General features: G+C 35.1%; 5 protein-coding genes across 5 annotated transcripts; 2 read left to right on the plus strand and 3 right to left on the minus strand.

Annotated features, from left to right (window-relative positions):
* The first annotated feature begins 23,599 nt into the window (after positions 1-23,599).
* Positions 23,600-24,310, plus strand: LOC132543455 (uncharacterized). Its single transcript, XM_060206993.1, has 2 exons — positions 23,600-23,893; positions 23,966-24,310. Exons 1-2 carry the CDS (start codon positions 23,600-23,602, stop codon positions 24,308-24,310), a joined length of 639 nt encoding a protein of 212 aa, XP_060062976.1.
* A 5,429-nt stretch (positions 24,311-29,739) lies between these two features.
* LOC132543863 (ubiquitin-like modifier-activating enzyme 5) lies at positions 29,740-43,170 on the minus strand. Its single transcript, XM_060207424.1, has 12 exons — positions 42,953-43,170; positions 42,302-42,347; positions 41,313-41,402; positions 40,903-41,012; positions 39,070-39,156; positions 38,612-38,696; positions 36,764-36,868; positions 36,341-36,468; positions 35,099-35,234; positions 34,457-34,535; positions 33,861-33,979; positions 29,740-32,245 (listed from the first exon to the last, which is right to left on the minus strand). The coding sequence occupies exons 1-12, from the start codon at positions 43,090-43,092 to the stop codon at positions 32,174-32,176; spliced, it is 1,197 nt and encodes a 398-aa protein (XP_060063407.1). The 5' UTR covers positions 43,093-43,170; the 3' UTR covers positions 29,740-32,173.
* A 7,483-nt stretch (positions 43,171-50,653) lies between these two features.
* LOC132543551 (chitin synthase chs-2-like) lies at positions 50,654-87,269 on the plus strand. Its single transcript, XM_060207102.1, has 17 exons — positions 50,654-51,322; positions 70,541-70,800; positions 72,199-72,589; positions 73,161-73,714; positions 73,925-74,140; positions 74,529-74,628; positions 76,276-76,442; positions 76,969-77,048; positions 77,837-77,945; positions 78,465-78,618; positions 80,065-80,278; positions 81,228-81,428; positions 81,883-82,280; positions 83,045-83,209; positions 84,163-84,437; positions 84,947-85,161; positions 85,924-87,269. Exons 1-17 carry the CDS (start codon positions 50,654-50,656, stop codon positions 87,267-87,269), a joined length of 5,514 nt encoding a protein of 1,837 aa, XP_060063085.1.
* Positions 87,270-90,355: 3,086 nt separating this feature from the next.
* On the minus strand, positions 90,356-108,138 carry LOC132543946 (nicotinamidase-like). The gene is made up of 6 exons (XM_060207540.1): positions 108,101-108,138; positions 101,787-102,073; positions 98,409-98,572; positions 95,003-95,156; positions 91,997-92,083; positions 90,356-91,552 (listed from the first exon to the last, which is right to left on the minus strand). The coding sequence occupies exons 1-6, from the start codon at positions 108,115-108,117 to the stop codon at positions 91,398-91,400; spliced, it is 864 nt and encodes a 287-aa protein (XP_060063523.1). The 5' UTR covers positions 108,118-108,138; the 3' UTR covers positions 90,356-91,397.
* Positions 108,139-116,955: 8,817 nt separating this feature from the next.
* LOC132544350 (chitin synthase chs-2-like) lies at positions 116,956-139,722 on the minus strand. The gene is made up of 15 exons (XM_060207969.1): positions 139,651-139,722; positions 128,374-128,493; positions 127,440-127,654; positions 126,760-127,210; positions 125,339-126,291; positions 124,508-124,610; positions 124,040-124,212; positions 123,632-123,711; positions 122,892-123,000; positions 122,377-122,530; positions 121,790-122,000; positions 121,354-121,554; positions 120,249-120,643; positions 119,218-119,842; positions 116,956-118,442 (listed from the first exon to the last, which is right to left on the minus strand). Exons 1-15 carry the CDS (start codon positions 139,720-139,722, stop codon positions 116,956-116,958), a joined length of 5,349 nt encoding a protein of 1,782 aa, XP_060063952.1.
* Positions 139,723-144,179: the final 4,457 nt, after the last annotated feature.

Here is a 144,179-nt window from a genome sequence, read left to right on the forward strand (position 1 = left end):
AAGAAACAACTGTACGATGTAGCATCACTGAGAATCCTGGATGACGAAACAACTGTATGATGTTACATCACCACGATGTTTGGGGTGAAGAAACAACTGTATGATGTAACATCACTGACGAGTCCTAGAAAGATAAAAAAAAACTGTATGATGTAGCATCCCTGAATAGTCCTAGAAGGACGAAACAGCTGTATGATGTAGCATTACTGACGAGTCCTAGAAGGATAAAACAGCTGTATGATGTAGCATCACTGAGAGTCCTGGATGACGAAACAGCTGTATGATGTAGCATCACTGACGAGTCCTAGAAGCACAAAGCAGCTGTATGATATAGCATCACTGATAGTCCTAGAATGATAAAACAGTTGTATGATATAACATCACTGAGAATCCTTGATGACGAAGCAGCTGTTTAATTCAGTTTATGTTATTGTTTCGTTCATGTCTACCTAATTCTAAATTTATTACATATTACTTATCCAAGTGTCTTTTTACTATCTTAGCTAAATCTACAAGGCGTTAATGACAGCTATAACATTATACCTGATTTATTTGTCAGTTGTGTATGTCGTCCAATAGAAAATGATATCAAAGCCTTTAGTAATCTGTATCTGCTGTCTGACAATGCATTAGCTTACAAGGCATTACGGCATTATATTTTTTTTTAGATATTATACACAATCCATCAATCTACAAAATTTATATCAGATGCATCAACCAGTTTTGATAAAGACATTAATCTACATTTCTGCAATTAACATTTGTCATCAGATGTTTGAGACGGATTTGGTTTAAAGGGTAATTGGAAAACCAGGAAGTTCACAAGATTTGTTTATGTTTTCTACAATCCTTTCTCATTAGATTAGCATTGCTTCTAGAAATTGCTTCATTGTACATGTCTTTAATCAGCTATTTTCTTTTAAATAGCTCTGAAATACGAAACAAAATTGTTTGTTAGACCGAATGGTGTAATAATGTGCCCAGTACGGTTTACTTATTTTAGTTATGTACACGAAATGCTGCAAAAGTCGTTAAATACGACTGAGGAATGGTAATCGAAAGAACATTCAACGTAAATTACACAACACGTAATGTAAGAAGACATTTTTGTCTTTCCACCTCCAGAAATCTAGGTATTCTTTTTTATGTCATAATGTTCCCTTAATAAATTTCAATTCCTTTCGTCGATTCCTTGGTTTTACAGTTATAGAAATCAATATGAAATGCTTCTTAATTATTCTTACTATCCTTAAGGCATTTCATGTCATGCTTTACAAGTGCACTAGATACGTTCTACTCGTCATTACACAATAATTATACGTGAATATATACAAAATATATAGGGTAGTCTTATTTTGGCGCTATTTGCGCTTGAATTTTGGCACAAAAATGTGATTGAGCCAATTGCAGTTTCTTTATACTTCTTATAAAGTCATTTGTGTTGGTGCGCCAATTTATCTTTAGGAAAATTGGGTTAATCGTGATAATGCGCTAAAATTGGTTGTGACAATTAAAGGACATGTACAGTATATACCACATCAATTGAAACAAGAAAACAAATACCAGCACGTCAACTAAACCTAACTCTAAATTCGGTGGAACTACCGCAAAACGGGAACAAAGACAAAATTAACTTGGAGAACTATGTAGTTGAAAGTGATATTTCAACCAATGCGACCAGTCAGTGATAAGCTCAGTTTTAGGATGGTCAGCTGTATGTAGTATGCTCTTCAAAATATCAGATTTTTTGTGACCTCTTTGGTGAAGGTAAAAAGATAAAACTGAGGCTTTATTCTTCATGGCAAAAAGGTTTGTACTCCAATAAACGCAATATTGGAGCAAAAAGTTTTTTTTTGTTTTTGTTTTTGTCTTTTTGGTGTTTTTTTCTGCTAAAGAAGTATAAGGTTTTAAGAATTAAAAAAAATCTGCTTAAGGAGGACACAGTTAGTTATGACTGGTCTGTTACATATGTAACACAAGTTGTCATTTGTGATTTCACGCCTGCACACACAAGTTTCCTAGCAGCAGAGATATGATGCGGTTCAATGAGTTTATGTACGCTATATTAGTACCTATTACAAATGTTGAACAGAAACATGTTTTTACCCTATTTTTCAGAAATGGCTCTTTTATTCTATCGTCAAAACACTCTCTCCCCTTCCCCTTTGCAACCCACGAATTGAACTATCGAATTGAATGAAGTATGAGACATAATAGTATTGGAAATACATCATTTACCATCCGTAAATAAATCCAAACCATGTTTCAGCAAGGGCAAGTAATCTTTGTCACTAAATATCATTAATACTAGTGCATACGGTTTAATAAAATTGCATATTTAAGTAATAATGTGAACAATTCTGAAAAGCGGAAATGGGCAGAAACAGAATATGCAAATTGTTCTGACTGAATTCTCATAAGCGCATCCGTCAGAATCATAATTCGTAACAAATAAGTGTCTACCTATGAATCAATATTGATTGGAACTCCTTAAACAGTTGAAGAGTACGTTCGTATTTGGACAATATAGACAGGTTTTAATAGTGCTAAAAAGCTGTGGTGAAAATAGGGATTTAACTCACCGCGTCACCGTTCATTGATCTCTTGCTCACAAACAAAAGATCGACAAAATAAGTTTCAATAGATAATATATATTTTATACAATATTTATTCATGACATTGAAGTGCTAGAAATACTGGCTGTTTTTTTTCAAGTAGTAATCGTTCGTTTTTGAAAAGTGTTAAGCATTTTACAAATATTTGCTAAGATCTCATGAAAGTGCAGTTAACATAATCAACTCAATGTGACATGTACTTGTAAGTTTAACAAAGTTTTTGTTTTGTTTGTTTATCGCCCCGTAAACAGCTAATGCCATTTAGATTAGCAATTTCCCTGACGTAGATAGAGACTGCCTCCCTGAAAAAACACACATACCATCCAAAGCATTATACTTGCTTAGGGACACAGCCACGTAAGCACAGACTGTTCCGTTTCTCTGTTTTGTGCTAAGAAACGGAAATCGCCACCGGTAGGGAGCGTTGCAACACATACCTCAGATCTCTCTGAGATTTTATAGGACAACAGTTTAACCGCCTAGCTATTGCAGCCTCTAATTTAGGGACAAAGTGGCTGTCAGTGTTGTATTAATGTTGTATCAAGGTGTTGTAGCTACTTACTACCAGCAACTTACCAATAATTGTAAATAAGAAATTTAATCTAATTTACATAAAACAGGTACAAACATAGAGCATACTACAACATATTCGTTACTATTATATGGCCATATGTCTCTGACTCAGATCTTGAATTTTGATTTCTCTCTTTTTTTCTTTTATTTTCAGTTCTGTGTTTATCAATATATCGAAAACAAAATGATACCAACAATTGGCCAAAATCCAAACTAAAGTACAATCTAGTTTTAACAAAAGACACGGACAACTCCTTCAATTCAAAACTGAATTTAAATGATTGCCTTACAGATGCATCAATATGTATTTTCTCTTCTAGTTATCATTTATTTCATTTTATGAGCAAACTTAAAGAAATTTTCACATTGAGAACGATGGCTTTTTTTTTTCATTCGTGAAAATGTTTTTTTTTTTTTTTTCACTAATGGAAAACAGCACTTTTGCAAATTTACACCGATGAAAATAGAGAACAGAGATCACCTGTATTTTGTCGCGTACTGCGAAGGTATGATGAATGAGTAGTGTCCGCGAAAAGCATAGTGCGCTTCGATTTTTTCTGTCCGAAATATGCCAGTATTTAGCTTTTTTGCCTGCGAAAATGTAATAAACAGAATATTTAAGAGAGTGTTCAGCAATAACAAATATACTTCGCTCGTGAGTGATACAAAAATATTAGCGGTTTTCCGTTTCATTAGAATGACAGTACACTTTTAAAAAAATCATTTCACAAGTCTTACATCTTTCAAAATAAAATGTTTAACCATCATTTACGTCTCTATGACCTACTTGTGGTTTTCGGTGTTTCTTGTGATCAGTAATACACATGAGGAAATAGAAAAATATACTGAAAAGTGATTGATAAAGATGTAGATAATCAGAAATTGATTATCGTGCGGGAGATATTTTCTACAACGTAAACAAGTCATCAGACATTTTCCAGTTAAATGATTTATATCATGCAATGCATGAATAAATAGTCATACGTAATTGAATTTGAAGTAGACAGCATTTTATCATGATTTAACAATGCGTGGATCAGAAACACTGTCCGTAGTTTGGGCGTAAGCTGCACTCGTAAAAATAAATCCTAACATGTGAACACAATAATAATCTAACCTCGAATGTGATAGAATTAGAGCAAGATATGAACAAGAGAAACATGTACATGGTGCATCCTTATAAAAAAAGTACATGAAGGAAGTGACTTCTGTTTCATCTAAGACAACCATCTTGTAAATCTTTGTCCACCAAAAGTAGCAATGTCACGTTTTCAATGAGAATAAGGAAAGAAAGCCAGCACACGAAGGTGTGTAGTTCTCTAAGGTATGCAATTGATCTGTTGGGAATTCTGATCACCAAAATCGACATGGTGCTGTTAAGCAAAATCTCGAACATTTTGATAACCTTCCTCTATTTTAGGAAGATTTTGTCACGAAATGTGTCTCACTTTAGTTCACAGCCATATATCTGTACCGCCGTTTTTCTTCCTTGTGACGACAATAAACCTCTCATATATGATTTAAAAAGCTTAGATGTAATGGTTTTGGAGTAAGTGTAGGAGATAATTTGATTTACACATATTTTATTGGTATCAAATATACAGATAGGATTGGGCACAAAGTCTAACTTATATACAGCCCTTTTCTATAAAGTTTACAAAATACATATTAACAAGTCAAGACGACATGTTTAAATAAACTTATTATGCGGAGAGAGAGAGAGAGAGAGAGAGAGAGAGAGAGAGAGAGAGAGAGAGAGAGAGAGAGAGAGAGAGAGAGAGAGAGAGAGAGAGAGAGAGAGAGAGAGAGAGAGAGAGAGAGAATTTAGTTAATTTCTTGTAAATCGGTCTCTCCAACAATGAACAACACTAGTAAAACACAAAACACTTTTTCAAAACTTGCAAACTTTTCTACAGTTCGTCACATCCCGTGCTTATTTCACTTCCTCCTGTCATACGGGTCCTTCAAGTAAACATCACCACTAGTGCGTTGGAGCAAAGAGAGACCAAACATTTTTATAATGTAAGTGTACCTTTTAATTTCATAGAGAGAGAGAGAGAGAGACAGACAGACAGAGAGACAGAGAGAGAGACAGAGGGAGAGACAGAGAGACAGAGAGAGACACACAGAGAGAGAGAGAGAGAGAGAGAGAGAGAGAGAGAGAGAGAGAGAGAGAGAGAGAGAGAGAGAGAGAGAGAGAGAGAGAGAGAGAGAGAGAGAGATATCAAAATCTATTTGAGTTAAGTATATATTGCTGAGTGATTTGACATATTTTTACATTATCCTCATACGAATAGTTAATGTTACCATATAGAAGTAACTGCAGGAGAATTTGTGCATTGATATGTTAGCAACTCTACTAAAAAATATATATTCTGGACCGTGTCATTATCAGACGAATCAAAATGTGGCACCTCATTCCGCATAATAGGTAACAAAAAATGTTGTGTACAATTAACGAAAATCATACATTTTGAATAAAAATTCATGTGAGAAGGAAACATTGAAATATATTCTTTAAACTGCGGGACATGATCGTTTTTGTAATCAATATCAGAGAAATATAAGTTCTTATACCGTATATAGGTCTAAATAATATCATTGATAAAGCGTTTCATATGTTTTCAGTCATTATTAGCATATATTATATACATAGATATCGTATACGTGTTTTGTTTCCGTCATCTGACCTTGACAAACTACAGACAAGATAGTTATATCAGAATGACAAGCCACGTCTTAATTTACCAGGAATATTCAAGCTATTGTAAAGAAGATTTATCCTCTCCTTACTATCCCCTACAAAACAGCCATATTAGAAAGATTAACCGCTCTGGACGTTTTCAGGAATACTTGAATTGCTCCTACTTATTATTTGTATGGAAAAGGTTTACCTGTCCTTTAGAACATCGACTCGGATACAATAAAAAAATAAATGAACACAATACGTCAATCACGTGGTTATAAAACAAAATATCTAAACCAAATACTTGAGCATGTCATTACGGTAGTATAAACGGCTTGAGTACAGTAAGGGTCATTGTCGTTAATGGTATATAGAACAAGAGTTGATGAACCAATGTATATATCGTATAATGGTATTAATGGGTTAATAAATCAAGGTATGTTTCTCTTGTACCGTGTAGGATTGCTTTCTACTTATTGAACTTGACTCAGTAAACACCATGGGCATCGATTTATATATAATGGAATATATATCTTCATCATTTTCTACTTTGGAGATCATTTAACTGTAAAATATCATAAAAATGCGAGTGGTGCTATTATTGCAGATGACACTAGATAAACGAGCTGCACCTCGTGTGACTGGAACTATTTTCTGAAACCAATATATTTCTTGTCACGTTTTTGCTTGAACTCATTAGCAACCCCACCAAAGCTTCTGCATGATAGCATGACATGTACATATATGTTTTGCGATTCTCAGAAATCGAAACCTATAAATGTTCTGTCAGACATTTGGTAATAAACTCTAAGATTATTAGCTACCACCACAGATTCGACACACGAGTGCTATTTCAGCGTTATAAAAATATTCTACATTAAACATTAAAAGTGGAAATAAAGGAAAAAATATTTTTGAAGCTATAACTGAAATTGATAAAATTTTATTCACTGTCGTTTAAAACTATAAAATCGCATTTTGACAGCGAACATCAAAATCGCTACTTTGCCCTGATGAAAGCCTCACACACAAGCGAATAGCATCAGTAGAAAAATTGAATATAAGATACAGCAGGGCCGCAAAATAAAGGAATCGGCATCACACAGTTGGTTCTTCCTTCTAAGACATGTGATTAATGCGTAAATCGTAAATCATTGAAATATCGGATACGACAGAGAAGATCCTTATTGCCAAAAAAGACCTTAATAGCAAACAGGGAGGTACACCGTCCCCATAATTCGATGAATTTTATAAAGTTTGATATCTGATTTTTTAAAAAGAATATGAAGTACGGGTGTATATCTAGTTAGTAGTTGGTATGTTATAATTAGGTAAAACGTGTTATGTAGGCAAAATCTCATTAACTTAAATTCCAACAGCCATGCCCACCACCTGTAATATCGAAATTCATACTAAAGAATTAATGTACATTGCGGTGATATTCTAATTACTTTTCATTTTCTCAAAATAGAAAAGTCAATTTAGCTAACAACAGCAAATAACACATGGCGTTTTTTATATATATATATAAATGTCAAACTTACCCAACCCGAGAGTTAAAGACATTTTGCTTTCATTCCGTATCTCAAAATGAATTAACGGACTTAATTCATTCTCCAGATATATTCTTGTCTTTTATAAAGAAATCTCTGATTGAAAAGCATCATAATGACTTCCTGGTCTATTTGATCACTTATCTTATCGATTTGCAATAACTTAAAACAGTTTTTAAATGCAGATCAAATCGATTTATTCTTAACTGATATTTTTCCCTGAAATGAAAGTGTATGGCGACAACCATGATATATAAACATACTGAAGGCGGTTGTGCCTTCTTGTTGAATATGGATGTAACAGATGTGCTTTCGTACGGATACAAAGGTTCAGACACGCCGCTTTTTATTTTACATATACCAACCAGTTGACCAACTGCGTTCGATAAAGGTGATCACAGCGTCATGTGTAGGTTGACTTCAATGTCGTGATCCCTATGTCCATACTATGTTCTTTTAAACACGAATAAATGACAGTTATTCATAAGGATCTGAAACAGGAATGTATAAATCAGTACACTGGCATGAGTTGTCTTTTGTTCTTAAAAACATTGATAAAACCGTTCAAACAACTGGAGCGCTAGGCCAACCTACAATTGTAATGTAGTCGATATCGACAGAGGTTGATTCTTATTTCTTCTTTCTTACTTGCTTAGTAAGAAAGCAATGTACAGTGAACAGTTCATGGTGTTGTCCTTGTCTGGGCGAGACCATATTAACTATGTTATCTTTAAAAACGTCATATTGCAATTGTGTTGTTAGCTCTCTCTCTCTCTCTCTCTCTCTCTCTCTCTCTCTCTCTCTCTCTCTCTCTCTCTCTCTCTCTCTCTCTCTCTCTCTCTCTCTCTCTCTCTCTCTCTCTCTCTCTCTCTCTCTCTCTCTCTCTCTCTCTCTCTCTCTCTCTCTCTCTCTCTCTCTCTCTCTCTCTCTCTCTCTCTCTCTCTCTCTCTCTCTCTCTCTCTCTCTCTCTCTCTCTCTCTCTCTCTCTCTCTCTCTCTCTCTCTCTCCCTCTCTCTCCCCCCTCTCTCTCTCTTATACATTTGTCACTTGAACATGTCATCTTGTATATTTGTTTGTACAATAGTTTTCAGGAAAGGGCGTAATATAAGCTGGCCAACTTGTGCCCAATCCCAATGTATATATTGCTACAATAAAATATGTTTAAATCTAAAAAAATGATTTCTTCTTTCAGGTTTGACCACACTCTACACTGACAATATAGATACTACATAAGAATCTACAATCGTTTTATCATTGAAAAATTGAGTTAGGTATTCTAATCTTTCAATGTCCAGAAATAAAACAAAGAACATGCCTATTGCAGTTTTGACGGAAATTTCCCATACCGGATTCCGTTTCTATTTTTAAGATCCCTACGCGGAATTCCAATTATTGTAACAAACACCTTATTAAATCCCCTTTACCTATTGATCTTTAAAAAGTGGATAGTAACGCTCTTTTATATGTCAATATGTCAATACATCATCATTCTGTGAGGGCTCATTTTTATTCATACTGATAAACCATACTGTGTTTGTATGTTACAAAAAGGGGGATCGTTGTTCACAATTTTGGTCATGCGGGGCAAAAAAACTGAAAATGTTTTAAATGCAATATTGCCTTAAAATATTTTTCTCTAATAGAACGCAAGTTGATTCATGTAAAAAGATACGGGTTTATTTTCAGAAAAGGCAGATTTTCGAGTTCGTGGGGGGTAATTCCTTCTAAATTAATAAAAAAAAAACCTTTGATCTTTCGATCACCAACAGAACAGAAATTCATCACATCATATTATTCATTATGGAGTATACATACAGAATCAGATCTTTTCATTAATGAAATAGCTATAGTTCATTGACTTTAGGTATCGTTGCTCATATCAATGTCTTTATATAACTACATCTAAAAGGAAACAATAGATAGATTAAGTTGAGCTCACGTAGACCTGAAAATTGCTAACGCCCATTTATGTATTATGCACGTTGAAATGATTTCCCTTGGATATTCAAACTCCCTATCTTTTCGCTTTACAAGCTGTTCTGATTCCTATTTCTATAAGTTGCTTATTCGTCATTTCCTTAATTTTCCACAAATGCGCTAAAATTTGAAAGCGCCGATCGTATAAAGTACCTCAGTTTTATATCAAATTTTGCTTACTCTTGGTTAACTACTTTCTGATATCTTATTTACACAGTAAAACAGTTATCAAATAGATATCACTGCTCTCCTATTAATTAACGATATCTGTAGTACTGATTGCTGATCAGTCAGATTTGTGTAGTTCAACAAAGCACACTGAAGAAATCTTTTTCGCCTGAATATTTACAAACAGTGTGACCCAATTGACAAAACTATTTAAAACATCCAACAGCAATCATTTATTCAGTCGAATTCGCAATTCTTAGGTGTATCCTCTGCTCTTCCTTTTATTTGCAAACATTTTGCGTTTTGTTCTTGTCTTTGAATGCCTTGTGTATGAGTTTGTGGTATGTGAATATTCTGTATAAGATATGTGAGTATGTGTGGGGGCATGCTATGAAGTGAAAGAATAAACATGGTGGCAATAACTGTGATTTTATTTTCTGATGATGATGATGATCTGGACAAGGATGGCAATGATAAGTCGAGGGGAGGAGGAATAGAGGAGGAGGAGAGGAGGTGGTGCAGGAGGGGGAGGAGGAAAGGAGGAGGAGGAAGAGGGGAAAAGGAGGAGGAGATGAGGAGGAGGAGGAGGGGAGAGGAGGTGGAGAGAAGGTGGAGGAGGAGGAGGAAGAGAGGAGGTGGTGCAGGAGGGAGAGGAGGAAAGAAGGAGGAGGAAGAGGGGAAAAGGAGGAGGAGATGAGGAGGAGGAGGAGGGGGAGAGAAGAAGAGGAGAGGAGGTGGTGGAGGAGGAGGAGAGAAGGAGGAGGAGAGAAGGTGGTGGAGGAGGAGGAGGAGGAGGAGGAGGAGAGGTGGAGGAGGAGGAGAGAAGGAGGAGGAGAGGAGGTGGTGGAGGAGAGGAGCAGGAGAGGAGGAGGTGGAGGAGGAGAGGAGAAGGAAGAGGAGAGGAATAGTAATGGAAATATGCGTTTAAGAAAAAATTGCTCCTTACATCATTGAAAGATAAAGATTAAGATACATTAGAATAAAAGTTTAAAAAAAAAAAATAAAAAGATATCTATTTGATATGGGATTCATATCGTAATAAACATGAACGATTGTGGTGTGTTATTCTGATGACCATAGCATAGTGTTTGTCAACAAAACTACGAAGCCAGCTAAGACCACCTATATACAATGATTAAGTAGTAGAGACGGTCATTGAGGCCTATCCCACCAATTGGAGTTAATCTTTTATCGATATGTTCAGCCAAACCATTCAATTTCGCTTTCGCTCCTGTTTATCGTTCTGACGTCATGATAACGATGAAAGAACTGCACAAACATTTTATCCGTATCGTCTATTTTAGGGCAGCTGAGGTGCGTTAGCCTTTCGTTAATTGCAGGAAATGTCTTTATCAATACCAGCTGTACGTATATTCCATTCATGATCCATTATACATATTGAATTAATATAACAATTTACACACCATGTCCTCCACAATTTCAAGCCTTACAAACATTATATTTCATCCGACAAAGCTAACTGTGTATCGTTGATCACGGAGTCATCGTTTGGTATCAGATATAGCCATTTCTACAATAACTGTTTTAGATCACTCAGAACTCAATCACTACTAAGTAAGTTAATTCCCCAAACCAGAGTCGCCGCGAGATATGCCGGCAATGTTAAGAGATTAATATTCTTCGCAATGACGTGATTCTAAGAAAAGGAACCAACCAAGGAAGCTGCTGAAACGAGAATAATACAAAACGGAAAAAGCACGGTCCTTAAACTGATTTCAGAATCAACTTGGGGCATGATAATAAAATGTCACCATGGAGGGATTTTTTTAGACTATAAATGAATCTGACAGGTTTGTTTTACATCTCAATATAAAAGACACCACTGTGTGCTAACACAAACATTACATTATTATTATATGTACCACAATATTTCTCTCTCACTGTATCAAAGCAAGAAATAATACAAACATGTTGCACATCTTAGCAATATACAGATATGTACATTTACGGATACAAATACTTTTTTAAGAAACACAAAAAGCAAAAAAAAAAAAAAAACAAACAAACAAAAAAAAACATGTATTTAGGGAAGATAAGCGTTGGCAATGATGACATCTTGTCTGTAGGCATGTATTGTCAGTATGTACCACAGAACAATTGATGCCATGCATAACAGCTACAATTATGATTTTAATTACTTAAGCAAATTTCATAGGAAAAACAGACACTTACACAGGGAGGATTTCAAATAAAGGATATCAAATATTTCCAAAGATTTTCGTGTGTCTAAAATGTGCTTATATTGCTGAAATTGAAGAACTATATTACGTACTGATGAAGTGGTGTACTCTGACAATATGCGTTTAGTATTTGCACAAACTGCCACGAATTTGAGTTTGAATTAAAATTATGTTTTTTTTTAATTGTTTCCTTATATAATACCACTATGACAGTGCCCATATGCGTTGAGCCCATATGTGTCTCATGTTCTCAAAACCTGTCTTGATTTATTATAGAGTGGACCCTCGATGATACGGACCCCCTTTATTCATTTATTTTCAGATTATAAATTTTGTGGATTGCCTTGTTTAGCCACCAGGCAGTAAAATATGTTGTTGCTATATATATATATATATATATTGGCTGACACATTCAAAAGAAATGAAAAAATGTGATTTAGAACAGAATCTATATCTCTACTCCCATAACCTATTAACGTGTTAACAACGTTATATCCAGGTTACAATCCACATTCAAAATCGATAATGCTTAAGAAATATTTGCGGAACAACGTTTCTCTCTATGTCAGATCCACATCGAAACAAGTCAAGATTAATTGCCAAACGTTTGAAAGGAATACTGGACCAAGATTTTGAATTTCTTATTTCCTTTACAATTGATTAACTTTGTGCATATATATTACCCAGTCGTGTCACATATAAACGAGGTCTTGTCGTGTTTTGTATTCTATAATAAAATACCCTCTGATAGGTTGTGTCTCGTTGTCTCCAAATCATAAATTCAAAATGTTGAGTTTAGTTCCAAATGTAATGTCTGTAAATGTCTACCAACAGTCTCTATGATAAATCATTGGTGGTTCATTTTGTCCGTGATGAAACATGCATTTGTTCTATTTCATTAAGTACGTGTAACGCTTTCATGTCTATAGCCAATGTTTATTCCATCTTTAGTGCTTCCTATGAATACATCACGTGCACAGCACGTGCTGTAAAACAGTAACCAGTACATGGTAGCTGTAACAGCATCCATGGAAATCATTATCAATCCATTTCGGTAAAATAATTACAGAAAACCAGGAAGAAAAACGGATACATAAAAAATCAATTCCCAAAAGCAAACTAGATACTGTTTCCATTAGCGAGTATTATACCGTACGTGAAGAGGCAATACTTCTATACCTTTATTTTGTCTCCCCTAGGCACGGGTCGTTTTCTAAACATGAATGTGTATCAATAGTGTTTGATGGAGTAAACTCAGACAATCGCCCTGATTAACCCACATATATATATGTGTGTGTCTGTTAGGCTTTATCAATGGCACAGTAATGTGTTGTACATCTCAGATTGTATGTTTTATTGTCAGGTTCTGTGTGTTTCTGTGTGTTGGAGACTATGTTGCATACCAAACCTCAAAATGTATGTTGAATATTTCATTGCATAGTCTATCAACAAAAAAGAACTGAAAAGGCAGCAAATACTATGAGATATGCGAAGTAATATAATAAAAAGGTATTTAAAAAAAAAAAAAAAAAGGAATAACAAAAAATAACCCGGATGAGTAACAGACTCGGTGGCGACGCCATTGAGAGAACTGCAGTTAAGTATTGGACTGTTTAAGATGTATAACATAGACGGTGAACAAACTAATTAATTTTTGAACAAAAAATGCCGTTCAGCAATGTTAATAGCAATGGCAAATGACAATGTAAACAGAGATTGACGTTCGATCCGTAGTAAAGATCATTTATTTGTTACTCAGTATTATAAATCATGACGATGCGCGTGATATGCAGAATCGTAAACAAGCGCGTATATTACCAGTGCTTTTGACACTATGGCGAAAGAATTATATGCACAGCTACAGTGTCCGTCGTAAGATTGCAGACCGATCCCAAAAAGCAATTACATTATTTGCAAGAGAACGCCAACCAATTTAATTAATTAACAGGCATAAATCTTAATTTGTTTTGTAATACAAAAACTGAGAGAAGATAGTAAAAAAAAATTATGTACATGTGTCATCTGTGTAGCATTGATGGAAGGTTACAGAAAAAAAACGAACGATGTTGATCTTGGCAACAGGGACGAAAACAGAAAAACAAAATATAAATAAAAAAAAACAAAGCAAAAACAGGCAATGAAATTAAGAAGACAGTATTTCGATACGGTAAGGCACGTTAACGTGCCAATAAACAAAACAAATATTCTAAAAGAAAGAACAACTGTTCCGATAAATAAATTCTCTCACTAAACAACAAATGTCCTGTACATTTTAAAAATTTCGAAAATGAAAAAAATACAAGGATTGAATCAATATTTATGTGTTGTGAAGAATCCTTTGCCATTCTTTAGAAAAGTACTTTGATGTCTGATGCTTCACAGTCGATATTCGTACCTGTGACGTCACCATACCTATTGAATTTATTATCATTTTTTATTATCATTTTGTTTTTCAGAAAAAAAAAACCTTTGTTGTTGATTACATATCTGGGTAATGACTACAACGGTTTCTATTCTGTATTAGTCTATCACCTGAACGGTCTGTGAAACATATTACACATATCATCCTTTTTTACACCTGGTCTAGTTTTACATGCGAGGTAACCATGTCATAGTTGATTCCATGTACAAGGGCCTGTTTCCAATATCATGATTTTCATTCAAGATATCAGAACGTAGACAAGTAAATTCACATGTAAACGACCGTGTAGCCTTTGGTGAAGACTTATATAAAAGTTTATCATGGTCCTCGTCATGTTTGTATTTACGAATATTTTATTTCTCTGTGTGATATGAGGTTAAATATCTAACATCTTGTTAATGTACCTGATGGTTTCTGTGATAATAATCCATGTCCTTCTCGAGTCCATGATGTTTTCTACTCAGATAAACCACGGTTTTCTTTGTTAGAATGTGCATCTAATAGGATTTCTCAACATTTCTAAATATGTGACATCCTCACATGATATGATCTATTGTTTCTTTTTCTAAATCACAAAGTACACAACGTGGGCTGTTCGATAATCCCACATTATACATGAAAGACTTTGCTGCATACCTTTTAGCCGATTAGCTTTTGTTCAAGAAAAAAATATCACCATCTTTTTTATTAATTACCTTTTTATCAAAGGGTAAAAGTGTTTGCTATGCAAACCTATCAATTAGCTCGAAGATGAACACGTCTTACGCTTTCCCCAGTCAATTATTGAAATAAGCAGTTGGAACATTATCACCTTTGAAATTAGACTTAATTTGTGATAAATCGTCCTGGGGATTAGGACGTCTTTACGTTAGTAGTGCATCATGTATAATGGTTTCTTGGGTTCGGGGCTTATTCATAACAAAAAAATTTACGAGAAGTATTTAGAATTAGGCTTCATTGCAGATGATACGTCATCAATATTCTTAACGATTTATCTAATTCAGTTATAGATATGCAAACACACGATAGAAAGCGCGAGAACTTTGCTATCAAAATGTTAAGTTCTTCGAGGTATTTAATGACTCTTCAAAACAGTTAATGTCACAAAATAGTCACCGTCATGAATTAACCTATCCCAAACGAGATCAATTGTCGTCAAATGACACTATTTTCGTCTGTACGTGTCGTGTATCTGGTGATGAATACTGATGATAACCTCCCGCTACACAATATATACTATAGTTCTGAATAATGTAATTAATGACATAGAAAAATATCCTGCAAGGCACTTCAATTCCAGTCACTCTGAAACGGGACAGAATATCATCACTATTGTAGTGTTTGGATTTTATCAATTAAACATGAAATGCGAATTCAGATACAGCTAGGAAATGCAGTCGTGTTTACAAAATCGAATTCCAAACTTAAAATCGATGATGTTATGGAAATATTTGAACAATAAATAAAAACACGCGAAGACTTTTAAAAAATAAAAGTAAAATACGACCAATTATATAAATGACACGACCGTTGTATAATATTTTCCGCAAGATACACCTGATAAGGATTTAGTTAAAATGACAGATATATCTGAGATTTATAAGCACTGTCTTATCGGTCCATTCAGACAGTATTACAAAATATCCTTCCTATGTTAGATATATTTAACATTGAATTAAAAATACTGATTAACTCTCATAACACACATTTGTTACAGACAATAATACAAATCTCAACACACTTTCACTCGCCTCGATATCGCTGTGGTTGCCTTTTATCTATTGTTTAACGGATGCTTCAAAATATAGCATCTAGTATGAATGACTTTCGATTTTTCCCCATCATTTGAAGAGATGGTAGGGTGTAGACTGTGTCAATGTTGTCTAGAGATAGTGGGGTGTAGACTGTGTCAGTGTTGTCTAGAGATAGTGGGGTGTAGACTGTGTCAGTGTTGTCTAGAGATAGTGGGGTGTAGATAGTGGTGTGTAGACTATGTCAGTGTTGTCTAGAGATAGTGGGGTGTAGACTGTGTCAGTGTTGTCTAGAGATAGTGGGGTGTAGACTGTGTCAATGTTGTCTCAGATAGTGGTGTGTAGACTAGTGGTGTGTGTCAGGTTGTCTAGAGATAGTGGGGTGTGTGTCAGTGTTGTCTGTGTCAGTGTTGTCTAGAGATAGTGGGGTGTAGACTGTCAGTGTTGTCTAGAGATAGTGGGGTGTAGACTATGTCAGTGTTGTCTAGAGATAGTGGGGTGTAGACTATGTCAATGTTGTCTAGAGATAGTGGGGTGTAGACTATGTCAGTGTTGTCTAGAGATAGTGGGGTGTAGACTGTCAATGTTGTCTACAGATAGTGGTGTGTAGACTATGTCAGTGTTGTCTAGAGATAGTGGGGTGTAGACTGTGTCAGTGTTGTCTAGAGATAGTGGGGTGTAGACTGTCAGTGTTGTCTAGAGATAGTGGGGTGTAGACTGTGTCAGTGTTGTCTAGAGATAGTGGGGTGTAGACTGTGTCAGTGTTGTCTAGAGATAGTGGGGTGTAGACTGTCAGTGTTGTCTAGAGATAGTGGTGTGTAGACTATCTCAATGTTGTCTAGAGATAGTGGTGTTGTCTAGAGATAGTGGAGTGTTGACTGTCAGTATTGTCTAGAGATAGCGGTGTGTAGACTATGTCAGTGTTGTCTAGAGATAGTGGTGTGTAGACTATGTCAGTGTTGTCTAGAGATAGTGGTGTGTAGACTATGTCAGTGTTGTCTAGAGATAGTGGTGTGTAGACTATGTCAGTGTTGTCTAGAGATAGTGGGGTGTAGACTATGTCAGTGTTGTCTAGAGATGGGTGTGTAGACTATGTCAGTGTTGTCTAGATAGTGGGGTGTTGATAGTAGAGGGTGTGTAGACTATGTCAGTGTGTAGACTATGTCAGTGTTGTCTAGAGATAGTGGGGTGTAGACTGTGTCAATGTTGTCTAGAGATAGTGGGGTGTAGACTATGTCAGTGTTGTCTAGAGATAGTGGGGTGTAGACTGTCAGTGTTGTCTAGAGATAATGGGGTGTAGACTGTGTCAATGTTGTCTACAGATAGTAGGATGTAGACTGTCAGTGTTGTCTAGAGATAGTGGGGTGTTGACTGTCAGTGTTGTCTAGAGATAGTGGGGTGTAGACTGTCAGTGTTGTCTAGAGATAGTGGGGTGTAGACTGTCAGTGTTGTCTAGAGATAGTGGGGTGTCAGTGTTGTCTAGAGATAGTGGGGTGTAGACTGTGTCAGTGTTGTCTAGAGATAGCGGGGTGTAGACTGTCAGTGTTGTCTAGAGATAGCGGGGTGTAGAGTATGTCAGTGTTGTCTAGAGATAGTGGGGTGTAGACTGTCAGTGTTGTCTAGAGATAGTGAGGTGTTGACTGTCAGTGTTGTCTAGAGATAGTGGGGTGTAGACTATGTCAGTGTTGTCTAGAGATATTGGGGTGTAGACTATGTCATTGTTGTCTAGAGTTAGTAGGGTGTAGACTATGTCAGTGTTGTCTAGAGATAGCGGGGTGTAGACTGTGTCAGTGTTGTCTAGAGATAGTGGGGTGTAGACTGTGCCAGTGTTGTCTAGAGATAGTGGGGTGTAAACTGTCAGTGTTGTCTAGAGAAAGTGGAGTGTAGACTATGTCAGTGTTGTCTAGAGATAGTGGAGTGTTGACTGTCAGTATTGTCTAGAGATAGCGGTGTGTAGACTATGTCAGTGTTGTCTAGAGATAGTGGAGTGTTGACTGTCAGTATTGTCTAGAGATAGCGGTGTGTAGGCTATGTCAGTGTTGTCTAGAGATAGTGGTGTGTAGACTATGTCAGTGTTGTCTAAAGATAGTGGGGTGTTGACTGTCAGTGTTGTCTAGAGATATCGGTGTGTAGACTATGTCAGTGTTGTCTAGAGATAGTGGTGTGTAGACTATGTCAGTGTTGTCTAGAGATAGTGGGGTGTAGACTGTCAGTGTTGTCTAGAGATAGTGGTGTGTAGACTATGTCAGTGTTGTCTAGAGATAGTGGGGTGTAGACTATGTCAGTGTTGTCTAGAGATAGTGGGGTGTTGACTGTCAGTGTTGTCTAGAGATAGTGGGGTGTAGACTGTCAGTGTTGTCTAGAGATAGTGGGGTGTAGACTATGTCAGTGTTGTCTAGAGATAGTGGTGTGTAGACTATGTCAGTGTTGTCTAGAGATAGCGGGGTGTAGAGTATGTCAGTGTTGTCTAGAGATAGTGGAGTGTAGACTGTCAGTGTTGTCTAGAGATAGCGGTGTGTAGACTATGTCAGTGTTGTCTAGAGATAGTGGGGTGTTGACTGTCAGTGTTGTCTAGAGATAGCGGTGTGTAGACTATGTCAGTGTTGTCTAGAGATAGTGTTGTGCAGACTATGTCAGTGTTGTCTAGAGATAGTGGGGTGTAGACTGTGTCAATGTTGTCTACAGATAGTAGGATGTAGACTGTCAGTGTTGTCTAGAGATAGTGGGGTGTTGACTGTCAGTGTTGTCTAGAGATAGTGGGGTGTAGACTGTCAGTGTTGTCTAGAGAAAGTGGAGTGTAAACTCTCGGTGTTGTCTAGAGATAGTGGGGTGTAGACTATGTCAGTGTTGTCTAGAGATAGTGGGGTGTAGACTGTCAGTGTTGTCTAGAGAAAGTGGAGTGTAAACTCTCGTTGTTGTCTAGAGACAACGGGGTGTAGACTGTGTCAGTGTTGCCATGCTTTTACTTTGATTTCATTATCAAGATAGGTCGTATCTAATTCTAAATTCATACCGTAATAAAGTTTTCAATTTCTTGTCATTTATAGTTGGTAGGAACTGCTGGGGATGTTTGTCTCAGAGATTTGTCGCAATATGACTGCAATGTCTTCAGAATATACATATATGTTTGAAAAGCGTCCAAAATTGATATTTATTGAACTAAGTGGCAGGTTCATCTTCGCATCTAATTGTGTACATTGAATTTGACCAGTTTTTATTTCTTCAATCGCTTCTAGGCATCATGAATTCAGACTTTTATCATCAATGACAAAACCCAGAAGGACAAAACAGCTATATTATGCAGTTCACTTCATTATTTGAGTATATCTTGTGTAATTTTAATCTGAATTCAAAGTGAAGTATCCACATGTTCGTCCTTTTGCAAACTTATCAGTAACCCGATATGGCATGTTTCATTTCTATTGAGTAGTGAGTCGTTTATAAATAGGCTAAAAACTTACAATATAATGAATCTGTTTAATACAATTAGTAATAGATGAAGTACATCCCAGTAAACAGTAACATGAGCCGAGTCGAAGAAACAAAATCGACTAAAGAAAATTTAGTGATATATATTAGATGTACATCTATCCCATTATTTGATAGATTCTGTCGATGTTCACTGCCACATAAAGAAAGTCATGTAGATGTGAATTTTCTTAATATTGTCATTCATTCATACGAACGTAAACCTGGTAAATTGGATGATCTTTTGACATACTGGACACCTGTCCATTTACCTCGTACGTTAAGTCTGTGAGAACCTTGGAACATTTTCTGCTTCCATAAATTTGTCATTGATAATTTTTTGTACTTGCCGGTTACTGAATGATCATGTCGATATCTGGTTTTATTTCGCAATTTGATGCATGGAATTAATTCAAACAGGCAGAGTAAAACAAATGACAGAAAACCAACCCAGGAACGCAAATGAAAATATTTCTTGTTTTATGACTGCCTTCCATTACGTAATCGTGTTATTCATTACTGAGGCGAGCTATATCTATAAAAAAAATCTAACAGAGATTGTAAATATATTTGACAACGGTCACACCGGTAATAGGTGTTATGACCTCTAGGTGCGTCGGCTTCACAGAGGATAATACATTATATAGGATGGAAAGTATACTGATACATATATGTTATCAGTTTAATGGTGCCCTAATGCAGATCGCTATACCAATCTGGTCCGTTTCCGGTTGCTGGATTAGATTCCGGAAGCGGAAGTAATTAAATCAATGAATCGACTTCCATATAATATCACTGTAACACTGTATAGATTTAAATGACAACTCAGTAGACCTTGGCAACCACACCATTAGTACCTTTCAGATTATTTACAAAACCGAAATTGAGAGCATGTGCCAAACATTTCATTAACGAGCTTTTGTGTCAGAAAAAATCGAAATATTTGCAAAGGGTTGTGCTGATATATCACTAATGTTCTAATATATTGTATGCTCTGTGCACAATGTTAATAGTATGTACAGGATAATCTATATAGATCTCTGGTGCGTTTTTACATATTCACATCCGGTATGACAAAACACCAACCGCGCATGCGTCAGGTATTGAAGATAAGATGGAAATGTCTACGACTGTTTTATTTATTTTGAATTTCTACTAAGGCAGAAAGATATTACAGGATAGACATGAAGCTTGGATTTAAAGGCCAGAACCGCTTGTAGTTTTTCTCACATTAAATCTGCTTTATATCGGATATTTAAAAGTGGTTTTGTTAGTTGCACATATGGTTCACGATGGTGGGTAAATCTTTATTTCACGAGTGCTTAGCAAGAGTAAAGATATCATATCATGAACAGCACCTTTAGCATTTTACATAGTATTTTTTGTATTTCCAATTTCATTATATCCTTCTTTATTAGACTTATGATTGGACACCTGTTAAACTTTAATCTGTTATGTTTTTTTTTTTTTTTTTTTTTTTTTTTTTTTAATTTCAAATCTTTTTTTTTCCAGTTGATAACAACTTCGTCAAGTTTGGTGGTAAGATGTTCCAACAGAACAGCATTTGCATATTACTGGCAGAAATTGTGTCCCTGTGTTAGCTGGCTGGTTACGTGGGTGAAGAGCTTTCAAATACTGGTCACAAAGATTTTGCAAAGTCGTTTAGTTTCCATTTCAGGAATATTAATGGCGTCTCGTCTTTAAATAACAAGAAATGTATTGGTCACGTCCATATAGGATATCTAACACTCATTTTTATGTTAGCATGTTCATGTTTAGTTTTCTTAATGAAATGAAGAATTGATATTATAGCATTTTCCCCAGAAACTATACTTATTTTCATTTCAAGAAGGACTCTATATCCTTGAGTGTGTACATGTCTAGAGTTAATTGCCTATTTGTAAACGTACGCCTACAGTGGCTAGCAACAGCACACACAAGCTGTTATGGTTGCTTCTTAGGTCATTTGGAAACCCCAGCTTTACCTGCATACAGAAATAAATGGATCTTAAGCGTATGGGAGACATTACAACATCTAAAACTATAGACAAACACCAACATAATAACAAAGTCTTTAAAAAGCTTAAAATCGAGACTAGAGTAAAATATATGTCATTTATTAACGATTTATATCGTGATGTTGTAAAAGTACAGCCAGATTAAGTTCTATTTCCCGATAGGATAAGCGTCTGCTGCTTCCTCGACGTGCCAGTCAAAGTAAGTAATGATATATTGATTAGAACAAGGTAAGTAGTGACACCATATGATATAAGAAAGAGCATCAACCACAGTTGATTTCATATCGCACATGGAGATATAATGATATCATTGTGGCGACCATTAAACATCCCCATAGCCCAAAACATTGAATTGAATGCTACATTATATTAGTATAGACTTGGTAAGGAGGGAAGTTACTCTCTAGAAATGGAAAACTCTAAATCGAGAAATCGATGTCCTCACGCTTTTCATACAGGCTGGTTGTTAGCTGTCCAAATTAATTTCACTGTAGAAAATCACCCAGGTAACCGGCTGATGAAGAAAGGCCACCAGCAATATAATTATCGTAAAATGAAATTAAATGGGAGCAAAAGAATTTGTAATGTTTTGATAAACGTTTCTTTAAAGCCCGCCCTATGTATACTGTTGTATTAAATCTAATGATGCGTTTGCCACTCTCATCAATGACGTATATTTAAACATTTCCATGAAATTCGATGTAATTTTGATAGAGCAGATAATCTTTCGGGTTGTATCTTATTAGCTAAATTGTGCTGAAGTGTATTGCATTGTAGTATACAAATAATAATTGAAACAAAATACTGTTTAAATAAATTCGTATAAAAAATCAGTCGGCTAAGAGAAGGACACATTTTGTTACAAAGGGTATACTTGTTTTTCCTGCGCATTTGGACTCTGGAGCACATAAAACCGGAAAAAAATTAAGAGACATTAACACGTAATTTGTGTAATAATTGTTTTCTCTGTATCTGCTTTAAGTATTCAAACCATAAAGTAATGTTCAAAAATATTACAAATAAATGCATGTTATCATTAAGAGTAATTATATGCTGATTTCTTTTCCTGTTTTAGAAATTTGATGTCTTTTGTGTTATTGTCGTAACCAACGTGCCAAATATATTTGTTAATAACATCTCCCATGGTAAAACCTCTGCAGATAATCACAGATATCAATTTTCCAGTAAAATGTTGAAACGTCTCTCGACTCGGTAACATTACAGGTGTCGCTGAATATCTCCCCAAGGTAAATAACGGCCGCTAATCAAAAGTCCATTATAATACATTATTTGTCTATTCTTGTCACTTGTGTTTCTGTATTTGTCTCCATCAACATCGATATAGACTCATCTTGTCATACTTGTAATGGTGTGTTCCCATTTCGCCTTAGTTATATATGTTGGTATAAAACAGGTGGAAATGTGCTAAGGCGAAATGGAAATGGGGCTAAGGCAAAGTGGGAATTTAGGAAAAGTGTGGAAAGACAAAGAAACCAATTGCATGCAGCGGTTGTTGTTTTTACAATAATTCATTCTAAATTTTAATCTTACTTATAATTGACCAAAGGCCACTTAGATTTAAGATATATATAATATATAAAATATATTTGAAGAAATAAAAATAACTACATGTTGTATTGGAACATGTACATTTTTCACATTGAAAGAAATAAGAAATAACTACATTTTGTATTAAAACTTGAACATTTTAACACTAAATCAATTAAATGTATTTAAATAGATATATAATTCATTTCTTATTTCTTTTATAATTAAAAAAAGGAACAAATCTTATTTTAAAAACCTAGTTTTTCTATGAAATGTATATTTATGAGCAACTTACATTTTTAGTTATAGTTTTTTCTTGGGGATATATGTATTCAAAAATATTCATAGCAGATTTTTACAGACTGAAAAGTTTGGAATAACTCCTCATCACAGCTTACATGTTATATATAAAAGACCTTTGACAGTATGCTAAAGTATCAGTTTCACAATCAACATGGCAGGAGTTATGCTACATGTAGACAAAGTACTGATATTCACTACTGACGAGAACCTAGTACATCTATGCTCTGCCGAGATCGTCTACTGCGATTGAACCTTTTATACAGCCCCACAGATTTTTGACAGTATCTTCACCATCCATGCTTTTGTTGGTACTGTTATGTTTCCGCTTGTGTATTCATTACTACCGAACAGAGATACTAACACCTACAACAGATTATTCACGTTTCTGGAAGACATTGCGGTTCGACACAACCTGAACTTCTCATCAAGCACAGTTAGCCTTGATTTCGAATGTCCTTCCCATAATGCCGTCACTCAGACATTTCCATCAGCAGAACTCAATGGATACCTATTCCACTTCACAAAAGCCATCTGGAAAAAGACGCAAGAATATGGACTTCAGATTGACTACAAGAACCTTCCCGAAGTCCAGAAACTTGTCCGCCGTGCAGTAGCTTTGCCACTTCTTCCACTACACCAAGTTGAAGATTACTGACTACATGCCCTAGAAGATGCCCCACAGAGAGAAGACTGCCTGAAACTCGCAGATTACGTCACAGAGACACGGATTGAAGGGCGATATCCACAACCAACATGGAACCACTTTCTAACCGAAGGACCCAAAACCAATAACTACTTAGAAGGATGGCACAATAAACTAAAGAAGAGAGTAAAGACAGCACATCCCAACATCTACAACATCATCGAGAAGTTCCAGCGACTGCAAGCAGCTACCGAGGTGAAGATAATCCAATATGCAGCAGGCGGACAGAGACGACAGAAAGCAAGGAAGTACAGAGAAGTAGAAGAACATCTAGCAAACCTAAAGGCTGATCTAATGAATGGGACCAAAGACTTCATCCAGTAATAAGACACAGCATCCTACATTCTGAAACTCAGTGACTAGTTATACAGTGTTGTGACATCTATAGTGCTTAATTTGAATCATGTTAGGACTATTTATTATATCATATTGAAACAGAGAACCTTTTGAACATTAGTGCTTGATTTAAATGATTGATATGATAAGATTGATAGTGCTTAACTATAAGATTTTGTTGCATGAAATGTATACTTGTCTGTATCAATATATATTATATATCTATCCTGTTTATTATGTTTGTATTGATGACATCGCAAGAATACCATTAATAAACATTATTAAATCAATTACTTGACTTCCTTAATTTGTGTATACAAGGTTCCATTTCGCCTTAACTAACTTCTTCCTACCTGGTTTTGGCACTAAGGCGAAATGTGAATATTTTTAACCATGAAATTGACAGCTAAGGCGAAAAGGGAGTAAACCCTAGTAATTATTATCAAATTATCATTTGAAATAAAAAAAAAATGCTAGAAGGGTCGCCAAGGATCTGTATATCCTATTTATCACAAAATAAGTATGTTATCTAGTGAATTAAATCATATTGTAATGTCCATGTGTAACTACTGTTATATAACCTTGAGCGTTTTTCGTTCGCTCCGCCAGCCCGAAGGTCATTATGGTGTCATAATGTTGTCAATGGCGTCATGTGTCGATTTCAAAATGGCGAAACAAAATGGCTGCCGCGTCTGATGTTGTCCTCCACATTTTCGTTTCAAGACCTGTCAAAATATTACTTTTCTGACATGTATGGTACAAAGTACTCTTAATAAATTTTCATTCCTGTGAGATTTTATGAACCAAGACTTCGATGTTTTAATTTTATTAAAACTTTTTTACCCCTCGTGAAAACGAAATTTCATATACTTTAATAATTACAAATTCTTATCCAATGAATTCGCCTATTTCATGTATTCACTTTTTTCACTGCGTCAGATCACGATTATGATGTCATCATATGAACAATGATGTTACGTCATGAACTGAAAATGGAACAACAAAATGGTTGCACCATAAGAAAATTTAATTCTCATGTATGAAAGTAAAATAAAACATTTTTAAATCCTTTTCTGTTTTCTATCAATGTGTTATATAAATTAGAAAAAAAAAAAAAACAAAAAACAAAAATTTTTGTCACAGAATTGCGGGTATATTTAGTGTTATATAGAATGCTCGTGCTAATGACGCTGGAAAGCGATGTCTTTCTGGGACAAGTTCAACCGAATTCCTTTCAACAGTTATCCGATTAAAAATGCTTGATACTATTATCAGATACAAATATATATTTAAACAATATGTCGCAAATTAATACTGATAAGAAAACACCACGATCGGTGATTTTGACAACTCGATTGAAAACAATCATCATAATAGCATAGTGATGATGTCATCTTCTCATGTAATATTAAAATAGGATAGTTATAATATAATTTTATCATTTATGTTATTTACCTATTTACATATATTCTAGAGTGAACCCTGTATGGTAAAATTATTCTTCAATTTTCAGTTTTAATAATTTCTTTACAGTCAAGTTACGCCCAAGATCAATGTGTGATTCCTTTGTTTCCACAAGGTACCACTTGCAAAATGTCATTTTTGACCCTGTCCTAACCGGCCGGTCACGGAAGACACAATTCTGTATTTTGATGATAACTGTGGGTTGAATGTTAATGTTAGGATTTTCTATAGGTGTTGATAGCAACTTGTTTCGCGTTGTCAATGACTGGGTTCATTGTTAAACATCCAACAAATAACATTAATGTCAGTGTTTATCTCACAACTCTGTCTACCAATGTTGTAACGTAATAAAATTATCCTATCACGCAAGAGGGATTGTACTTGACACAGCTATTTTTATGATCTTTTTGTAAATAGATTCGTCATTGAAGTAATTTATACTAAAAGGCACTATTGGTGAGTTATATCCTTGACTGGTCCATGCCTAGTGTGCTGACACCGTAAAATACAAAACCTGTGTTAATTTGTAGAAGCCAATCCCAGCGTAGTCCAAACGTACTTAGATTACCATACACGGTGATCCATTAAACACAGGGCTTGACAACCTAATTCACATGAAGCCAAACTGACTACATTTTGTAATAGTTTTTCTAAGTAGCAACTATTAACTAAACAGTTCACGTCCTTCGAATAAGACTAAACGATCACGACAAATTGTTCCTTTTCAAATCCATTTTTTCACTGTATTTTTCTATTTATCGGTATGAATGACGCTTAACTAGACGTATATCTCTCGGATATCGGATAGCAAAGACGAAAGTGCCCATCTTACTGTCTACATCCTTCACTGATAACAATAGGCTTTGAAAGTCATTGAAATACAAGGACCAATCGCTTACTGACCTATCATGTAACATAATTTGTCTGTTTAAATCTAATATTCTTGAAATAACCACAGTTATCACAGTACATTTTTAACAGTGTTCATTGGCCACTGACAAATTCTGTGGTAGTAAATTTAAATACAAGGACCAATCGCTTACTGACCTATCATGTAACATAATTTGTCTGTTTAAATCTAATATTCTTGAAATAACCACAGTTATCACAGTACATTTTTAACAGTGTTCATTGGCCACTGACAAATTCTGTGGTAGTAAATTTAAAAATCGGATATTTAAGTCCTGGATCCTACGTTTTCTGTGGAACTCATTCAAATTTTGAAACCCCACTTTATCTCTCAGTATTGGAACTCGTCAAAATTTTAGAGGTGAAGCTCTGGAGTCGACTTGAAATAACCCTGAGAAAAAAAACTGTTTTATAGTGTTATGGCACTGAAATGCCAATCCTGGAGCGAAGGAGCAAAGTTTAGGCTGGCGTGTTGTGAACAATCTATACATCTTTCATTGTTGCGACCTTGAAAAATACCGTTAACACGGGGTTTCAAAAGAGGCAGGCTGATGAAAATCATAAAAAAAAAATTACGGTTGTCATAGTGATCTCATTAAGGAATAATCTATCCCCTTGTGCTATATAGTTTGCCTGTTGGCGCCGTTGTTGTATACCTTGTTCGTATTTGAAAACTTCTTACCTGGACTGACCAAAGACAACAAGGCGGGTGTTGTCCATGAAGCAAAAGACGCTTACTCTTACGGAACACCTGGTCTTATTATCCTTGTACTTTTTCGCAGTGGCAATCATTGTTTTGTTCATATTTTGCCCTTGTTGTATTGAATTTGAGCTTGGATTATGAATGTGTTGACATGTTGGTATTTTTTTTCGACACAGAAGCAGGACCCCCTACCTGGTCACGTTATACCTAAAACAGGCATTGCACATCCAATCAAGGGCTGAGGGTAAAATGTTTATTTCTAACATACGTCTTCGCTTTGCTATATCATCTACACAGTGTAGGCTAATTGGACAGATGTCACCGGCCGACCTCCGTAGTACTACATCGTGTTACTATGGAACCCCATCGTCGTAATGGCAACAGTATGCGTGTTAATACAAACCTCAAGAAACTGACGTGTGGTAGATTTGGCATGAACAAACATGTTTATTGTATTAAACCTGAGTCCAATTATAGAAACTACATTTTCATTTTAACACGAAGAGAAGTTTTGTGTGTGTGTGGGTGGAGTGTTATTTAAAAAAGAAATTAAATTAGATTTGTTGTGAGTTCATATTTGTTTTCTTCTATCAAGCTGGATCCAATTATAGAGGTTGCATTTATGGAGACAAGAATTGGACATGTTGGTGACAATGGGCTTTGCATGAGAGGCAGTGATAAAAATGTGTAGCTGTAATTACGTTCAAATGTGAAAATCATAAAACTGTTGTGAGAAAACCTTTACATGATAATCATGATACAATTACTGATAAATAGGTCAGTGCAAAGATTTATCAACCCGAGAATATCGATATTTACCGAAGACGGAGCTTATATTACGTTTGGGCAATACATAACAAGTATATCTTAGCAGGAATGCAACACAATCAGTCATACGATAATTTCTTTTTCAGTCTGGTGTACTTTGTTCGAATTTATCTTAATGTATATTTAGTTTTAGAGATACTGTAGGAAGATACCATAGCTTATCTGACTTCTAGTGGCAAGACTTCTGAAGCTAGTGATTCTGGTTCATGTCTTTACTACGTTCAACTGGGAAGAAAATGGACGAACGAAGGCTTCGAAGTTTTATTTATCTCATGCATATAAAAACCAAAACATGAAAAAGGACATGCTAACATAATCTCGTTTCGATCAACCCGAAGTAAAATAGGAGCTAAAGAAATATTTACACGGTGACGCCTGAAAAACACAAGGAGAACAAGCCCAAGTGTTACAGAGGGATATGCGTCTTCTGCTTCATATTTGATACATTTGATTAAATATTGATATCGGTTATGTTCCACCTGTAATTTCATGTTCTTAAAACAGAGTTAAACATAACAAAGCTTATTATTGAATTGTATTCATTTATGTATATATATATAGAGAGAGAGAGATTTGATGAAACTCTATACAAGAGTATCTATTTACTGACACAGGGGTGGCCGCTTGGCGCAGTGATAACGCATTCGCCTTTTACCTAGCCGTCCGGGGTTCGATTCCCGCAATGGAAGTGAAAAGGTGTGGGGGTCCCCTGCCCGAACACGTGGGTTTTCCCCGGGTACTCCGGTTTCCTCCCACATTATGACCTCTCACGAGCTTCCATCCGAGCCAACAAGACAGATTTGACTGTACAAACACACACACCACACATACGTTTGTATGGTTTCCAGTAGGTGTGTTACTAATAGATTTTTCCGAATGTTTGAGGAACTAATTAATAATAAAAGAAGATGAACTCCTCTTTCACTTGAAATGATACGCAAAATAAAATTGCAACTAATCGTTTCTTCACAGAGAAAAAATATGCAAGACACTCATAGGGTTCACCTGGCCATTGGAAAAATTTCACTTTCTTTAGGGGTCAGCAAAGCAATTCATGATTCATGCTAAAATGGGACAAAATAAGACCGTTTTTTACAGGAGGAGATGTTCATGATCAACATTTACTCAAGGATGCTTCAGACCAAATTTGGGCAAAATCTAAATTATTCCTACAGCAGGGGAGGATTTCAAAGAATTTGCTGTATTTGCCCTGAGCCCCGCCAATCCTGCACTCAGCGGCCGAGACCCATTGATTAGAGAACTCATTCCCATACACCCAAGAATGATGCGGACAAAATTTGGGCAAACTCCAATCATTGCTACAGGTGTATTTTTTTCAAGAATTCGCTCTATTTCCCCTTTTGGTCACCGCCTCTCCTGTCCCAGGGGACCGACACCTAATACAAAATTGATTCCCCTTCACCCAAAAATCCTTCAGACCAAATTTGGGCAAAATCAAATAACTCCTACAGGAGGAGTAGAATTTAAACAATTTTTTGTATTTCCCCTATATGACCCTGACATTCCTGCCACAAGGAGCCGAGACCAACCATTTATACAAAATTTGCTCTTTGTCCCCACGGAATGCTTCTGACCAAACTTGGTCAAAATCCGCCGAGTCATTCATGACTAGTAGAGATCCGCAGAGGGACGAGTGACTCCCTCGGTATGATATAATCTCACTGGTCCTCCGCACCAGAAAAGACTATCCAACACAAATATGACACAAATATCAAATCACCACAATGCAGCATAGAGGTTTATTTATAATTTAACAACTATCATCCTGTTTCCATTCATATACATGCATTCAACACAATCACCAAATTATCTACATAATTACATGTAAATACCAGTTACTCCTTATTGTACATATTAAATGTAATTATTTTAAACATGGACTAAAGTATACCTTACTATAAATAGTTATTTCAACGTAATTCATAAACTCAATAAAATATCACTGAAGGCTGTTAGAGTTGTCGCCCCTTCACATTAATGTCTGTAGATTCACTATGGTGGTAACGGGTACAAGTAACACCTAATCATAAATGTGTTTTAACCTGTATAAATTAACAAATAATATTCAAAAATTAATAAATAGTTCTTCCATACTTTTTTCACGATTGAAATTAAGAAGAAAAAGTTTAATTTGTGCAAAAGAATGATGAGAATAATTCAGTGTATTACATACATCGAGATAAAATTTGAAGGAACATGTCACCACTTTTTGGACAATATCTATCTGATGTGTTTTAACAGGTTATATGCTAATACATATGTATATTAAATAACCAAACAAGCCTGCAGCAGATGGCACTGTAGAAATACAGTATAACCATTTTTTTTCAAATGACGTATTAAAGAAGTCAGTTACAAAATTCAAGGAATGTATTGAGACCTCAACACCATATAAAAACATTAAGAAGTCTGTGCATTTCCAATGTTATAATTCATGTGCAATTTGATTATTCCAAACTTTTTTTTTTAAATTATAAAAGAAATCTACATTGCACCAATAACCCCTCAACATACATACGCTATCAATTTACATATTTAAGAATATTGTATTTTTTTCCGCTTCACTGAACCTAACCATGTTGATAACAGTAAAATTCTCTGCAATGCATCAACAGAAGTGATCATGCATATCTAACATAATTGGTGTCAACACTATTTGAACTATATAAATAAAATGATATCTTTGTCCGAATTGACACTTAAAAGACCTCTCCAGTCCTGTGAAGTCTTTGATGCGAGGAAGATAACTCCAACAGGAATTAATGAAAGCATGATTACACAAGGCTGATTTAAGGCATTTATACTTTGAACAAGTTATAAAGTCAAGCATACTAATTTATCAACAAGAATGGACAATTTTTCGTGCTATAAGTGATTATGAGATCTATCATCCACTTAAACTCTGTGACAGTAACTTAACCTTTCTCACAAACTGACTAGTACCCTGTTATCATTCTCATAGAGATAATGAAAAGGTCTTTAACAAAAAAGGAAGACAATGAAATGAATGTCATAACACAATACTTAACAGCTATGTGATGTTATGAGGGAAAATATGAATGAACTCTGCCAGAATTTAAAATTTCTGACAGAGGGATACTTAGGTATTGCCCATCGTTCAGATCTACTATAATTATGTCTCATTTAGAAAAAAACGTACATGCAATCAAAGGCATAATTTCAATGATGTTTTTTTTTTTTTTTTTTGAGGTTCTACCAAAATTCAGCAGTGCAGGCTGATAGAATACAGCACATATTGCCTATGTATATTATAACTCTGTTTGATTAAAAACAAAAAAAATATAACAAATATGCAAGAAACCAGAGAGAAAAAAAGTTAGGTTGCAATAACATTTGGAAGCAGAAAAATTATCTTCAGAAATTCATTATTAATATCAACAATCTGATAATTTAAGTCATCAATAATTAAGTCTGAATCAGTTAAGTTAAATAAATTAAAGAAATTAAATAAGTTGTTGTCTTTTTTGGTGTTTATTATTCCTTTTTGTTTTTGTTTTATTTTGATTTTTTGACATCCCCTCAGCATTTTTTCATCCCTTGACAAATTTCTTATTTCTTGCCAAGTGCAAGCATCCTGGAAAGCTGTACTTTATTTTATCACTTGCAAAAAAAAGTTTCAAATTTCTAAAAATGCCACAAAGATTCTATAGTGCTTCATTAGAAAATACACTGTTATACTGTCACCCACAATTGACAAGCAACAAGAAATTGCAGCTTAAATTAAACGCTATTAATCATTACAACACATACATGTTGTATGTAAAAGCTGGGAAGCACAATACCCACAGATGTAAGTGAATCATGGCGGCTGGGCATGTTCTGGTAAGAACACAGTTTCGGTGGTCTTGAAATACCTAAATATCAGATTTGGTATTCACATGTTGTTCCAGATCCTACACATTGTATCATAAGCCTTTCATCTCTTTCATTAGTTCCTCGATACTCTTCTCTGTGTTTTCTATGGAATCAGCATCATCCTGTAAAACACCAGGACATTATCAACACACTAACAAAATAAAATGACAAATACATCTTCCTTGAGCTATTGCTTATCTGAACTCTCAGCAACAATATAATATATATTACATATAAGTCATCTGTGTAGTATTTTGATCTGGTATAGAATAGACTATTCAGAATCCATTGTTTACCTGTTTGGTATGACTCAGTTTACCTATATATGATATATAAGTTACCTATGTAGTATTTAGAGTCCCTTGTTTATCTGTATGAGGTGACCCAGTTTACCTGTGTGAGGTAACCCAGTTTACCTGTATATTATATATATATATATATATAAGTTACCTATGAAGTATTTAGAGTCCCTTGTTTACCTGTGTGAGGTGACCCAGTTTATCTGTGTGAGGTGACCCAGTTTACCTGTGAGAGGTGACCCAGTTTACCTATATGTGATATATAAGTTACCTATGTAGTATTTAGAGTCCCTTGTTTATCTGTGTGGGGTGACCCAGTTTACCTGTGTGAGGTGACCCAGTTTACCTGTATATTATATATATAAGTTACCTATGAAATATTTAGAGTCCCTTGTTTACCTGTGTGAGGTGACCCAGTTTACCTGTGTGAGGTGACCCAGTTTACCTATATATATAAGTTACCTGTGTAGTATTTTGATCTGGTGTTTTATAGGCAAGTCAGAGTCCCTTGTTTACCTGTGTTAGGTGACCCAGTTTAGCTGTGTGAGGTGACCCAGTTTACCGGTGTGAGGTGACCCAGTTTATCTGTGTGAGGTGACCCAGTTTACCTGTGTGACCCACATACCTATATATGATATATAAGTTACCTGCATAGTATTTTGATTTGGTGTGGTCTAGGTTAGTCAGAGTCCCTTGTTTACCTGTGTGAGGTGATCCAGTTTACCTGAGTGAGGTGACCCAGTTTACCTGTGTGAGGTGACCCAGTTTACCTGTGTAAGGTGACACAGTTTACCTGTGTGAGGTGACCCAGTTTACCTGTGTAAGGTGACCCAGTTTACCTGTGTAAGGTAACACAGTTTACCTGTGTGAGGTGACCCAGTTTACCTGTGTGAGGTGACCCAGTTTACCTATATATGATATATAAGTTACCTATGTAGTATTTAGAGTCCCATGTTTATCTGTGTGAGGTGACCCAGTTTACCTGTGTGAGATGACCCAGTTTACCTATATATGATATATAAGTTACCTGTGTAGTATTTTGATCTGGTGTAGTATAAGCTAGTCGGAGGCCCTTGTTTATCTGTGTGAGGTGACCCAGTTTACCTGTGTGAGATGACCCAGTTTACCTATATGATATATAAGTTACCTATGTAGTATTTAGAGTCCCTTGTTTATCTGTGTGCGGTGACCCAGTTTACCTGGGTGAGATGACCCAGTTTACCTATATATGATATATAAATTACCTATGTAGTATTTAGAGTCCCTTGTTTATCTATGTGAGGTGACCCAGTTTACCTGTGTGAGATGACCCAGTTTACCTATATATGATATATTAGTTACCTATGTAGTATTTAGAGTCCCTTGTTTATCTGTGTGAGGTGACCCAGTTTACCTGTGTGAGATGACCCAGTTTACCTATATATGATATATAAGTTACCTGTGTAGTATTTTGATCTGGTGTAGTATAAGCTAGTCGGAGGCCCTCAGTTAGTTCAGGAGTTGCACCTTCTGCAGCTTGTGATTCTTCCTCTGTCGTTTCTGACACAACTTCAATTTCTAAAGAGGCAGTAGATTACAATAAATGAGCTGTTGATATTTCTAAGAACCATTCATGCATATCCTCTTTTTAAAACTTGTTAGAAATCAATTTATAAAATATTTCATATTCAAATTACAAAATAAATATCATATAAGATAGGAATAAGTAATATCACCACTAAGTACATTTGTAATTACCTAATATGAGATATCAGATATCAACATATGTCATTAGATATAATGTTGTATACTTTGTAAGTTGATTTCAAGGTTTGAATATTGTATAAAACCAACAAACAGAGACAAATTTCAATACCCTGTCTAGGCCTTTAACTCAAGATCTGTACTCTCTTATCCCCTAGCCGAGGAATACATTGTATCTTTATTATTTTAAATGCTACCACATCTTTCACTTCCCTGTTATGTTTTGCTATAGAGAATGTTATGTTCATTTTGATATTAGAAGACAGGGGTATTAAACGTAGCTGTACTTACGGAATGGGTTTTCTTCATGTACAATCTCCTCCTCTTTCTCTTCTACAACTTCTGTCTTTGGCTTTAATGCTTCTCTTTCCTGTCAGGTATATCAAACAGACGAGCATTACATAAATATTAAGTGTAAAAAGATCTACAACAACAAGATATAGAATTGAAACAATGTCTTGTCCCTCAACAGCTCCATAAAGTTAACATTATTTCCATTTTTATATAAAAAACTAGAAATTTTTGTTTGACATGGATTATAAATTGTTTGAAGTAGACATTGACCTATGACCTTTAAGGGGTATCATTTGATGCTATGATATTATGGGGCAAGCATGAATCAAACCTTTTGAGAGGTTCAATATCTGACACTAATTCTGAATGAGATGTGGAGAGATGCCACAGATGGTGAAGGATCAGACATCAGTAACACAATATATACTTATATATGTATACTTAATGAAACTTTTACTATTACAGTAAATCAGCTTATTCATGACCAATGTTAACTTTCTGTACTAAATTTAATTTGTTTTTTTTTTTCTAATTTTCAAAATAAAAAAAATTCACTTTTGTAAATTTTCTGTGTTTACCTATACAGAATTACATCAGTTTCCAGTAGTAAAACAAAATGCTTGAAGTAACTTATTTAACCTTGAACTTGATTTGTTGTTGGCAGCAAAAGCGGTCGTCACACTGAGGGTTTGGCTTCATGGCATAATTTGGGAAGAAATCCTGAAGAGCATTGTAACCAAGGTAGTAGGAAACCTCACCAAATTTAAGTAAACACCTGCAATTAATCCAGATATTGTATTGTACAGTTAAAGATTCCTTTAACGAGAGTGTGGCACATATTAAAAGTACCTGTAATAACTGTATTATATTGGTTAAAAATACCTGTAATTACAGTACTATTCATGTTAAAAACACCTGTAATTACAGCACTGTTCATGTTAAATACACCTGAAATCACAGCACTGTTCATGTTAAAAACACCTGAAATTACATTACTGTTCATGTTAAAAACACCTGTAATTACAGCACTTTTCATGTTAAAAACACCTGTAATTACAGCACTGTTCATGTTAAAAACACCTGTAAGTACAGCACTGTTCATGTTAAAAACACCTGTAATTACAGCACTGTTCATGTTAAAAACACCTGTAAGTACAGCACTGTTCATGTTAAAAACACCTGTAATTACAGCACTGTTCATATTAAAAACAGCTGGAATTACAGTACTGTTCATGTTAAAAACACCTGTAATTACAGCACTGTTCATGTTAAAAACACCTGTAATTACATTACTGTTCATGTTAAAAACACCTGTAATTACAGCACTGTTCATGTTAAAAACACCTGTAAGTACAGCACTGTTCATGTTAAAAACACCTGTAATTACAGCACTGTTCATGTTAAAAACACCTGTAATTACAGCACTGTTCATGTTAAAAACACCTGTAAGTACAGCACTGTTCATGTTAAAAACACCTGTAATTACAGCACTGTTCATGTTAAAAACACCTGTAATTACAGAACTGTTCATGTTAAAAACACCTATAATTACAGCACTGTTCATGTTAAAAACACCTGAAATTACAGCACTGTTCATGTAAAAACACCTGTAATTACATTACTGTTCAAGTTAAAAACACCTGTAATTTTAGCACTGTTCATGTTAAAAACACCTGGAATTACAGTACTGTTCATGTTAAAAACACAATCACTGTTTGATCTATACTTAATAATGTAACAAAAGACTGCTACATTTAAGAACATCGGTAATAAAAGAATGGTATATGTAGGAATGGCTATTTGTGTCCTGGTTACAGTATATTTCCTTTGAAGTCAAATAAAATGGTAGATGTATCGCCTGTATATTATGTAATTCCTTACTTCAGTGTGTTTTGGACTAAGAATCCTGCCACAACTGCCATAGTAGTAGGGAGACTGGCGGCACACACGCCTTCTCTCTTCAGTGTTCGTTCATCTGTCTTTGTAGCCACAACCAAGGGAGGGGCACACTATTGTATATTTACAAAACAACAGCAATAAATAACATAAGGAAAAAGTAAAAAAATATGTTTTTTTTTCTAGATTCATTAACAAGAAAATTGCATTATCAGCATACATAATGTATATTTGAAATTTAGGAACAGGGAGAAATCTTTTCATTCCATCCAATTCACTTTCAGATCACCATATTTTTCCATTACAGATTTTTTTTCAGTACAAATATTAATGAAATATGTTCTTGAGAGTACGATTAAAGCTAGAAAAATTCAGCCATTTTCTGGCAGGGAACACAAAAGCACCTACAGCAAAGCATGATGTTTCCCCAGGTTTGATGAACTGTATGTGTCCGGACACTGCATTCTCACTGACTCCAGACTCGATCCATGGCTGTCCGATCTCATTACAAGCCTTAAAGAACAGTACATGTTATGAAGTAATTAAATAAGTGACATGATATTTAGATTACTGAAGGTGGAAATAAAAAGAGAAAGAACAGCACAAAAAATTAGATTAATATCAGGGTATCTGTGATTGGTGAGACTGAAGTAACTAATCCAGACCAGGTGCTGGTTTATTTATCTGCCCTGCAGGGTCATATATTTGTACCTGCTGTCCCCACTACATGATCATAAAAGGTGACTAAACTTGGGATCTTGACACTTTCTCTTCTCATAAAGTTTCTGTTTCCTTATGTTTCCCTTGGCACTGCCTCCTTTTTGACCTTTACTTGTGAGGAAAGCTTTGGGTTATGTCCCCTGACCGAGACACACCAGAGTCTTCAAAAATAGTAGTTACTACTTCCTGCTTAACATATATAGTAGAGTAACAACTGGCTAACCCTTGTCAGTGCATTGCAACCAGTCGAGATGCCCTGCTGCTGGCCTTCAGTATTGTTTTCTGTGTGGTTACACTAAATAATTGACATTAGTTCTGCACTATCACACGGAGTCTTACACACATATATATCAACACATGCAATCATATCACATATACCAGTAAGCCGTCCTTCAATAACCTGAACTGTTACTAGTCTAAGGATGTTTAGCAACACAAACCAAACTGTTTATTTATGCAGACAAAGTCATCATTCAGCTCTTTAGAAGTAAAAGAAATCATGATGAACATGCAATTATGAACACAGATCACAAAAGACTTTGTCAAGGTTCATCAGCAACAAAAATCATATCAGTAGGCCAGTTTCTTTTTTTCATAAATATCCCTGGCCCATCTGGTTAAACCAATAAATGAAAAAAAGCCAAGCTACTTTAATTTGAGTAGCATAATGGCAATCTCTTTAACATTTGATTTCTATGGGAGATATGGGAGATTATTTTTATTTATCTTTTTTTTTTTTTTTTTTTCACAAAATTTTCAAGCCACTGAAAAATATGTTGAATAGTATACAGTGCAGACTTGGGGTGTGCCTTTGTGATCTTTATCATTTCATCTTTGTATACGTTTTACAGGCTGTCAACCAAGTCAAAGATTAAAAACTACCTTAAAGTAACCATTCTCTTCAACAGCATCACAATCCAGGCAGAGAGCTGCTGCATAGCTCATCACCATCATCATCTGAATGGGCACCTAAAAGGCCAATATCCTGTTGTACTGCCTTGTAAGGTGCCCATACAGGTGAGAAAGAGATGCACTGAATCATTTTCTGGTGACTAGTGATGCTGTTAATGACTTAAGAATTCTCTAACTTGTAAAATAAAGAAGCCAAAAACAGTGTCAAAGAAATATTTGCAATTTCTACATTTATCGGCGACAAATTTCCTGAAAAATAAAGGAATATTTTTAAAAAAATAGGAAAATATAGGAAATATAGAAGGTCTTTCAAAATATAGTTTTTTGAGCCAAAATTTAGGAAAACAGAGGAATCAGTCGACTGTCTGGTTTTATTGAAATCTCAATAAGTAATACATATATTCATTAAATGTTTTTAAATCTCCTTTAGTCCTCTTTATTTCACTTTCCAAGTATCCATAGCAATTTTACATCTATAATAACAATGTTCTCACCTAGATTTGCAACAGGCAGTTGATCTTAAAAAATAGCCATCTAAATATTAATTTGTTGTGGTATTGATCGTTTGATGTTTTTTTCTAAGATAAAGCTAGTATGACGCTGAACAAACAATGGTAGACGTACAGTATTGATGGCCATGCGAGCCTCGAAGTTGTCCACACAACTGAGTACAAGATCTACTGGAGAATTCTCTTTTATACCGCCATTCCTACAAACAAAACATACTCTGTTAACATGTCACAGGAATCTAAAACAGTCCTCAAACTGGAGATTTTATGAAATTTTGACTAATCGTAAACATGAAAATTTGACGGATTGTAAACATGAAATTTTGACAAATTGTAACCATGAAATTCTAACTAACATATTATCAAACACTAGGGTATTTGGGATCATCTCCAGTTTGCCCACACAATGCAATTTTATTTTCATGGCTTTTAAAATGGTCCAGCTGGTGAGAGAACACACCTGTTTCTCAAATAAACAAGTACACAAAATACAGAAGAAAAATTTATAACTCCTATTATATCAATTCTATTACTGATCACAAAGATATCCCACTGGTTTTGTGTGTTACATACCGGATTCTGTCCATGAAGTGGTCAAAATTTTCCATGGTGGTTATGTTGTAATTGTACACTTCAAACTCAACATCTGGATTGATTTCCCTGTAAAAAAGTATAACAGATACTGTCAGCTCATTGATTCTCGAGGTGATGTTATTTTTGTTGAATTTGTGGGTAGTCTAAATCCATCAATTGATATCTCTATGAAATGATAAATTGATATCTCTATGAAATGATAAATTGATAAAAACTGACAACAAATTTAAGCATTAGTTGATTCAATAGCGAGATTTATCCACGAAATTCAATTGCCAACAAAATGCCTTTTTTTTCATAAAACCACAAAATTTGAGCCCAACAAAGTTATATCGTTTTACAGAAATATATGATGAAAGAGTAGATATGGCATGCAAATGATCTCATCCTGTAATCACAATGTATTTCTTTTTTTTTTTTTAGCAGAGCTGATATATTTCATCATAAATCTTTGAGAGCTATTTCAATAATGTACATAATGCCTCAAATCTCCCATTTAAATTGACACTTCTATCAATATTTCAGTTTCCTGCCTATTACAGTTGTATTTCCATGCAAGTTATCAATATAATGATGTGGATGGTATCCCTAATCAAAACCTAGAGTCCTGGGGTGGGATTGATGTTTACTGGAATAGCCTCAACAAAACCTGGAGTCCTAAGGTAGGTTAGATGTTTTACTGGAATAACCCTCAACAAAACCTGGAGTCCTAAGGTAGGTTAGATGTTTTACTGGAATAACCCTCAACAAAACCTGGAGTCCTAAGGTAGGTTAGATGTTTTACTGGAATATCCCTCAACAAAACCTGGAGTCCTAAGGTAGGACAGATGTTTTACTGAAATAGCCCTAAACAAAACCTAGAGTCCTGGGGTGGGATTGATGTTTACTGAAATAGCCTTTAACAAAACCGAGAGTCCTAGGGTGGGATTGATGTTTACTGGAATATCTCTAATCAAAACATGGAGTCCTTCAGTGGGACAGATGGAACAGTCATAAAGTACAGTATATGTACAACAAACCATCTCAAATACAGCATATTAATGTTTTTAACAGAGTAAAATATTCATTTAAAACATTTATTTGGAAACACCTGTATCATTTTAAATCATACAGTGTCAAGATTAGTCAGTGAATAGTCTGATGAAGGTGAACGTGAAGTCATCAAAATATCATACTCAAATCTTCTACTGGTTCTGTTCTATTTGCTAGGGCTTTATCACACATATGGTAATATGGCAATAAATGTAATGAGTGCTACAGCATTGATAACAAGGTAGTTATGTGATCAATATCCTTAGGCTTGCTGAATCACTTGCTGTGTTATGCATATCAATGTGTAACCCTGGTAAAATACTATCTGCAATATACCACTCGGCTAGAGAGAACTTCTCTTTAACACGATTGGTTGAGCGTCAGACTAGTAAGTCAGGGGTCCCGGGTTCGATCCCTAGCAGAGGCATTGAGATGAAAAATGATCTCTGTTACATTGGCGCCCATGTAGGGACCCGGGAATAATACTTAGTCATGCCCCACCGGCATCGCTGTTACCCCTGGAAACTTGAGGACGAGTTATTTCCTGGAGGGGGAGTATGTAACCCTGGTAAAATGCTAGCCGCAATATACCACTCGGCTAGAGAGAACTTCTCTTTAGCTCGATTGGTTGAGCGTCAAGACTAGTAAGCCAGGGGTCCCGGGTTCGATTCCTAGCACAGGCATTGAGATGAAAAATGACCTCTGTTACAAATGTATACATTTATACCATTTAAAACCATATAGTACTTATATTGAATAAAGAGTCACTGAAACACTCACTTCAGAGTTTTTTCTGCAGCCTCTACTTTACTCATTCCAGACTGATGTGGCTGGTAAAACAGGCGGTTCATGTTGGCGAGCTCAACTTTATCATAGTCAAACAGCAACAACTGAAAAATGTATGATATTTTTAAACACTTTCATTCTGGTGTCAGTATGGTATTTTTTATTTAACTGGCAACTAAAGTACTGGGCTGTTAACTTTGTTATGTGAGACTAGGTTTGGCTGTCTTATATGAAATATGGTTGGACCTACTGATTATAATTTACTCTCTGGCAAGCCTCAATGAAGTCTGTATAACATTTGCAGATATAACCTTATTTATAATTGAAATGTTATGTTATAAAAAACAAATATAACTTTTCCAAACCAACATCATCTTCATTGCTGACATATGCCCTTGATGTACCTTTCCAATTCCACATCTGGTTAACATCTCAGCAGTTACACTTCCCACTCCACCAACACCAACAACTGCTACAGTGTATTCTCTGATTTTCTGTGACAAGAAAAATTAGCAGTGAATGACATACAGTGCTTAATCTACCTAATAGAGGCAGGAAAAAGGACACAAATTTTCTAAATTGTAAAATTAAATTTGGGAAATTTAACATGCTATATATAGAGAATGTTATGTCATTTACTTGCTTTTCGGAGAAAAAAATGTTCTGAAGTTTTAAAAGTAAATAAATCAGTCAAAAAACAATCATACCACATGATCTCAAACTCTTTTAACTTGAATACCCTGTAGAATTTGAAGTATTCTGTCAGTCCCAGTGATACTTTACAATCATGATAATGAGGTTTGACTGTATTTTGATTCCTTTCTCAAACATTCACCATTTTACCCATCCATGACCAGTTCTGAAGTATTTATATGTCACAATTTCACTTCAACAATTTTTTCATCCATCTCCACCCAACAGACTTTTTATAAATGTGTAAAAAAAACACAAATTGGACAAGAAAGCCAAACAGAAGTAATGTTGCAGTAATTCACAGCCTTCACTTTTTAAGAATCAGAATAATTATTACAATTTGTCATCAAAATCACTTTCATAAGGTCGTACCAAAATAAAATTGGTATCTTTTTAAACTTTCTGTAAGTTATAAACTTGTGGAAACAGGCTGAAAAAGTATCAAAAAATGTCCTGCCTACACATAGTGCAAACTAGTAACTATACTTGTGAACTTGAACACTCTACCACTCAGGAAATTAACACTAATTAAAACCAGTAAGCTATGGTGCAATGAACAATTGTAAGCTGGATGCAGAATTCAATCAACTTTAAAAAGATTTTACCGTACAGTACTGTGAACATTGACCAAGTCAGAAGATCAAATGAAAGATAGAATCTTACAGACAAATATATGGATTAAAAAACTAAATGTTGTTACCTCATAATTATCTACGATCCCCATCCTCTTAAGGGCCATCAGCCGACTGAAACATGAAGTACACATATATAATATTTAGTCAACATTTTCGAGCTAGTTATATACACAGCATATTTTTACAATTTTCATTTTATATAAGAATTCATGAAACATATGTTAAGTTCTTATTTTCGTGAGCCTTGGCAAGATCGTGATCGTTGTAGACTTTGGTGTCAAAGACTTTGTGTTACTTCTACATAAATTTTAAGTAGTTGTTGGAGAGATGCCTTCCGACTGATCAGCGAAAGATTTTGTCAGTTTTAAATACAAGTTCGTCACTTCAGACATAGTGGTGCTGAGCTATATAATTAGCTCCTCGGAAAATATCACAACTTAAAGTCGAAATAACCAATTACAAAACTGTAACAATATCCCACGTACACTAATAGTTTGATTTGATTCAAATATGTATCATATGATATGTCTTGTATCGTTTGCCCGTGTCAGTATACATAGATGCATATCCATATTGAACTTCACAGCTGCCATATGTTTCAACATGGCACCAATATAATACAAATACCCTGAAAGGCTTAACTGCAAAACTGCACGTTCGCATGAACGTTGTTAAAATATTCCTACACAACATATCAATATATACTTGAATATTACCTGTAAGGATTAGAATCAACAACTTCTGAACTCATCTGATCTATTTTGGATCGAACAGCTGACTTTTGGCGATTTCTTTCCAACATTAGTTCTTCCTCGAGCTCACGTACCCTTTTCTGCAGCTCTTCCATCGTAGACATATTTAAAACTTATGTGGTACCTTAACACTAACGAAATCGGACCTTAATTCAATCTTAAACAGTAAAAGTGTAACCGCTGTCAAAATTTTGCAGTCAACGTGGAGCAACCGGAAATGAACACTGAAATCGTCTCTAAGCACAATACTTCCTACAAGGGAGATAAACGCGTATGTTTTATTGCGCGTTATTTGAATCGTTGTTGTGAAATTTCAGTGTTGAAGTATCAAAATATATATCAGCAATAAGTCATAGGTTTAGGAGTTTTGGTTTCATTTAATTAAAACGTAGTTAAAATTAATGTCCGATACATGTACTTCAGCTATATTAGAACATACAATATCCCGGTATCATGATGTGTTAATAAATAGTTAGATTTACCACTCCGTAGCATTAACATACAATATCCCTGTATCGTGATGTGTTAATAAATAGTTAGATTTACCACTCCATAGCATTAACATACAATATCCAGGTATCATTATGTGTTAATAAATATATTTAGCACTCCGTAGCCCTAACATACAATATCCCTGTATCGTGATGTGTTAATAAATAGCTAGATTTAGCACTCCGTAGCATTGATATACAATATCCCTGTATCATAATGTGTTAATAAATAGCTAGATTTAGCACTTCGTATCATTAACATACAATATCCCTGTATCATAATGTGTTAATAAATAGCTAGATTTAGCACTCGGCACTAACATACAATATCCCTGTATCATGATGTGTTAATAAATAGTTAGATTTACCACTCCGTATCATTAACATACAATATCCCTGTATCATGATGTGTTAATAAATACTTAGATTTAGCACTCCGTAGCACTAACATACAACACCCCTGTATCACGATGTGTTAATAAATAGCTAGATTTAGCACTTCGTAGCACTAACATACAATATCCCTGTATCATGATGTGTTAATAAATAGCTAGATTTAGCACTTCGTAGCATTAACATATAATATATTATTACAAGAATGCACCACTCCCAAAAGTAGCATTATCCTTAAAAACTAACTGATTAGAAGAATTTACACAATATTTTACCTTTTGCGTGAAAGTTTGGTAAAACGCCAGAGAAGGCAATCGAGCTATTTCACTGCATTAATTAACATGTCTGACTTTGACCTTGGGACTTTGGAACACAAACTTATCATATGTCTTTTTTAATGTGTTCCTTCCTTGTTTCTTAAAAAAAACTTGATAAATGAAGCAACTGGTGTGGACAAATAAAAAAAAAATGTCACGATATTGGATTTCCAAAAACTTATCATATGTCTTTTTTAATGTGTTCCTTGACACACACATGATATCAGCACGATATATTTCTGAATTGAAAAAACTTGATAAATGAAGCAACTGGTGTGGACAAATAAAAAAAAAATGTCACGATATTGGATTTCCAAAAATTGCAGGTTATAAAGATTAACAGATATGATATCATATACTCTCTGAATAGCTATTACGATTATTTAACCATTGAACATGGTGACAGATATAAAGAATGACGTTTGTTCTATAACCATTGAACATCGATCAGAATGGGTGACAGATATATAGAATGATGTCTGTTATTTAACTATTGAACATCGGTCAGAATGAGTGACAGATACATAGAATGACGTCTGTTAATTAACCATTGAACATCGGTCAGAATGGGTGACAGATATATAGAATGACGTTTGTTATTTAACAATTGAACATCGGTCAGAATAGGTGACAGATATATAGAATGACGTCTGTTCTTTAACCATTGAACATCGGTCAGAATGGGTGACAGATATATAGAATGGTGTCTGTTATTTAACCATTGAACATCGGTCAGAATGGGTGACAGATATATAGAATGGCGTTTGATATTTAACCATTGAACATCGGTCAGAATGGGTCAGAATGGGTGACAGATATATAGAATACGTCTAATTTAACCATTGAACATCGGTCAGAATTGGTGACTGATATATAGAATGACGTTTGATAATTTAACCATTGAACATCGATCAGAATGGGTGACAGATATATAGAATGATGTCTATTAATTAGCCATTGAACATCGTTCAGAATAGGTGACAGATATATAGAATGACGTCTGTTCTTTAACTTTTGAACATTGGTCAGAATGGTTGACAGAAATATAGAATGATATCTGTTATTTAACCATTGAACATCGGTCAGAATGGGTGACAGATATATAGAATGACGTCTGTTCTTTAACTTTTGAACATTGGTCAGAATGGTTGACAGAAATATAGAATGATGTCTGTTATTTAACCATTGAACATCGGTCAGAATGGGTGACAAATATATAGAATGACTGTCTGTTATTTTAACCATTGAACATGATGTCTGTTATTTAACCATTGAACAGAATGGGTGACAGATATATAGAATGATATATAGATATATAGAATGATGTCTGTTATTTAACCATTGAACATCGGTCAGAATGGGTGACAGATATATAGAATGACTGTTATTTAACCATTGAACTGTTATATTAACCATTGAACATCGGTCAGAATGGGTGACAGATATATAGAATGATGTCTGTTATTTAACCATTGAACATCGGTCAGAATGGGTGACAGATATATAGAATGACGTTTGTTATTTAACCATTGAACATCGGTCAGAATTGGTGACAGATATATAGAATGATGTCTGTTATTTAACCATTGAACATCGGTCAGAATGGTTGACAGAAATATAGAATGGTGTCTGTTATTTAACCATTGAACATCGGTCAGAATGGGTGACAGATACATAGAATGACGTCTGTTAATTAACCATTGAACATCGGTCAGAATGGGTGACAGATATATAGAATGACGTCTGTTCTTTAACCATTGAACATCGGTCAGAATGGTTGACAGATATATAGAATGACGTTTGTTCTATAACCATTGAACATCGATCAGAATGGGTGACAGATATATAGAATAACCTTTGTTATTTAACCATTGAACATCGGTCAGAATGAGTGACAAATATATAGAATGGTGTCTGTTATTTAACCATTGAACATCGGTCAGAATGGGTGACAGATATATAGAATGACGTCTGTTAATTAACCATTGAACATCGGTCAGAATGGGTGACAGATATATAGAATGATGTCTGTTATTTAACAATTGAACATCGGTCAGAATGGGTGACAGATATATAGAATGACGTTTGTTATTTAACCATTGAACATCGGTCAGAATGGGTGACAAATATATAGAATGATGTCTGTTATTTAACTATTGAACATCGGTCAGAATGGGTGACAGATATATAGAATGACGTTTGTTATTTAACCATTGAACATCGGTCAGAATGGGTGACAGATATATAGAATGATGTCTGTTAATTAACCATTGAACATCGGTCAGAATGGGTGACAAATATATAGAATGACGTTTGTTATTTAACCATTGAAAAATGGTCAGAATGGTTGACAGAAATATAGAATGATGTCTGTTATTTAACCATTGAACATCGGTCAGAATGGGTGAAAGATATATAGAATGATGTCTGTTATTTAACCATTGAACATCGGTCAGAATGGGTGACAGATATATAGAATGATGTCTGTTAATTAACCATTGAACATCGGTCAGAATGGGTGACAGATATATAGAATGACGTCTGTTATCTAACTATTGAACATCGGTCAGAATGGGTGACAGATATATAGAATGATGTCTGTTATTTAACAATTGAACATCGGTCAGAATGGGTGACAGATATATAGAATGACGTCTGCTAATATAACCATTGAACATCGGTCAGAATTGGTGACAGATATATAGAATGATGTCTGTTATTCAACTATTGAACATCGGTCAGAGTAGGTGACAGATATATAGAATGACGTTTGTTCTATAACCATTGAACATCGATCAGAATGGGTGACAGATATATAGAATGACGTTTGTTATTTAACCATTGAACATCGGTCAGAATGGGTGACAGATATATAGAATGACGTCTGTTATTTAACCATTGAACATCGGTCAGAATGGGTGACAGATATATAGAATGACGTTTGTTATTTAACCATTAAACATCGGTCAGAATGGGTCAGAGATATAGAATGACGTTTGTTATTTAACCATTGAACATCGGTCAGAATGGTTGACAGAAATATAGAATGATGTCTGTTATTTAACCATTGAACATCGGTCAGAATGGGTGACAAATATATAGAATGACGTTTGTTCTTTAACTATTGAACATTGGTCAGAATGGGTGACAGATATATAGAATGATGTCTGTTATTTAACCATTGAACATCGGTCAGAATGGGTGACAGATATATAGAATGACGTTTGTTATTTAACCATTGAACATCGGTCAGAATGGGTGACAGATATATAGAATGACGTCTGTTAATTTAACCATTGAACATCGGTCAGAATTGGTGACTGATATATAGAATGACGTTTGATAATTTAACCATTGAACATCGATCAGAATGGGTGACAGATATATAGAATGATGTCTGTTAATTAACCATTGAACATCGGTCAGAATTGGTGACAGATATATAGAATGATGTCTGTTATTTAACTATTGAACATCGGTCAGAATGGGTGACAGATATATAGAATGATGTCTGTTAATTAACCATTGAACATCGGTCAGAATGGGTGACAGATATATAGAATGATGTCTGTTATTTAACTATTGAACATCGGTCAGAATGGGTGACAGATATATAGAATGACGTTTGTTCTTTAACTATTGAACATTGGTCAGAATGGGTGACAGATATATAGAATGATGTCTGTTAATTAACCATTGAACATCGGTCAGAATGGGTGAAAGATATATAGAATGATGTCTGTTATTTAACCATTGAACATTGGTCAGAATGGGTGACAGATATATAGAATGACATCTGTTATTTAACAATTGAACATCGGTCAGAATGGGTGAAAGATATATAGAATGACATCTGTTAATTAACCATTGAACATCGGTCAGAATGGGTGACAGATACATAGAATGACATCTGTTAATTTAACCATTGAACATCGGTCAGAATGGGTAATTAACCATTGAACATCAGTCAGAATGGGTGACAGATATATAGAATGATGTCTGTTATTTAACCATTGAACATCGGTCAGAATGGGTGACAGATATATAGAATGACGTTTGTTATTTAACCATTGAACATCGGTCAGAATGGGTGACAGATATATAGAATGATGTCTGTTATTTAACTATTGAACATCGGTCAGAATAGGTGACAGATATATAGAATGATGTCTGTTAATTAACCATTGAACATCGGTCAGAATGGGTGAAAGATATATAGAATGATGTCTGTTATTTAACCATTGAACATCGGTCAGAATGGGTGACAGATATATAGAATGATGTCTGTTATTTAACAATTGAACATCGGTCAGAATGGGTGACAGATATATAGAATGATGTCTGTTAATTAACCATTGAACATCGGTCAGAATGGGTGACAGATATATAGAATGACGTTTGTTCTTTAACTATTGAACATCGGTCAGAATAGGTGACAGATATATAGAATGATGTCTGTTAATTAACAATTGAACATCGGTCAGAATGGGGGTGACGTCTGATATATAGTCTGTTAATTAACCATTGAACATCGGTCAGAATGGGTGACAGATACATAGAATGACGTCTGTTAATTAACCATTGAACATCGGTCAGAATGGGTGACAGATATATAGAATGATGTCTGTTATTTAACTATTGAACATCGGTCAGAATGGGTGACAGATATATAGAATGACGTCTGTTATTTAACCATTGAACATCGGTCAGAATGGGTGACAGATATATATATATTTATTAATGAACATCGGTCAGAATAGGTGACAGATATATAGAATGATGTCCGTGACAGATATATAGAATGATGTCTGTTATTTAATTATTGAACATCAGTCAGAATTGGTGACTGATATATAGAATGACGTTTGTTATTTAACCATTGAACATCGGTCAGAATGGTTGACAAATATATAGAAGGACGTTTGTTCTTTAACCGTTGAACATTGGTCAGAATGGGTAACAGATATATAGAATGATGTCTGTTATTTAACAATTGAACATCGGTCAGAATGGGTGACAAATATATAGAATGACCTTTGTTATTTAACCATTAAACATCGGTCAGAATTGGCGACAGATATATAGAATGATGTCCGTATAATTAACCATTGAACATCGGTCTGATTGTTGTTATGACACTATGAATGCAATATGAATGACATTTAGATAGAATGATGTCTGTTAATATGATGCCATGATTATTTATCTAGTATCCAGATGTCATTCACAGAGACAACAATACAATCTGACCCATGATCAAGTATTCTATGTTAACTTGAGATATTATCTAAAACATTGTCACATTTTTTGGTTTTTTGTTTTGTTTTTTCTAATATATATATATATATATATGCTTGCTGCATGATTACATAAGAGGAGAAAGCTTAAAGACAAAATTCAGCTTAATGATCAGCGTCAAGCTAAATATAACATGGTGACTTCAAGCGTTGACGAGACGTCGATCAGCATGGCGCCAAAATGACGTCATGTTATTGTCATGTAGTCCCCACTGCATCTTACACCCCTGTGGATAAAATCCAGATAAACACCGAGTTAATGGGAGGCCATTATGTAAAATATGTGATATATAAACATTGGTTTGCCGTTCATATTAATTACACGTATTTCAAATCAATTATGTTTTCTGCTCCGAGAGTGCATAGATTGTAGCTTTGATCTTGATACTTGTCATTTTTTAATCACTACCTTCTTGACACAATCGTTGTTAATGAAACAAAGCCAGTCTGTTTTAAACACATTTTCTTGACAACACAAAACAGGCAATATCATACATAGTTCAAAATACGTACTTGTGTAAAATCCATGTTACAAGGCCCACCTTGTGCTGTAATATCTTTTACACTAGTGCTAGTTCTCTTCAGTTGTCTCGACTTCAAGTCTGTTACATACCTTAACTACAATCTGAATGTTCAGTCGATTAGATGAGAAAACACCAATTGTTGTTATTCTCAAACAAAATTAATATGTACCGCTATTTTGTTTTTCTAAAATTGTTACATATGAAATTTATTTAATCTTGTTAATGTCCTGGATGGTTGCTTGTTCGCAATATAATGTTACACAGTACAAGCAATACTTGTGACAGGCACTTGAAGTTGTTGCCTGTTAACAATGTAACGCTTTATACTACAATTGTATTTGTCAATAAAGTGGGACGTGACAGGTTATGGCCGTGCAAACAATCACCTTTAAACGATAAAACGGCGATAAGCGGACGTTTCCTATCCCTACCGAATCTTATCGATTTAATTGAACTGTAGTACTAAGCTGTATTTCACTTCCTTCACGTTTGGTATTGGTCATAACGAGTAGGAATACACTTGGCGTAAAGTGTAGACTGGGCATGCTTTCAAGATATCTTTTAGGATTCTTTTTTTAGACACAGTGCACATACTAGTGTTTCTCTGCAACCATAAATATGCATTTGCCTGCCAACAACCAACATGAGCAGGAACAAACAGACTTCACTAGTGTTCGATTCTAAAAAGGCGAACATAAAATTTACAACTGAGAAGCCTTCATTGCCGGTGAAAGTGGAAACCACAGACAATAATATCGGGACGCATTATCTCGATATACTGAATTCACCCGAGGATACAACAATCGTGTCTGATTATCAGCAAATAGACCAACCGCAGCCAAAATATTCTTCATCGTCGTCGAAACCACCAATTCCCCGACGTGTTCATTCACCGCCAGAACCACCACCCCCACCGACGGAACAACCACCTTCCCAACCTCCTTTGCCACCACCGCCGCCGTCGGCTCGACCACCACGTGTGTCACCTCTTCCCACACCACCTTTTGAACACCTGGACACTTTTGTAACGGAGCCGTCTCCGTTGGATCAAACTGAGCTCAGTGACGCAGCACCAGAAGAGGAAATAAACGTATCTTCAGCACCCGATGTCCAGTCCCAGTTCATGATGGGCTCACGTGACGAAGAAACGATGGAGTCATCGACAAACTGGACAAATGACGATAAATATCCCTTGGCAGAAAGTTCGCCACGACCGAAACGACGAGGAGTCGGTTTTCGTCAAGATTTCAGTTTAACCGGAAGTTTGCGATTTCCTGTTCAACCAGAAGTCAGAGTGTCTGGGATTTATGATGTGAGTACCATTCATTTCAGAATCATCTTTTTTTTCCATTCTCCGCGAATTATATCGTGATCTAACACAACATGTATAACTTTAAATACACCGCTTCCTTTCGTCCTCAATACTACTCTAGTTAAATTTTTCTTATCAAACGATGACTTTCCCTCAGTTAGCCACTAGTTATTGTTATTATTTAATTTAAAGTGAAACCGTTCATTTTTGTGTGGCATTTTCACTATATCTATGGATATTTTTTTTGCGAATTCTTTTGTCGGTTAAATGGTAAATAGTTTTTAATACAGATGTTAAAATACTCTTCCCACAAGTAGATTTTCTGCGTGTGATTAAAAAAATCAAATACCAGAAGAAATGTATGTTTTTATCTAACCATGGAATTTGAGCTCCAAAATTGTATGACTTTACACTATAATGTATGTTAATTGACACGAAACCGTCTTTCTTTATTGTCTAAAGCATTAAGAAAGAGCTAAGTTGCGGAGATTTCTATACCATGGAGTGCGATCACGGAATCAATATGCAAATGAATACGTACAAAAACAGCTATTTTTATCATTTGATATATTACCATGATATATAACGAGCACGTCCAGTTCTAACCAAGGTAAAAATGTACATGTACAATCATACTCCATTGATGTATACTTATACTTATTCCTATCTGGCCCGTCTTCCCGCTGTGGATAATCATATACATAAGTACATTTAGATAACATTACGGTGTTTGCGAGCTTCAATATATGTACATGTCAACTTGCAATGTAAACAGCTGTAAAAACCGTTCTGTCAGTGTCACTGACTTCTTTTAGCAGGAAAAAACACACGAAGATATTTTAACCCCAAAACTTGCTTTTGATGTGAATCAGCTCAATTGTTACAAAAAATGATATGCTGCCTTCAACACATTGCAAGTGACTTTGAACTTCATTTTGTCAGGTGTTGCGAAAGACGCAAGTGGCGGGTTTTTCAAATCAAAATATCGCATAGTTAAATAAATATATTTAGTTGTAAATACACGTATAGCACATTTACAGGAATACCACAAGTCTTGCCTATATCATTCTTTTCAAAAGTTGGCGAGCAACGTTTGTCTTGCTCAATTTGGACAATGACAGTTCCAGATGCGAGATAAAATGTGGTTTATTTTTTTATGTAAATGCTCTAAATATCCTGCCACTTTGATATCAAAAGTCGTCATTTAAGAGATTTGAAATCTGTAAAACTGAGTTTAAAATCAATAGTTGGTCCCAATATTGCGATGATCAATACACGCTTAATGAGTCCGATAAAAAACATATGAAACCTTTAAACTATAAACACTACATATATGCAAGTGATACAAACACGTTTGCGCTTTTTTTTTCTTAAAATTTGAGAATAAATACAGGGAAGTTTCCAGGTAAATGTCATTTTCGAAAGTTTTTGTTTTTGATTTTATCTATTTATCAATTGTTTGTTTTTTTTTTCTCTCACTCTTTTCATGTTTTTAATAAAATCGTTAAATTAGATACTTATATTGATTTTTACTGTATTCTAAACGTAACACGATAGACTAATATGGGCACCTAAACGCGCAGACGCCGACGCCGACGTCGCGACGAAATATAAGGTTACGTTCCTCTCGGCAGTTATGAAAAAGAAAAAAAAAAAAAAAAAACAGTAGCCGCTCAATAGTTCTAGAAATTAACGCGAACGCCCCGACACGAACGCCGCCGTCGACGCCGATCCCAGAAGTTCACACAGAAGCATTTTTTGGTGGTTAAATGAGAAATTAAAAAAACGTTTCTTCCGTGGTACAATGTTAGCTTTCAACATTTTGCAACAACACGCCGTTTTTGTATTTATATATAATTCATGAGTGCCATCTACGTGAACAGTATATTAACTTTTCCGTAACATATTGTCTCACACTCATAGTTGAACTGGAGAAGCATTCTATATGTTTTGTATATTCTGTTTTTTTCTGTCTTGATCAAAGTTTCATGATATAATCTGTATCCTGTCCATTATTAGTCCTGCGGTTCTTTAAATATGTCGGGTGACCACACAAAATAATTGTCATTGAAATCAGCTTCTTATTGCCTGTAGCTACGACCTTACTTGGAAATATATGCTCGCCCATAAAATGATACAAGATTTGGCCACGAAAAATACTTAGACATTTTATATTGGTGCTCTGTATCGATGTATGCTACCTACCTATGTTGTATAACAGGCCATTGATAACATGCGTTCCAATGTTGATAGTTTCGCCATAGAGACAGTGGGACTCTGGATTTCAGAGGTTGTGAGAACTTAAGATGATATAGGAATTTGGATTGCCATACAAGACCTTATTGCCTTCCTTCACAAATCTAGTATAAGATACGACAGAACTTAACAGATTATTCAAATACCACATGCATCTATTCCATGCTGCTAATATTGTAATATTTCTGATTGGAGACCGGCGTATGGAATTCAGAAGAGAACCAGAAAAATATATTTGACCCGACTTAAAACAAATTCATAAGGAGATATTTCTGTATAGATCAAATATTGTACAGTAAATATATCGGTACATTTTGCAATAACAATATTAAGAAAGAAACATATTAATTATGTTTTGACAATTTTTTAAAACACAAACTCTACTGCTAATATTGTGTGGTATAATGTGTCCGAAATAAAATTCGCAAATAGGTTTTGCGGTTTAAATATTGTTAACATAGATCTCATTTGAGAACAAGACATTAACTTATTTGAATTGACCATATATGGTAGGTTGATTAATCAGAATAAACATACCCCCTTCTGAAATTACCTGTATTATTGCAATATTTCCCGAACCTTTCTTGTTCTCGCTATTCTATCGTTGCGTCGATTTCCCCCTTTATTTTCAATTTATTTTAAATATATGTATAATTACAAAGAATGTAATGCTATTTATGTTAATTTATCTCCCCCTTTCCCGCCGTTGCTATTTCATGATAGGGGCATGTTGCAATATAATTCGCCTAAATTCTCGTCATACTGTCATTTCCGGTCAGTACTCTACAATGGTCACACGTATATGAGTGTTCTCATGTGGTTGTGGTCACTTTATCATAGATATTTTTGTCATTTCCCATTTTTATTTTCCAGTATGTTACGGTTATAATTTTTATTAACTTTAATTAAAGAATTTCACAAAACCTGCACGATCACAACTCAGAGAACCTTGTCAATCAAATTAGAAAACAAATATTTCCTGAGTCATGTGTTAACTTTTTCACAATTTCAAAACCACTTACAAACTTCTACAAGGCTGCCGATGGGGGTCGTTTTGCTCCTACAAATCTAGTTTTATTTTTTTTAAGAAAATCCTGATGAACGATAGACCAAAGACTTAGGACTATTTCGGAGCACTGCTCTGCTGACGACTCCGTGTATAAAGAGAATAATTTACTGTTCCAGGGCAAACATATATACACTGCTTGGCCTTGTTAAGCGTGTTAGGGTATTTAGATGTTTTGTATAAATCATCAGAACTACCTGTTGTTTGTTGTGTTCCAAGTGGTCGTTTCGTTCAATGCATTGTGATTCCCAGCGATTGCCTGATAAAAGTAATCAAAGTTAAATGTTGTGGGATCTCAGCTTGAGGATACTAAATTTGGGGACACGTTTAAAAAATATCTGTCATATCCCTGTTTTTATTAACTTACAATCCGTATTTTTTTAAAAGGGAAAGAATAATTTCCGTCAAGTCAGGATATATATACTACTGTGAATGAGAAAATTTTCTTTAATAAAAATATAAGAATTATCACATAATGACTTTGCCGTTATATTATGAAAAATCTTGACAAAAAATCTTTATTGCTGTGAGTGAAACTGATATTATCACGTGCAGACTATTTCTTTAAATCGCAAAAGGCTTATCAGGGTTTGCAGTTCAATAGTTTGATATTCTGCTCAAATTCCTTCGTCACCACGTTGAAAATCGATTTCAGAGCAAAAATTTAAAAAAATGTTTTAGGGCAACGTTTCTCACTCTGTCTCATGGCTATCGATAGGTAACAGTTAGGCCATATTTCACAGTGCAGTCGATACTACTGGACACAAAATCAATAGTGTCTATTACATCATTTGTACCTTTATCTAACTTAAACTTCCTGATTCATGTGATAGGCAGGCGAACACGTGTATGTTACGTGAACATGTCAAACAATGACCAACTTCATTACGGAGAATTCTTGTTACGTTTCCTATATTCCAAATATCAGGTATCAAAAAGGAACATAAAAACGATATTGATATTTCAAGCAACAAACATGATATTCGCCGTCCATAAATCATTTTGTGAAATCATCAATCTTCGTATGTTTTTTTTTATTTTCGATGAATTCGTGGTTTTCTACGAATTAAAATTTCCATGAAACGATAAACAGATGGAAATTAATACAGATTATGTTTTTCCATGAAATCATGTGCCAACGAAATGCGAAGTTTGTAAAACCACTAATATAGCTATAGATGTGTACAGTTCCAAAAAATGTGGATGCTTCTAAGTTAAATTAAGATAGAACTGAAAAATCTCATCCCCAAGCAGTATAATTCTGTTCGACTACAGATGAAATGCTCTGTTGCCAGGATGCTCTAGAAATAATGTATCATTGGGTTTGATTAAGTCTAATGACTGTTAAAGTGTTACTGGCTAGTAAACGTTTGTTTTTATCTAGATTTTATCTATTTAAAGACCGACTTTTAAAAAAATCACATTTTTTATCGCTTGTAGTGTTTAGGACTTGCGAGTCTTGATGTAAATCATAGTGGAAAGTCACGGCGTTACTTTTAGGAGCGTTTACTGTCAACAGTTTTATGTTAAGAATGTGACTGTACAGCCCTCTTAATGATATTAGTCAGCATATCATTAGTTCTATGTGCGTGTAAGAATGTTTGAAATTTTGAATCAACTCCAAAACAGTTTGTTTTTTTATTAAATTCCCTTTACATCTGATCTGACAGCGTGACTTTTCGTTGTAAATAAATCACATTACAAAAGAATATTGCTGTTGATAACATCAATTATGCCGATTTTATCAGGCAGTATTTTTCACAATGAAGACAATTATGAATTTGGCGCCAGACTTTTCTAGCTTCTAATTTATTTGTAGATATTGCAGAAATAAACATTTAGACGATTTTGACATAAAGTAAATAAGATTTTACAAAAGATATCCCCAGATTGATATAGAATATGGTTCGATTTGAATTTATTGGCATATTGAGGTTATAGAAAACAATTGTTCATGCCGTGCATCCTTCTAGGACTCGTCAGCAATGCTAGGTGTAAAAAAAAACAGAAAAAAATATCTAAACAAACGCACAAATAATCTCTATTTGCGGATAAATGCTAAACTCACATACGCCATATTTCATTATTTCAGTTTTTAACGTCAAACATAATTTGAAGAAATTGAAATGATGAATGCTAATAAATACATTGAGAAGTATCATATTTCTTTTGAGATATGTTGCGTGCTTGTTTGTCCATTGATTCGATTGTTGTACACGTTGTTCAAACTGAGAACGTGACATTACTTACGTGGATTGACTAAAATTCACGTGGTGTAAATCATTGCTTTTGATTTTGAGTTCATGGTTCTGTTAACTTGGTATTTTTCTTGTTCTTTTTTTAATTACATTATGACTATTGATATGTAACTAAGGGATTAGACTTGTTTCCATAATATTTGTTGAAAATAATTCAAATAATCTACATTTGACTAGTTCTTCGAGAAATTCCAATATATTAATGACCATTCGCAATACTAATCTGTAGATATCTATATTTTGACATAAGCATCAGCTAGGTAGTATCCTGGATCTTCTGGGTACGGTTGTAGCCGGACTGTATTCGGTTAACCACTTGACCATTACATGATTGTGGACACGTGCACGTTTATTGTCCTACATATGGAAGTTGATGATGCTGTACAGTATGTGTGTATGCATCACTGTATAATTTGTACACTTTCCCAGAAGATAATGTCCTGCTCTGTGTTTTTCTTTGTTTTCGAGCGGGACTATCGTTCTGTATTTCCTGCGTGGAATGGAGCAGTTGTGTGCACGGAGAGTACAAGATATAAGATTTATGTTTTGAAAATCTTTCATTTACATATAAAATACGTTAGCTATATAGAGCTCATTTACGAGCTTACCTGTAAAACAATTTATGAACAAAACACGAACAAAATATCCAATCATGGTAAATTACAGAAGAAAATCCAAACAGCTTTACACTATGCATTTACTGACAGGCACACAATGAGTTAGATACATAAGGGAATGCATGATGAAAGCAAACCGTAAGCTGAAATGACAATATATATATGTAACACAGTATTTCCCAGTAAGCAGATGTATGAAAATCACAATGTTAGCCAAGAGTTCATTCTTTATGTAATTTATGTAAATCAAGTTGCCTTGCTGTCTTATCCAGGTGAATAACACAGTCCAGTTAACTAATTAGTGTCCTGTTACTACCACCAACCCCCTCCGACCGACAGTGTCCTGGCGATAGGTCGGCGTCTTTGAGACTAACAGCGAAGAACAATGTGATGAATATTGCATGTAATAAACATTTTTTGTTTTGATTAAGTCGATATTTCATTTACAAACAAAATCTAAAAGAAGTGAAGAGGCGATTCCCATTCCCTGAAGTGAGTACAAGACAAAAAAATCGCAAAACGAACAAATTTATTTAGAATGTCTTCAGTTACATTAAATTGAAGTTACAATAAGCTAAATTCGCCTTCCATTCAGCAAAATACTGTATGTCTGTAATTTTGCCGGCGTCGGCCAAACCTGCATACGATTCATCACCCGAATTATCATTACTAGCCATTATCTTAACTACTTTGAGGCTCAAACTGTTATGGTATAATAACAAGCATTACGTCTTAGTTGTTTTATGATGCTGGACATGTTTATGTAATCAAATACAGCCAATTTAATGTACGCGTTGTTCATAAACACTATTAATGAATCTTTGTCTGGTGGCGGAATTGACGTCACAAAGGATCGACCAATGAGAATCCTTGATTTTTAGAAGGGAAATAACTCTAGATATTTTAACTCCCTCGGTTGTTTACAGGTAGAAATAGTGCTACCTGTGAATCGTGCAATGCACCGAACACTTTTATAAACTTTTCCTTTTTCACAAAAAAATAATCATTGCCGATTTTTCAAATGATATAAAGTTGAGAAATCTTTATTTCTGTTTTCGTTAGGAAACGGTATATACAATTATGCCAAATTGCTATTTAGGACACAAGGCTAAAACAAACAAAATATAAACCTAGGTATCGCAATTGAGAATTCTGGCGTTAAAATCGTTTGGTGATAAGTAATTATCAATTTATTTACCTTGAAAAGTTTTGGTCATGGGAAAGTATATTGTGATTGAATAAGGCGTCGAAATCAGCAGCTGATAAAATGGTACTTAATAACAAAGAAAACGTGATATTTTGTGCCAGGTTACGATACAGATTTGTAAGCATGCATTGAGAAGTAGGAAGTTATGTACATACTTAGGAGACTAAAGTGCTAAATCCACTTCTCATGTGATTAGTGCAGTTCGTGCTAAATTCGAGAGATACTTTGTCTTTTCCCAGACGTTTATGAGCAGGGCGTGAAATTATCAAATATAAGGTAAACCTTAACCTACTTCGGGCATTTTTAAACTCTTAAATGGACAGTAGTATATGGCCCTATTTAATCCAGGTAGTATTTTCAGTACTATTTTTTTTCAATTGTGTCATTGTGTTGTGTTTCATATTCGCAAGTTTTTTTGTTTTTTGTTTTTTTTTAATATTGTTTGTGTTTTCTGTTTTTTTTATTATAATCTTTTATTTTATTTATTTATTTTTTTTTTTTTTTTACAAAAAATCCATTGAACTTTTTAAATTTTTTTTTGATAATCAAGGTAATCTCAATAACATTATTGTCTCCTAATTTTTACTCGAATATAAATCTCATTGCACTATTCAGAAAATTTAGTATGATTTAAACATACCATGAAGTTTAGAGTCGGCTTGAGAATTTAGTACCACAGAATTATCTTTTCTCCACGAAATTGATACTTGTGAAAATCAAGATTACAAGAATATATATTTGTCTTCAAATTTTGTATTTACATTAGACTGCTTGATAAAAAGAAACCACTAATTTTAATTCTGTTCAATGTTTTGTCAAAAAAAAGTAGGCCATTTGTCATCAATTATATTTACCTGTCATCTGTCTATTTGTGAAGACGTAACCTAGCATCAACGCCTGGTATACTAATAATATGTAATATATAAATAAAGACTTCTATATAGTTTCAAACTTGAAATTGAAATGGTACCGGAGATGTCGGTGCCGGAATTAGTTTCATTAATCAACACCAGGATATGAATATTGATGAGGAAAAGTCACGTGATACGTTCAGACGCGGTCAGAACCAAAACAAAAATGGAGGAAGAGGTGAGTAGTACGTCCATGTCACATCGCTTGTAAAGAGATAAATGCAATCAATACTCTATATATCCTGTATGGAAATCATCTAACGTATGTATTGATCAGAGTCCGTCAAAACACGTTTTCTTCCCCGCTTCCCTCGCACGTTTTCTGCCATGTTGGAAAACGGCAAATTTATTTACAGGCCTTTACGCATGCGTCAGAGGGCAGGACTTCCCACATAATTATGAATTAGCACTTAGTCGTTTCGAATTCTTTTTTAAAACTATAGTGTTATGTTGGTAGCGATTTACTTTAAAATTGCGGTGTTACAGGGTTATTCAGAACTTTTGCTACCCGCGAAAAGTAGAAAATCATGATTATTTTTTGGATATGAACTAATATCGGTTAGTGTTAATCTGTAAAATAGGCATACGATCTTTAACCATACTTACCAAACGTCAGACGACAAAAGCTGACAAATATTAAAGTGTTTATCATTGGCGCAAGGATGCAGCGTTTAATCAATATAAAATGTCATGAATAATATTTTTATCAGATAAAAAGAGATAAACGACGAGCTCTGAAGTTTTTACAAGTGTGTATGAATAGCTACGTAGCTGTTCTTAAATTTTTACCCATATTACGTGTACCTTTTGACGAGAAGACAACGTCGTTGTGTTTGATTAATTTTCCAGTAATTGCGAGTCGTCACCAGCAACATGTCAAACATTTATCAGGTAAACAATCCACCTAAAGTAAGAAAAATCAACAACTGATTGTGATAAATGTTCGCATGTTCTGAATTCGGTAGGTCAGACGTGCACTTAAGTCTTTTTGTTGGAAAGATAATATCTAACATATATTGCCTTTGTCTAGACATTACGGTATATATATTGTTTCTATCGTTGTACATTGATGTTGATTTCAGTAAGAATCTAGCTAGAGATTGGACTTGTATAGCGTAGGTATAATTTATATAATACATGTTTCTACATAAAATCAGCTATCCGTTGCGATTCGTAGAGTTTAAAAACAGTGCAGAATTTTTGTACCCCTCTGTGTTAAAATGAAGGAATCTATTGTACCCCCTGTGTTGCTGATTGAAGGAATCGGATTGTACCCCTCTGTGTTAAAAACATTGAAGGCATTGAACCCCTCTGTGTTTTGTACCCCTCTGTGTTAAAACTCTGATTGAAGGAAGGAATCGGATTGAAGTAATCTGATTGTACCCCTCTGTGTTAAAACTCTGATTGAAGGAATCGGATTGTACCCCTCTGTGTTAAAACTCTGATTGAAGGAATCGGATTGTACTCCTCTGTGTTAAAAGTCTGATTGAAGGAATCGGATTGTACTCCTCTGTGTTAAAACTCTGATTGAAGGAATCGGATTGTACCCCTCTGTGTTAAAACTCTGATTGAAGGAATATTTAACACAGTCCGTTAAGTCTTCACATGTATAACTGTAATCTTATTTTTGCATATAACCTTGTGAGTAAGAAAGGTCAGATTATGCATGTCATTCATTGATAAATCTTATCAATGTACAGATGTATTTGTATGTGTTGAGATGCATTCAAGTTGGTGCAAGTTGTGTGTGCTATCGTATACTGAATATACTACTAGATACAAAGTTTTCTTCATGTATATATATATCGGAGTAAAAAACAAACTCGCGAGTCTTTCGGTAGCAGAACGTTGTTGTCAAAACTTGAAATACAAAACAAGTAAGATATGATGATACATTAGTGACAGTCTTATCGATACGAAAATTACATTTTTATATAACGTAGAGACAAGAATAATGTTTTCTCTGTGCAATCATTGGCAGCTATTTGTTTAATGATAAAGTTCATCACGTGTCACTGACACAGCAGGAAGAATCTTAAGATATATGTTGGGGGTAAACGGGGTCATTGCTTAGACCTTCATTTAACCGCACTGGTTACTTATGTAGGACCGCGAACAAATATTTTATCAAATAGATATAACCTTAACGGAAATTAGGCAGTACATATTCTATACCAGTCCTCGCCATGGAAACACACATTTCTAACAAATTCACTAGATACTAGAAAATATACCATACGTCCTTTGTTAACACAAACTTATACATAGTGCAAGATAAATCATTCTTGTATTTATATATACATATATATTCCTCTGTATAAATGATGTTAAATTGAGCGCTTAAAACTGTAGTCCCTTAATATCTATTAGTACTAATTAACACTATTAGTGTTACGATATATGTATTAATACAATTGATTTATGTGACAGCAACAGCAACACCACCACCACCATCACCACCACCACCAACAACAGCCACGTCTAAAACACCACCACAAACAGCAACAACAGCCACGTCTAAAACACCACCACCAACAACAACAGCCACGTCAAAAATACCAACAACAATATCATCACCATTTCAAGACTTGTACTGGGAAATCTTACTCCCTTTATATAGCTTGGATACTAGGACGCAATATTACGAAACGTTAAGGTAATCACTGAATTCTTGATAAAGGATATCGTTGTCACGTTTACTGATATATTTGGATTTGAAACTAAAGTTCTTTTTACTGAATGTTATTGCCGTTGTTGAACAAAATCCTGGTTGTACTAACAACATCGTGAGATATATAACACTGGCGCCGTTAATACCTTGGATGGTTTGTGTGATAAACCTTACTTTCGACGTCAGTTATACTGTTTGACGCAGCTAAGTAACGTTTGATGTGTGCTCGGTTTTACGATTGGCTATATCAATGTTTAAGTATAATTTGATAGGCTTCTGTAATATATTGGATCTGATATCTGTTAACTGGCCTTGCCACCGACTCACTTTAATTTGATCTTTCAGTTGAATGGAGTACCTTAATAAAAGTAGAATCAAAGCAAGCATGATCAATGGGTCTAAAGCTCTAATCCAGATATATATTAATAATCACTATTCCATCACATAGTGATTCACAACATAGGCGAATTTCTGAAATGTTTATGAATATAATTATCTGTATAATATGTCAGGGAGCCACATAATTAATTAATGTGACTAACCTGTTGACATATATAAAAATATGATTAACAATTGTCTGCTGCTGTTCCATCATAACAGTACGACAATGTCATTGTAATGATAATAAACGTTGGTTTTGACTGTATTGTGGCGTCAGAATAATCTTGTCGGACATGTCATATTTCAGCTGTTCCCATCACTGGATATACTGTATCGCATAGACGGTAAATGTTTCATTCTATATAAACTCTTTGCCATCAAAATGAAATATAGATTTAAATGATAAAATATTTTCTACATCTAATTATAACCGGTATTATAACATTTTAAAAAAATCTGTAGAATCACACAAACTTGATATAAAATCATATTAAAGGATAATATACTATTCAAATCACGCTATAACATGTGTTCGTATTTTGAACTTAACATTACTAACATGAATTGATCAAAATTTACGAGACGAATAGTGCCAGTGAAGCAGAAAACGCTAACTCTTTCGGAACAACTAGTTTAATTCTATTTGCATTTTGTGGAAATCCTCTTGTGTATCTTTCATTTGTTCTTATTCTGCTAGTTATTCATCGCGTTCCAGGATTTTTTTTTTTTTTTTTTTGGGGGGGGGGGGGGGGGGGGGGGATGGGGGGGGGGGGTTTGTTGCATGTAATGAATAACCCGTTTATTGGATTAGTGGCAGTTGCTGTGCGACAGCTCAATATCATATAAGTGACCCACTAAAAAGTAACTAGAATATGATTGGAATCTGAAGAACATGTTAATATTTAACGTTCTTTTCTTTCTTTTGTTTTTGAAACATGTGTTTTTATTTGCAATATAATAACTGACTGCTCTAGAATCTTCTATACAATATCTATATAATCTTTATCGTTACCTTGTGTATGAGATTTACATTCTACAGTATTTCTATGTGATTTTTCTATGTCTGAAACGAATGTGCATATTTTTAAAACATCTTCAATGTTTCATTGTAGAAATCAGGAGTTTAAAATAGAAGATATATTTAAGATAAAGCTATGTCCATCAATATATAAATGACCGGCCTTTTTATCTTCCCACACAGTCATTAAAAGTGTCATTTATTTAATATCGACCATCGTAAATCCTCTTTATTATCGTTTAAAGACATGTGACATACGTAACGGCTTACTGATTTGAACTGCTCACCCGGTCGGGGTTTTATACAATACCTCGACACATCTTTGTGTGATAAATCCCTAGGTTATCGTATAAACCGCAGCTGTGGGGAAATTACAGTAGGACTTAATTGCATCGTTCATTGTGAGGAACATTAACATTGGTAAGTATATCTTAACAAGTTCACATAACACTAAGCAAACTGAAAAACCAAGAGAAAAGAAAAAACAAAACAAAGGGGAAAATAGGATTAATGATACTTTAAGGTATGGTAATAGGGTTATAGGTGTTAGCACTAATTGATATTGTCAATAAGATATTAACAAGATACCATGAAAATGGGGAATCGATTCAACAAAACCAATTTTTAAAAACGTTCTATAATGAAAACAGTAATAGGAAAACAACAGATACGAACGTTAAAGTTTAATGTTATACACTTTAGGTATTGTTGTCTGAGAGGCTCTTATTTTTCATTTACACGATAACAGAATGTTGACTTAAAGGAAAACGAGTATACAGACGTTATTCTGTGTTTCTAAAATAGCACGTCCTAATCGCCATAGCACTTGATATTTAGTGATCTCAAGTCTATAAATCAGTATGACTGTCGTGGTACACCCAAAGTCATAAAAATTACCAGCAATATAACGATAAGTACTAGAACTAGTTTGAGTCGTCTACGTTGTTATTTTGAGATGTCTGGTCGGGTAAATGTAAAAAGGTCAAGATCTCAGTGGGTAAGGATTTAACATAAGATTTATACAATGAAGAGGAGGACGAAAAAATCTGTAAGGGTATGTATGTGTCAGTCAGTTAACATAAAGTCAGTTTAAATGATACACATATGATCAACACCCACAGTACAAATTGTTTGTACTGTCGTAAAATCATTCATTACACTGCATTATACAGCAGTTTTTTCCTTCCTGGACTTGTCATTCTAGAGGTCAAAAGGGTTAATTTCGAAGAAGTGTAGCTTTGGTCTTTCAGGACTTGTCATTCACTCTAAGGGTCTAAAGGGTTAATTTTAAACAGGTGTAGTTTTTTAATGTAGAGGATAATGCACATTATCTCCAATATCAAAATCAAATTAAATTTTGTCATTTTCAAAACAGAATGGTTAGTGAAAACTGTGAAAAAACAGAATAAAACTTACAGTACAGATTAGCAAACTCGAAAAGAATGTATTTAACCAAATGCATACAATTTCGTATCATTCAGTTTCAAATGTGTAGACATATCACTGTCCACAAGAAAGACAAAACACTCTTTGCTGGTTTAGGTAAATAGATTGTCATGTCTGTTATATTTTACTATATATGTAAAAATATGCATAATTGTGTATAAGGAAGTTTTCTCTTGTGTTTAATGTCTAGGAACAAGACGGGCAAATATAAGATGGGTTGTGAATTTTTAACACTTACATAACCTCAGAGGGCGAAAATAGCATGGGGCTATTATATCATACAGTAATCAAATGCAACATTGAGATATTAATACAAATATTCGTAGCAATGTTTTAAAGAGTTGTTTGAAAGGAAACGGTTCTTGTTAGCTCCAATCACTTAACAGGACATTATATCACCATTTTACAAGAATGATATCAGCAGAATTTTGCTTGGTGGCTAAAATGTCCTTGCTTACGATAAAGCGGTTTCGTCGTAGTTTTACCTGGTATAAAATGTATTTAACATATTTAACATAAAGAGACGTTAAAAATTGTGCATATTACTCGGAACTGTTAACAATGCAACTTTCAATATGTCGGTATAATTTGTCAGTGTGGATTTTGATAAAAGAACATTTGCTGTAAAACACTTCGGTTCGCCATGATATTCGCCCTATGATCTTAAATTGCTTGTCATGATATGAAGGAGATGTTTCCCATGACAATTCGAAGTATGATAACGCTATATATTACTGATCCCTTTGTTTATTACGTAACAATATAAAGTGTTCATATCTGTACAGTAGTGTTGCCAGACATTAACCATTGAAATTTAAAATGCCTTTGCACCTCCCCATCTAAATTGTGACATTGTTTCGATCACCTTAAATTTTCTCCATTGCTTTGTTGGCTTCAAAATTTGGGCCATTATCATCACTAAAGAGTCCTGTAAAGACAAAGTAATTGAATGATACATTTTTTTCTTTTATTCTTTTTACTCTGCTCTATCTAATCCTAAATTGAAATAAAAGATGCAATAAATTGTGATTTTTTGACGATCCTGATAACTTACATGTTAAATTGCTGTAATGACTATCATATTATTTGAAACTGTTTTTACATTTGATAATTCGTTCTCATTCTTAAACGTTCAGAAAAAATGTTAGATTTAAATATTGCATATTGCATATAAAACTACCTGAAGAGTATTTTTACGCCGTTATATGTATTGATTTATCAGATCAATATAGCCTGTACACGATATCAGAACAGAGAAAAAAAAGATAAAAAAATCGTTAACTAAATGTAAATGTCTTAAAATGCAGGCCAATCCTCTCACAAAAGTTTCTAAGTGTCAGATAATTCGCTACTGTCAGAAATGTCAACGTGACTAAAACACTTCTCAGTGTAACCTTACTGTTATCCTTTCAGGAAGTGCACCAGCATGTATATTCTATAATTATTGCAAATTAGTTGTATGCGTCCCCGTGTCACTTCCTAGTCTACAGTGGTATTCTTGCCGATAACGTGAAGAATTTTTCTCGACGACCTAGCTCATTTGCAATAGACTCGCCGTATACAATTCACTCATAATGTTATCAAACTTTGCGGGATTGATTTATGAATTTATAAGATATGGGAAATATATCACTGTGACTTTGCAATAAAATGCGTAAGAGGGTTATCAAGTGATTAACGTTTGAGTATCCTGAATCTTACACATCTTACTGCAATAAGGAAGGATGATAACTATTGAAAACATGCTTATATGGGATAATTAAAGCCTGAGTACACTATTATGGTAGTATGTAAAGATGATTAATGAGGATTTCATATGTGATTTCAAGAAAGTTTTCCTTCTGATTACATAACACTAAACCTATCATACAAAATTTATTTTGTAGCTTTAAATCTTTCACACACGGTTTAAAGTCAAAACACGCTACACACATCGAAATTTAGAATCATACTACATCGATTTTAGGATTAAAGCACGTTCCCAAAATCCTGGTTTAGGACCCAATCGTTTTCCAAAAGTCAAGATTTAGTACAAAGGCATCCTGATTTAGAACCAAAGCACGTTCCACACATCTTGACTTTTGTGTATAAATTTACTTGTGTGTCTTCCCGCTGTGTCTCTTGTATGAGGTAAACATTCGCAGGTGGTAGGCACAAATTTTAGACATCAGTTTCAAAGGATTCCTGTAAATTGTATTCCATCTCTTAGTTCATTCAGACTCGTACATCGATAACAATTATATTTGATAACGTAATATTTATTATGAATGATGTATGCAACGACCAATTAAGAATGTTTGAGAACGTTACTGTAATTCCGCCCTCTGAGCTGCCAGGTTTTTTAATTAATGTTTTGAGATTTCAGCCTATCAGGACGAAAACACTGTACGATGCAGTTGTTACTTCATTATTTGGCTCTACTTTCGAAATTTATATCCAAATGACCTAATGACTCCTTGTACAATCCATGAGATTGCAGGTTGTTGACACTATAAATGAAAGTAAGTCTTCGGGGATTGCACACATATGGTTAATTTTGCTCTCCTTCAGTCACCTATTAACACCACTTACGAGTCCGACAGGGACGAAACCAGTGTATGATGCCAGTTTATTTCATTACATGGCAATAATGTATCTAATTCTATATTTCTATTGAAATTATTCTATTCATTTGTGTGCCTTCTGTACAGGTTTAAGCCACGCCTATTTAGCCACGCCTACTCTTCTCTTGATAATTGTAATCCTTTGAGATTCTTGTTTCATCTTCAGCTGACTGAAAAAAACACTGTTTCAATACTTTATATCTGGTAATATCTACTTAAATATTGAGCATTTTTCTTCAGTATAGACTAATTTATTGTTTACGATTTCCATGTTTTAGAGATTGATGAAATAGAAAAAATGTAACGTCAACAGCTTCATTTATTCCTGTTTATACAGAACTTCACTTTGTAAAAAACTTGACTTTGAAGAATCCGAGGTCCATGGAAAGAGATGTTAACATGACCTACGTACAATCGAGCATGATGTTATGTTTTTACTTATAAAGTACTATTAAACATCAAAATTGTTTTACTTTTATAAGAAAATATGCTTTTAGCTTGTGTGTATTTTGTAGAATCCTCGAGATACCAGGTAGTAGTCACCGCTAATGGTCTTTTAACCCCCTCCCCCACCCCCACTCCCTCCACCCCTTGTCTCCAGTTTTCCCGTAACCTCTCTGTTATTTTTCTATTCCTTTTTGGTGGTTTTCGTGTTAATCTCATCCAATCTAAAAAGATTGGCAAACTTTAACAATGCACAGACTCAGATGGATATTGCGAATGATTTTGTATCAAAGATATTTCATATTTCAAGGACTCGCAATTAATGCAACTGACAAATAAATATATAAAAGGCCAGGACAATCAGAATCGACATGGGAAACCTAAATATGAAATGAGTTCATAATATCATATTGAAAATAAATATTTTTTTAAAGGAAAGTATGGAGAGTTTCAATAATATATAGAAACATATTGCTAATTAATTAGTAGCCTATATCATATGCCAATATAACAAATTTTACCGCAGACATTTCGTTTCTCAAGAATCCGTCATCGACCAACTGACAAAAAAAAAAACGAATTTGGAAAGGCTAAGATAATAATCAGAATCGACATGAGCAAGATAGATATATAATGAGTTGATAATTTCAAATAAATAGATAAATAAAGATAAGTGAGAATACTTAATAATGATTTGTAAAGTGAACTTGTGATGCTTTTGACACAGCAAGGATAGTGGAAAGCACTATTTCAAGGGATGACTAGACAACATGACAACAGCTAGGATAAATCATTCTTCAATACCAGTCATGCTGACATCGCGAAGCCCTTAAGCATTGCATCCTGCTGAGAATTTCTCGACAGGTTGCGACAATGACTACGCTGAAAGATTGGTACTTCCCTTCCTTTGATGTGATGGGTTAACTCTAATACAATATCTATTATGACACCACTTTTATCTTTGTTCACCTTTGGCATACAAGATATATATATGTCTGTGCTGAAAAGAACATAATTTTATCACTGGATTAGGATATATGGGATGAAACCTCTCTATAGAAGTCTACTCTTATAGTCACGAAATAGTGTAACATGTACTATTATTGTGTTAAGCAAGCAGATATCTCGTTAGAAAGGAAAACCGTGGAATTTATATAATAATAAAAGCCAAAGTAATGATTTCACCCTTGAAAACTGTACAAAGCTATAAGGAGTGTCGGTGTTTGTTTTAGATAACAGGTACTGATGCTTTATAAATAAAGCTGAAAATAAATTTCCTTGGATAAGAAGGTCACAGAACAAAAAAAATTATTCATTTGAATGTTTGTGGTCGTGATTTTGTATAATATGGTGATAAGTGAAAACCTTATTGAAGTACACTTTTAAAAACATGATACAGGACATCACTCATGGACATCGCTGAAGTTGGTGTCCGTTATCTGTCCACCCACCCACCCGCAAGATATTCCCTAATGTCATATATTCTCAAGTAGGTAAATAGTAATAAAATCCATATCGTCATTATCATAAATCAGACCAGGATATAGATAAAGGCCGGGTACTTTCGATCTTTAATATTTAGTATATAAACTGATATAACATTCCGACATATAGTCGAACCTCATTTTAGCCTATAGCTAGTACGGATATTGAGGGAGATATCGTTTACCTAGATAAAAAATTGTATACCCTACGCTATATTTTCATTTCATGTTGGCTTCGTTACCTAATTCATGTGGTTAGTGAGTACCTTCTTTGTTTATTAATAGTTTTCTTAAATGTGATGTTTAGTGCAATTTTTTTATAGAGAAAACAGAACGATAGCACACTTATTCATTTATAAAGGTTATACCCTATACGAAGTGAAAAGCGGGTTTTAGATACAAATTTAGCATTAGATTTAATAATGTCATACAATAAATTTAACTGCATCATCTAGGACTGTTCTAGAAAGCTTACGGTCTAAACTAAAATACCTGTTGGTGGCTGATATACCTCGAGCAGGAACCCCTAATCATACTGAATGAGCACGGCTCATAGTACATCAACAATCAACAATATTAAGGTCATCATGCTAACCAAAGGAGACGCGGCTCACAACAAGACGAGAACAGTCCCTCCCTCCCCCTCCCAAAAAATGAAAGGAAGGAAGAATAAATCAGTCAATCAAAGAGTAAGATTTTAAAAAGCGAGAAAAAAAGACGTCCACTTCTTGACGCAGAGCTTCTTTTCTTTGTATTGCTCTTCCAAACCAGAAGGTTGACGAGCGGGATGAATACACATTTTACTGAGTGAATGTAACACATTACATTAATCCTGTATACTTTTTTATATTCCCAGCTAAAGCCTACCGGGAGCTTTTTTCCCCGGATATCCACACAGGTTCCTGACAACGATTCCGTCCCGTTGTCAGGTATGTCGAATGGTCACGTAAACCCAGCCTATACCAGAGATGAAGACGAGGATTCGGAAGACTCGGATGCATCATCGCATGATCTGAGTGACGAAGTTTTTGGAGAGAATCATGAAACGGAAACGGTGGCAGACGTTTCACAAGAACCACTCGGGGAGGCACAGCAACAAAGAAAATCCACCAAAGAGTAAGGAACACTGAATTGATTATTACTGATATCGATCGGCATAATTATCTTAAGTTCTTAAATCCTATTTCTATAGTCAGCAACCTTTGAGTAAATTTTAATTCTGACAAGCAGTAATATACCATATTTTATCATTTACGTTAAGTTAAGTCAGAAAGATATTTTAGTTAATTAGAGAAACGGTATCATTTCATTGGCCTAGTACGTAGGGTTTGTCTTCATTTAGTTCTTTTTAGGTTTTCTGTTGCTAAATTTCTTATTATATCAACATTTTTGCTCTAATTCCAACCTCTCATGTCACCTGACGAACTGACATACAAAATCAAATCAATATAGACATGTTTTTATTTGTTTTTTTTTCTGAAGATTGTCAGCAGACCATTCTGCGAAACCAAAATTATTATTTTTGATTTCAGAATATTTTATTGTCTTGGTGGTATTGACAATAGGAATTGGGCAACAGGCAGAGCCTATGAAAGCCCTTTCCTTACAGTGCATAAACAAGTATACAGACACATCAATCAAAATTAAAGATAACAGATAATAATAATATTAGGAATAAGAATGTAGAAAATAGGCATCACCATCATTTGTATTATTGAGTTCCAGAGCAGTAACATAAACTATAAAGTACAATTAGGTACCACAAGATATTACAAGACTGGGTCAAAATATGTCCATTTGTGGTGGGACAGGCTGCAGGTTCAAACAGTCCATTGAATTATTATTACATTTAAAAGCCTGAATTTGAACCATTAATGTGATTTAATGTTACCTAAAGAACTAAATAAGGATGTAGACAATAATGGTAGTGATGGATATATATCTGTTAACTGTCTTATCATGGACGGGAAACATTTAAGTCGCTTTTTCAACACGTTACAAGTTGCCGCCTCCCCCTGTCAAAAACGGTTGTGTAAAATTAACTGTTCTAGTCGGCCTGTAGCATTGATCGATATTGTCGCAAGCGTACATTGTTGTATGAAATCGCAATCCACGTTTTCATCACTGATATTTTATTTTGTTATATTGAAAAATACTTCGAGTTATTATATTTGATTTTTCTAAATAAGGAATACGTTTCGGACGTTCTGACATATATATGTATATATATGTGTTTCTACGAAAAAAACATGTTTTTCAAGTATTCTGAACTAAATGTTTATATTTTAGATAATCAGAATATAAAAATTGTTTCGAATCTAACACTTGATTTGATGTTTTTTGGCTTGGAAGTGTATGTTGATAGAGGCATTCCAAACCAACGTCTTTATATAGTGTTCTTTTATCGAGATAAAAAACATGTTCGACTATTTCGAAGTTAGTTTAAAAAAATCTTCTGAACCTATCATTGCTGTACTCTCTTCATCTTTTTCATGATTTTCTTTTTGGCTCTAGGAAGAAAATGTTTTGGGATGTATTTCGAACTGGTTCTGATGATAACGTGTCGAGTTCAGAGATAGTCTGCTGGAATAAATGTACTGTCATCGCCCGTATCATCATTCTCTTCATCATGTTTGCAGTCGTACTTTTTTTCTCCGTGTTGTCAAAACTGACCTTCGTCATGATGGCGTCAAACATTTTCCCGCCTAGTGATCAAGCGGTAAATGCCGCACACAAAACATTCAATGGCAGATTGAAATACAACAATGGAGGTACATTGAACGTGACATGGGTGTGGGCCTTCAACATGGTTTTGTCAGCACCATACTTCTTCACATTTTGCAAATACCTGTGGAGATTGTGTTTCAAGAAGACTGGAAAGTTACAATGCTACCCATTCCTCGCGGTGAGTATTACTGTAAAGTTGTTTATATTCGGGAGACTAATATTTTGCTGGTTTCGCAAGTTCTCGAGAATTAAATTTCGCTCATTTCATGTCCCATTTTACAAATATAAGGATGATGACAGACATTTTCCGGGACTCGGATTCACTGAAAAAAAAATTGCTGGCTTCTTAATTTTGCACTGCTTTTACTGACCACGAATATAGTCAAATTGAATTAAAACCCCCACGGATATAACCACCCATAGAGTAAATATTTGTCATGATTCTTGGAACGCTTGGCATGATACCTTGTAAACAGCAGAATGTTTTGTATTAACTAAAAAAGGGTTATGTCGGTTGCATTAAGAACATATATGAATATAAACATGAAAATTTGTGCATAGTTATTGAAATCAACATGTGTCTCTGTCAAAAAGGAACTTCTTTGTAGTAAAGTGAGAAGTCAACGATTCAGTATAAGATTTTTCGAGTTGATAGTACCTAAACACTTGCTATCATGTAGACAATAACATTTTTGTATGCTGATTTAATTATAATGTTTCGTAATTTGTTTTATTTCTTTTTTTTGTAGTCAATGGTGACCGAGACGCTCCATACGATTGGCTTGTCCTTTTTCGTGTTTCTTGTTTTACCAAGTTTTGAACCAATCGCTGCTTGTCTGCTGTGTATGAACGTTGGCCTCCTTCCAGGAATATTAAAAATTTTCTATCCTTCTAGAACTGTGAAGAAGGTGGAGACAACTAAGTCGGTCAGTTTTGCTCGATTATTGAACTTTGGATCAAGTGTTTTACAAATCGCAAGTTTGGTGTTTTGGGTTCTGTATGTACACAGTGTCTCGGAAAATTCTTCTGGGGACCTCTTCCTCATTATCGCCATGATTGTCTCCCCTATATTCATATCGATAAATTACTGGGAAAACTACGTACGGAAAGGTGACAAGGACTCGTCGGGATTGCCATATTTGAAGAGAATGATCACACGCGGGCGGACAAAAATCGGACTACTGACTATGCTGTGGAAACTGGTTTTGACATTCAGTGTGATGCCTTCGCTCTTGTTCGGTATCAACTGTAACGCGACTACTTCGTGCATTAACGCTGTCTTTTATCATTTTCCGGAAAATGGCGATCCCCACATGAACACCCCATTTGGTGAAGATATCCGACTACATGACGGCAGGGAAGAGACTTGCTGGTATCTACCTTTGTTGATAGCCGTTACTAACATTCTCTCAGATATAATCTGCTTCAAAGTGGCCAAGGCAGCATGCAAAATATTGGCCCACAAGGTTGGATATGCTCTTCCGATTGCGCTATCTACGCCTGTGACAATCGCGTTGCTATTCGGGAGTTATTCTAGTACGACTGTTTCCACCTTGGGCATTTGTGCTATCCCTTTCCCAACATGGGAAGGAGACGCAAGCATTGTGGTCAATGAGTTCAACTTCTTTAAATATGCAATAATTGCAGGGATTCTAGCGTATGCATCGCTACTTCTGATCACTAACCATATATGGTCACCTGGTAAAGAGAGGCTTGCTGCCACGGAAAAGTAAGTACCAAGTACATAACAAGATCTTGCTGGTTCTACGGGATAGAACGCGTAGAGGAAATTCAAATAACGCAATAGATTTACAAATAAATATCATTGTTGATATATAGTTGTAAATTCCAGACTGAGAAGTACCTCTATATAGAAGGTAAATAATCATTAAATGATGTTAGAACGGCAGGTATCATAAACATATTTGAGCGCCATGTTACATCTATGAAGTTTCCCGTTGCAGCCACACAGGTATAAATGGCGAGAAATATTGATTCGCAGTTCTTTTCTATTATTTCACAAAACGCAAATAACACAAAGAAAAACAATTAGGTATGATGTAGTTCCATTCGTTGATCATATGCTTGGTACAAAATCTCCGTAACTTTTATTACAGGATCTTTGTAAAACCTTTGTACTGCGGAGCACTTCTCGAGCAATCGATGCTTCTCAACAGACGGCGAGTGGACGACGAATTTAAGTCAGCTAACGAAAAGGTATTTGTACTAAGCTCTTGACTTACCCCTCATATCGCTCCATTTACCAAACTAAACTAGTAATAGCAGCAGTAGTAGTAGTAGTAGTAGTAGTAGTAAAGTAGTTGTTGAAGTGTTAGCTGTTGATATTATTTTCTCCCCCACCAAATAAAGCTACTATGGGATATTCAAATGGATTACGTCCGTCCTTCCGTCTGTCTTTCCGTCCGTCCTTGCGTCTTTCCGGATACTGCTTTCTGCATGATATATTTTGAAGGACTGGTGGGATTTTGATGAAACTTGGTTGGTTGGTACACTCTTTACCTTAATCCCTTTGCCATGTTTAATGAAGCTGTGTTGACCTGATTTACTGATTTCTTTAGTCACTAAATGAACATTATCTTATGAAGTTAAGACATTTTTTGGAAACCTGCTTTGTAGTCTTCTTACCTTAATTACATATTCATGTTCGATTATCGGCAAATTCTAGGCATGTTTTATGAGACTGCTGTAACCTGATTGACTGATATCACTTAGCACTTTAATCAAATGTTTTCCGCACTTTTGGAGGAACGAATGAATTATAATGAGATTTGCTTTTTACACTTGTTACCATAACCCCTTGTTCACGTTGGATCATAGACAAATTATGTGCATATTTAATGAGGCTGTTGTGACCTGATTGGCTGATATCCTTTCCATATTTCTCAATTTGCTCACTATAACTGTATATATCTTACAAATCAACATGGGCAGGGGATCTTGATGTTGTCGTTGTTGTAGAATTATTATCAGTAGTATTTGTAGTACTAATAGTCGTAATAGTGGTAGTATTGGTAGTAGTAGTTATAGTAGTAGTAGTAGTAGTAGTAGTAGTAGTAGTAGTAGTAGTGGTAGTAGTAGTAGTAGTAGTAGTAGTAGTAGTAGTAGTAGTAGTAGTAGTAGTAGTAGTAGTAGTAGTAGTAGTAGAAGTAGTAGTAGTAGTAGTAGTAGTAGTAGTAGTAGTAGTGATGTTAGTAGTAGTAGTGATGTTAGTAGTAGTAGTAGTAGTAGTAGTAGTAGTAGTAGTAGTGATGTTAGTAGTAGTTGTAGTAGTAGTAGTAGTAGTAGGAGTGGTGGTGGTGGTGGTAGTAGGGGTTGTGGTAGTAGAAGTAGTAGTAGTAGTAGTAGTAGTAGTAGTAGTAGTAGTAGTAGTAGTAGTAGTGATGTTAGTAGTAGTAGTGATGTTAGTAGTAGTAGTAGTAGTAGTAGTAGTAGTAGTAGTAGTAGTAGTAGTAGTAGTGATGTTAGTAGTAGTAGTAGTAGTAGTAGTAGTAGAAGTAGTAGTGGTAGTAGTAGTAGTAGTAGTAGTAGTAGTAGTAGTAGTAGTAGTAGTAGTAGTAGTAGTAGTAGTAGTAGTAGTGATGTTAGTAGTAGTAGTAGTAGTAGTAGTAGTAGTAGTGATGTTAGTAGTAGTAGTAGTAGTAGTAGTAGTAGTAGTAGTAGTAGTAGTGGTGTAGTAGTAGTAGTAGTAGTAGTAGTAGTAGTGATGTTAGTAGTAGTAGTAGTAGTAGTAGTAGTAGTAGTAGTAGTAGTAGTAGTGATGTTAGTAGTAGTAGTAGTAGTAGTTGTATTTTAATGAAACACAAAAATAATCGGCTATTCAGACGATTTTTTTTTCCACAGAAGGTAAAAGTTGACATCCCTATCCCGGATATCCCAGCTGATCTTAAGATGGACGCCGAAGAAGAATGGTCATTCCTACGCAAAGACGATACTCCTTTTCTGTACCTTTGCGCTACCATGTGGCACGAGACGGAGGTTGAAATGACTCAAATACTTAAATCTCTGTTCAGGTAAAGTATGAAGTCATAATGAATTGGCTAATCGGATATTCACTCCATAATATAAAAGAGCATGGTTGTTATGTAGACTTCAACAAAATGGAATATATATTTTCGCATCCACGGTAAAACAGCATGTGATTATTAGAGAGACTTCGATATAACTGCATTGATACTAAAAAAAAAACGATACAACAGAGCGTGGTTGTAAGGTAGGTTTTATCACCGAGTCTATTAGGAATTTGGACATCGTTCTTGAACAGGTTTAGTCGATTACTTAATTACATGAACGCAGACAAGTGTTTAACGGGTTCCAAGGTACACACATATCTTGTAAAAAAAGATAAAGGACACAATTCAGATTCCAATATAACAGACAAAATATAAAGTTAATACTTATATCACTTCCCATAATAACATATCTAATTCTGAATCATTCAATACATTTTTTCAACACAATATGACGAGTGGGCGGAAGTCCAGTGTTCCTATGTATGAAGCAGTATTTACAGTTCTCTGCAAACAATTCTCATTGTAGAATGGACGATGATCAATGCGCAAGACGCCACCTGCAGATGTACCTCGGTATCAGAGACCCAGACTATTACGAGTTCGAAGGTGATTATAATAATTAGTAAAGTTCTCAATGTTTGTGGCGGTTTTATTTCCGTTGATTTCCTGGTTGTTCGTAAATCACGCAATCTTGTGTCCACAACATCATAAACAATTGAAAATACACATTATCTGAGCATGGGTACTACTAATTTTTATGGAAGACAGCAAAGTTTGAGTACCCTTGAAAATATAAAACTGAAGTAAAGATATAGGATTTTTTTTAAATGACTAAAGTCGATATAACTTCACATGACCTATTTGGAAAAGCTCATGAAACCAGTAGCTGTTTCTATGTAAGATTTGTCATGAGTGTACCCTCATTTTCCATAGCAATTGATTTCAATTATATTCATAAAATACTTTAATATCTAAACAATGCAATATGAAAGGAAAATGGCTTACAATTGCATGGTGACGTCACAATACAGTGGGTCAGTTGTAATTATAGCTTACTAGTTGCAGCTGCCATGTAGTATTCCTTTGATGGAACAGATAGTAAACATTGGAACATTTTCAGAATGACTATCCTCGTTTTTTGCTTGTAGGTAAGATGACAGTTTTATGGAGTTTATCCCCCATATAAATATGTTCTTCTGGTAGACAGATAATTTGTTTTTTTCTACCAGATACCAAAACATGGTAGGGGAATGAAAAATGTAGTACTTTATTACTAAACTTAGTATGTATGATTGAAAATATCCAATTTATGCACAATGGCGTTCCACACCCATTTGAAAATGTATTGGAGGGAATATTTGAATATGAATATTTGTCCTTTTGTTCCATTTCAGGTCACATATTCTTTGACGATGCATTTGAAGCCCACGATGATGAAGGAACGGAGTACTATGCTAATGGATACGTGAAGATGCTGGTTAAAATAATGGATGTTGCAGCTAGGTACAACATTCTTTGAAATCATACATATTCTCTAGAAACAAAAAGTTGAAAATTACGTTTTCATGAAAAAAATATTTCTTGGTTAATGATTACTCAAACAACACCGCTAAAGGTTATTTTTTCGAAGTTAGCTGGCCCATGGACACGTAACCGCGAAATCAACAGAAAATCAATCAACAACGAGCATTTTAAATGATTAAGTATGCTTGTATGTTTGTTGTTTGCCAAGTCATTTTGAAAGGAGAATAAAAACTCGTATTTATGCCCAGCAATTTAACATGTTATTAAAGAATTCGATAGAAATGTATTCAAAATATGACAAGAAGAGGGAAATAAAATTATACTCTAGGTCTCAACATGGTTGGGCAAATAAAGTTTAAAAGATTTTATTATTCAATATTATTTATAAATGTATACAGGCAGTTGAAACGAAAATGGAAAAGGTCCTATGAATATATATCTTTGAGAAAAGGGAGATAACTCAACCATATTTAACCTCGATTGCATTTTAAAATACAGTGCAGTCCACGGCAATATTATCCATGTGCCCCCTCCTACAAAGATTCCGACCCCATATGGTGGCCAGCTTATATGGAGGCTTCCGGGTGGTAACAAACTTATCGCTCACCTCAAAGACAAGGCCAAGATACGTCATAGAAAGCGATGGAGCCAGGTAACTATTCTTTATTTTTCATAACATTGAAATAGTGTCAAACATCACATGATTCATTATGTCAACTGAAAAATCGCCATATCGCAATATGCTTACTGCTATTTCAAAGCTATCATATTGAATTTAAGAATACAAATTGTTGCTTGAGATTTTAAAGTAACATTTTAAAACAACAACTATAATCTCCTACGGGTATAGATAGACAAAGGAAAATATATTGATTTAAAGCAAGAAAAATGAAAAACAAAATCCATTTTACTAAGTGGCATTTTAGCCAATTTTTGCATCATCAAAATGGTGTTGACAAGATGTTTAATCCTTAAATGCTTGCCACACCGTATAACTACGCAGATATATAGGTAATACACAGTGTAGGTAAAAAACCGTTTTACATGGCGGGTGACGTCGATGAAACTGGAGACGTTTACTTTTCAGAAATACCTGGTCTTATTCTACTTGTAAGTTTTGCAGGAGTCTCCCTGGCATCCTTTGATTTTTTATGTTTTGCTCTAGTGTTATTGAATTTGAGATAATGACTGTTGAAATCTTTGTAGATTATCATATCATGCAGTTTAATTCATTGTTTGGCTCTACTATTTCTTATTTGAATTTTTATTAAAAGGTGTGTGTCTTTAGTACCATCTAAAAGATTTAGACAATTCGATTCAGAGTACACATGTACTTGATGTTTTAAAATTAAATTGAAGACATTTCCTGAACTATGGGCTTAGTGAACCTCCCCATCATGATTTTAAGATTTTTTTTATGGTCATTTTGGATTTTCCTCAGTCGTCTACTAGGTTTTAAATTAATTAGCATTAAGATTTTTTTATGGTCATTTTGGATTTTCCTCAGTCGTCTACTAGGTTTTAAATTAAGTCCCTTAGCATCACTCACGAGACCTAGAAGGGCAGCTGTAAAATATAGATTAATTCATTGTTTGACTCTACTGTATCATATTCAAATTTGTGTTAAAAAGTTCTAACTTCTCCCTTAGCATCACTCACGAGACCTAGACGGGCAACACAGCTGTAAAATATAACTCTACTGTATCATATTCAAATTTGTGTTAAAAAGTTCTAACTTCTCCCTTAGCATCACTCACGAGACCTAGACTGGCAACACAGCTGTAAAATATAGATTAATTCATTGTTTGACTCTACTGTATCATATTCAAATTTGTGTTAAAAAGTTCTAACTTCTCCCTTAGCATCACTCACGAGACCTAGACTGGCAACACAGCTGTAAAATATAGATTAATTCATTGTTTGACTCTACATCACTCACTCCCTTAGCATCCTAGACGGGCAACACAGCTGTAAAATATAGATTAATTCATTGTTTGACTCTACTCTATCATATTCAAATTTGTGTTAAAAAGTTCTAACTACTCGTATACCAGATGAATAGTCGTACTATATTTTCTGTTCAAATATTTCTATGTAGGTGATGTACATGTACTACTTTCTGGGCCAACGTCTGATGAGCATCCCGCAAAAATCTCGACGCCAAAAGGAAACCATTGCTAACAACACCTTCTTACTGGCCTTGGACGGTGACGTGGATTTCCAGCCGTCCGCGGTACAGCTGCTGGTCGACCGGATGAAGAAGAACCCGAAAGTCGGTGCAGCCTGCGGTCGCATTCACCCGATAGGTTCAGGTAAGTACAATACATTTATATAAACATGCTTTATAGGTCCACATAGAAAAAGGTCGATGTATAAATAGGTCAAGGGATTCAAATTGTATGCAATAGACTTCATTCATTAGGATTGCAGTACTTGACGTTGTTCTTATGTTATCAGATATACACCAAATTATTATGGGGTTATAGCACCTCCCCTTCTAGATTTTTAGATTTCTTTGAAACACAGTGGATTTTCTAAGACGCCTCCTAGGATTCAAAATTAAGGTCCTTAAAATCACTGACGAGTCCCAGAAGGGCGAAACAGCTGTATGGTGCAGTTTAAATATTTTTTTTGCTCACTGTATCCAACTCTAAATTGGTATCAAAAGGATGCAACGTACCCGTGTTTCTTTTATACAATAATAGACGGTATTGGATGGTAGTGAGATAGATAAGTTCAGAGTTGTTGGTATATACTGTGATGTTTTAATAATCTTTTTTCTGGTGAGTATGATTGAATATCTCAAGTTGATCAACTAGATAAATCCAACAATCTACGAGAAAACAAATCTCACGCTATCCGCGTTTCGGAATAATAAAAATAAAAACTACTCTTTATTGTATTTGTACACATATTTCACTTGTGAGAAGGATTTTTTTGTTAGTGCATGTTGTTGTGATTCTGTTTTTACCCGGCTGTTTAAGAGCTCTCATGGAGACGTTTGGAAACAATTTAAAGCAAGGGTATATTTATGACATACAAGTAAATTGCATGAATTCGACGAAAGTTTGTAGAAATGTCGAACTTGTTAACCTTAATGTAGTCTCAAAGATTACTATAATGCTACAGTAAAACCGACGATGAACAAGATTGTTTTGAATATATCGACAGAACAGTATTATTAAGTTCCGCAGTTTCGTATTTTGCTTGTTTTTATTAAAATCCTCAATTTCGTATTTTGCTGATGATTCTAATTCGCAGGTCCTATGGTATGGTATCAGAAGTTTGAGTACGCCATCAGTCACTGGCTACAGAAGGCTGCCGAACATATGTTAGGATGCGTGCTCTGTAGTCCGGGCTGCTTCAGTCTTTTCCGCGGGAAGGCTCTCATGGACGACAACGTAATGCAGAGATATACCACACTCCCATCGGAACCGGCGCATTATGTCCAGTATGATCAAGGTAACTAATCAAATCACACAAAAACTACAATAGAACTAACCCATTAAGTCCAGTAAGTATCATAGGTTAATTTGGTTTAAAAAAGGACAAGGAAGAAAAAAAAGGGTGGGGGTGGGGTGGGGGGGGGGGGGGGGGGGGGGGGGGGGGTTGAAGGGAGTTACACAGAATCAAAACAGAAATGGACAGAACTGGTGGTATAAGTGGTTTAGTGTTTCTAGCGCAATCAATATGAAATATAAAGAAAACAAGCAAAGCAAAACTTATTTATAGTCTGAGTAAAATACGACACTTTCCATATACACTTTAGAATAAATCGGATGGAATACCGTTTGATAGACACAACTGATTACAGCAACAAGCGAGAGCTACAAAATGTATTAAATCGTATAAAACGTATTTTTTTATATGAATACCTCGAAAACACCTATACACAAGTTATTCCCTACTTTATCAGGCGAGGACCGTTGGTTATGTACGCTACTACTACAACAAGGCTATCGTGTAGAATATGTTGCTGCTTCGGACGCCCTGACCTATGCTCCAGAAGGATTTTACGAATTCTACAACCAGAGGAGACGCTGGACACCATCAACCATGGCGAATATACTGGATCTTTTGATGGACTGGAAAAACGTGACCCGGAAGAACGAAGATATATCAATGATGTACATCTTTTATCAGATGTTTCTTATGGTGTCATCTATCTTAACCCCTGGGACCATATTCCTGATGGTACTTGGCGCACTAACAACCAGTTTCCCAGATATCAGTATCTGGACTGCGTTTGGTCTCAACTTGGCACCTGTTGTGGTGATGGTGATTCTGTGTTTTGTAGCATCATCACAAACTCAAGTAAGTGAATATTTGTTTGCAAAGAAAGGATTATACGTCATCTGAACTTGATGACACAAGTTCAAAAATGTTGTGTTTTGACTTATTTAAGTGAATATCTGTCCTGCCCAAGTGTCAAATTTGCATAACCATATTTGTTGCTAATGGAAGCTCCTCATCTTACGCCAACACATTTTCACGATATTAGATATATGAAAATGTACTTTTATGTGTTTTTAAACCTTACGACCCCAAATATAACAATCTTCAAAATTACGTCATATGATGATCTCGCGGCATGTAACTTCATTTCATTATAACTTGATGACGTCATAATGGTTTATATTACATAACACTCACACCAAAATGTAACGCTGTTTACATTCACAGGAAAAAAAATGGATCAAGGGAATGACGTGTCGTACAAACAGAATTACTTGTATGTTAGATGTTCGAATTTTCCAATTTCCATTTATTTGCTTCTTTTAAAAGAGTTTCACACTCTATTCCATTAAGAGAATATAATATTTTACCTTCTTTAGTTTTTTTGAGTCAGGTTACTCGGCCATCGTATCGGTTATTCACTCTTCATTTATCCTGGCTTTACTGTAACAAGTGGTGTACGTATCCTTATAATCGGCAACACAGTCCTTCATTATCCATTCCAGTTGGTGTACTCTGCCATGTTACCGACTATACACTTCGTATTTACATTTCTAATCAAGCTGGCGTATGCGGCCATGCTACCGACTATCCAATTCATATCTATATTATCTTTATTTCAGTTGGCGTACTCTGCCATTTTATCGACTATATACTCCTTACTTATGATGGTCGTGTTTATTGGATTGCTGAAGGAAGCTGCTGAGGCTGGGTTCTGTTCCGTCACCTCAGTCTTCCTGTTATTTGTGGCCGGAGTCTTCGTCCTGTCGGCATGTCTCCATCCTCAGGTGTGTTCAACTAGCCCATGCTTGTAAAGAATCTAACTGTAGTATCTTTTTTCAAAACATGTCTATATCAAGGATTCAATGCAACCGCGAAAGGAAACAAATTGAAAAAATACGTATCGATCATTTCTTTTTTTCTGCTCAGTACCATATTTCTTTCCATTGTCGAGATTTGACAGAAAATGATCATTATTATTTCTACCGGTAAAACGCATATGTAAATAACAAGCATTCACATCTGCTTCATCCTCATTCTTTGGTTCATGATAAAATTAAACACTTTGTTGTACCAATGCCTCTGAGACGACGCCAATATTTGAACATCGTGTCCTGGATTTCTGTCAAAACGATACATTAATACATTGACATGATGTTTAATTTGGGCCATAGTGTTACCCAAATAAGTTGTATAATACCTTTTACGCTGCACTGACGTTTTGACAACGAGCGCATTCGTACAGTTATCTAACTATATACCAAGAGAGAAAGTTGGCCGTCATACCACCCACATGTATTACTTTTGAAAGTGAAATTGCGTGGCTAGTGAAGACAGTTTCTAAATTAATAAGAATTGTGGCTTAAATATAGTGATATTTATGATTTACGTTCACTTTTAAGAAACGCTATCCACTTTTTTGAACGTTTTGTGTAGTGTATCTTCAATATAACATTTGCTTACAGTCATATTCTAGTGTTCTGCAGGATCCCTTGTATCAAAATTGTATTCTGTATGCGATCATAACGAATAAATGATGCTATCGAATTTATTTTGTATCAATACACTTGTGTGTACTTTCCTTAGAAGACGTTTACCATATCTGAAATCCCATCCGCCGCAATTGATTTTCTGTGTATACATTAAATGTGACTTAAGATTGAATTTGTTACATGTCAATTTTGATTTAGATTTCATCATGATTAAACATCATTTTCACCGTATGTTCACTGCTTTGTAGGAGTTTTTCTGTGTCTTACATGGATTTCTCTACTTCCTCTCCATTCCTTCAATGTCTATGCTTCTGATGATCTACTCTCTCGGCAACCTGCATGTTGTTTCTTGGGGAACCAGGGAGACTAAACAACCAACTACGCCACAAAAACCCTCTGAACAGAAAAAAGACGAAGGAAGATTAGGACAGGTGAAAGACTGGCTCAATAGGCAGATGACTGCAAGTGGTTCATCTAGCGAACCCTCCTCCGAATATGCCTTCTCGTTTGGAAATCTGTTCAGGTACATTAAGGTTTTTCATATCTGAAGGGCCTGTCGCGATTTTCAATAGTAATAACGAATGTATTTATCCGTTTTGCTGTTGAAAAATTAGGGCTAAACATACATTTTCTCGACAACTTTTATGATATAATTAATACGCTTCGTTAGATTCTTAAAAGTATTGATGTGTTGATTTGATTGAAAATAATTGTAAATAACAAGAATTCACATCTGATTCATGATAAAACTAAACAATTTTTTGTACCAATGCCTCTGAGACGACGCCAATATTTGAACATCTTGTCCTAGATTTCTATCAAAGTTATACATTGATACATTAACATGATGTTTAATTTGGGCCATAGAGCTACCCAAATAAGTTGAATAATACCTTTTACGCTACACTGACGTTTTTAATAGGGACAAATTATCTGTATAATGTTGTTTTTTTCTTTGCCTTTTTTCTCTTATTCTACTTTTCTTTTATTGAAAACTGCTAATAGATTGTTGTCTTTTGTGCAAACCTACAGGTGTTTCTGCTGCCCTAGCAATCAACATTCAGAAGATGACAAGTTTAAAGAAATTCTTTTTCGTCTGGCTGAAATGGAAGAGCGCATAACAAATGTGACTCGCAACACATCTAGGAATGACTCATTGAATTACTTGCCTGAAGCAGAACCTGTTCAACAATCTGAAACTCCGTTTTCCCAGGCAGCAGGGCTGTTTGAAGGAGCTGGAAACCGTGGTAAACATTTCATCTCTTTCCTTTTACTGCTAAGCATGAGAACCAGATAGGGACTAAGCAGTATTCCTCTTCTGGAAGCAGCTGTGTGAAGCACTAGTTTTAAAAAAGGCAGATTAAACAAAAATCACATACTTCTCTCTTAAAAGGCACCTTTCCAAAGATAAATAATTGCAGCCCATATAATGCAAACATGTATTTATTATACACTATACCCAAATATTTACCACAAAAATTTTCAGATTTTCGGGATTAAGATATGCATTGTTTTGGTTTTATCGTTATTTTAAAAGGAAAAAGGGTTTATAAGTTGTGTTAGCAATAGTTTCAAACATGAATGTGTGTAGGAACCTGAAATTTGCATCTATTATCTGCATGTGAGTCACAACGTAGGTTCACCGGTTTATGGTCCTAGCTTTCTAGTGCCATGTATTTCATCATCATACGTTTTGACCTTTTGTATATTATTCCTCATATATTCTGCTATATTATCTCATTTAAACATTGTTTAATTGTGTCATAATCAAATACATCGTTTCCTTTCCTATCCCGATTTGTTACATACTTCATTATCTCGTGCAGTTTTGAAGCAAAATCATTTTATCGAACAGACACCGCTCTAAAGAAAATAAGCAATAAGAAAAGGACATGAAGTTTGATGTGAAAGTGACCAACATAATCAATATTATCCAATTCCAAATTCTCATCTCTTGAATTCGCCTTTAGATATCACTTAATACATATTTGATTTCGTTCAATTTCCAGAAAATCCCTTGTTTGAACAGGCAGTAGTTCCGAAGAGAAACGACTTAAAGAATCCTTACTGGATTACAGACAAATTTCTTAAAGAGGGAGCCATTGATCGGATGGGCCAAACGGAAACTGAGTTTTGGAAAGACTTTATCGAAAAATATCTCTTTCCTCTGGAAAAAGACGCGAAGAAAGAGAAGGCTACTGCGGAGGAACTAGTAGAACTGAGAAATAAAGTATGTTTAGCTTTTCTTCTTGTCAACGCTCTCTTCGTAACCATCGTCTTTGTGTTGACAATAGTTAACGATACTGGCGGCAACAGTCTGTCTGTACCTTTGCCATGTAAGCCGGAAGGGAGCTCATCAGACAAAGACAACCAAGCCTTTGTCGAGCCTATTAGCTTTACGTTTACAGTCGTGTTCGGACTGCTGTTGTTCGTACAATTTATTTGTATGTTATTCCATAGACTCGCAACCCTTCTCCATATTCTAGCTGCGACTGAAATCAAAGCGAAACGGCGAATCAGACAATCACTGCAGGGAGGCGAAGAGGCCGAGCGCTCAATTGGAGTCGATGAGGGATTGCAGCTCGTGCGGGATATGCAGTCGGCAGCCATAGATGATGATGCACGTTCCATCGTATCTGAGCTTAGCACCACAAGTGAACACGATGACGAAGAAGCTACTGTTGGTCAAACGAGAGGAAAACAACTTTGGAAAAAATTTGATAAACGAAGAAGAGAACAACAGAAAAGCACACTAGGTAGAAATTTTCTTCGGAATTTCCAAAAACTTCAAAATGTTATCGATGACGATGATAATGTAAGTACAATAGGTGTTGCTGAAGGGACCGTAAACGATGATGACACAAGAATGACTGACATACAGAAGAAATTCTCTCGTTTCGGTCGCCCATCTTTGTATACCATTACAAAAATGATTAAGAATACGTCAAATCGTCAAGAGATAAAACGACGTGGAAGTCAGGTATCAGCAGCAAAAAGTAGATGGAATAGGGTTCTCCAACAAACTAAACTGCAAGCAATCATGGAAAAGGCAAGAGAAAACGGAGAAAGCACGGAAGGTACCACAGCCAAGGGAGGTAATCGGTTTTCGCTGCTTGTGAATGCTGCTGTCTTGAAAAATAGAGAGGAAGAGCAAAAAAATGCATTGTCTAATGATGTGATCAAGGAAGAGGAGGAAGAGGAGGAGAATAGAGAAGACTCTGGTAAACAAACAAACGCAGTCGTACATTTTATTAACGATAATGATACTCTCCCAGATAATCCAAACAAGTCGGAACAGGCACCCACCTACAATGGACAGTCTACGGCACTCGAAAATGTGGACGTATTGTTTTAGGAAAATGAGCCATATGATGAAACGCAGAAGCTCAGAAACCGTCTTTATTAGTTATCTAGTTCTCTCGTGTGTGGTAAATATAATTGTTCATATTTGCATTTTATCATTTTCTGCTTCCTTGATAGTTCATGAGGTATTACTGAAAAGAAAACAGATCTGAAGAAGAAAGACAATTATTTATTCACAAGCCTCAGAAATGAACAGTTCGTTACTAGAAATGCATATATATGTGGCGGTGTATATGATCAGAGAAATATCTTATAACATGACGAAAGGACTCCAAACAATATTAGATATGTAAGCCATCTCATAGATGCTTATTTTATCAAAGACGTATTCTGTTGTAATAATTTAATCATGAATAACATTTTGACATTTTTTCTTATAACATTGACTTTTTCAATTAGGCTACCAATCAGAACAGCCACACAGCTATTTATTTCATTAATTTCAAGCATACAAATTGCTTTCTGTTTAAATCGACTCCTCTTTTGTTTTCGTGTGTATGTGATTACTTATATCCATGTTTCAGTTTCTGGAAAACCGAAATTGTTACGAAATATCCCAAAATACTATACGCACCATTTTCCCTATCCGACCGATACCTTATCCAGGTCATTTGATCAAAGGCGGTAGTAAACAATGTGAATGTCTATCAGGTCTTTTTGTAAGTATGTAAGAAAATAAGGTTGTGTACTTAGATGTCTATGATTGCAGTACAATGGCTTTGCATGAGGTATTGATACCTGTTGTCTGCTACACCGCAAGGCAGTGTGTTATTATGTATATAATATTTTACCACATGTAATTGTGTCCATTTGTCGGTTTTATCTTTTGGCACTCCTGTTACAATTAGAAAGTCCCTTTTGGGACTATGTAAACAAGTGTATAGTTTTGATTCACCGGTATGAAAATGTATAATTGATGAATATATGTTCGCCTATCGATTGTCGGAAGTTATTTCATATAGTACAATGTATAGCTATCTTTTTCGACAGCTGAGAATATATTTTACTCGTTTAACAAGCTGTGATATAATTAATTTGATGAATCTTGTGACTGATAACATTGATACTGTCAAGATGTTCCAATTTTATAAACACTAACCGGAAGTTAATAATCATTATATGGAATTTTGTCTTTATGGTAAAATAGAAAGACAGATTTAAAGGCAAGTGTTCTTCAAATGACGCTAGGTGTTTAGACGTTTAGACAGATACTTTTTTGTATATTGTATTATTATTATTATTATTGATTTAAAAGTTATCACCATGATGTAAATGTTTACATTTCAAATAGTCTTGCTACCACATTCACACCTGGAAACCATTTTAAACCATGAACAAGTTGATCACGTCTCATAACAATCGTGGCTAATCTATGTTTGGAGGATTCAATTTTCTTGATCTGTAACAGCAAATGAATGATTTCGAACAAAATTGTATTTACAAGAGGAAAGGGGGAAGGGGATGGGGAGTAAAATTTAATTCATAACGGTCCATTTTCTAACATGCCATTATCAATGTTGTTATTATCGTTTTGATCTTTCAACTTTTTACATTTTTCTTGAACATGCATAATGATCCTCCATAATTCTCAAAATATTTTCTTTAATTAAAAACACTTGTCCATTTATTTCAGGAAAATAAATCTAGTTATGACTGACTCAGAATTAATTTAATTCTGGTAATAGTAGGTGTGTTAAGTTATATTGATATCTCACTCGTGTTTTAACAATCGTATTTGCATGTTTAATCATAACTTAAAGCTATTGTTCAGATATTTCAAGATATGTGTGATTGTCATTGATTTGTATAACTCCATTGTGTTGAATGTGTAGTTAAGGAGATTAAATACATTTAATATATTTTTACACCAGATAAATATTTAATCTAATCACTCATTGTTTTTGTAGTAAAAGATGGAATATATTTATATACTTTTATACCTGATATGAACAACAATCAAATAAATTTGATCAGACATTTATTGTTTTGTACTACAAAGCTAGAATACATGTGACAATCTTTATACTTGATATAAAAAGTGATTGAATAAATTTGATTACTTTGAGTCATTGTGTTGGTGAATTGCAATTTTGTGGATTAAAACACGATGTGTGTCCAATAGTTTGCATAGATATATTAGATATATGCATTGTGTGAAACTAGACATGTTTGGCGTCCATTGATTTGCCTGTTGGTTCCTTTGATGTATACCTTGTTCTCAGTTGCGAAATCCTACTCGGATTTACCTAGATATACATGGAGGGTCTCATTGCTGAGGCTAAAGACGCTTATTCTTCCGAAACACATGTTCTTTGTTCACCTTGTGCTTTTCAGGAATCTCTGTGCAAACCGTTCTTAGATCTAGTTTAACTGAATTCCAGTTTGAATTATGATTGTGATCCCGTGTTGGATCTCTCATGTTTGTATAGCTCTGATAAAATGTTATGTGTTAATTGTTACATCATCAGGAGTCTATTCTCTTGAGAGAAAAGTGTTGTGAACGCATGTTTAAAACAATACAGCACGCTCGAAAAGAGTGAGTCTGAGACAATCAAAGAAATTTTCGATTCATACAAATTAACAGGTCGTTTGAAAAACCATTTCCTTCGTGTGCAAAAGTAACATCGACTTACAAAAAAACCAATACTAGCTAGTAGGGGACGTGGATTTATCAATATTTTGTTACATTTACACAGAATACATCGGGTTATTTCAATTCTTTGTATGATTCCGTTTTTACAGGCGTGTCCTATATCAGCTCTTTCGAATATATGCATTGAAATGTTACAATATCTTGTACACCAACATTTCGTTAGATTTTATCGGCAATAGAATTTTTTTTATTGGTTAATCATAGCGTGAGGATGGCATTAATTTTGTACAATTGAAAAGTAACATATGTTTTGCGAGCGACCTGTAAAATAAGTGTGATGAAATACCCAGATTTAGCCAATTTTTGACCTTCCAAACAATCCTCATTACCAGAATTTCAAGCAGTATATAATATCTACAGATAGTTTTCATCAATTATTCACTATTAGCTATTTCATTAACTGCATGTTCATATTTTACTGATAATCAAAATCGGATCAAAGTATATAACAATATTGTTTCCCGATATTTCTAATGACCAGTTAGAATCTACAAAACAAGGAACTGATTACATATGTCACTTCATACACACAGCAATGTTATCAGCTTACTATTCACACCATTGGTAGCTTAGCGACATTAGATAGTAATGAGAAGTCGAAGGACAAGGTTTATTAACTCTCTGAATCGTTAGAAATTACCGACAACATGTCTGTCTGTATCCATAAATCCATTAACGCAGCTAAGAAAGGTTGAATTAAAGAAATTTAAACAAATCCAAAGACAACATCAATCATTGATACAAAAGTATTTTAAGCAATATTTGAAATGTTATGTAATTTCATACCACGAAAACAGTCACCAAGTTACACATTCATACTTCATACAACGGCAGTATTTAACGCAATATGGCAATGATATTCGTACACACGTGACTCGAGTGACTGACACGTGGACAGATTGATATATACGGACGATGTAAGTTAATAATAGCAATAATGCTGACATAATGACCGTGTGAAGGGAGATAACCGTGGCGGGGATGTAGAGAAAACATATAATGTCAGTGACACATAAATTGTTCGGGCGATGAAAGAATAAAGTTACTTTAAAGATGGCGTCGTATGAAATGATTATCTTAATCGTAATGCACATGTATTGTGTTATTTCTCATTCATTTAAAGGATTTCATTTGAATTTTATCCGTGACTGATTCACGTGATTTGAATGGGTCATTGCAAACATATCGCAAACAACCGTAGTCCGTGAATACAAATCAGCTGATCGTCTGAGTTTGAATTATCACGTGATCATTTATCGATGTCTAAGTGTTGTAACATTTGCTACACGTGACTTCCGTATCCAGAATTGAATTGACAAGGATAGCTTGATTGCTTCCAGCTCATGAATGTTGAAATAGGCATACTTCAGATTCTCTAAAATTGAACACGGCAATATCATAATTTATAATCGACAACAGGTCATGTTTTGTGCTGGAAATAACATGCAAGATATTTAACCTAAACTTTCATTGTAAGATAGAATGGCTTATGAACGCTTGGAGGAAATGTATTGCCATGGCAACAGATACAACTGTCCCAAATGAACTCCGGATGGAAAAGGCACTATTGATGAAAGACTCCAAAATGGCGCCCACTTCTTTACTCTGTATTATGTTGATGCCTACAAAGAATAAAATTAAAATTCAACAGTAAGCTGATGTTTTGACGGAGATTTTAATGCATACGATTTTAGAAGACTGCATTGATAAACCTTTTCTTATCATTGTTCCTATAAAGGGAGAAAGTATAATAAAAGGAAAGACAAAACGACAAAATGTTATCTAGAACAGCTGTCAAGTCTAAACGACCAAGTACTGCACAATGAAACAGGGAAACATTTATTCGGAATAGAACCCGAATTAGACGTCTTTCTGTACGTTCCCAAATTCTATATATCTCAACATTTATTTCCGACAATAGATTTGCTGTGCCACAAAATAGGCATTGAACATCACTGACAAGTCATAGATAGACACAATAGCTGCAATAATCCGTAATTTTTATTGTTTTGTTCTACACTGTATTAAAATCTTAAAATTATATCTGTACCAGCCTCTATACCTACCTTTAGATTTCATGTCGGCCATTGCTGCCTCAGACGTATCACTGGCTACTCCACGGCTGGCGTCCTCAACCAGATACGTCTTGTAACCTGACAGAGAATCAACAAATATGCTTATACATATACAAATCTACAAAGACAAAAGCGGAGGTTGAATATATCAAACAAACGAGGATGTTTAATATTCAAACAAACGAGGATGTTTAATATCCAAACAAACGAGGATGTTTAATATTCATACAAACGAGGATGTTTAATATACAAACAAAGGCGGAGGTTGAACATAACAAACAAACACAAAGATTGAACATATCAAACAAATGTGGATGTTTAATATCCAAACAAACGAGGATGTTTAATATCCAAACAAAAGCGGAGGTAGAATATACCCATCAAACGTGGGGATCGAATATATCAATCGAAAGTGAAGGTTGACTATACCAAGTAAATGGGGAATTTGAATAATCAAACAAACGTGGAGGGTGAATATATGAAACCAATAGCGGAGGCTGAGCGCAACAAACAAACGTGGAGGGTGAAGATATATATAAGCAATAGCGGAGGCTGAATATACCAAACAAACGCGAAGGGTGAATATATGAAACCAATAGCGGAGGCTGAATGTACCAAACAAACGTGGAGGGTGAATATATGAAACCAATAGAGGAGGCTGAATATACAAAACGTTCACAAAGAATGAAACAAAGGTTTACTACATCAAACAAAGCGGAGGTTTAATATACCAAATAAAAACAAAGGTTTTGCAACTATTCATTGATAGAATATCACAGATTTTGTACTTACATGAAATCATGATATAGTTGTAATATCGTAAAATTTGTTTCCTCCCCTGCCCGACAATTCATTCTCTATTGAAATCCTGTCGGCTGTGACATTTATTTGTTTTTATTATTTGGTAACTTCTGAGACGAGAATATTAACAGATAGTTTTCAACGTATAGATATTGCTGATTCATACAACGATAAAAACTGTGAAAGGGCTGCATTAAATCAATAAAAAAATGCTTCTCTTTGTAAAAGAATGGTATTTTGGCCGGCTTCCGATGATTTGAAATCAAACGTGTTGCCAAAATACATTTCAATCGTTCCAAAATTGTTTAAGTGTTCATCACGTGAGAACAGTTGTAACTCAAACATTTAGTAAGTCTAGACGTTACACCGTTCGTGCAAGTTGTAATTATACTGAAATTGATATTAGCGTGACTAGCATTCCTGGGGTTAAATTGGGACACCGAATTACATTATGTTAAGGTATCAAGATGCAATGTTTTTTTTTTTATTAAGAAATTATGTAAACGGATGATTACAAATGGGCGATGCCTCAGATATTACTTACGTGATCTTTGCAATTTCAAAAAGAAATTGAATACAATACAAATTTATTTTATTACAACCTTTTGGTTTAGAACCGGTCAGAAAAACAAAATGGCTGAGAGGCTGCCATCACAGATCGTTACTATAAAAGCGTGTTATCGCTCTTTCATGGGAAGTACTGACTGCATCTTTCTCAACTTTCATATATAAACGTCTTCCCGTTTCTAGTTGTGTTCGTTTTGATTTGAGGGTTGGTCAGAAAAGAAAAATAAGGGTAATAGACGGCCATCTTGGAAATTGAATTTGAAAAGTTTGTTATCGTTAGATTTTAATCACTTGATGTAATCTTTGCCAAATTTCATAATCACGTTGTTTGTACTCCCTAGATATATCCGTTTAATTTTAAGTCAGGAAAAATAAAATGAGTGGCCCATCTTGGATTTGAAAAAAATTGAGAAATCAGTATCGCTGTTTCTTTAGCGGAACTTTCATATCTTATGAAATCCATAGTTAATACATGGCAAAAAAACTGAAAAGACGATTTTGTAGGACATATAGAATAAACTCATTGTATTTTGGGCAACAAGATCCCTCCTGAAACTCTTGTAACGCAATACAATTTGTAAAAAATTCGGTCGGTCGTTGTCCTCATTCCTACCTCTTCACAATACATGTACCTTGAGCGGTTAGTGAACTTTTTACATTGACCTACATAATACAAGGGAACGCAAATACCTTCAAGGTCAAAACACAACAAGGAATGTCCTCTTACATAACAGAACTGAGAAGCCTTCAGCCTAACACCATAATGAACGAAGAAAAACGTCAGACCACTGAACATGTTCCTTTAAACTCGTGATATCAGAGTCGAGACGGTCAATATGTGGAACGCTATCTCATATAAAACTTGAACTTTTCAGCGACGCAGAAAAAAACAAATTAGCTCCGTTGGCGAAATATGATAGTTTTACTTTGAACAGTACATATTCCGTGTATATGTACACATGAAATAGTGACAAAAATATCATGGACCACTTCGCATACTGAAATGGATATGGAATATAGAAATGACATAATAAGTATGTAGTTTGAGTTGTGGTAGATTTGATTATTTCGTTTTTTGTATGGTATGGGGTCACCTGCCCGACCACGTGGGCTCCCCTGGGTTTTCCGGTTTCCTTCACAGCAAGACACCTTGCAAACGGTTACATCCGGGCAAGCAGGAGTGATCAATGCAAGTTAGCAACACTTATTTCGCATTAATTATAATATAATTTATGTTTGATCTTTTAATAAAGGCGATTTAACGTTGTTGACGTTAAAGGTAAACATCACCTGAATATAATATAATATACACCTACTAAACCCGAGGATAGCTGCTGTGATTCCTCTATTAAATAGAAAAAAACTCTAACAAATTGATAAAAGATAAATATATCGTAATGCATGATCACTGCAACAATATCCATATATAGTACAGTTAATGAGATTTTTTTACTCAAAACGCGTGAAAGCGAGAGGCGTCGTCCGTGCGGAAAGGATTAACTACATTCTGCGATCCCGCCCGAACGATGTCGCGGGAAGATCGTTCCCGCAACGATGGCGAACGGTTGGGATATCGAAGGTTTGATAAAGACAGCCTACTGTATAGTAACTGGTCGATGTCACACTCACCTAAACGCTTGGAATCAGAAGATGTGTAATACACACAATAGTCTAACGCCAGACCCGTTACAAACACTGTTGAGATGTTGGCATCCTGTAAGATTTGATTCAGACCCGTTTGGCTGAATTGACCATTGTCAAAGAATGCCGAGTAGGAATCGACCTGGAAAAGAGTCAGGATGCATTATATTATCTTTTATGTAAGACAAAATAGTAATTCATATTCGTATCAATAATATCATTTGCGACACAATAGCTTTGCATGCTTTCATACCATATATTGATCTTAACTCAGTGGGCCACTACACACAAACGTTTGAGATAGCGAAATGTCAGGAACGTTACTTATTTTTTTTTTTCGATAATGTCATCTCATTTCGATGTTACATATTCTCGACCGACAACTGTCAACCGAGAGGTTAAGACAAAAACCGAGAGGTTAAGACAAAAACCGAGAGGTTAAGACAAAACAATACAAGAAGAGGCACAAAGGCCTTAACGGTCACCTGAGTCGCATTGCTTCTTGTTACAATGAAATGATTAAAAATCTTAAAATGATTTTGTTAAAAAGGTAATATGATTATAATGTACACATAATGCAAATGTAAATTGTATATACATTAACACTGTCCCATGCTAAGGCTTTTAACCAAGTTTGAATAAAAAGAAATTAAACTAAAGATTTGAATTTTCCTATATAAAATCTTCCATCCAGGAACAGTAGAACATCTTTGAAATTTCAGTACATTTGACCAATTTTTGGCCCCGTCCATCGTCCCCTGGAGGTCAGTCAAGGTCAATATGTGCATCTCATCAAACTGACAACTTACACTAAAAGACAAAAGGCCTAAAAGGCCTGTATTGCTCACATGTATAGTTTAGTCAATAATGCAAAACATTTACTTGTGTTGAGAAGGAAAACACTTCCCTTGATCAGCCTCATCCCACTGATAAAACTTTAAATTCCCTTGGGATGAGGACAGAGATCAAATGTTAATCTCTTGATGTTCAGAAATTCTATGAAGTTATGGGATTTCTTTTTTTAATTTCAATGGCTCCAAAGATGTAATCTGTTCTGGGGTGGGACCAGACCCCAGGACAAATTACTAGTTATGATCATGTTTATCTCCGGATGCTCAGCAATGCTTTAGTTATTCAGTGGGGATCACAGCTGTTTCAAAGAACCAAAGATCCAAATGAATGGTTGATGGTGCAAAGCAATGATATGAAAATGAATTAAATCTACTTGGGGATTTGATTTTCCCTGTTGGGCCCTGCCAGTCTGGCCCCAGTGGGCCGAAACCCGCGCCTTATATATAAAAAAACTTATTTCACTTCCCCGAAGCATGTTTCAAACCAATTTTGGACAATATCCTAAAAATTCCTAACGAATAAAAGAGATTTTAAAGAAATCGATAGATTTTCCCTATTGGGCCCCACCCCTCTGGTCCAAGCGGCAGAGATCAACCCTTTATGCAAAACTGATTTCCCTTTATTCAAGCCCATTTTGGAGAATGTCCTACGATTAGTGAAGAATAAGATACAAAGAAGGAGCTTTTAAGGAAATTGATAGATTTTTCTTCTTGGTCCCGCCCATTTAGCCCCAGGGCGCCGAGACCCACTATTTGTTCAAAACTGATGTTCCTTCACCCAGTCATTCTTCAGACCAAATTTGAACAACATCCTGCAATTCCTAAATAACAAGATAGATTTTAAAGACATTGATAGATTTTCCCTCTTGGGCCCCATCCTTCAGGCTCCGACGGCGGGGGCATACTCACCAATTATACAGAATTGTTTCCGCTTTCCCCAAGACTGCTGCAGAACATATTTGATTAAAATCTGTTGGATTTGTTCGTGAATAATTGTAATATATAATAAAAGCTGACGGACGACAGACATCACGGTATCCCTACAGCTCACTTGGCCCTTCAGGCCAGGTGAGCTAAAAATTATATCCAAGTCTGAACTATTTCTGAAAGAAAATAAAAAATTATGCTCAAAAATAAAATTTCCCCATATAAAAAAGGTAAATTTTACCCCCTCTCTAAGGGAAGGTGTGAGATCCTGGGGTTTTGAAATTTTATAAAGCGCCATAAGACACTTCCATCCATGAAGAGTATTTGGAACTATCATAACTGGGATTTGAGAAGAAGTGTTTTTGAAATTTCAGTCAGTTTGCCCCATTTTGGCTCCATCAAACAGCCCTTGTATGTCAGCCGAGGTCAATATGTGCATCTCAATAAATTGTAATCTTAAACTAATAATTCTAAACAGGTTTGAACTATTTCCAATAGAAAAGAAACGATGTTCAAAAATGTGATTTTCCTATATAAACTATGGTAAAATTCACCCCTCCCCTGAGGGAAATGTGAAACCCTGGAGTCATCAAATTTACAATTTTCATAAAGCACTGTAAGACACTACCATCCAGAAAGAGTACTTGATTCTACTGTAATTGGGATTTGAAAAGAAATTGTTTGAAATTTCGGTCAATTTGACCCATTCTGGCCCCACCCTAGGGTTGAGAACTATATAATTTGCAATTTCAGCTTTTTGTAAAATTTCATTGAAATCGGTTAAGGGGTTTTCCAGAAGAAGTCGAAAATGTTAAAACTTTCAGACGCACGACGCACAACGCTGGACAATGGAGATCAGTATAGGTTAACACGAGACTTAAACAAGAGGCCAAATGGGACTGCAGTGCATACCTGGTATATATACCAGCCAAATATCATGCCTCTAGGCGTTTTAGTTCATGAGAAGTCATTTAAATGTTTTAAGAAATTTGACCTTTGTGACCTTGAAAATAGGTCAAGGTCATTTATTTTTCCGAACTTGTCGAGCTTTATCCTAGGATCATACCAGCCAAATATCGTGCCTCTATGCCTTTTAAATCAAGAGAAGAAGCTTTTCAAAGATTTTAACAAATCTGACCCCAGTGATATTGAATATACGTCAAGGTCATTTCTTTTTGCCAGGTTTGTCAGGCTTCGTACTAGGAACATACATCCAAACATCAAAAGACTGACGAACGACGGACGCTGTGCCACGGCATAAGCTCACTTGGCCCTTCGGACCAGATAAGCTAGAAACTGTCGACGTCAGATGGAAATAACAGCTGTAAATAAAACATCAGCAGTGTCAATAGATGTTGATTTGGGAGATATCATGTCCAACAAGCAATTATGCTACAGACAAATTTACCTTAATGTGCAAATTCCCGCCATTCGGTTTTTCTTGGACACGTATTACAGCTAAGATAGCAGATTTGTTATAGTTCTGCAATAACCACCAAATCGGAGAAAACTCTTTATCGGAAACATATTTGCCTCGCTTTCGAAATGACATAACTACCTAGCCTGAAGTAGATATCTTCTCCTGTCGCCAAAAAGAATTATATATGAACGGCTACCTTACAATTGTAGCCTTTTCTGATGATGACGTCACTATCTTTCTGTATGAGTCTGTCGTCGAATTCGGCGGAAGTAGAATTAATGACGCAATGATCGGGCCATAGCATCTGTGTAACGTTGTACGCGACGGATTGACATGCGCTGACCGGCTCGCACAGGGTACCTGAAATACAAACATGACATTGTACGCGACGGATTGACATGCGCTGACCGGCTCGCACAGGGTACCTGAAATACAAACATTTTTTTCAGAAAGTTATTAATAACATGAGGTAAATATTTCGTAAGAAAAGTAATGCTGTAGTAGACATATGGATGAACAGCTTTACTAAACCCAACGTTGGTTGAATGATAATTTTGCACACGAATAAGGCATATATCTAAAGTTATTAATACATTTATGTAAATGGAAAGGATGACATTCCCAAATATTGACCTATGTTAGTACGAATCATAATTACAGCGTTGTAACTTATCTCGTACTTTTTCAATCGTGGACCACTTCCATGAAACATAATTATAGTAAATTGTAAAAACTATTTGATAATCACTGAGTTATGATATGTCACCAGTTCCGAGAAAGAAAAAGAAAGAAAGAAAAAAAAAACACTCATACAAAAAGTCTGTTAAAATGTCATGCTCTCAAAATAAGACCTTTGAAATAAATTGATGCTCTCTTCATTTTACGATGCTTAGGATAAGAACAGAGACGATTTTAATTACACAGAGATAAGAAATTTCAATAATGCACGCAAGAAAATAGAAAATAACAGGAACATCGCCTGAAAAATTGGAATCGGAATGTCACTCTGGCCTGTTTTCCCTAATACTGTCCGTCATCCTTAAATTCACCTATAAACCTGTAAACTAATACATATTGGTGACTATGAAAAGGGTACAATAGTTCTGAACCTTTTCAAGTCTTTCCCTCTCGTGAGTCTTATACAGTATCATGTCTAATATATATTGACGTCATAGTGTTGTAAAGACATCGTTATGTAAGGTAAGCTACATGTATGGTAGATACTTGGATCACTCAATGATAGTAAAGCATCCTACAGTTACTGTAGATTACCGACATTTCGCGAATACTTTATTTCGCGAACTTCTCTCTTCAGACATAATCGCGAATACACAGTTACTGTAGATTACTGAAAATATTCGCGAACTTCTATCTTCAGACATAATCGCGAATACATGATTTCGCGAACGATGGTATAGTACTGATTTTAAATTTGTCAGTGATGAGCTACAAGTTAGCAGCGGTATGCACTCTTCAGGATTCGGATATTGGTAACAAACTCATCATGGACGTCTTCCAGAGTTATTTTCGTACAAATAATCGCGAAAGATTTGAATTCGCGATTGATAAATTCCACATTAGATATTAGTGATTTACTGTACGACCGTTAAAGTTCATTTCTCTAACTCTGTTGACAGGGGTACTGAAGTACAGGTAAGGTATGAAAATTTCGCATTTAAACCTAATGACTCTTAAAAAATGACAACACCTTCCTGTACCAGATTTAGAATTTAAACAGACAGATAACGATCAGTGCATTAAACGACACCATACAGTTGTTCAGTTCAAGCAGGACTCTTTAGTGATGCTTTTGACCTTAAGTGTTGAAACTTCGGAGGCGACTGAAGAAAATAAATCTTTTGAAATGACTGTCAAATTCTAAACTAATCCCGAATACTTTAGGAATTTATCATATAATTATTTTCAGAATATCAAAATATTGCCGTTTCGAAGGGCGCACTCTAAATAAATTTTTGTGGGCATACCCATGATCGGACGACCTCACACTGAAAACCTAAACGTCAAAACAGTATTTTACATTTCCACGCGAAACTGAAATAAATGTCGCCGTTGTTTCGTGGTAGAGTCTAGCACAATCATCTTGCATTCCAACGTTTTTCTGTGTTTGGAAAAGGAATTCTGTTCGATACTAATTTAAAACAATACATAGGTACAACAAATAAACACGAAACACACAATCAGAAATACTAAAATACTCAGAAATGACTTCTGTTAAAGGATAGTTATCTATGCTATTACAAAATCATGTTCACTTTGATAAATTTTGTTTCAGGAACTCGTATTTTCCTTTACCTGATCGTTACACTAATTAAGATGACAAAACTTATTATATATACATGTATACTTAAATAGATATCTGAATGTTTTTATATAAAACCTCTACGTGAAGACAGTACGTTATTGGTGAGTGATTGAAATACCACTAAGTTTACGTTGACACTCTAAAAATAGGACACTTATAGATACCATAAAAACCTGGAACTTGATATAAGGTTTTATTCACTATCCTGCTATCGACCCTCATGGTGTTATTTAGGTCTGGCTTGCTGAAGACATTATCTGTGCATAATTCTAGTTAATAACCTAGCTCTGAATTAAATTGAATACAAGAACATATTTACACAGTTGTGCCCGAGCCTGTTTGTCAAATTGGGAAGAGATATAGTTATTGATAACATCGTGTGTCCTAGTTCACCTCAAATCAAATGACAACTAACACAAAGACGTAAACTCGTTCAAATATCCCCCTTAACATTTAAATGACGATTGTCGTCGATCAAGTCGAAGGCTCCTACTCTTCCGGAACACCTGGTCTTATTCTCCTTGTACATTTCCAGGAATCTCCCCTTAAATCTTTCTTTTGTTTACATTTTGTCCTAGTTTGATTGGGGATAAGTTTGGATTATGATTATGTGGACCTGTTTTTTGTTGAATAAATGATTATTTATAGCAAATTTGCAGATCTCTTAGACCTGTCTTGAGAAGCAGTAACCATCGACATTGAGAGGAGTCTTTTTTGGTTTTTATTGTGGTATCTGTAGACGGAAGCAGGAACGTATAGTTCTATCAAAGCGAGCTTACCTCGAGCGGTTCCATGGGTAAACAATTTTTTTTTTAATTGAATGGCGACACAGTTTTGACACAGCAGTGTATGGCTCAATAAAGCTTTGCGCCAACAGCGGATAACAACAAGGTGAACAAACAAACAAAAAGTCTCATTCACCTAGCCGCTTGATGACGACATAATTATTGGCACAGCATGTGCAGACAAGAAGAGTCCCGTTGACCGAGATTAAGAGATAAGTATTTTCCAGAAAAACTTTACGAGATTGTCTGAAGAATAAACTAATAAAAAAAATATCATTAACAAGTTAGGAACACAATAAATACATTATTTATAACGAAATAAGGGTTCTTTTTTTCGTCTAGATAAATATTCTCGCAAATCATTTTGTCACGTTTGTTTACTGCAATAAAATACCTGATAGTACTACGCTTGCTTCACATGGATTTGTTATAATTCATATTTCTTACCTGACTAAAGACGTCTTACCGTTTTCTGAGTACAATAATGTCACTTCCTGGTAGGCGTTGAATCCAGTATGTTGGGAGGCGAAAGAAATGTGATCAGAACAATGCCAGTCCTGTGATAAAACAACCAATCGGAACGTGTCTTCGTAGTCAGTTCGGAGGGTGTTTATGACCGGGATTACTTCCTGTCCGTTTTCTACAGCAAGACTTCCCCCCGGAAGGAAACAATTCTGGACATCAATGATGATCAAAGCAATGTTTTCGGTTAGTACTGAAGGAATTGCTGATAGGAAAAATATCCCACACAACCTACAAATTATAATCAATTTCCGGTTAGTCTTTATCAACTTTTAACACCATATCCTTTCCATATGTGGAATTCTGCCAAACAAAGTACACTGAATAAAAGCTCCAATCCCTTTAAAAATATCGATTCGTTATATATAAAAAAACACATTACAAACATCGGAATGATGTTGTTCTTTCTGTCTGTTGGTCTCTCTCTTTCCAACGTCTTAACAGAACCCAAATAAACAGCTATCTACGTAGTTGAGTGTTGGATTTTGAATTCAGTTAATTTTTTTCAGGTCATATACGATGTGTTTACATTTCTCTGCATAGATGATGTTTTGTATTCCATCATTTTTTTATACAAATGCCCCGTATATTCCTTCGTCACACCCTCAATTATATAGCCCGAAAAAACAACTGTCAGAGATGAGTCTCTCTCTCTCCCTTCCTCCCTCCCCCCTCCCTTCCTTCCTCCCTTCCCTCCTCTATCTCTCCTACTCTCTCTCCCTCTCTCCGCTCGCTCTCTCTCAATCCCTCCCTTCCTCACTCTCTCTATAAATACGTAATCACGTGCGATGTGTATGGTTCTGATTTCTTTCCCCTTGATCTTAGACCGAAATTAAATGAAGAACAATGAGTTGAATGCGTCACCACAGTGTTGACGATATTGCAGAAATATTTGCTACAGACATGAACAATCTCCATCGCACGCAACGTGTACGTGAATTACGTGTGTCCTTAATCAGGCTCTGCCTCCAATTTTGAAGATAATTTATTAAGTGTGTTAAATTGAGACTGAAACAAATTGCATAATCGTTCTTAATTGGTATATAACCTGTGTGATTGAGAAAGAGGGAAGTGCATGTAGTGTGCAATTGGAACTCCGTACAAGCGGTTTAATACGGTAAAATGTTATCTTAATGAAAAGGGACACTAGAGTCGGAATTGTTACTCAGCTGCTTAATCAGGTGAGTCATGAATGTTAAACACCAAGTATGTTGTTAAAGAAATGAGAATCGTGCAAATTACAACGTCACGTGATTAGACTAAAATCAATAAGTGCCGTTAAGTACACGATGCGCTGCACTCAGTGTACAGAAATCAACCTACATATTTCATCGTAATGTCGTTTATATTCAAACATTTGCATTTCCGGTCTCTATCATCTTTTTGACCTTACCAACAAAATCGATGCTAACACTTTGATAAACGTCCATTCAGACACGTAGGAAGCCTGTAAAAATACATATGAATCCGCTATTGAGTATTTTTAATTTTTTTTTTTTTTGTGTGTGTGTGTGTGTGTGTGTGTGTGTGTGTGTGTGTGTGTGTGTGTGTGTGAAATTGTGTATAAACTAGAAACCCCAAGTAATATGTGAAAGGAAATGTAAATATCTTAAATGTCTCACGAAATACAATGAAAATACAGCTGTTATGCATTTTCCTCGTTTGTCCTTCAGTGCTTACAGCGTCCAATGAAGGAATAATGATCGTTTTTAAGGACCGTCAATTTATCAAAATGCTTTCGATATGTAACTACAAATGTATATGAAATAATTCTCATTTTTTGTTGTTTACTGATGTGAAAACTGCATGTTTACAGATATTTTAATATGATATATCTTTTTTAAAAAAAATGGACTGTAAAAAACGTCTGACTGAACCAGATCATCCGGGTCAAAGGAGTTAAATACAACTAGCCAACACACGCCGGTATTTGTTACATGGCACGAGATAACTACTGTCTCTTTAGCCTTTTAAGTGGAATAATGGCACGCGAAACTAGTTTTACATGGTACTTGGATATTTTACATGAATACGCGACAATAATGGCTTATACACCGAGACAAAAATATTAACACTTGATATGTGGTGGAGATTGGACAGGGAGATGTATATTTACTGTTATTAATACTAAAATGGTGGATAGGAGTATAGGTGGTGTTTTATCATTGAGCCAGCGCTCTCATTCATTGTTCTGTTTGGACATTTATGTTCTAATGTCAATCGTACTCATAGAATAGCTTGATTTTGATTTGTCGTCAGCTGTGCGTTTGAATTCAGTGTAAAAGAACATGACGTTTCTCGGACATTTAAATTTTAGTGCTTAGCCTGGGTAAAAATTGATAAAATCTAGATACGAATTTTATTTAAACAGATGGCGATTCGGCATGTGTCCAGATATACACGATTCAGTAAGAAATTTAACCAAGAAATGTAACTGTTTAAGATTAAAGCGACATTCAACGAGAATGGGTAGACATGGTATCAATACACCGCCCTGACCTTATCGTTCGTTTCTCACAAAATAAATATCGTTTACAATGGATACAGAGTACAAGTGTGTGTGTAATTCCCTTTCAGGATGAGAGTGTTTAACTATCGTGCTGTATACAAAATGTTACATAAGTTTTCATATCCTCAAGTGATCACTTAATGTGTAGACCGTAGGTCATTCTAGCACATCGCTGATCAACAGACCTGTCCTAGATAGCACGACCTTTACCACCATCACAACGAGCAATTTTACCGCAGAGTTTATTCTACGTTTAGAAATTCTTTTAACTTAGAGAAAAGATACGAGAATTATTACAATTATCATTATCAGAAGCTAACTGGTAACAAGAACTTATATATACTGCATAGCATGGGGGCCATGTAACACATGATACTGTGGTCGGAGCGAAATATTTTACATAAATAAATTAAAAAAAAAGTATTAAACAAAATTGCAAAGGTAAGAATGTTAATTTCCCAAAATTTTCTTTTCATATCGAAAAGAATTTTGTTTTTATGAATTAATTAAAGCGATCGAATTTTTGTTTCAAAAAGAGTTGTAATCAATCGATACTTAATGTTATGTGTAGAAAGTTTATATTTTGAACATAGCCGTTTATGAGATTTTAAATGATGTATTGCTGAGACATTAAGAGATGTTTACATATAATGTATATACAATGTGTGTCCGTACACTAAGGCTGGTCAAGTGTGACTCTTTGTAAACAAAACACTTAAAACTACAAGTGTATCTAACTAGTCAGTGTGTATCTGATTTATCTACAAGTGTCCAACCGATAAATCAATGGTTTGATTACGAAATATACTTAGTTGTATATCCTTAGAAAATAAAAAGACTCTTAAATCTTATTTATTAGTCATTTCTAAATCTAAATCAACAACGATAGAATCGCACGTGCGATAGAGACGAGGCCGGGACCTCTGTTAGTATGAGTGTATTGACAGACGCGGCCGGTACCTTTGTTAGTATGAGTGTATTGACAGACGAGGCCGGTACATCTGTTACTATGAGTGTATTGACAGACGAGGCCGGTACCTCTGTTAGTATGAGTGTATTGACAGACGAGGCCGGTACCTCTGTTAGTATGAGTGTATTGACAGACGAGGCCGGTAAATCTGTTAATATGAGTGTATTGACAGACGAGGCCGGTACCTCTGTTAGTATGAGTGTATTGACAGACGAGGCCGGTACCTCTGTTAGTATGAGTGTATTGACAGACGAGGCCGGTACCTCTGTTAGTATGAGTGTATTGACAGACGAGGCCGGTACCTCTGTTACTATGAGTGTATTGACAGACGAGGCCGGTACCTCTGTTAGTATGAGTGTATTGACAGACGAGGCCGGTACCTCTGTTACTATGAGTGTATTGACAGACGAGGCCGGTACCTCTGTTAGTATGAGTGTATTGACAGACGAGGCCGGTACCTCTGTTAGTATGAATTTATTGATAGACGTCTGTGAGACGACACCCTTAACACTCAGTGCCATTCGTGAGACAACACCTATAATACCCACAAACGTCCGTGACACATCTTGAACACCGGCGATCGTTCGTGAGATTACACCTAAAGATAGGCGGGGTTGTGTAAACTAAGGATTATAAGAGACAAATGATATAGAAGCAGGAAATGATAAATTTATCCTGGATGTTTTTAACGGTGACGGTAGTAATCATAGAGTTGTGGTTAGCGATATATCAGAGTTATTCACGGATGTCGGATTATCATTGTCAATGTAGCCGGCCTTTTGATTATTACATAATTCAGCATTTCTCGTTTTACAGGGGTACAATGAAGTAATCTTATTGGTATGACTCATGTTACGTAAATATGTACAAATACTCGTCTAGGTTCTACCTGAATGTTTTAGAAGGGAGTCTGTCATCACGTCTGAAATTGCAGTGTAAATTTTGTTGATGAATAGTTACAGAAAAGCTTAAGGAAACCTGCTAGTGCCACTTATGACGATAAGTTATCTGTCAACCGCCACATGATCGCCCGGTGGCTGCCACTTATCTGACGACTGTCAGATAATTAAATACCGTTCGCCAGAGAATTATGCGTCAGTAGACGGATAATTATGTGTCAACTACAAGATAATTATGTGTCAGTCGACAGATAATTATGTGTCAACTACAAGATAATTATGTGTCAGTCGACAGATAATTATGTGTCAACTACAAGATAATTATGTGTCAGTCGACAGATAATTATGTGTCAACTACAAGATAATTATGTGTCAGTCACCAGATAATTATGTGTCAGTCGACAGATAATTATGTGTCAACCGCCAGATAATTATGTGTCAGTAGACAGATAATTATGTGTCAGTCGACAGATAATTATGTGTCAACTACAAGATAATTATGTGTCAGTCGACAGATAATTATGTGTCAACCGCCAGATAATTATGTGTCAGGCGGCAGATACGTATGTGTCAACCGCTTGATAATTACGTGTCAACAGCCAGATAATTATGTGTCAGTCGACAGATAATTATGTGTCAACCGCCAGATAATTATGTGTCAGTCGACAAATAATTATGTGTCAGGCGCCAGATAATTATGTGTCAGCCGACAGATAATTATGTGTCAGTAGACAGATAATTAAGTGTCTGTCGACAGACAATAAGTAGAAGATTTTTAACGGACTTGAATATTTAAGGAAATGTACCTCCTCCATTTACAAGGATGATTACCAATTACCCACACTTCCCTAATCATGTATCGTTAACGATACACAAGCAATGAATTTGTATAGACGCAACAAAATTAATTTGGATAGATCTAAGAGGGAAGGGGAGAATAATCCGTAATTTACTTTAGTTACATCAGTCAACATCAACATGAGATATGTTCACCCGTGTATTATGATAATCACTTTGGGAAATCACCAGCTTTTAGAAATAAGAAAAAATATATCTATGTGTATAGGACGCAAGGTCCTGTCGACCCGTGTGGCAAAATGTGTACCTGTTTATGGTTAGTTCTGTTGTCTTTATTGCCGCGTGACAGAGTAATTTTGTGCTGATGTCTCCATGTTGTAGCTGATCGCACTTAACTGAACATAAGGCCCGTCTCATGCCGTTCCATATTATAAGTGTGAAGCGTCTATTAGATAAGGATACTTCAGGTTTAAAAATAATTCAAAATGAAAAAAAAAAAAAATGAATATTGAAATACTATATTTATCTTAATTTAATTGATGTAAGATGTAAAGAATCTACAACTTATATTTGAAGGCCAGCTCGTTTGCCAATATTTCATTTACCAATGACATCAATAGGTGGTCATGAACGGAGACAATATTTTGATGATGTAAAAAATGTTTTCAATCGAATCTCTCCCTCCTATTTAAAATGACGGCAAGCTGTATCGTAATACACTTTTATATAAACTTAATACGTATGTACTTAACTCGTGTTTATACAACTCGGATCGATAGATCCAGGTGAAATATATGCTGACTTCCAACCTCTGCTGTTATCAATAATAATGAAATTTAAGTAAACAACAGATCATAAAAGAAAGTTGGAAACCGTCACTGACGTACATATTCAGGTCTCATGGTCAGATATCTACACTTTGGGCCAAATCAAGTAAACGGAAGGCCACCACTTTCACCTGTATTATCCTTGGGGCACACAGATTTCGAACCAATCTCAAACAACTCACTGATTCCACAGTGAATCCCTAACACACATGTACCTGACGTTATGTGAAAGTTTTAAGAAATATACAAACTTACCCAACACTGGCGATCATTGTAGATCCAATTGTGCAATATTATAACAGAAAATTTGCTGACCGCTTGCAGCCCGTGTCTTACAAATCCGAAGTGATATAGAAATGTCAATCACAGTCGCGCAGACAAAACGCGGAAGGTTTACACATCTTTTTACAGGCTTGTTAAATAGAGCGACTAGATCATTCAGGTTATGTCTGATGCCTTCCCGTTAACTAACGATGTTTCTAATTCTTATCTCAGGAATTTTACAGAACTATCTATAACATTTTTCAAATTCTTTACAGATGCCAGTTGGCCTTTTTAGTCCAAACAACGGTAAATTATGAGTCAATTAGAAAATGTAATGTATCTTGGTATCAAATTGAGGGCAAAACATATAAAAAAGTGGAAATATGACATTTAACACGTATTTGAACTTAACTTGACGAAACTAACGAAACTACCTCCATCTATTTACAACATTATCATCGCCAATTGATTATTTGTTTAGTTTTTTTTTACATTTACAAAGAGTGCAGTTTAAGTTGTCAAATTACATATATTTCAAAGTAGGTATTTAAGTGTAATGTCTGTAGGACTTGCAACATACTTTAAAGGGAAAATAAACAACATGATTTGTTTTATTAATCTTTTGTCATTCAGTGAACATACTCAGGTCATATTTTTGCATATTATGTGTTATAGCCTATTGTGACGTCACTTTATATGACCAAATGACGTCATGCATTCATAGATAACATTGCAACGTAACATTACAGAGCATAAATATAACGAGGTTATTTTTACATTCTGTGTTTTATTTGCCTGTATGTCATTAGTACACCAAAGTGTAGTGCATGGGACTAAATGCTACAATTTACAGTGATGAGGTCAGTGTATGAATATAGTCTCCAATGTAAACAAACATGGCCGCCAGTAGCAATAGATAAACAGTTGGCATACCTACAATCCAATTTTATCTAAAATTTAAAATTGTATTCATATCGACTGTATACTACCATTTGGTAACAGTTCAATGCTTAAATGTAAATCAAACGGTGTAGACAAAAAAACACACCTCACTGCATTACGGTAACAGCCATACACCATCTAGATGATCAGAGGCACGAGGCATGGAATATACTGTTTATATCCTTTCACAAAAATTAATCTTCATTAAGGTCCTCCACGAGAAATGTTTCTTATTGTCAGAAAAAAAACTTTGAGTACAGCTTTGCCCTTTATTTCACTACCCAGTGAGGAAACTACCGATAAACGGAATTTAGACCTCGCAACTTCCGGTCAAATCGACATTCATGATCAACAACGTGTTCGAAATACCCATGACTCATAGATCACATTCTCTACCAGTACATATCTGACATCAGCCCTGGGATTCTTTGTCAATGCAACTTTTTATGAGTGTACGAAGCAGTCATTTCATCCAAGCGTTTCGCGTCACGCCTGATGAATCGTTCAAACCATTAATATTCATGAGATAATGACGTCAAAATATTTGAGACGTCATTCAGCAGCAACCATGAAAACAGGGGGGTAGGAGAGGGTACAAATATATCTTTTTTAATTTTTGATTATGTATCCAATATTAGATGTAGAGGCAAATCCGTCTCTAGAAATACACTACAGTCTAGATCTATACAAATCCTTCTCTCTAGAAATACACTACAGTCTAGATCTATATAAATCCCTCTCTCTAGAAATACACTATAGTCTAGATCTATATAAATCCCTCTCTCTAGAAATACACTATAGTCTAGATCTATACAAATCCCTGTCTAGAAATACACTACAGTCTAGATCTATACAAATCCCTCCCTAGAAATACACTACAGTCTAGATCTATATAAATCCCTCCATAGAAATACACTACAGTCTAGATCTATACAAATCCCTGTCTAGAAATACACTACAGTCTAGATCTATACAAATCCCTGTCTAGAAATACACTACAGTCTAGATCTATACAAATCCCTGTCTAGAAATACACTACAGTCTAGATCTATACAAATCTAGAAATACCAGTCTAGATCTATACAAATCCCTGTCTAGAAATACACTACAGTCTAGATCTATACAAATCCCTGTCTAGAAATACACTACAGTCTAGATCTATACAAATCCCTGTCTAGAAATACACTACAGTCTAGATCTATACAAATCCCTGTCTAGAAATACACTACAGTCTAGATCTATACAAATCCCTGTCTAGAAATACACTACAGTCTAGATCTATACAAATCCCTGTCTAGAAATACACTACAGTCTAGATCTATACAAATCCCTCTCTAGAAATACACTACAGTCTATACAAATCTAGAAATACACTACAGTCTAGATATAAATCCCTCTCTCTAGAAATACACTATAGTCTAGATCTATATAAATCCCTCTCTAGAAATACACAGTCTAGATCTATACAAATCCCTGTCTAGAAATACACTACAGTCTAGATCTATACAAATCCCTGTCTAGAAATACACTACAGTCTAGATCTATACAAATCCCTCCCTAGAAATACACTTTAGTCTAGATCTATATAAATCCCTGTCTAGAAATACACTACAGTCTAGATCTATACAAATCCCTGTCTAGAAATACACTACAGTCTAGATCTATACAAATCCCTGTCTAGAAATACACTACAGTCTAGATCTATACAAATCCCTGTCTAGAAATACACTACAGTCTAGATCTATACAAATCCCTGTCTAGAAATACACTACAGTCTAGATCTATACAAATCCCTGTCTAGAAATACACTACAGTCTAGATCTATACAAATCCCTGTCTAGAAATACACTACAGTCTAGATCTATACAAATCCCTGTCTAGAAATACACTACAGTCTAGATCTATACAAATCCCTCTCTAGAAATACACTACTGTCTAGATCTATACAAATCCCTGTCTAGAAATACACTACAGTCTAGATCTATATAAATCCCTGTCTAGAAATACACTACAGTCTAGATCTATACAAATCCCTGTCTAGAAATACACTACTGTCTAGATCTATATAAATCCCTGTCTAGAAATACACTACAGTCTAGATCTATATAAATCCCTCCATAGAAATACACTACAGTCTAGAAATACACTACAGTCTAGATCTATACAAATCTCTACAAATCCCTAGATCTATCTCTAGAAATACACTACAGTCTAGATCTATACAAATCCTTCTCTAGAAATACACTACAGTCTAGATCTATACAAATCCCTCTCTAGAAATACACTACAGTCTAGATCTATACAAATCCTTCTCTAGAAATACACTACAGTCTAGATCTATATAAATCCCTGTCTAGAAATACACTACAGTCTAGATCTATCCCTCCCTAGAAATACACTATTGTCTAGATCTATACAAATCCGTCTCTAAAAATCCACTATAGGTTAGGCCTATACAAACCTCACAAAAATTACACTTAGACACACTTTAGAAGATAAGGAGAAAGAAGGATACCAAGAGGAAATATTGGGTTGTTCCCTTGCTGTGTGGACGCCATAGGGAACGTTATTAACAGTACATCTCCCTCATCAAGAACCCGACGCTTGGAGATGAAGCTACCCTGATGATTAATGATTAAGTTAATGTAAACGATATCATAGACTCATTTTCAGTCATATCCTCATTAACTACATATGTAATTATTCATTGATATTTTCATTCACTCCTTAATCTTAATTCAGTCGTGCCCATGGAAAGAATTGGGAGCGAGCAAGGATCCGTGGTGGACCTGTATCAGATGTGGATCTGTTTCAGAGGTAGACCTCTTTCAGAGGTGGACTTGTATCGGAGGTGGACCTGTATCGGAGGTGGACCTGTATCGGAGGTAGACTTATATCAGTGGACCTGTATCAGAGGTGGACATGTATCAGAGATTGACCTGTATCAGAGTTTAACCTGTATCGGAGGTGGACCTGTATCAAAGGTAGACCTGTATCAGAGGCGGACCTGTTTCAGAGGTGGACCTGTACAGAAGGTGAACTTGTATATGAGGGAGACCTGTATCAGACGTGGACCTGTATCAGAGGTGGGCCTGTATCAGAGGTGAACCTGTTTCAGAGGTGGATCTGGATCTGAGGTAGAACTGTATCAGAGGTGAACCTGTATCAGAGTTTAACCTGTATCGGAGGTGGACCTGTATCAAAGGTAGACCTGTATCAGAGGCGGACCTGTATCAGAGGTGGACCTGTATCGGAGGTGGACTTGTATTAGAGGTGGACTTGTATCGGAGGTGGACCTGTATCGGAGGTGGACTTGTATTAGAGGTGAACCTGTTTCAGAGGTGGACCTGGATCTGAGGTAGACCTGTATCAGAGGTGAACCTGTTTCAGAGGTGGACCTGGATCTGAGGTAGACCTGTATCAGAGGTGAACCTGTATCAGAGGTGGACTTGTATTAGAGGTGGACTTGTATCGGAGGTGGACTTGTATTAGAGGTGGACTTGTATCTGAGGTGGACCAGTATCAGAGGTGGACTTGTATTAGAGGTGGACTTGTATTAGAGGTGGACTTGTATCAGAGGTGAACCTGTATCGGAGGTAGACCTGTATCAGAGTTTAACCTGTATCAGAGATGGACCTGTATCGGAGGTGGACCTGTATCGGAGGTGGACCTGTATCGGAGGTGGACTTGTATTAGAGGTGGACTTGTATCGGAGGTGGACTTGTATTAGAGGGGGACCTGTATCAGAGGTGAACCTGTATCAGAGATGGACCTGTTTCAGAGGTGGACCTGGATCTGAGGTAGACCTGTATCAGAGGTGAACCTGTATCAGAGGTGGACCTGTATCAGAGGTGGACCTGTATAAGGGGTGGACCTGTATCAGAGTTTAACCTGTATCAGAGATGGACCTGTATCAGAGGTGGACCTGTATCAGAGGTGGACCTGTATAAGGGGTGGACCTGTATCAGAGTTTAACCTGTATCAGAGATGGACCTGTATCGGTGGTGGACCTGTATCGGAGGTAGACCTGTATCAGAGGTGAACCTGTATAGACCTGTATCAGAGTTTAACCTGTATCAGAGATGGACCTGTATCGGTGGTGGACCTGTATCGGAGGTAGACCTGTATCAGAGGTGAACCTGTATCAGAGGTGAACCTGTATCAGAGGTAAACCTGGATCGGAGGTGGACCTTGTTTATTTCATTTTAAAGAGAAAGTTTTAAGCAGAATTTTTTTTGTGCTTATGATGGAAAGAATTCGTTCATGCAAAACACAACAAAGTTTTGATTAATCTTTATTGAAAGAAATGTATGTGTAAATATCGTTTAGACTGAACATGTTACAAATTACGAAAACCAAACAAACAAATATACAAAACACAACAAAAATCTTATAATTTCAAGAATAAAAGAAAACATTCTTTATATGCAAGTACCAAACAGTATATATCTAGACCTTATCGGGAAACATCAACATTTTCGTTATAAAAATAATACACAATGATATATTCTAGGTATCGCACCTTTAAAAATCAGTGTTACCTTGATATAGCACAAGTAATTTCATTTCTATACTATTCTGTAGAAAGACTAATTTGACTGAAAAGCACCTGGGTATCAGAACTGTCATTTCATGCTTGACATCTTATCATCTCATAGCTTAAATACCGTTTATATCATAATTCTTAATTTACCTCTAACGTTCCAGATAGGGTTTCATTTTACACATCCTAATGACAATATATATACTGGACAAAATAAGTTAAGGATCATAAATTGTGACCATAATATCTTTAAAAATTCAAATCATGTATTGCCGGTAATTGCACTCGTAGTTTCTCCAATATGTACCTAAAGTCATGTCAAAGGTGAAAGCACGTGCATCTGAAGGTCTTGCCGTTCCGCTCTAGTTAACTATGGTGGTGTGAAAAACTGACTGGTCTATTACTACAGAGGAATCTTGCAGGTTTTGATTCTGTTACTTCTAAGCTAAAAAAAGTTGAATTTGGAAACATTTAATCAATTTGTAACGAAAACTTGAAAAACTAATCATGCGAAGACATTTAAATGATATGGAAGCCGCGCGAGCTATAGGGCTCCTTCAAGCTGGTCAAACTCAACGAAATGTGGCGGCACAGCTTCATGTTTCTCAGAGCGTGATTAGTAGGCTATGGAATCGCTATCAACAGACAAATAACGTCCGTCAACGCCCCAGATCTGGACGACCACGCTGTACGACAGCCCGACAGGACAGATTCATTTGCATCACGGCACGACGTCAGCGGTTTTTGAGTGCTCCTGTCTTGAATCTTCAGTTTCAGCGTGCTACAAATCTAAGGATTTCATCCCAGACAATCAGAAACAGACTCCATGCCTCTAATTTACGAGCTAGAAGACCAGCAGTCCGACCAATTTTATCCAGAGGTCATCGACAATCCAGACATCAATGGGCCACTCATCATTTGAATTGGCAATTACGTCATTGCAGAAATGTTATGTTCACAGATGAGTCTAGGTTTTGTGTTGACTTCCATGACGGTAGGAGGAGGGTATGGAGAACCCAAGGAGAGCGCTATGCAGACTGCTGTGTTGTCCAGCATGATCGCTTTGGTGGTGGGTCAGTGATGGTTTGGGCAGGGATCAGTGTTGACTTCCATACAGACCTCTACATCATAGACAATGGATCTTTAACAGCTGTTCGATACAGGGACGAGATTCTACACCCTATAGTAAGGCCCATTGCAGGAGTTGTTGGCCATGATTTTATTCTGATGGATGATAATGCTCGTCCTCACCGTGCTCGTGTGGTCAACGACTATCTTCAACGTGAAGCAATCGTTCGCATGGACTGGCCAAGTCGTTCTCCTGATCTGAACCCTATCGAGCATGCTTGGGACACCTTGCAACGCCGGGTTTCAGCTCGACCTAATCCGCCACAGAACCGCCAACAGCTTATGATTGCTCTGCAAGAGGAATGGCAGCGCATCCCACAGATCAGCCACCGACGACTAATAAGGAGCATGTGCAGACGTTGCAGGGCAGTTATTGATGTCAACGGAGGTCATACTGCCTATTAAACTGCCAATTGCAGTTTGATGAGTTTTCCTTGTCTACATGATTAACTTGCTCTACTTCCTCTTACACTTTGATTTCAAGGGTGCTGTTACTCAAGGTTATCTGCTCTTGGTAGCAATTACCACAAATGAATTTGTTTTGTGTAATTAAAGACTAAAATGAATGTTCTGTCATTAAAATTTAAAATATAATCATATTATTATTTGTATGTAAAACTGCACTGTTTCAAGTTTATGATCCTTAACTTATTTTGTTCAGTATATACACATCGCGCCTATGGTACAAGAATGCTCAGCTGCGATTCTCAGCTAATCAGCTTTTGACAGCATTTTTCATTATCATGTTTTCTTGGAGCCTTTTTTTCAAATTGATCTAAAGAATCAAAAGTATTATTTTTAAAAATATACAATAAAGAGCGCACGTCAAAATGAGACAGAACTATAATGTGAAACGAGCATGATTTTTCAATAGTCGTTTGATTTTTATTTTAACATTTCACTAATATAGATATCTAGCAATGTTTTAAGCAATCAAAATTAGAATGCATAGGTATACATGATCATTTCAGGAAACGAATGAAATTGTTGGGTTTTTTTCATACGTAAATAGAATATTAAACGAAAATGTTATAAACACATAAATAACTTTCATACAAATCAATTATTCACACGTGTAATATCAATCAGACCCGAGGTACGCTTATGTCACGTGGACATGCATGCATACTAAATATCATGGGTGGGGTAGTCAAAGTTTTCTGCATATATGTTTCGGAATCAATTTAATGTCAAAATATCGATTTAAATCGAAGTCAGTTTTATATAATATTACTGCGCGTTTTAACTGACCAAGACAAAATGGCGAGTTGTTAATAAATCTTTTGTTCGTTAAATACTTGTACATGTTTACTTTTCATTGCAATGTTCAATAATTGCCTTACTAAAAGGAATGCGTTAGAACTGAAAAGTTAAAAAAAAAAAAAAAAAAAATACTCTCGCTTAAAAAGTTCACGACGATGTTTTGTTACGAGAAATATAATGTTGAGATTAAAAATAATTGTAAAACTTGCAAAATTGTAAAAATAACCGTGAGAAAAATAAATGATTTAAAGCATGATAAAAAGTACCGAATCTAATAATTAAGAGGAAGGGGTCATATACAGGGTAAAAAAAGAAATGTATTTGTTTGATTGAAACCAACATGGCATTGTCCCTCTTAAATGTTTCTGCAGAAAACCTAAACCGGAAGTGACGAAATCAAAACTTAATAAATTGTCTAAGCACCTAGAATTAGCACACGTCACCAAAAGCACGTGTTCGAAAGTCTAAAAATAGTATATGCCTGAGTGGATTATATAACAACCCAAAGGCATGTAGAATTAAGGTTTTTAATTCTGCATATCATAATTGATCAGAAAAAACTGCAAAATTTTAACAACAAATTAAATGATGTACTTTTCTTAATTAAAAGCAGGTTTTCACATGATCAGAATTTTTAATGTAATGCATTTATATATATATATATTTACAGCGGGTTTTTTTTTTCAACTATTGCGAAAGCAATTTAATGCTTGAAAGGTCAAATGTAATGGTCATATCAAATATACACGTATAGGATACATTTCAGTACAAAACGTACCACTTAAGCACCAACTTTAACAATACAAATAACAAATTTACTACATGGCACAATGAAATTTGGTGTTATTGTATGATGACGAACATGACATGTTTTAATGTTGCACTTTTTGAAAGACAACGAGTTTAACAATATAGTGGTATATATAAGTTAAAATAATGTCACCGACAAAAAGCATTTTCACGACCAAGATCATAATTGTGTATCACCTGTGTCGTTCGAAAGTTTGTGCTCTGTGGATGTCACCCGTCTTAATTCAACATCATTGTCACGCGGCACATGCCGTGAGGACGAGGCATCCGAAGCCTCGGTTTCAGAGTCTGAATCATTCACGATTCCCGCCCCACCATCGGCTGTGTCATAAATGTGTTCAGCCTTCCGAGTGGGAGAGGCACTTTCAATAATAACATCCATGTTTCTGTCATGTTTGCCGTTGTTAATCACACCGATAGATTTCACGTTGTCTTTTTGACGTAATGCGTCTGTTGGTCCTATACCGTCAGTGATGATATTGAAAATAGGCTCAGCGTAGCTATTCCTGTTTGACCACGAACCCATATCTGGTAACGAAAATTCACTGTTTGATCTGGTCATCTTAACAAAACCTCGGAACCACGAGTTTCGCTTGTCATCTTCGGAAATAGTGTTGAGGCTCGTACGAGATTGGCCCATTACCGATCTTAATAAAGATCCCCAGTTGTTACCTTGGCCCTCGTATTTGGCTTTTGTGGCTAAGTTTTTCCATCTGTCTTTGATGACTTCAGCCTTATGTATAACTGATTCCTTGTTTTGTTCCAGAGACTCTAACGCCCTTTGGGCCTTCTTGCTCCTCTTTTTGTCACTACCTTTCCTCCTATTCCTGGCGCCGCTATTGCTGTTTTCACTTCCTCGTTTCTCAAGATCCTTGGCAAATTCAATGAAATTGTTAAGGAACTTTCCCCCAAGACTTCCAGCCTGAGGACCTTGCCGCCGCTTTCTCTTCGTCAACCGTATAATCGTCTTTCTTCGTCTGATCTTTGGAGAATCGTCTAAAGTTATACTGCTATCCTCATCTAGATCACTTCCGGTGGTTGAGATAGACCTGGTGTCATCATCATCAACGAAACTCTGCATCTCTTTCACTAACTGCACTTTACTAGCTATGTCCATCTGGGCGATTTCAGTCTGATTCGGCTTCATACAGTTAGCTTCTGTCGAGGCCATAATGTGCAGGAAGGTCGCCAGACGATGGAAGAACATTGCAGCAAACTGGATGACAAGTGCAATACCAAACACCGCCATGAACAGAAGAGAAATAGGTTCCAGAGAAAGTTGTTTGCCTGTCTCCGTGTCCCTGCACGGGAGAGGAATAGCTAGGCCAGAACCCGGTGTTCCATCTGCGTTTATACTGGTAGCATTGGAATATTGCAAGCTGAATATGATAATCACAAACAGTGCGTTTATCATGAAAAACATCAAGCTTATCTTATTCCGAAGCTGAATAAGATCCTTCTGCATTTTTTTCTTTTGGCTTTCGTTACTTTCCAGCGGGAAGAGATATTTTGAAACCAAGTCTTTCCAAAATGACTTCTCGTCTTTGTTGAGGTAACGGATCTTTCCATGTCCAATGTCAGGATCGTGGATCCAAAATGGCGTATCATCCTCGTGAGGCATGGCTTTATTATGGTAGATCGGGTTATCTGTTGGCAGAGAGGAATAGTCAGTAGGAAAGGGAGATAAGTTCAAATGAATCTTATTTTCTCACAACAGGAATAATGATGTGTGCTTTATCACCAAGCAAAATAGATAAACCTGAATAATCTTTACTGCTTAAAAATATTAAATATGCACATAGAACAATTATATTATCCATTAGGTCACATTGTAATGTGCGAAATACGTTACATGCATTGTTTGATAGGCATAAGGGGAGATAATCTGACTTAAACATTCAAAATAGAACAAAAACTGGCACAGGGGAGATAATCCCAGCTGCTGTGTACCTCTGCTCCGTTGGTTAAGAATTAATGTGTAAGGGGAGACAACTTTATCTATTGAACAATTAAAACTAGTTTAGTGAAAATTAAATCACTACTTTCATTGTGTATTTTAACTGATATTGATAGGATGGTGCACACGTGGTGTACTCTACAAATCCGTACAACATCACATGATAATTCTTGGTAAACGAACCCTAAACAATTTGTTAAGAATACAGATCCTCATTGTTTTTTCGTCAGTCTCCCTGGATCAAGACTTAGAATCTGCATTTTAATCAGATTGAATCATAAATACAACCTCTCCTGACCCTATCAGTGGTTCACAGATTTTTTTAAAAAATGCCAATGAATCTCGAATTTTTCAAGTATGACTTGTTAGATAAGATATTTTACTGATTTCCTTAACCTCATACCGGCTGACTCTAATGCAATATCAAATAAGAGAAAATGGAGCTACATTGACTATTGTACTTACATCGGATACCGGACTCGTCCGAACGTCTCCGATTATCCAATGTCCCCTTTCCGTTAAAATCCTCGTCTGTCACGTGTGTTCCAGCATCAGCAGATTGAACTGTAGATTTTTTCTTAAATATAGCTGATTCAAGGCTATCGAGCTTCTCTAAAATGGCGGCGAACGTATCTCCTGTCTGGTCTTGTTGTGTTTTGGGACAACACAGACACTTGAATAGGTTCCCGAAAGAAAATGCATAGTCGCTATCTTCCTGGTTCTTGTTTTTGAATTTATCCATTATGGATGTTAACTTTTTGGATTTGCCGGCTTTCTTTGGCTCCGCGGGATTTGTAGCAACGGCATTTTCACGTGTTCCCCAGGAAACAACGTGCATGTTACATATAGAATATATCATAAGCAACATAGACATGCTTGGTACTGCCAGGAAATAGAGGGCGCCATGCAACAAACACGTAAATTCCTGAGGATGGAAGACAGCGGCAAGGATAAACGCTCCCACGAGGAAAAGAAGGAATATGGTGGTCGGTGAACAAATTCCCTCTCGTTTGATTTCCAAACCAAGACCAACAATGACCACCATCATCACCATGGAGTAGATCAATGATAGCACACCAGCGAGGCGGAGCTGTGAAAATAAAACTTATGTTACTCCACGAATTATGAGTCAAGAAGCGATAAGTGTTGTTTCACAATATGTGAATGATGAAGTAACCCGTGTGTGATGGGTTTTTTATGCTATATACAGTATTATTGGTTGTTTTCGCGAGAATGATAATTTGGGTATAGAGCGAATATTTAGTCCGTGAAATAATGAAACGTGTGTATATGAAGTCCTTTTACAACAAAACATATCATTACATATATCATTTAAATATCATTCGTTCGTTTTAAATAAAATCACGTAACAATACTTAATGCTGATAAATGTATGTCTAAGTGTTTGACTAAACACACTGTATGTCAATAGCTCTTATCCTTTAAGTCTTTATACATTTAATTCAGTCCTGTGGCATACTTTTTTTATTGCTCACCTGCCATTTCGGCTTTAAAACAAAACACCCAATAAGGAACAGCACTACAGGTGTGAGGTTGATCATCAGAGAGGTGACGAGGTCAGTTCGGAATGCGCTATTGAGAGCACCGATAATTAGGAGAAAGATAGTTCCGGGGGTGACGAGGGACGATATAAATAGTAACAGCTGGTAAAGCATGTACAGGCCGGACACGTTTTCGTTGATGGAGATGACATTTCTCCAGTCCATTAGCAGGTCCATGATATTGGCCATAGTTGATGGTGCCCATCGTCTTCTCTGGTTGTAAAATTCATTAAATCCTTCCGGGGCATAGGTCAACGCGTCAGCGGCAGCGGAGTATTCAACACGGTAACCTTGCTGGAGCAGCAATGTACACAACCAACGGTCTTCACCTGTAGGTTAGAAAAACACAACATTCTCAAAACATTTCTTTATCGTACTGAAAATAATTAGTCTGCGTGGTCAGTCACTGTTTATAGATATATTTAAACCGCCAGTATTCATATGTTTAATCATCAATTACAAGAAATGTGTACAGATCTTTTTCTGTGTCCTGTATCGGTATATGGTAAACTACCTATTTTGACACTGTAAAATATTAGCGCATTTTTTTTTAATTATGGTGACCCCATCAAGTGTTTTTGACTTTTGAGAGAATAAGAACTCATTTGCTGAATCGATAGGTGTCAAGATATTTTTGAAGTATAAAATAAAAAAAATGTTGACGATACAAAATATATGATGTGTTAACATGGTACATGTACATGGATGACAACAGGCTGTGGAAATTGAATGGGTATTCCTTTGTCTGATTTATATATCTATCTGAAGAAAGATGTGCTCATGTCGTTCAATTTTCGTGTTTTATTATTATTATTATTATTATTTAAAAACAAAATTGTGGTTACTTAATACTTTCTAGATAGATATAGCTGAAAGGTCTGCTTATACGTATTCTAACACTTCGTGGACATACGATTTACAGTATTTAGAGTACTTACGAAATGAACTAAGAACACACGAAGATTAATAATTTCACAGTATATAATACAATAAAGATAATTGTCTATCTAAACAGGCTATTAAAAGAAATGAGACTGACCCTGATCGTACTGTACATAGTGTCTCGCGTTAGACGAAAGTGTCGTGTATTTCCTCATCACGTTGTCATCCATCAGAGACGAGGCTCGAAACAACGAGAAACATCCGGGGCTGCAGAGTACGCAGCCAATCATATGTTCTGTAGCTTTCTGGAGCCAATGACTTATGGCGTATTCGAACTTCTGATACCATATCATTGGACCTGCAACACAAGTAAATGTGCTTTTGTAAATACGAAGGATGTAACGATTATAACTGATAATGTCGTTGATGAAAAAGAATCAAAATCACAAATATTGTAACTTGTTGACCTCGTTTTAAGTGTCTCCGTTTAGATAATAGTTTGTCCTTATCTATTCGATTTTTAAATACCCGGCTGCAAACATAGACTCTTCCATTATTCAAAATATATGTAACAGTGTACAGGTATTCCTTACCTGTTCCAATAGGGTGAATTCGTCCACATGCTGCTCCAACTTTTTCGTTCTTTTTCATACGGTCAACGAGGAGTTGAACTGCTGAAGGCTTGAAGTCGACATCTCCATCCAGAGCTAAGATGAATGTATTGTCAGCCAGTTTTTGCTTCCGGCGGGCGTCGAGAGGTTGTGCCACTAATTTGTATCCGAGTAGGTAGTACATATACATAACCTGTCAAAAATGAAAGAAAAAATCAAATAAGTATTTCAGAAACCGCCATGGTCTTTTTTATTTTATAAATGTCCGTATATATTTGAATAGGGCGAGATTTGCATGGCAGATGTCGTCAATGAAAGAGAAGTCTAACACCTGAACACCAACGTGGTTTAGTTTTATTCTGCTAATACAGTTTCAGTGTCCGGTCCGCCATGTAAGTAATCTTTTATTTCATTTTCTCTTTTAATAGATTTCCAGTAGGGTTCAGATGTAGAATAAATCACAAACTTTGTCTTGTTGTATAAACCTATAGAAACACGTCACTTTACGCAAACTGCACGAAAATTAAAGAAACTTTAACAATTTTAAGAAGATATTTATGAATTCATACCTGGCTCCAACGCTTTTTGTGCCGAATCTTGGCATTGTCCTTGAGATGGACGGTAAGTTTATTGTTCCCGGGAAGTGTCCATTCCAGCCTGCCGCCATATGGTGTCGGGTACTTGGTCGGGGGTGATATCTTCACCATTACCTTGTGAACTTTACTGTAAATGATAAAAACAGCCGTCATAATATACAAAGTACTGCTGGAAAGTGTTAACATTCGCCATCGTTTGTCACTAAAGCTTAACACGTCAGCGATACTGCTCTCTTTGTCATAATAATAGCAACCATCATATAAACAAAGATAAAACATTTTTCCTTTACCAAATGTGAGAGGAAAAATTTTTAATGGATCGTGATGTAGAAAAGTGACGGTATTTTATCATGAATAATCATACATCAGAGTAACTCCGTATATTATACATTAGAATTAACGTATATATAATTCATAATTTTTCAAAAGAGAATGTATGACTCGGTTGTCATGGTAATACAAAACAACGCAGGGGATGTGATACATACCTAGCCGCTTCGTCCAATACACTTATCATCTGCTTCACAAAAGTGTTTGCTCGATATTCGTACTCGTCGTCATCGTGGGCGTCAAAAGCATTATCGAAAAATATGTGTACTGCAATCGAATCGGAAACACTATATAATGTAATACCTTGGAGTAATGATACTTTATTATAACATTTTAAGTATACCGTTGCTTTAGAATCTTTCGTATTAAAGGCAAATCTATAAAACGAGTCTCAGAATTGTTCATTTTTGCGAACTTTGCTGATCAAAAATGAAAAATTTGAATAAAGATAAGTTCAATTAAACAAGTTAAGAAACCTCTCATTTAAACGGAAAAAAATCAGAAAATGTATATTTTGATATATTTTAATGTTAGAGAGTGGCGGGCAGATTCAAACAGATGCACCATCATTTTGTTTCAATTCATGGAATGACATCACAATCAATTTCTGACTGGCGCCGCTAATGAAAAATACTCTATAGCATATTACACTAGTGATATATATGTAAAAAAAAATATAAATTTTCACCTTTTATGAATTCACTGGACAACAAACAGATTATGTGATAAGCCTATATATCATTTTATCTTTCTAATTTGATCGCTGATAATATATGTTATATACTTATTGAAACACACAACTTTGAATGAAGAATAGCTGGTGATATAAGTAGCATTTTATGTCCATTACAGTACTTAGACTTGTATGACAATCAGTTTTCTGTCAGATTATATTTACCTTCGAATTCATAATAATCAGGATCCACGACATCGAAAAATTTCTGTGCATTCTTACGAGCACACTGGTCATTGTCCAGTCTGTAAACATCCAAATCATACATTTACATGTGAAAAGTTAAACATGAATTTGTGACCAACAATTCAAATCAAAAGATATTTTAGTGACTGAGCGTACCTGCTTTGAAATTGTTTCATTTATTCCTCGTCAGTATGACATTCATACGATTAAATGTGTGGATAAAATCCTGGATTTAAGTTTTGAATATTTGGTGTGGTACCAATAGTTCAAATGGACCAATAAGCTATACACACGGTATATGAGGACGGGTGCCTAGATGGACACTCAAGGGCAAGACAAATTACAGAATAAAAGATTAGAGAGGAAGAGGGAGGGTGGATAACGTACCTGAAAAGTGATGTCAGCATCTGACTCATCTCCTTTCTCGTCTCGTGCCACATGGTGGCGCACACATAGATCATGGGCGTGATGTTTGATTGTATAGATAAATTCCGAATTGGCATCCTAGGTCCAAACTTGTCAGCTGGCATGTAGGTATTCTCCTCTGTGAACTGTTTTACCTGATAAAGCATACATTTGTAAAGAATAAAATCAACATCACAAATGTATTCCGCGAACGTTTTCAGGCCTAACGGCCATCTTTTTATCAAATATTTTATCGATACACAAAGCATATTTAAGTTACATCTATATATAATATATATATATTTGTAAGTCGACAGCAATATCTTTATTTGTTATTTATTTATTATTTATTTATTTATGTATTTATTTATTCTAATTGTTAATTCACTATGTCTGATATATAACCATTAAATCTTTATGTATTACTGATACTAACGGATCCTAGCTTACCTTTTCTGACCCCCGAGATTCTCTGTCTTTATCATCTCGACGCCTGTTTAACATCAACGATTGTTCGAGGAGAACGCCACAGTATAGTGGCTGGACGAAAAGTCTGAAACATAAACATATGAATAAATTGATAAAGATGTACACTTTGATCTGTAGATGGTTTGTCTATAATGGTACCTATACTTACAGGAACACTTATTCTAAAAGTCACCACATATTGTCATTGTCTGTATTTAATTCTTACACTTAAATATAGTATAATTCTCTATGAAACAAGCATTTTGATTGGCCAATTTCATGTTATCATCGAACAACTTTACAAAAAAATCGACGCCATTGTGCAACGTTATGTTTGATTACAGATTACGGAATTAGTATTTTTTTTATCGTATTGATCCATTGAAAATAGTGCTGTAATGAATATTTCAGTCTTTGGGCGGTTATTTTACTAATTAATCACACACGTCCCTCAGAGAAGCGGTTACAAAGCCATACATCATGGGAGATAACAATAAGTAACAGGAGTCATGATCTGTCCTCTTCAAGAATTGGTTTAGGCTGAATACGACTATACATGAATTCAGAAAAAATGTATTTATAACTTTAGAAAAGCAAAATAAGATATGACGTTGTGCAGCACAATGCTATTATCTTTCACGCAAATGCGAACACCTGGGATATTTTCTTTTATTGTATTTACGTATGTCAGCTTTAAATTACAATTTTGATTTATTCCTTGAAATGGTTACAAAAACAATTTTTTAGCTCAACATTTGCTGATACGTGCGTGATTTACTAGATAATTTACAAACGCACTCATAAATATGTTACCTTTCTGTCTGCGCTAATCGCTCCACACGTGGAATCCATATATGGAAGGTTACCCACATAAAAGAAAGCCACCAACCGAGGGCAACCGGAAGATAGTAGTCGGAAACGAGGCTATCCAGGAAGTCATAGGAAACTCCGTGTATGTCACATGTCCAGTATAGGTAGTCAGGCATTAGTGGGCCCGTGGATCCATTCAACTTAAATGACTCGCAGTTCCCCATAAAAAGACCTAACATTATGGGAGCCGCTAACATGAGTGGTAGAGAAAAACTGACAACTTGCAAGAGGATTTTACAGGCAGATTTAGCGAACGTGTAACATAAGAGACAAGAGAACACTTGCACCATACTTATCCAGAAAGGGTCGTTCATGTAGTTTGTGCTTTCAACGTTTGCCGCATTTAAAGGATTCACAAAGTGCGGACAATTCATAGCTTTGTCATCACCAAGATAGAGCAGTTCTGCCACGCATGGAGCTTTGAATTCACTCATCAGAGCTAGCATAAATCCAAAAGTGACCACTATCTTCCAGAAACTGACTATCATGTAAATCCGGGTCCTCATACGGCGAATATTCCTTTTAAATTCCTTTAAAGCGTTTCCAAATTTCCCTAAATGTGTGAATTTGTTGATGTAATTCTCCCACCAACCTAACGAAATCAGAAACAGAGAGACGAGTATAGACCAGGACTCGTTCAGATTTTCACCACGTGTCAAGTTCACTGCTGGCCAAAAGATCAACACTGAGGCTTGAAACACCATCGCGACAAAGTCAGCTACCAATAGATAGACTGGTTTACCGCGCTCGCTCTTGTTGTCGAATATCTTTAGAAGAGACGGCAAAAAAGCCACCCCGAAAGTCAGCAGCAGCCCTCTGACGGGGTCTAATGTCGGAAGTAGGTAAAAAGCAAAAATGCTGATTCCCAGGGAGTGAAATGTTTCGATGACTAGAACCTACAAAAAAGTTGATATAGCCAGAAGTTATAAAATGATGAGTATTTTAGAGATCTACAAACTGGAAAATTATTTATTGGTATTTATGCAAAAGTAAACATAACTATGAATTTCATTACCATTCATGGATTAAAACGCTATATCCGAAGATTCTTAGTAGGTTAGACGTGGCAATACATTGCATGAATATGTACATTTTAATCAGTTATATAAGCATGCAAAACAAATGCGGACAAGAAAATATATTAAAGGAATTCAATTTTAATAAAATTGTGATTTAAATCAAGGAAAGACTAAAATTCTAAAACCGGAAACAACACATATCAATGAAGACTTAAGCGCTAGTCCGAGGAAGTCTTATACTTTTTGATTGGGAATAATGTTCTCAAAGGTTATTTTCGGTAGAATATACTATAATATAGAATTTTTACTGTACATAGCATCGTTACATATCGAAGGTGTACTTACCAACGCTAACACACGGCATCTTGTGTGTCGTGTCTTCTTGAAACAAACTCTCCATAGAGATTTCACGCATGTGAACATGTAGGGCGTGCACACCACAATGAACAAAGCCCACACCCATCGAACCTCCACATTTTGAGAGAATTGAAACGTGTCTTTCAGTGGTTCGTCCGGAAGTACCCGACGACATGATGTCACTTCCCTTGGCAACAATGTTGTCACGCAATCCAAAGTCACATTCGTGTACATGTTTGATGTTATGAGAAATAACATACTCTTACTCAATATTGTCATCATCATGATGAAAAGTGTCAAAAATATACTGACGATCACCTTGACAACCTTTTTTAATACGTTTACGAACAAGTCATCGAATATTGAGGTACTTTTCCTCGGCGTTATCCGAAATACGTCCCAAGGTTTAATGGCTGACTTTTTATCAAGGTTTAACGATCTGAATGGAAAATGGTATAGATTAGCTTTCCTAGAAAATGAATTCTTCTAATATATGAAAAAGGAATTTTAATTTCGATTATAACTTATATAACATGTTTTACATATTCTACAACAAGACATAAAAATAATACTTTTATCGCTTCTATTGATGTTTTTTTTTTTTAATTTATTTTTGTATTTCATTTATCAAAGCAATTTCTTTTAATTGTTTTATGAAAGGCACCTACAGAGTAGAGTCCCTTGTTTCGTTGATTACGCTGTAGTTCCGGTCAGGTTCCGGAAAAGCGTCATTGTCCATGGTTCTCGTGAGAGTTGATGCACGTGAGCTATTGGGATCTTTGTTGTCACTGGTACTACTTGTGTCACTCCAAGATGGCGCCTCTGTGTTGACGCTGTCGACATTCTCACTGAAGGCAGGATTAACGATCCCAGTGTGGTTAGCCTTAAACAAATACGGGAGTTATTAGATTTCCTTTGACCCCAGATAAAATCAAAGACGCTGGTCTCATTTTCATATTCAGTAGGTCATGATACTTTAAGCAGTGTCCAGGTCAAATGTAGACTTAATGTATTGTAGGCGTGAAGGCGTTTTCTCTCAAAGCACTAAGGGACTATTGATGTAGTGATAGATCTGGGGTTTCATTATTGCGAGTTAGAAAAACAAAGGATTAGTGGTTTCAGTTTGTTTGCCTCCTTCCACTACCGTGTACTTACCAACTGTTTAAGTTTGCGACAAGCTTTTCTACCTTAAAATGTATTTGTATGTGCGAATAGATGCTACTGTTGTAGATAAATTGTTACGTTTACCGAAATGGTGACAACAATTAGGTTTCTTTTAATACGGACGTAGATACGAATATTATAAGAAATATTACGTATATCATAAAAACTTCAATGTTTTCCTTAGCAATCCTTCCAACTCAAGATATCACCTCTTTCCTAGCCATGCTTTAAGCTAAACGTGACATCATAATTATGCTTGAAGACAAATATAACACAGCACTTTTTAGAAAGAGACAATAACCCAAATTTACTTAATACTAACTATTAGGGGACGCATGCTATTAATTTGTTTGTATTTTATTGTGTATTGTATGATATTTAGATAAATAAATAAATGAAAATATTTGCTAATAATCAGAAATTGAGCAGTCAGCCTACCATGCCAGACTTCATGACCAAGTTCTCGGTGCTAGTAAATCCGTTGGTACTAGGGAGTGGAATGGTTCTTCTGACAACCGGTCCTTCTGGTTTTGTCTCCGGGACCTTGTCCTGCTGTAACTGATCAACAAGTCTCGAAATATAAACAAATGTGCTTTGAAATTAAATATATAGTTATAATATCACGAAATAGTGTAAATGCTGGTAGTTTATGTTATCATTTTAACTCGATGGTTTTGATTTTTGCGGTTACATCAGTGCATTGATAAAACGGATAATATTCAAGACATGAAACACTGTATATGATATTTTTTCGAGTTTGAATTACATCCACAAAAATAGAGCTCCTTAAAAGCGATATTCACAGTATAGAATTGCATTTTTTGTTTTATTTCAATACTATTTTTTGTCTTATATTGAAAAAAAGCCTATATCAAACCACGAACATGTCCTACACCAATGTAGTTATTCAGGTTTCAATAAATATAACAACTTGTGTATTCTTTACAATTCAATTCATTCAGTAGGAATCATTCAAAATTAATGAATGTGTTGTGCTTATCTGTTAATAGAATATTAATTCTGGAGGAAAGAGAATGTTATAAAAAGCAAGATGATATCATGACACAGTCATGTATTATAAATCCAGTAGAAAAACACAATATGAGAATACCTTAGTGCAATTTCATTAAAAATAATAGCATTTGGTACAACATATTGATAAAGGAGACCTCTGCATCGAAAAGAAAAGAAATCATTCCGTTTAAAGTACCCCCAGACAGACTTGCGCAACGATTTTCATTCCGTTGAAGAATAACATATTTAAATACTTAATCATTTACACCGACAACCAGGACTCCAGCCAATTATTCCAATCTTTCTTAAAGGTCAGGGTTTAGGCAATGCCACCGTTGGGTGGGTTATAACCAAAGCTGTGTCCGTTGTTAGGACGATCCTTCCGGGCGGACTTCTCTATATTTATATATATATTTCCTAATAGACAAATGCGCCAAAAACCAATGTAAAGGAGGAAAATACCAACATACAAACGAAGAATGAATTTCTTCAAAAGCTAGAAACTTACTAAGGATTCGGAATAATTAAGTTATATTATTGGTGAAACGTTTACAAGAAAACTCTTCACTGAACAGAGAACAAAATGGTGAAAAGAAGCTGAGCATACTTGTACTTGTTGCATTGTGTCAAGGAGAGTTTACTTTGGTCGTTTAAACAAACAAGGGCAGATGTTTGGATTATGACCATTCAATAAATTATAGACAAAGAATGTTCTGGGGTCTGAAGTCTAAAAACTGAAGGACGAAGTCTTTGATGAGTAGCACTATTGCTATTTTTTTTCATTTTGTTTTGTTTTAAATTACCATAAATATATTTATATATACACTAGTTCAATCCATACTGCTGATATTTGGTAACAAAAATACTTCTTTATGACAAACCATGACAATACAATGAAATACATTTCGGGATAAAATATTGTAAAATGTGTTGCTCACTCAATAAAACGAATAAATATACGGTAACATGTTTTCTCACATTTAGATAGGGTGTTTTAATAAATATAAATTACGGTATGAATACAACACCGTTTGAAGAATAAAACAAACGTTGTTTATGATGAGAGTTATATTTGAGTTGTGAAAATTATATCCTGTCGCTTTGTTATCCTAATGTTCCTTAAGTGATCCGTTTTTTGTTCAATGAAGTCGTTGTCAGTTTTGATATTCTGTCAAACCTCGCTATCTCGAACTCGGCGGGACCTTGGGGAAACTTTGAGATATTCAATTAAGTTTGAATGGTTTATGCTAAGTTCATCAGGGACAGACGAAATGTTTCGAAATAACGAGGTTCGATTGTATTATCCTTGATTTAAGACTGGTGAATGTTGTCGATGAAGCAGAAGACGTACACTATTCCGGAACACCTGGTCTTATTCTCCTTGAACTTTTTACGGTAACCTTCACGTAAATCTTTCTTCTGTTCGTATCTTGCCCTAGATTTACCCTTCATTAAGACTCTGTTGACATGTACTTATTGTCGTTGTTGTTTCTGAAGGAATTTATTTTTTTCTCCAATGCCAGAAATTATAATTCCGTACGTGAAACACACATATAATTTTGATGTAGATTGGAGTAATGATTGGCTCAGTTCACGCAACTGTCATTCATGAGGATAAATGAAAATAGCCTTCCTAAATAATCACTAAAATTGAAATGAACATCGTTATTCATCAGTAGATATATATGTAAACAAGATAGGTAATAACGCTATAATTACTTCAACTTTGGTAGAAACGGTTTTTATAACGTTAACTGCTATGTATCAAATAGTTTATATATAGTATGAAGTATGAAGCGTTCACAGATTATTTATTCAATATAAATTATTCAGTTTAAGAAAATAAGCGCTCGTTATTAACCGATAATCAAGGTTAAGTCAAGGTTGTTGATCAAGGTTAATAAATTATCGTACAATATAAACTTTAATTTATCTAAAAAAATTAAACTGTTCTTAATACAACTATCACTTAAATAATAAAGCCTAGTCCTGAATAGAGATAATGTCAATTTCAATGTTAATTACTTTTAACATAATGATATTTGAATCGAATATCATCTGTTAACATTCATCACCGAATGCACATGTAACGTTATCAATAAACAAACCAACAAAGTAATCAATAACCAGACTTCAGTTATTAATTACTGGGAGAAGTTAATTTTGCCAAAGACAAGTGTGTTGTCTGATTAATAAAAGTAATGTATTACGTAAGTATACAAAAGACGAGTGTATATAAACAAGCATTAGAATATTCCATCGCATACTTTCCCATGTCCTGTATAAAACTGAGAGTTCATTACCTTAATACCGACGATGCCTTAGTACAAGTTACTGGAATGGTAATTCAACTACAGTGCACTAACTAATAACTGACGAAATCACAGTTCACGTAAAAATGGGAATGATGGGAACGAATTTGGACAAATTCATCATTAAGGAAATCCAGTACCCTTTACCTAGGATAACAATATACTAAATATTAACTAATTAATTACTGAAATTTCCAAGATATTTTATACTAAGTCAACAGGGGAAGTAACTTACACTGATTAATTACTTACAAAACCCTCGTACACTCTACGTAAGAGAATAGGTGTCCAATTATCCTCTTCTTGTAGTAAGTCCATTATCACAACAAAAATGGTTACAAATGAAACAAATTAGACGTGGCATCATTCTAATGAGGTTGTTCATTTCAAATGGAACCTTCGGATTAAACTCTACACCTTGCGCCCTTGATGACAGAGGCAAACATCGAGTTTCTACTTTGATGGAGTCGGAAGGTAGACGGATGACATATCGTGGTATCGTTAGCAACTAATGGCTAATTGTTGACTTTATCTGCAAACTTTTACTTATTCAGAGCTAGCTCTGTGTGTCAGAGGGAGGCTGATATCATCACTATCAGTAAGACGGTCGTCAGCGGATGTGAAACTAGGCGGTGGTGACAAAGATTCCAAATCACTCAGCGATAAATTAGACTCTTCCCTGTACATACATTCTAACATGACTGTGACGTAACACCAAATGAATAAAATGCTAGTAACACTGACTCAACCAGACTGGAATAATGATGCTAACAACACATTTCATTTGTCTTAGGCGAACGTAGTTTCTAAATTCGTGAAAATATTTTGAGAATTGAAATGTTTCAATTCATTGTGATTATACTCTTTGATGTATTTTCCCAATCAACATGTTTTCTAGAACGTGACCACACCTTCCTATGTGGGCGTAGACAGAACACATATGTAAGTTTTTTTTTCTCAATTGAGTGAACAAATGTTTGTGGTAATGACGGAATGGACGAGACACTGAATTTATATTTTAACGCCCTTTTTGAGTTCTGCATTATTTGGTTGTGCTTCTCTCTTTGACTTGCGTTGTCGTGCAGAGGTTGTAGAGACACCAAATCGCACGATATGTGTAGAGCATTAAAACCACACATACGCATCCGTGAATCTGAACTACTTCAAGAATAAAAACATATCCAAAAATACAAATTCATACTTAATGTAGTAAAACAATCGTTTAACAGATATATCTTATGTATGTAAACGACTGATATTTATCTGAAAATAGAAACAAAAGGCGATATATATCATCCGTTAAGATAAAAATGAATAGGAAATTTTGAAATATTGCGTTTCGAACATGTATACCACAACATGTTCTATAAAAGCGATATAGGGTGGACAGACGTGTACTTTATCGTGTGAATGTGATCACTATACGTGTCTGCAATTACTGGATGTGTTTATCGATCATTTCCTATTTAGTGACCTGAGGTTTACATAGCACTTCGTTCAAAACGATCACCTCATGGACTTTTGCTCTCGAATTCAACTCAATCTGTTGTCAATAGAGACCTGCGTTTGTAAGCCATTTATTTGTACCTAACTGTCACAATTATAACTGTTCATAATAAGTCTTAGCTTATGTGTTTGTAATCATTAGCTTAGTACTAGTCATGAAAAATTCATTAAAACTCTGAGCGAAACTAATGCTTTTATTGAAGGTTTTATTTAATGGATTAATAATTTATAAAACCACGTAATTCACTTATGCTTATGTCTACCGCTTCATTAACAGGCCATTAAAATCTGTTAAAATTGACTGAATCACATGCTTGTCTAATATTGGCCGAAACAGATGTATGTATAATTTGCACTAGACAAATCGTCTCTCTGATTTCCGATATTACTATTAAAATATTCAAGAAAATATCGACATGTGTACATAATTTGATATTTAAATAAAGCTGAAAATCAATTAAATGAGCGAATAACGTAATGAGATGGATAAGCCAAACAAATAATAATGAATCCTAGTCTCCAACATGGATAAGCATCGACGATATCCGCTATTATAAGTCGTGGTCAACCAATATCTCTAATGTCGAATTCCAACATGACAACAAGGTATATAGCATCAGAACAACCAGACAAGCTAACGGGCAATAAGCATAACCTACTTCATACCGTATGTGATATCTTGCAACAAAATTGTTTTAACGACCAAAAATCTCCCTCATTATTACTACCAATTTAAATATGAAAACAATCAGTTTGCCTTACTTTTACTACTAACATTAAATTGAGCTATACACCCCAATTCTGTTTGGTCGAAAACACTGAGACTGATACCCTGTAGGTAACACAGTGTAATTGATTCAAATCAAGATGCAAAGTTACTTTTTATGTACATCTATTTCTCTATTTATCTCTCATGTAAATTTAATTATATTGTTATTAGAACATTTTCAATAATGAAATTCATTCAAATATTACTGTTTTTAAATTTCAGATATGAGAGCTGACATGGAATGTTCTTAAATTACTGTCGTGTAAATAGCTGAGTGGATTGTTTAAAGCTATGAATTATCGGAACTCACCCACTTGATGGTTTATCAGTTAAAGCTCCCATTTTTGACCTTAAATAATAACAGAGCGACGTCTGGTGACAATTAAGGGGGCGGAAAGCACGTGCCTGAGGCAAATACATAAATGGAAAGGGCGTGGAGTTCGTCCCGTCTTTCTTATTTACATTTCAAACACACAAGTGCAGTCAACAGGTATCGATTTGTGGTTTGTAAAGGAGAAACATTCATGATTACACCCACTTAGAATACATATATCATATTTTCATACACATCTACAGTATACTGATTATAGATATAAGGTTATATATTTTCATGTTTTGGCCTTTTTCATAAAACTTGAAATAAATTTCTTACCAGTTTGTGACAAATATCATTATCATGTGACTAAAATATCTAAACATACTGTACATAACATTCAGAGGAAAATAATCCTTAACTATCATTTAACGGTCGTCATGAAAACAACAGTACCTAACCTTTAGAGGAAAGTAAACCTGGCTGATCATTAATTGGTTGTCGTGAAAACAACAACGAAAATATTGTCATATTGTCAATATAGTTGTAAGATTCGGTAATATACTGGCAAATAAAGATACAGATGTCAATTATGTTTATTATCAATAACTCATATGGCTTCATATTGCCTGTTAATCTAATAACCATTCCATAGATACATTAACATTTCAGAATTACTTTTCTGTATGTTTATTTACTGGAGAAGCTACATAGAAATCATTCACCTAAATAATTGATGATTAATCACTGATTTGTTTTCGATATGGCAGAATTCAGTCGATATGAATACATTTGGGGACAAATAATGATATCGTCACGATGCCTACATTAACATTTATATATAATATTCGCAATCTAAAGCTACGTGTTTAGATTTATCGCTTAACCAAATACTGGCGTCAGCCGAAAAAGTATAGTTCCTCGTACACTGTTGTAAAATAGAATTCTCACTATGATTTGACTTTTAAAATGTTAATGTGACACTTAACACTGAATAAAAGCCTTATACTTGCTAAGAATAAAAGTCGTTTTATAATAATTGTAATATCTATTTCAGAACGTATGCTACTGGGAGGGATGTGATTATTGATTCTTCAGGAACAATCAAATTTCCTTGTCGTCGATATTTCGTTTTTCCACAACAAAATAGCAATGAAATTCTAAATTCTGATGACGATCCCGTCAAAAACTGACAACGATCACTATTTTGACTCTAACACGGATCTTACTTGTGGACGGCAACATATAACGTTAAACAAAGCTGGTCATTTCTTACATCATGGCGTTTTTTATGACAAATCTCGCTTTTGAACAAGCTGTATGATTGTTCTATAGGTATGTATTAAGATATCCCTATTCTCAATATCCCTTTTCTGGAGAGCAACATTCCTTTATCATCAACCAATGTTTACATATCACTCATGATTCGATACCCTATTACCTGTTTCAATACCAATAGAAGAAGACATTTGATTAACCTCCCATAAAATCTTTTCTTATTCTGCCTCTTCTTCTGTTAATAATTTACTTTTGTTTCATCGGATTTTTCAATTATGATTTTGTTAACCTCTCGGTATCTTTGGTTGTTGTTGGTTATTGGGATGCCATATTTTAGAGATACGCTAAGTTGCTTAAATTTATATTTATTGAAGGTCTCTCACTAGTAATTAACAAATCTGGTTATGTCAGTGTATTGGTATTGACCGAGGACTTTTTCGTGTACCAGGAAAACAACTCCCTGAATTCCTACCGATTCACTGTAAAGGTCTCATATACCACTATTTTGTGTACTTTTGACTAGGCAAATGGACTACATAAATTACACTTAAGGAACAATATTTCATCTGTCGCCAAAATGACTTGATAACAGAGTGATCTTGAATAAATCCATACATCAGTGAGCACAAAACAAAGGGACACTTTGATTTAAAGTGTAAATAATATACTGTAAGGTTCTCTGTGTGCTCAATCATCATTGTGCAGTTAAATGCATTTACTATTAAACCACTATTTATGACTCCGACCCAACCTTCACTCCCTCTAACTCCAAATTAAAACAGAATCATTAGTTATATCTCTGTTTCCTCAATTTCAAAATTGAAAAACATATATTTTTTATTGTACTTCATTTTCTAGTTTTCCTGGTCATTCTTTTTGTTTAATGATTTTTCCTATTATGTTTAATACCTGGATATATAAAACAATACCTGTGGTCAAAATGTACCTAGACCGTTCGTAAGCCTCATTTCTGTCGTATCTAACTTTAATTTTAGATATGAAATTCAACTTTTTTGCGTTACTGATTATCGAAACTTGGGAGATTGTTTGCACCAGAAGTTGGTTTTAATTCGCAAAAGTACCTGTCTGACTAACATCTCTGTAGTCTGGAAGGTATCTATAAGCATGCGGAATATTTCAGTATTTTACATTATGATACCACTGTTTTCACAGTGTGTACTCGGTCATGCTATACTCAATAATATTTATAAAATAATTGTATAAAATCTAAGCTGTCGTTTATAAATCTTTGTAAACATTCCTACAAATAACAATATTAAAAATAAATAGCACATTGAATAACAAATTATGATCACTTTTCAGTTTTACACTGTAAATGTTCTTTCATAATTGGATAATTACCTGTTCTAAACATTCCGCCATAACGTATCTCGTACCGCCCCAGTCTGTACACAGCCCTTTGTATAAACAAAGTGATGCCCCTACTTATCTCCGTATGTCTACCTTCTTTACATCCCAGATATCATCTTTAATGTCAGTCGCGTGACAAGGTTCTTCCTTTGTTAGTTTTAAATGGTGATATAATAGTTATGTAACTATATTTTCTCAGACAACCTTAGCATGACAGACATCTGTATTGTTGGTTGCTATGGTTACAGGATACACATTTTCTCAACAGGTAAATATAGACTTTCTTTCATAGTGTTCCTCTTCCCGATTCCAAAAGGGTTAGTATAAAAAATGAAAGTACATAAACAAATCTGATGACGAAAGGAATGTTAACCGTCGCTAAACATCAACTTGTAAACTTTTGATGTCCATGTCTAACAAAGTTAAAAGACTTGTTCAGTTCCTAGAATTATCCTGGCAACACCTTCTCGCCAAACATAGCTAGCCGTTTCTGTGATTGATGTTAAAGGTAAACATTTGGTCGAAACGCAACACATAACAGTGCCAAACCCGCACAGCATAGATACCATGGTTGCATAAAACAAGCGATACCGATCATGTTACCCAGGAGACGTACTTCCTGATTCCTATTTCATCATTTTTGAATATTTTTGAAAGGTGCACGTTCAGATCAGTTCATTTCTTAGGATATCTTCAATGTGATCCCAGTCAAAACCAATATGAGTAAAGGTAGGCAATCTTTGCATGCTAAGATATCATGTAAAAAAAGTAAAACTTACGGAGAAATTTAAAACAAGATATATGTCTCACATCTTTTCTTTTATCTCTAATGGATTTTCTGTTTGGTCATTTTTGTTCATTTATCGCCTATATTTAGAGCTTGCCGCCTTGTCAAGAGTCTTACAGATGAAATACTTTACACATATCCTCATCACTGACATTTCCGTCGTTATGTATTAACAATGTATTACATTTTAAAGAAAATGCACACTCATGATCAGATTTGTCTAAACAGATTGCTTACATATGCCTATGCCCCTATGCGATTTGGATAGATTGTACAGGCACCAAAATGAATTTATTCAATATTATGTGACATCACCAATACTTGCAGACTGGTCGTAAGAATCGTACCCGTTGTCTCTATTACATTAACATAAGAGGTGACTAAAGCTGAGATTTTTCCAAGTCATACCAAACCTTCTGAAATAGCCAATAATTCTACCGACTTAAAACATAGCATGTATGCTCCCTACGTTAGGAATTATTCATACAGATATCGTAAATGTTTGACAGATTATGTCTCACCGTAGCTGACAATGGAGTTTATGTTAGTAACGTTCGCAGTTAAAGAATATTTTTACAAAACCAGATTTTATTACAGCTGATTCGATATAAGTGCATGATAGACATCTACAGCTGATGGAAAGATAATCTGAGGATGCAATAATTTGTGAATGCTATATTGTTATCAATATCCTATTGTAAAATCTATTTGATATGTTTTTTGCTCATTTTTTTCTCTCTGTGATTTCGATTTCTCTATTGTGAATTTTCCATTTCTGGATAGCAACAAACGCCTGCATCCCGAAACTATAGTGACTACACCTCACTACGTAACACAGGTTACGAAATGCAGGTCGATTGAAAATTAAATGAAACTTTTTCGTTCGTCATAGTGTTCTCATTGAGAAATATTCAATTTCTTTGTGTGTATGAAGCTAGACTCTTTATGCTCGTTAGTTTGCCTGTTGTTTCCGTTGTTGTATACCTTGTTCTCATATGAAAACGTGACATGAATTGACCAAGGTTTACATGGTGAGTGTCGTCGATAAAGCAGAAGACGCATACTCTTCAGGAAGCTCCGTGTAAATTTGTTATCCATATTTTGCCCTAGTTTTACTGAATTTAAGTTCAGATTATGCGTATGTTGATATTTTGGTATTTTCTTGTTGTTTTGTGTAACTTATCCTGTTGGATTTTGCTATCATATACAATAATCTTTTCCGAAGATGTCATATTATTTGGATAAACCTTGATTAACATAGACGATGTCGATTAAGCCATTTTGTGATGCTATATACTTTTATGTTGTTTTTTCTCAATATCCAACTTTCGGTGTCTATGATTACATTGAAATTTTACCCTCGTTAAACTAACATCGATATTGAACCTGATTTGGTTGAAATTGATATTGAACACTCTCCATTCAATAATTTTAATTTGTCTAAAAATGAATGAAATACTTTTTTTAATCTTAAATAAAAAATTCAGCTACTCAGAGAATGTTATAATTCTAAAATGTTCATACATGTTTCACAATGTTCCAACGTAATTTATAATGTTACATTTTTTTTGGGAAAACTCGATTTAGAAAAAGAGTGACAAGCCTAGTACATAATTCCTTATTCTTATATTTCTAATTTTTGCTCTGAATAATGTATGTGTGGTATTGTTATAGTTTCGAGATAACTTTTGTCTGATAAAATAGATATATTAAGGATCTAAGTTCATCCTATTCAAGATAATGAATTTGAGTGCACGAGTGTTAAATCTAAGTGATTATACTGCAAATACTCTGAAATCACCATGTTCCACAACGCAAACTTCAGACTATACAGAATCCAGCTTAATGATATTTCATTGTAGCGTCTACATATAAAAGAAAGTGAATGCGCTTAATCCAATTTATCTGACTTCCTTGTACATCAAGTATATCTTGTAAATACGTAATACCGTACATAAAAGCGAAGAGACGACATTATAATTGAAATACAATAATTATGACATTATACTGTATTAAACATACTGGCTAAAACCTGTCGATCAAAGTAGGCAAACAGCCAAAATAAAGTTAACGACTTCGTGACACCGTGGTAAATGATGAGACATTTAAAAAAGAGCAATTTAATAAGAAAATGTTACCTCCACATAAGCGTTATATCAGAAGTGAATTTTACTGGTACGCAGATTCGTTATAACAGGACCTGTTAATGACATTAAGGGTTTGGATTTTGATACCAGGGGGAGGGGGATAGAAATGTCATTCTAAACGGAGGTGCATTAGCCACAGAGTCAGAAATGAAAGAAATACGCGTGGAAGAATAACCAAAATTCGCAGTATAACAGATCATGTACAACAGCAAGCTTACCTTTTGGAACTGGATTTTTTCTTGTAAGTTGTTGTTTTCTGTCGTGTTCATATCATTAATTGTATACACCATTTTGTATCCTCCTATCCTGAAAACAGGCATAGATATAATACTTGTTATATAAATATGGATATTTCAAATAACTATAACTTTTTCGATAATCAATTTCATTTGGATAAAATTCTGACATCGTCTTGGATCCTGAAAACAGGCATAGATATAACACTTGTTATATAAATATGAATATTTCAAATAACTATAACTTTTGCGATAATCAATTTCATTTTGATAAAATTCTGACATTGTCTTGGATTGATATATTGTTTACACATCTGATATAGCAGAAAAAATAAGATACTTAATTGATAACAATGTAAACTCATTTTAGTAAAATTTCAATACCTTAACAAAGAACCATTATTGAATAAAATTGAAGTGATAAATTTTTAATCAGTATTTCATTCTTGACAAAGTAAGTTGTTGTACATGTAGTAATGCTCAGATATAACAGAAGATGTCTCCTTAAGAACAAAATATATAAATTGTTCACTATACCTTGTCAGTTATGTGTATAGGTGACAGATATATTGTAACAAAAAGTGGATAGTGTGTGATTTCTTATTGTCATATTTATTTCCGAATGTTTATAACAAAATAAATCATTTGATCAAGCGTGATCTGTTTCCGATTGGATTTTGGGTTTTTTTTCTTTTTTCTTTTTTTTCTAGACTTTTGAAATACATCAATGATTTTTTAATTACATAAATGAATAATCCTGTATCTCGTAGTATTGCTTTGTTTTTATATCAGTATTTCCGTAAACTTTGAGAATTCTTAAAACTGAACTAACAGCAATCGCGTTTTGTTTATTCAAATATAGATAATAAAGTAGAAGATTATTTTCAAAACGTTGATGCCTATAATATCATATAACTTGCCTCGTCCGAAACCCTTCCGTCGATCATTTTAATCTCGAAGTTTTACCGTACATATATATATTTACATCAGGGTTACACTCCTTAATGAGGTAATGACGTCATGCTGTAGAGTCACTCTTATATCATCCCACACGTGCATTCCAAATATTGATGACGTCATTAAAACATACCGACTTCACACGCGAAAAAAAATCCTATGCTGTTTTGATCACTTTAAGGAATTTGGCGTAGGAAATTATTTATCCACAACAAATGTATTATGAAGGAGTTCCGGTCATAATCAACCTCTCGAAAACTTTAACGATAATGTGTAGTTTTGAAACTACTGGTCATTTTCTTTAATGATGTTGGTGACGTAGATAATTAAGACTTACAACATCAAAGTTGTATACAATCCTTTGTTTGGATATGTACTTTCACAAGTATAAGTCTACATGGATACAGTAAACAACACAGCATCAATTAATTGCTTTATCGTGTGTAGTTGTCCGGATTCTGACATATGTCTGTGTCATTATGCTCATACGAATGTGAGAGAAAGTAGATACTCCTCCACCAGTTCATACTGATAACACCTACATCTGTACCTACCCTTTACGGAATTTCCTCGCTGAACCTTCTGGCGGATGTCGATCAAGATTATTCATGATGCTGACCAGGCTGGGATGTACAGTATATAACGGGTGAGTTTGTGAGGTCAGTTTAGGGTGTAGGCCTCTTTCACAGGTAAGACAAACGACTACAAACGGGTATAATAGGTAAACGAAAGTATCCGATGGGTCTTTATCGGTGTTTGCAGATGAAAACACCCTGATAAGGCCGGGTGCGCATTCCTACTGTGGAGCGATCCGGCCGTGTCTACTGGTGGTGAGAAGTGGCATGTGGAGGCTTATCTTCGGGGGCGGTCAGCTCTTCTGTAATGGATGCCAGAAAATAAGTTTATAATTTGAAGATATTAAAGATAAACATTCCGAGGTGTTGTTGACACAGAGAAAGTGAAATGATATTGACTTAGGGTAAAGTGATAAATATCTCTTCATATTTCTGGTTAATTACTGACCAATGAGTATGATATGAGTAAACGGTAGTGAACGTTATCAGTGAAATATTGAGGTGATTGTGAAATTGATTAAAAACTTATATTGTAGATGGGAAAAAATTGGATATACAATTAGGTAGAGCATCGAACAAAGTTTTGACATTTTGTAAGGCTGTACTGATTAAGCATTAACAAATAGGCAGCAGTAATGCGTGAGAACACAATATATAAAGATATCTTGTGAGCTAACATCTTATCCTTCATTTAATTGTTTATTGGAATTTACAACAGTGACTAGTGATTTATGCTAGGTCTTTTATCATTACGTGCGCGTGACACTCTCTCTTAATGTTAATAATAAAAGTTGTTATTTCACTTTAAATACTTCCCGGATCTTTTAAAATATTTCCTGGATGTTCTAAAATATTTACAAACACACGCTTGCCAGAACCTAAAAAGCTGTTGAGATCCTTTGTTGAAATTCTTTTTACTTTGTATATAAAGACATATTTCAAGTCGTTACGTCATGATTACAAAAAAAATATAAATGGTTATGTTTAACTTGTGGAATATCATCACGCGACTTCTTAAAAAGTTTGCAGAGAGTGCTTTCTTTTGTTATTGATTTCAACACTAGCTTTGATAAAGCGACACAAGGAGATACACATATACTTGACATAGTTGCGTGGCAAATGGTTGGAAATGTTCGACTCCCAAAAGGCTTATACCGCGACAGATTAGTATAGTTGCAAACTTTGTTATTTTCCTATCAGATTGTCCCTCCCAAACCACTTCATGTTTCAAAAATGTACAACAGGAATGTCCGTTGGAGAGTTTTAGTGTTGTGGTGGCTTAGTATGTGCTGTTTAGTATCAAGGTGACCTTTTGTCGCCAAACACTGGTAGTCTTATGTCGAGGTGTGTCTTTAGATTTGATACTGAAGTAATTATCTATATTTTTGATCAACAGTGATACAACAAAGCACGTGTAATCATGTATTTGTTAACTCTAGGATTGTGAAAAAACAAGCAATAACAATTTTTAATGCAAATTTGAAATTAGATACAGTAGAGCCAAAATACGGACTAAACTGCGTCGTATAGATCTCTAGTCCGTCTAGGAATCCTCTGTGATGTTAAGGGCCTAGAATTGGAATTCAATACGGCGTTTGAATCATGGCAGAGGAGAAGGGGCCTACAAATACTTAGTAAAGCATGTATGACTAACAGTGAAATCAGATCATCCTCTCAATTCTGTCTTCAATCCGCATTATGCGAATTGTGATATCAATATCTAAATATTTGTAAGTCCATAAGTATGTTTTGTTGCAAAAAAGTGATTATTCCAAATATGAAATTGAAAGCTATAGGCTTTGTCTGGTGATGAATATAATTTGTCTGCCGTCTAGAACAATTAAATGGTCCCAGAAGTCTAAGGCATTGTGCATTGCAATCATAGAAGTTAGAAATGAAAAAAAAAGACAAATAAAAATCAATTTACAGTTAAAACACTTTTGGGTACTAGTGGTTAAAAATGAAAGAAAAAAATATGAGTTCGAAACAAAATTTTAAAGATAGCGTGTAGCCAGATAATTATTTATAGGCATATTAAATACTTCATGCTTAACTTATTACAAAATCATTGAACGACTATGATATATCAGTCAATTTTATTGTTTAATTCATCAATTTTTAACCATTAATAACTAGTGTTTTCGAAATTAGCAATAGGAAGGGTACTTAAAAATCGAGTATTTGTATGATTAACTTTTTTTTGTATTGACACCACAAAACAAACATATCTGTATACATAAACACCCAACAGGTCCAGGCTCCCTGCTAGGTTTTAGTCAGAGACAAATATTACATTTTATATATCAAAGTAACAAGTACAGAGTGGTATGCATGGTCTGCAAAAAAATCTTAAGCTCAATATCAGTTATCAACTCATGTTGAATATTATATTATTATAATAACTGGCAAATTACCTACTGATAGTAACATGAAATATTAAAAAAAACCTCATACGTAGGTGTCATTTACAAACATATATAGTTATATATGTATATATATAAACTTAATTGCTTTATACATACTATGCATATACCACCTAACATACATAGGTCTTCTTTTTCTACACTACATGTACATGTTTATACATGACACAGATAAATACATGACAAGAATAAAAAAAAAAAAAAAACTTAAAGAGAGTAAGTTTGAAACAGGGTATACGTATAAGACTCATGAGACTATGAAAAGGTTGTCAGGGGGGATTATTCTGTATGATTAACTTGGTTCTTTGTCGACTGAACAGTGATAGATAACGACTAAGATAATATCCTGTAAATGTTGACTCCATCTTTTACTATTTGAAAAGCTATTGCTTTTTTATGACTTGAGTGACAAACACATCCCTTTTACTTCAATGATTACAGACACAGAATCCTTAATGACTAGTATCCTAAATATCCTAAATATGTTATTGAACACAATGAATTATATTCACTGTTATTAAAACCTTTGACTATTCTTAATGAGAGAGAAAATAAA

This window comes from Ylistrum balloti, unplaced genomic scaffold (genome assembly GCF_031769215.1).
Source record: "Ylistrum balloti isolate Yb309-2 unplaced genomic scaffold, AGI_CSIRO_Ybal_v1 Utg369560, whole genome shotgun sequence".
Lineage (NCBI taxonomy): Eukaryota > Metazoa > Mollusca > Bivalvia > Pectinida > Pectinidae > Ylistrum > Ylistrum balloti.

What these genes read in the sequence shown, in the direction of transcription:
- LOC132543455 (XM_060206993.1), top strand. Translation starts at nt 23,600, where the DNA reads ATGTTTCCGCTTGTGTATTCATTACTACCGAACAGAGATACTAACACC. An exon ending in AGAAACTTGTCCGCCGTGCA is followed by an intron (nt 23,894 to 23,965) that starts GTAGCTTTGCCA and finishes GATGCCCCACAG; the next exon opens with AGAGAAGACTGCCTGAAACT.
- LOC132543863 (XM_060207424.1), bottom strand. Translation starts at nt 43,092, where the DNA reads ATGTCTACGATGGAAGAGCTGCAGAAAAGGGTACGTGAGCTCGAGGAA. An exon ending in CCAGATGTGGAATTGGAAAG is followed by an intron (nt 41,013 to 41,312) that starts GTACATCAAGGG and finishes TACATTTTTCAG; the next exon opens with TTGTTGCTGTTTGACTATGA. An exon ending in TTAGTCCAAAACACACTGAA is followed by an intron (nt 35,235 to 36,340) that starts GTAAGGAATTAC and finishes GATTAATTGCAG; the next exon opens with GTGTTTACTTAAATTTGGTG.
- LOC132543551 (XM_060207102.1), top strand. Translation starts at nt 50,654, where the DNA reads ATGAGCAGGAACAAACAGACTTCACTAGTGTTCGATTCTAAAAAGGCG. An exon ending in CATTCACCCGATAGGTTCAG is followed by an intron (nt 80,279 to 81,227) that starts GTAAGTACAATA and finishes TCTAATTCGCAG; the next exon opens with GTCCTATGGTATGGTATCAG. An exon ending in TCGTTTGGAAATCTGTTCAG is followed by an intron (nt 84,438 to 84,946) that starts GTACATTAAGGT and finishes GCAAACCTACAG; the next exon opens with GTGTTTCTGCTGCCCTAGCA.
- LOC132543946 (XM_060207540.1), bottom strand. An exon ending in ATTATTGTACTCAGAAAACG is followed by an intron (nt 98,573 to 101,786) that starts GTAAGACGTCTT and finishes TTTGTATTTCAG; the next exon opens with GTACCCTGTGCGAGCCGGTC. An exon ending in GAAAAGGCTACAATTGTAAG is followed by an intron (nt 95,157 to 98,408) that starts GTAGCCGTTCAT and finishes ACTCTTTTCCAG; the next exon opens with GTCGATTCCTACTCGGCATT.
- LOC132544350 (XM_060207969.1), bottom strand. Translation starts at nt 139,722, where the DNA reads ATGGTGTATACAATTAATGATATGAACACGACAGAAAACAACAACTTA. An exon ending in GAAACAAGGGACTCTACTCT is followed by an intron (nt 127,211 to 127,439) that starts GTAGGTGCCTTT and finishes TTTTCCATTCAG; the next exon opens with ATCGTTAAACCTTGATAAAA. An exon ending in AATTCACCCTATTGGAACAG is followed by an intron (nt 121,555 to 121,789) that starts GTAAGGAATACC and finishes CTTGTGTTGCAG; the next exon opens with GTCCAATGATATGGTATCAG.